At 38.1% G+C, this 144,179-nt stretch overlaps 5 protein-coding genes and 1 pseudogene across 18 annotated transcripts; 1 reads left to right on the top strand and 5 right to left on the bottom strand.

Moving 5' to 3' along the window:
- Positions 1–9,989: 9,989 nt before the first annotated feature.
- Positions 9,990–23,086, bottom strand: LOC127442349 (DDB1- and CUL4-associated factor 8-like). The gene is made up of 13 exons (XM_051700303.1): positions 22,826–23,086; positions 21,977–22,046; positions 21,769–21,855; positions 20,181–20,806; positions 18,766–18,906; positions 18,501–18,595; positions 17,016–17,126; positions 16,785–16,915; positions 15,591–15,698; positions 13,732–13,862; positions 13,522–13,641; positions 12,250–12,366; positions 9,990–11,823 (listed from the first exon to the last, which is right to left on the bottom strand). Exons 2-13 carry the CDS (start codon positions 22,011–22,013, stop codon positions 11,713–11,715), a joined length of 1,815 nt encoding a protein of 604 aa, XP_051556263.1. The 5' UTR covers positions 22,014–22,046; positions 22,826–23,086; the 3' UTR covers positions 9,990–11,712.
- Positions 23,087–38,382: 15,296 nt separating this feature from the next.
- On the bottom strand, positions 38,383–65,096 carry LOC127442046 (uncharacterized). Of its 6 annotated transcripts, none has more exons than XM_051699718.1 (24): positions 64,938–65,095; positions 64,386–64,489; positions 63,875–63,982; positions 56,959–62,261; positions 56,682–56,803; positions 54,436–54,507; positions 54,202–54,270; positions 54,048–54,113; positions 53,870–53,944; positions 53,616–53,687; positions 53,436–53,504; positions 53,276–53,344; positions 52,097–52,153; positions 51,957–52,019; positions 51,727–51,801; positions 51,591–51,627; positions 51,426–51,477; positions 50,225–50,639; positions 49,600–50,127; positions 42,137–42,337; positions 40,489–40,584; positions 40,167–40,350; positions 39,207–39,419; positions 38,383–39,084 (listed from the first exon to the last, which is right to left on the bottom strand). In XM_051699718.1, the coding sequence occupies exons 5-24, from the start codon at positions 56,739–56,741 to the stop codon at positions 39,041–39,043; spliced, it is 2,517 nt and encodes an 838-aa protein (XP_051555678.1). In that variant the 5' UTR covers positions 56,742–56,803; positions 56,959–62,261; positions 63,875–63,982; positions 64,386–64,489; positions 64,938–65,095; the 3' UTR covers positions 38,383–39,040. The 6 variants fall into 6 exon arrangements, 5 of the variants coding, with proteins under 5 accessions (XP_051555678.1, XP_051555676.1, XP_051555674.1 ...); XM_051699716.1 differs by having other exon boundaries at positions 56,682–56,750; XM_051699714.1 differs by having other exon boundaries at positions 56,682–56,750; positions 56,959–57,012.
- A 603-nt stretch (positions 65,097–65,699) lies between these two features.
- LOC127442051 (apolipoprotein L6-like) lies at positions 65,700–78,154 on the bottom strand. Of its 9 annotated transcripts, none has more exons than XM_051699728.1 (14): positions 75,213–75,436; positions 75,019–75,070; positions 74,079–74,104; positions 73,911–73,976; positions 73,512–73,639; positions 73,284–73,352; positions 71,113–71,172; positions 70,877–70,951; positions 70,705–70,758; positions 70,524–70,586; positions 69,709–69,786; positions 69,581–69,620; positions 69,314–69,365; positions 65,700–67,913 (listed from the first exon to the last, which is right to left on the bottom strand). In XM_051699728.1, exons 5-14 carry the CDS (start codon positions 73,578–73,580, stop codon positions 67,049–67,051), a joined length of 1,425 nt encoding a protein of 474 aa, XP_051555688.1. In that variant the 5' UTR covers positions 73,581–73,639; positions 73,911–73,976; positions 74,079–74,104; positions 75,019–75,070; positions 75,213–75,436; the 3' UTR covers positions 65,700–67,048. The 9 variants fall into 9 exon arrangements, with proteins under 9 accessions (XP_051555688.1, XP_051555686.1, XP_051555687.1 ...); XM_051699726.1 differs by having other exon boundaries at positions 73,512–73,583; XM_051699727.1 differs by lacking the exons at positions 75,019–75,070; positions 75,213–75,436 and adding an exon at positions 77,944–78,154 and having other exon boundaries at positions 73,512–73,583.
- Positions 78,155–83,419: 5,265 nt separating this feature from the next.
- On the top strand, positions 83,420–84,955 carry LOC127442052 (cerebellin-2-like). The gene is made up of 4 exons (XM_051699733.1): positions 83,420–83,649; positions 83,742–83,825; positions 84,119–84,256; positions 84,363–84,955. The coding sequence occupies exons 1-4, from the start codon at positions 83,481–83,483 to the stop codon at positions 84,647–84,649; spliced, it is 678 nt and encodes a 225-aa protein (XP_051555693.1). The 5' UTR covers positions 83,420–83,480; the 3' UTR covers positions 84,650–84,955.
- A 40-nt stretch (positions 84,956–84,995) lies between these two features.
- On the bottom strand, positions 84,996–130,712 carry LOC127442050 (telomerase protein component 1-like). Its single transcript, XM_051699722.1, has 56 exons — positions 130,460–130,712; positions 128,580–129,099; positions 125,646–125,819; positions 125,320–125,469; positions 125,069–125,233; positions 124,517–124,654; positions 124,289–124,360; positions 124,026–124,147; positions 123,729–123,886; positions 122,227–122,336; positions 122,061–122,139; positions 120,784–120,976; positions 120,201–120,420; positions 119,385–119,537; positions 119,050–119,130; positions 118,828–118,949; positions 117,699–117,770; positions 117,319–117,465; positions 112,398–112,689; positions 111,054–111,175; positions 110,663–110,776; positions 110,449–110,566; positions 109,792–109,977; positions 109,487–109,671; positions 106,186–106,327; positions 105,622–105,801; positions 105,425–105,517; positions 105,099–105,231; positions 103,978–104,137; positions 103,764–103,897; positions 100,284–100,372; positions 100,060–100,174; positions 99,874–99,909; positions 99,477–99,684; positions 97,601–97,721; positions 97,363–97,487; positions 97,150–97,249; positions 96,868–97,023; positions 96,295–96,507; positions 96,111–96,167; positions 94,465–94,603; positions 93,997–94,227; positions 93,079–93,236; positions 92,876–92,983; positions 92,668–92,772; positions 92,382–92,511; positions 91,459–91,544; positions 91,169–91,304; positions 89,982–90,112; positions 89,420–89,541; positions 88,690–88,830; positions 86,857–86,956; positions 86,649–86,772; positions 85,612–85,694; positions 85,411–85,515; positions 84,996–85,143 (listed from the first exon to the last, which is right to left on the bottom strand). Exons 2-56 carry the CDS (start codon positions 129,087–129,089, stop codon positions 85,024–85,026), a joined length of 7,764 nt encoding a protein of 2,587 aa, XP_051555682.1. The 5' UTR covers positions 129,090–129,099; positions 130,460–130,712; the 3' UTR covers positions 84,996–85,023.
- Positions 130,713–134,604: 3,892 nt separating this feature from the next.
- LOC127442729 (mannose-binding protein A-like) lies at positions 134,605–137,810 on the bottom strand (annotated as a pseudogene).
- Between the last annotated feature and the right edge of the window lie 6,369 nt (positions 137,811–144,179).

Raw genomic sequence — 144,179 nt, 5'->3', positions numbered from 1 at the left:
TATATTTTAATCCTAACAAATAGGACCATCAAAAGCAGCATTCTATCAGTTTACCAGAACATCAAATTGTCTAGAAAAATATATACACAGTGCCTATAGAAAATCATCATAACCCTTTGGAAGTAACTTTTTTGTCTTACAGCCTGAAATCAAAACCCAATAAAAAAAAAAAAACATTTTTTTTTGCCTTACAAAATTCAAGTTACGTAAAAAAAAAAAAAAAAAATGGCAACAGTTCCAAAATTTGATAAAAGATGAAAAACTACAATAATGGGGTTTAAAAAGTGATCATAACCCTGGATTTAATACTTTGTAGTGCTACCTTTTGCTTTAATGACAGCCATCCATCTGTTTGGATATGTCTCTACTAGCTTCGTGTACCTAGATTGGGGAATATTTGCCTATTCATACTTGTAGAATTGTTCAAGTTCAGTCAACACTGGTTGAGCGGTGATGGACTGCTCTCTTCAAATTCATCCACAGTTTTTCTATTGGATTTAGGTCAGGGCTCTGACTTGGCCACTCAAGGATTTTGACACGAGTTATTTTTTGTCTCATCTGACAGTGGAGGATTCTGATACCATGTGGCAAAAGGTTTTATAGTCAGATCAGACAAAATGTTTACTTTCTGGACTGAACTCCAAGTGCTATATTTGGAGAAAACAAACACAGCACACCACCCAGAACATACCATACCTACTGTGAAGCATGGTGGTGGCAACATTATGTTGTGGGGGTGTTTCTCCTCAGTGGGCACTGGGCAATTGGTCAGGTTTGAAGGGAAAATGGATGCTGCCATGTACAACAAAAGTCTTGAGGAAAATTTGTGGCCCTCTGCTCGATAACTTTAGATGGGCAGGTGGTTCACCTTTCAGAATGACAATAACCATAAACACACCACAAAAAACAATGCAGTGGCTTAAGGAGAGGAAGGACAAAGTCCTTGAGTGGCCAAGTCAGAGCCCTGACCTAAATCCAATAGAAAACCTGTGGATTAATTTGAACGTTGGTATGATGATTTTCTAAAGGCAGTCAATGATTTATACAAAATAAATAAATAAATCATGTAAATCATGTGCCAATTGTCATTATGGGCAATGCTGTGACCCAGTCTTGCTTTTACACACCCTTATTTTGTCTCGTATAAAAAAAGATGTTGTGAGACTTGCAGTATTGGAACATATTAAAAGCTTTATTGGTTTTTGTAATTATTTTAGTGGCTTACCTGTCTACTTTTAGTATTAATGTATGTATGACAAAAGATGCATTTTTACATTTGATTATTCCCAAACTTTAAGACAAATACTGGGACAAATCCATTCACTACATTTTGGTACAAATCAGAACTTTTTTATTTGATTTCTTGTACAATGAAGACACTAGGCAAAAAGGTGTTAAAATGATAATGTATTTTTCAAACACCACAAGGTTAGTTTTTATTGTGTTTACAATCAATGTGTGTGTAAATGTGTGTGTAGCGATTGACACTCCACTGACCACTGCCTGCGTTGCTTCAGTCTCTTAAAATGGAATACATAGACAATAAACTACTGCCAACTTAATCCTATATTAGCCAGACAGCAAAGGGCAATTCACCAACCACTGCCTACACCCTTGCAGTCAATGTTTGTGATCTCAGTGATTTCAATTGTGGCATGATGTAGCCCGATCCTTCTGATAGGTGAATATCCGTAAAGCCACGCGTCCAGACGGCATTCCAGGCCGCGTCATCAGAGCGCGCACGAACCAACTGGCTGGTGTTTTTACGGACAATTTCAACCTTTCCCTCTCCTTGTCTGTGGTCCCCACATGCTTTAAAATGACCACCATTGTGTCTGTACCAAAGCAATCCAAAATCACTTGCTTAAATGACTGGCTTCCTGTTGCTCTGACCCCCATCATCAGCAAATACTTTGAGAGACTAATCAGAGATTACATCTGCTCTGTGCTTCCTGCCTCACTGGACTCACTACAGTTTGCATACCGCAACAACCGCTCCACTGATGATGCCATTGTATCTACTCCACACACTGCTCTCTCCCACCTGGAAAAAAGGAACACATATGTGAGAATGCTGTTTGTAGACAACAGTTTAGCATTCAACACCATAGTGCCCTTCAAGCTTGATGAGAAACTCTGGGCTTAAACAGCTCGCTGTGCAGCTGGATCCTGGACTTCCTGTCAAGCAGATGCCAGGTGGTTAAAATGGGCAGCAACATCTCCTCATCACTGACCCTCAACACTGGAGCTCTGCAGGGCTGTGTTCTCAGCCCACTCCTATATTCCCTGTACACACATGACTGTGTGGCAACACATAGCTCCAATGCCTTCATTAAGTTTGCTGATGATACGATGGTGGTAGGTCTGATCACTGACAATGATGAAACAGCCTACAGAGAGGAGGTGCACACTCTGACACGCTGGTGTGAGGAGCACAACCTCTTACTCAACGTCAGTAAGACCAAGGAGCTTGTGGTGGACTTCAGAAGAAAAGACAGAGAACACAGCCCCATCACCATCAATGGAGCGCCAGTGGAGAGAGTCTGCAGCTTCAAGTTCTTCAGTGTCCACATCACTGAGGACCTCACATGGTCCGTCCACACTGAGGCTGTTGTGAAGAAGGCTCACCAGCGCCTCTTCTTCCTGAGATGGCTGAGGAAGTTTGGAATGTCCTCACATGGTTCTACACCAGCACTGTAGGGAGCTTCCTGACTGGCTGCATCACCGCCTGGTATGGCAACAGCACCACCCTCAACCGCAAAGCCCGGCAAAGGGTGGTGCGAACTGCCAGACACATCATCGGAGGTGAGCTGCCCAAGGCGGTGTGTGAAAAAGCTCGGAGGATCATCAGAGACTCCAGCTACACGAGCCATGGGCTGCTCTCACTGCTACCATCAGGCAGGCGGTATCGCAGCATCAGGACCCGCACCAGCTGACTTCATGACAGCTTCTTCCCCCAAGCAATCAGACTTTTGAACTCTTGATCGATCACGATACATATATCAGTACCGCACATTATTAGCCTCAGAATGGACTCACATTTTATACTTCTCTTAATAACACACTGGCAACTGACTATCAACCGACAGCTGAATGTCAACACAACACTTCATATTTATTTCCACTGATTACATGGCATGGGGGGCGGGGGGGGATTTTCACGCACAACAGTCTCTAAGGTTTACTCAGAATGGTGCCAAAAACAAAAAACAACCAGTGAGCGGCAGTTCTGCAGATGGAAACGCCTTGTTGATGAGAGAGGTCAATGCAGAATAGCCAGACTGGTTCGAGCTGACAGAAAGGCTACGGTAAATCAGATAACTCTGTAGTGAGCAGAATACCATATCAGAATGCACAACATGTAGAACCTTGAGGTGGATGGGCTACAACAGCAGAAGACCATGTCGGGCACTTTATTGGGACCATGCTGTTCCTAATAAGTCCTCAGTGAGTGTATGTGTGTGTGTATACTATATATATATATATATATACAGGTGCTGGTCATATAATTAGAATATCATCAAAAAGTTGATTTATTTCACTAATTCCATTCAAAAAGTGAAACTTGTATATTATATTCATTCATTACACACAGACTGATATATTTCAAATGTTTATTTCTTTTAATTTTGATGATTACAACTGACAACTAAGGAAAATCCCAAATTCAGTATCTCAGAAAATTAGAATATTGTGAAAAGGTTCAATATTGAAGACACCTGGTGCCATACTCTAATCAGCTAATTAACTCAAAACACCTGCAAAGGCCTTTAAATGGTCTCTCAGTCTAGTTCTGTATGCTACACAATCATGGGGAAGATTACTGACTTGACAGTTGTCCAAAAGATGACCACTGACACGTTGCACAAGGAGGGCAAGACACAAAAGGTCATTGCAAAAGAGGCTGGCTGTTCATAGAGCTCTGTGTCCAAGCACATTAATAGAGAGGTGAAGGGAAGGAAAAGATGCAGTAGAAAAAAGTGTACAAGCAAAAGGGATAACCGCACCCTGGAGAGGATTGTGAAACAAAACCCATTCAAAAATGTGGGGGAGATTCACAAAGAGTGGACTGCAGCTGGAGTCAGTGCTTCAAGAACCACTACGCACAGACGTATGCAATACATGGGTTTCAGCTGTCGCATTCCTTGTGTCAAGCCACTCTTGAACAACAGACAGCGTCTGAAGCGTCTCGCCTGGGCTAAAGACAAAAAGGACTGGACTGCTGCTGAGTGGTCCAAAGTTATGTTCTCTGATGAAAGTAAATTTTGCATTTCCTTTGGAAACCAGGGTCCCAGAGTCTGGAGGCAGAGAGGAGAGGCACACAATCCACGTTGCTTGAGGTCCAGTGTAAAGTTTCCACAGTCAGTGATGGTTTGGGGTGCCATGTCATCTGCTGGTGTTGGTCCACTGTGCTTTCTGAGGTCCAAGGTCAACGCAGCTGTATACCAGGAAGTTTTAGAGCACTTCATGCTTCCTGCTGCTGACCAACTTTATGGAGATGCAGATTTCATTTTCCAACAGGACTTGGCACCTGCACACAGTGCCAAAGCAACCAGTATCTGGTTTAAGGACCATGGTATCCCTGTTCTTAATTGGCCAGCAAACTCACCTGACCTTAACCCCATAGAAAATCTGTGGGGTATTGTGAAGAGGAAGATGCAATATGCCAGACCCAACAATGCAGAAGAGCTGAAGGCCACTATCAGAGCAACCTGGGCTCTCATAACACCTGAGCAGTGCCACAGACTGATCGACTCCATGCCACGCCGCATTGCTGCAGTAATTCAGGCAAAAGGAGCCCCAACTAGGTACTGAGTGCTGCACATGCTCATACTTTTCATGTTCATACTTTTCAGTTGGCCAAGATTTCTAAAAATCCTTTCTTTTGTATTGGTCTTAAGTAATATTCTAATTTTCTGAGACACTGAATTTGGGATTTTCCTTAGTTGTCAGTTATAATCATCAAAATTAAAGAAATAAACATTTGAAATATCAGTCTGTGTGTAATGAATGAATATAATATACAAGTTTCACTTTTTGAATGGAATTGGTGAAATCAACTTTTTGATATTCTAATTATGACCAGCACCTTTGTATATACACAGTACCATTCAGGCAAGTGACCCCAAACTTTTGAAGAGTTTCTCATGATCTTAAAAACCTTTTGATCTAAAGGCGTATTCTTAAATGTTTGAAATTAGTTTTGTAGACTAATATAATTGTGCCAACATATTAATTTATTTAATTACAAAACTAAAATTTTATTTAAAAGTTTTTGAAATGGATGACTTGGACCGAATAATTAAGAAAAGCAGCCACTAAGTGCCCAGTATTTATGGGAACCCCTTCAATACTGTTTAAAAAGCATCCCAGGGTGATACCTCAAGAAGCTGGTTGAGAAAATGCCAAGAGTACATTTCTGCAAAATCTAGGCAAAGGGTGGCCACACTGAAGATGCTAAAATATAACACAATTTTGATTTATTTTGGATTTTTTTTTTTTTAGTCACATAATTCCCATATTTCTATTCCATATTTGTGATGACTTTACTATTATTCTAAAATGTGAGAAAAATAAGTGACCCTAAACTATTGAACGGTAGTGTGTGTGTATATATATATTTGCGATTTGTAATCCAGAATTATGTTAGACTTTTTGTCCATCCCTATGCTGTGTGCTCATCAAAAGCAAGTTTCTATTTTTTCTTGGAATGTTTGACACAAGAGTGTCTGTCTCTATGAAGTCAAACTTTGAAGACAAACAAGCCCTATCTTGTGTAGTCACTAGTGCAGGTAGGAGCTCAGGCTTTTGTCTGACTGTTCCTACCATGGTAAGTCTTCTCTTGAGCAGTAACATGGGCATACGAGGTAAAACAGTTGTCGCATGTGATGTGTTCAAATAGACCATCTATCATGTGAAGCACAACTTGCATGCCTAGATTCTTTTCTGGTTTTCCATCAGCAGCTTTGCCAGTGTACAGCTTCATGTTCCGGGCGTAGCTGGACCTTGCATCACAAGCTACCCAGAACGTAATGCCATATTTGGTGAGTTTACTCCGCATGAATTGTTTAAAAGGACTGCGGCCTCTGAAAGCGACCAGGCGCTCATCCGCTGTGACCTCCGGGCCTGTATTGTACATGTGTGGTAGGAGATCAACTCGCTTGTCCCAGACATCTCTAATTGGAACAAGTTTGTCTTTCTTGCATCTGGGAGTTGTTTTGTCATGGTCGTCAAAGCGAATCATTCTTAAGAGCAAATGAAATGCCACTAGTGGCATAGTAGCCCGAAAAATTGAATGACCTGACTCCATAAACTTCCGAGGCTCTCATTCTTTGATTTGTACATGCCAGCCAGAATCACCAGACCTATGAATGCTTGCAGGTCTATCCTGTCCAGCCTTTTTCAGCTATCCTTACTTACACATTGGCCCTCCAGTTTTGTCACTTCTAAAATGAAATATTCAATGGTGCTTGGTGGGAACAATTCAAAGCTGGACTTGACATCTTTAGCATAGGACACAGCATATTTTGTGGGCCCTGGTTTCACCTTGAGATCATTTCTAATTACAGCTCTGCCTCAAATGTGATAGGCAGCACAAGACCACAACTGACCATCCTTTGATTGAAATGTTTCCTTATCTTCAGAAGAGCCCTCTCCTTCAATAATTTGATTTTTCCTCATCCGCTGATTCACATTCTGGATTATATTCTGCATCATTTTCAATTTTGTGAAAACTCTGTTTCAAATGTGTCTTCCAGTATTTCATCTGGATCAGCCTCATGCATGCTTATTTCAGTCATTAGAGTCAGGTATGTCATCAAAAGCCACTGTAAATTCATCGCTCATGGTAATGCTACAGAATTAAACGCGAGCAACAGGAATTTCTATAGCCTGCAGCTGCGCGAGAATAAGCCTGTATATCAATGAGCTGTGTTTTGATTCCACAAATTTTTTTTGTTTTCTCCTCTGGGAGGTGTGGCTCAGTGTATCACCATGGGGTCGCAAGATTTTTATTTATTTTTTACAAAATATCTGCAAGCCTTAGAAAACAGAAATGTCGACTGTAAAACACCCCATCTGTAACACAACGGTTCAAGGTCTCATTCATGTTATCTTGATGGATAAATACACTAGACGTAATTTGCAAGAAAAACATGTTCTGTGAAGCTGGCGGGAATGATCAGTGCATCCAATAAAAGCTGGCGACAGGTAGGCCTAGTGAGCTGTCTACAGAAACACCATTTGTGGCCACCACGAGCGCTTGAACTTGTGTCCATTGTATAAAAATGCTGTCTAGGTTGGCACCTCATTAGGTTTCGAGAGTTTATCACAAGACACGGTCATATGGCACGAACAAATACAACTAAATTATGGGCCGCTGAATTATAAGTATGTTATTAACGTACTTTAATCTACGTATTAAGAAATGTGCCGTTTTTACTATGTTTTATTTACTTACTGCGCCCCTTGACAAAATATTGGCACCTGTATTTTGGAGGAATTTGTAAGCGGCTACTTCTTACTGAACATTTGGGGCTTGTGATTTATTTAATTTAAATCGTTTATAAAAATTCAACGGATGTTTATTGTAGACCTGAATATTTACACAGTCCTTAAAGGGATAGTTCACCCAACAATGAAAATTATCACTTCATTTGCTCACTCTCATGCCATCCCAGATGTGCACGACTTTCTTCTGCTGAACACAAAGATTTTTAGAAGAATATTTCAGCTCTGTAGGTCCATACAATACAAGTGAATGGTGACCAAAACGCTGAAGCTCCAAACTGCACATAAAGGCAGCATAAAAGCAAAACATATGACTCCAGTGGTTTAATCCATGTCTTCTGAAGCGATCTAATCCGTTTTAAGTGTGCGACCAGATCAAAATATAACTCCTTATTCACTATAAATCATGACATCAGCAGTCTCCTTGACGATCATGATGTCAAGCTCGACTACATTTCTTAGCGCTCTGCACATGCGTCAAGTGACGTTGTGGTCTGTTCTTACCCAAAATCCATTAGATCGCTAGAGTCATGCAGATTATTCCTTTTATTCTGCATTTAAGTGCTTTTTGCTGCTTAAAATGTTGGTCACCATTTGGACCTACAGAGCTGAGATATTCTTCTAAAAATCTTCATCTGTGTTCTGCAGAAGAAAGTCACACATCTGAGATGGCATGAAGGTAAATGATGAGAAAAGTTTCATTTTTAGGTGAACTAACCTTTAAAGGTTATTGTAGTGCTGTTCAACCGGGTGAAAATTTAGTTTCATTTAATTTAATTTGGAGGTTCTGTCTAAATAATAGTGTTCATCTAGAACTACGAAATATAGTTTAAGAAAGTTTCACAGTTGTCTAATTCCTATCATCGTCATGGGCCAGGGAGAATGCTGAAACAATTATTCAAAATCACCATACAAAATAAGGACCTAAATATATGGATACAGTTACCCCAACCAGTCCAGTATGAGAACAAACTGCACCAGTGCTTACTAATAAACTGCATCACTGTATATGACATAAGTTGCACAAATGGTAGAAAAAAAAAATAAAAAAATAAAAATCTGTTACCACCCATACAACTTCTTCAATACCTACAGTGCTGTGAAAAAGTATTGGAAGTGTGGCGAGGTGAAAACCTCTGCTAACCCAGAAGAACATTAAGGCTCATCTGAATTTTGCCAAAACACACCTTAATGATCCTCAAACCTTTTGGGAAAATGTTCTGTGGACTGAGGCGTCAAAATTGGAACTGTCTGGAAGACAGGAGTCCCGTTACATCTGGCGTAAATCAAACACAGAATTCCACAAAAAGAACATCTTACCAATGGTCAAGCATGGTGGTGGTAGTGTGATGGTGTAGGGACTTGCAATAAATGAGGGAAACATGACTTCTGCTCTCTACCAGAAAATCCTAAAAGAGAATGCCCAGTCATCAGTCTGCAAGCTGAAGCTCAAGTGCAACTGGATTATGCAGCAATTCCACCTCTGAATGGCTCAAAAGAAGCTAAATTAATGTTTTGGAGTGGCCTAGTCAAAGTCCTGACTTGAACCCAACTGAGATGCTGTGGCAGGACCTTAAACGGGCAGTTCATGCTCGAAAACCCTCCAATGTGTCTGAACTAAAGCAGCTCTGCAAAAGAAGAGTGGGCCAAAATTCCACCACAGCATCGTGAAAGACTGATCTCCAGTCATCGGAAGCGTTTGGTTGCAGTTGCTGCTGCTAAAGGTGGCACAACCTGTTATTAAGTTGAAGGGGGCAGTTAGTTTTTCATATGGGTTAAATAGGTGTTGGATAGCTTTTTTGCTTCAATAAAAAAAAAAAAAAAAATTTGATAACTGTATTTTGAGTTTACTCAAGTTGCCTTTGTTTTAAGTTATATCTCATTTGAAGATCTAAAACAATTTAGTATGAAAAATACACAAAAACAGAATCAGGAAGGGGGCAAATACTTTTCCACATCACTGTATAATTATATATAAACATTGAGAACATATTGTATGATGGTAATTAGTCACATGGAGCGTATAACTTTCCCCTGTATTCCAATGAAGGTATAAATAATACGGCAACTGATCAGAAAAACAGAACAGATTTTTCTCTTTTTTTTTACTGCACATTGTACATGTTTTCAACTGAACTGAAAGAACACAATGTTAGGCAGCAATGGGATAGCTCAATAATCAAATCCCTAAAAAAAGAAAGAAAAAGAAAATAATATATGCCAGTGATAGGATAGACATTTTGATCATCAGACAAGTGAGAATGAGAAAATGAACAAATTGAAAATTAATGCTTGTAACTTCAGTGACAATTAGGGCTGTAATCCAGAAAAAAAAGGGAAAAAATACATATCCAATATTTTCCATTCATTTTAAAATTATTTTTGTCTTTATACAATATAAACCTCTGCATTACTACCAATTAAATTTAGACACCTTTTCAAATAGTAATGATTGAAGATGATTTTTACAGGTTTTATAATATATATATATATATATATATATATTTGTATATATATTAAGTCATTTAAGTTAATCTCATACAAAAAGAGAAAAGTTTAGACTTTATTCCCCTCACAAAAGAAGAAGGGGGAAAAAAGGGGGCAAAGTAACTCAAGCTTCTCACAACTGACCCATCCTTTGAAATAAATGATTCTTTCCTACATGCAAGTCACAACAGGTCACAGTCCATCCTTGTTTGCTCTTAACTAACTGCGAATCCAAATACTGACAATAGCCATTATTTTTTATTAAAAAAATGGGTTTCAGGGGCTTAACCTTCCTCAAACAAACATGAAGCACCCTGCAACATTGGACCCTACCCAGACAGTTAGGCAAAGATCTTCAGCATGTGCATTCAAACAGAAGACAGAGGAAGAGACGTGGATTCAACAAATCACTGGCTCTGAGCATATCATTGTCTTTGCTCTCAATGTCTTTGGGACAGGGCTGAGAAGATAATGGCAGTCCATAGAGTTACATTTTTTGACAGAATCCCTTTTGGAATTTCTTCAGGATCTCCAAGTATTTCCACCCAAGTGCAAATCCAGAACCAAAAGAGCTGGTGTCAAATCTTTATATTCAATTTTAAGTCCATTATAAGCTTGGGAAACTGCAGGACAAAAAATAAACACGTTTAATCCATTAAGTATAGCATGCCCCCCTAAGCGCACACTCGTCTTAGAGATTCAAAACTCAAAGCAGATCCCTGATTAAAGTGCACTCAGTAGCATGGGAGAGAGGAACGCAGCAAAAAAGACTTTTGGGAGCGTTAGAACCAGACAAATCAATCTGGTTCATCTTCTGTGTCTTCAGTCAGAGCTGGGAAAGCACGATTGAATTCAAGGTTTGCTGTGCCCAGTGTCAGCAAACACACACACAGGAGAAGAGAAAGAAGACAGGACCAGAGCAGAGGGCCGGATGGCCTATGAGAGTCTATCAGTGTAATAAAAATGCATAAGATTGCAGCCCAAAAATAAATCTATGCTGTAGCTCTCTCTTACTTGGAGACAAATGCAGTTCAGATGACTAGAGAAATCTGATGAGATGAGTAAAGGATGGTGCTGGTTTTTAGAATAAGTAATACTCATCATCAGCCCAGTAATCTGACTCGCTTCGAGCTTCCGTACCGTCATGTCATGCTCCAACCACATGTCACTGTGAAAGACAAACTTCAAGTGGGACTGTATATAAGAGCACAGAGAAGACTAAAGATGTCAAATACTGTTCCAAATCTGTACCTTGCATCTGCTTCTAAAATTTGTGGTTTCATATTTTTTGTTTTGTTGTTAAACTAAGGCAGCAACAGTAGAGGGCGAAATTTCTGGAACATCTGCTGTGGTCTTCAATGTAACAAGTTGTAAAAGTGGAAATGAAATGTGTTTGTGTCTGTGGTAGCATTAAATCAGTGATTATTTGTGTGTGTGGTTGCAAATATATGATCGGATATCAAAAATATGAATTTCATTATAATTTCTTCCCCCAATGATATTATTTGTGTGTGTGTAGCACAAAGCCAGATACTGACAGTTTAGACAACAATAGTTTCCCTCTCCCTCACACTGTGTGCGTATATAAAGCCGTGTTTGTGTTTGTTGCTGGCCTTTCAGTGTCTATTGTGAATCAGTGTGTTACTAGTATGTATGTGCTTAAATATATGGCAAAAATTGTGTGTGTGTGTGTGTGTGTGTGTGTGTGTATGTGGCTCAGGAGGACATGCACTGGACATGGTCTGGCCCTCCATCTTCTTCGTCAGAGGAATCTGGCGAGCTCCAGGATTCGTCTGTGTCGCCCTCTCCACCTTCCCCGCGCCGGGCCTGTAAGGGGCAAATAATTATTTATAATGGTGCACATTTTTTTTACATTTCTGTAGAGATCAGATCATACATAGAGAATAAGTTGTTATTGTTTTTTTGTAATGTAAACAGGCAGATTTTAGAAAGTGTTATGAGGTTATTCTTTTTTGGTTTTCCATTCCAGTTTGTCAAAAGCATCAGACTAAGCTTTGGTTTAGTGTAAAACTTTTCGATTTGAGAGATTAGTATATTTTGTAGCAGTATGTTTCTTTGTAAGAACTGTGTAGGTTACGCTACGGTCTCTATATAATCTATGGCAATGCAACTTCAATTCACTGAAATAGATTGTTAATTGAAAAAAAAAATAATTGGCATTTAATATAAACTATTGTATGTAATAAAAAGAAAATATTTAAAAACATGCTACTACTACTGTATATGACTCACTCGCTGAGGTCTTCGGTTTCTCATGTGTCTCATCAGGAACCAGAGGAGCTGTGTGTCATACTGGTCACCATGACGAACACTGTCTTCATCACGCTCTCGCTTGTTCTTCTTCATTACCTGAGCAATCATGATGACATGCGAAAGTTTTATGTACACTTGCTATTTACGAAAATAATTATTAGCAATATATAAGAGCAGCTCACCAAACAAATATATAGTTTAAAATGTTTTAGTGGTCTGGGTGGGGGGCCTGGGTAGCTCAGTGGTAAAGACACTGGCTACCACCCCTGGAGTTTGCTAGTTCGCTAGTTTGAATCCCAGGGTGTGCTGAGTGACTCCAGCCAGGTCTCCTAAGCAACCAAATTGGCCCGGTTGCTAGGGAGGGTAGAGTCACATGGGGTAACCTCCTCGTGGTCGCTATAATGTGGTTCGTTCTCGGTGGGACGCGTGGTGAGTTGAGCGTGGTTGCTGCGGTGGATGGCGTGAAGCCTCCACATGCGCTATGTCTCCGTGGCAACACGCTCAACAAGCCACGTGATAAGATGCGTGGGTTGACGGTCTCAGACTCGGAGGCAACTGGGATTCGTCCTCCGCCACCTGGACTGAGGCGAATCACTACGTGACCACGAGGACTTAAAAAGCACATTGGGCATTCCAAATTTGGAGAAAAGGGAAAAAATAAAAAAATAAAAATTGTGGTCTGGGTTAAACATTGTACACTGTGTACTAATCAGGTGTGATGCAACAAGCTATTTGTCAACACAATGGCATATTAACAGCCAATCAGAACATAACTGATGTGTATTATACAGGCATGTGCATCAAGATTTTGGACCAATCAGATTTAACAATGGGCGGGGCTACACCGCAGAAATAGAAAAGTGATCAACAAAATATCTTGTTTTGAAAAAAATATGACTATATTTCCTTTCATAAGGTGTTGGAAAGCCAGTTATCAGATTATTCATGACAATCTGAAAACTGATATAATAGGAGAACCCAGTTGATTAGTCATTAAGCATGAAATGTCTGAAAAAAATAGAGAAATATGCATGCTATACATCCAGTATATGAATCTGTCCTCATATTAAGACGTTCTGAGGTTAATGCTATTTGGTGATGTGACCTTTTATGTAAGATATCCATGAACTATCATTATAAAAAACTGTCAAGAGTCAGCAGAGACAGAAATATGAACATTAAATGCCATGTGATGTACCGACTACTGTAAAAATACATAAATAAAATAATCCCCAGTGAGATCGTTTGTACCTCTTTAAGTCCCTTCAGTGCTGTGGGATTCTCAGCGGTCGGGGCCCACAGTTTCACATCATGATCCAGACCACTGGTGGCCAAACCTGGGAGATGAGGATGAGGCTCTAGGCAGTTCACCTGAACAGAGTTGTAGATGTGATACACATCAATTTGTAAACTGCTATGTTTCAACCCCTGCACAGTTTTGGAGATGTAACAGTGACTTACCACTCCTCCCTTGTCTCCCTCCATAAACTGTACCACGCGGGCAGAGTTCTTGTCCCATAGGTAGATATGTCCACAGTCACTGCCACTGACAACAAACTCACTGCAAGGCCCATAGAAGTTAACTCCTTTCACTGGTGGAGCAATTTCCAATAGTAGAGGGGGAGAGAACGAGAGTGAGAGTAGGGAGATGGTTATAGGAATGTTTTCCCAAAACTGAAATTTATGTCATCATTTACTCACCCTCATGTTGTTCCAAACCTGCATGACTCTCTTTCTTTAGTGGAACATAAAACGAGATGTTATGCAGAAAAAACTTCAGTCACCATCACTTTCATTATATGGAAAAATAGACTGTCATTCTGCCAAACATCTTTTCTAGTTATACAGGTTTGAAACAACATTAGAGTGAATAAATGCTGAAAGAATTTTACTATTTTGGTGAACTATCCCGTAAGATTTCAGATTCAAGTTAAGCTCAATTGACAGCATTTGTGGCATACTACTGATTACCACAAAAATCAATCTGGACTTTAAAAAGTGCACTCAGTGATTCCTGAGAAACACTGTTGATATTCGAACTCAACTGCCAAAATAAACACACCCCTTCCTTCAGTGCTCCTTTGGAAGCTCTGCCCCACAAATTCATGCACGCAAGATGGTTTTACGCACATCAGCTCCAGACACTCACAACTCTCCTGCTACTGAATCTAACATCACAACAACAGCATATATGGGTTCTGTGAAACATAGCTAAATTTATGTTACCCACCTATCAAGAAGAAAGAGAGCAACTTCTACATCCGTCTTCAAGCCTTTTACCTCTCGGTCTCTCCGCTGCTGAAAAGCCTCGCCAATGTTGACGCGGCTCCTAAACCTCGAGTTATCATAATCCTTTTTTATTTTATATTTATCTGACCTTTTTCTCTTGGTCTGTTTCTCAGCCATTTGTCCTCCTTGGAGTTTAGAAAGTTCACATCTGCCAGATTTACCGTCGCTCTTCTAATGAATTTCCCTCTCGCTCTGCCCCCACCCCCCATCCTGTGCACGCAAAAGAACCACCCCCTGTTGCTGATTGGCTGGAGCAGTGTTGTGTGGATCGGTCTGATCCACTTTGTTTTTGTACCATTTACAGAGCCAGGGCTGTGTACAAATAATAGATTTTTTTTCAGCCCATCCACAGAACGGACAGCTAGCAAACTGTGAGGAGATATTTGCAGAATTTGACCAAAAAAAAAAAAGAAAAGGGTACTGGATCAGAATTACTGAGTGCACATTTATTAAAAAAAAAAAAAAAAAAAGGCAAAAATCTGGGTTCCGGGTTCCAGTAAGGCACTTACAATGGAATTATTTTGGGCCAATCCGTAAACATTAAAATACTCACAGTTTCAAAAGTATAGCCATAACACAAACAATATGCATTTTAACATGATTTTAGTGTGATAAAAATCACTTACAACCTTTTCTGTGTAAAGTTATAGCCAGTTTCACAACTTTGGTGCATGAAAATATAATGTCAACAAACCCTAAAATGACTGTAAAAATTATGATTCAAACAACAGTACAAGTCAGATTTTTTTTTTTTTTTTTTTTGTGGTAATCAACATAATGCCACAAATGCTGTTGATTGAGCTTAACCCAGAATATTCCTTTAAAGACTATAACCTGTATGCAAAATATTTTTACTGACACTTCATATATGCCACACATACTGCAATAATAATGGAAAAATAATGACTAAACATTGTTAAAGATCTCTTTAGCTGGTCTTTGCAATAAAAAAATAAACTGCAGTACACTGTCTCTGTTCATGCGAGCTAACTGTCTCATTTTGTATACCTGTGGATTTGAGATGTGTGTACCTGTAGCATTGTTGCGGTGACCCTTGTATCTCCTGCGGTAATCTGCTCCATCACTGTGGCTGGAGTCAAAAAGGTAAATGTCCTCATCATTGTAACTTGTCAGCAGCTCTGAAAGACAGTTAAACTATGACTTGAGATGGAAACTCAGAGGTTTAATAAGTTGTACTGTCATGACAGTCAAGCTGAATGAATTTTTAGATCACCAGGTTTCTGCAAAATGAGTGTATACAAACAAGTATACAAGCAGAATTTTCAAGTAAGGTTGACATTTATATGGACTTTTATCACATCAAAAATGATTAAACTCGTCGGATGTGCACAAATCATGTAAGTGACATTTCGCATTCGAAATGGGGAATTTCACCAAAAGGTGAGTAGTTTGCATCCCTGCATGACACATATCAAATATTGCTAGAACAAGTAACAGGTAATTTTTTTTCTATCAAACAATGCAAACCATACAAGTCCCCATTTAAGCCTTGCATTACCGTGCGTTTTTGGTGATTGGATCGCTATCGGACAGCACTTGATCACATTAAATGACAGGTATAAACGCACCCAAGACGCACAGTGATTGAATCGTGATAGAATCACTGAAACCACACTCTGAGGTAGTCAGGGATGATTTCCCAAGAATTTTTCCATTGGAATACACTTGCAATATCTCATTTCTCTCAACAAAACCCCACCTGCTCACATCTCATTCCAGTTTTCTAATCACTGTGGCTCATGGTGACACTTACGTGAAACCAGGCCTCCCTTGTGCATTTTAGATAAGAAGCATTTTTCGCCCTTACAAAGCGCAGAAAGCGAGATGAATATTTTTAAATTTGCTTCGGCAACCCAAAATTTAGCTTTGGCAGCCACCAAAAGATTTTAAATGAAGAAAAAACCCTGACCATCAAAGTGAAGGAAAACATTTGAATTATCCATCAATGTTTTTAAAATTCGCTAAAAGACAGAATTTTCAGTTACCACAACCTCTGATGTTATAATATGCAAGTAGCGTTTTTCATTTTGCGTGGGTAACTTTGATCGGATCTCTATATGATCACAATGGGGATGCATTTGACTGCAAGGTGTAAATGTAATACAGCTTAATAATATCCAGATCCGGATAAGAAACACATGTTAATGCAAGGTGTAAAAGGGGCCTAAGAGTCACAATCTTAGACTACATTAAATGTGTGTTACCTGTGCCATCATGGCTGTATACTAAACAGGTAATATTAGTTTTGGACTCGCTGGACACCAAGTGAGAGGGACAAAACTTCTTCAGCACGCCATTATTATCGTTTTCATTGATCTTTCTCTGGTCATAGATCCTAACACATATAAAGGCAAGAAGAGAGAGGGACAGTGAATGATGCAGGCTGACAGTGTGATGATTAAACTTCAGAATGTCAGTGAATGCATTTGTCTCACCTGACATATTGGTCTCTCCCACCCACAGCAAAGTGGTGTGTGTTGGCTGGGTTCACAAAGATGGTGTACAGCCCCACCTTTTTTTCGCCTTCCTTCACCACCACCAGTTTGCTGAGAGATTAAAAATATAATTTTTTTCTATACAACTATAAATATACACTCACTGAGCACTTTATTACGAATACTATGGTCCTAATAAAGTGCCCGAGGTGGTCTTCTGCTGTTATAGCCTATCCACCTTGAGGTTCGAAGTGTTGTGCATTCCGAGATGCTATTCTGCTCACTACAATTGTACAGAGTGATTATCAGAGTTACCGTAGCCTTTCTGTCAGCTCGAATCAATCTGGCCATTCCCTGTTGAAAATCCCAGCAGATCAGCAGTTTCAGAAATACTCAAACCAGCCCTTCTGGCACTAACAATCATGCCACGGTGGAAATCACTGAGATCACATTTTTTCTGTCATTCCGATGGTTGATGTGAACATTAACTGTAGCTCCTGACCCATATCTGCATGATTTCATGCATTGCACTACTGCCAAACGATTGGCTGATTAGATAATCGCATGAATAAGTAGATATACAGGTGTACCTAATAAAGTGCTCAGTGAGTATATACCCATACGGTATATATACACTTTGACATTCTTCTTACAATAACTTTTTCAAAGTGTGGCAGCAGTGTTGTATAAAATCATGTATATATGGGTCAGGAGCTTCAGTTAATTTCACATCAACCATCAGAATGGGGAACAAATTGTATCTCAGTGATTTCGACCATGGAATGATTGTTGGTGCCAGATGGGCTGGTTTGAGTATTTCTGTAACTGCTGATCTCCTGGGATTTTCACACACAACAGTCTCTAGAATTTACTCAGAATGGTGCCAAAAACAAAAAACATCCATTGAGCGGCAGTTCTGTGGATAGAAATGCCTTGTTGATGAGAGAGGTCAACGGAGAATGGCCAGACTAGTTCAAGCTGACAGAAAGGCTACAGCAACTCAAATAACCACTCTGTACAATTGTAGTGAGCTCAATAGCATCTCAGAATGCACAACATGTCAAACCTAGAGTCGGATGGGCTACAACAGCAGAAGACCACGTTGGGCACTTTATTAGGACCATAGTGTTCCAAATAAACTGCTCAGTGAGTGTATAATGTTGTGACTAACTGTGACAGTTTTATAACCATTATAAGCATAATTTAAAACAATCAATTAGCACTCAGTTAGTTGTTGCTCATACTGGGAGGAAAAAAAGCCTTGTATATTGGAAGTGTGAAAACTACAGCTGTTGAGTAAGCCATTTAAGCCAAGAGACCTGTGACAAAGCTTCCACTGACTCATCTAGCTGCTGACACAATTCTTTCTAGGTTATCTAATCCCTGCCAATGTTAACTTGTGTCACTCTACTGAAGTGCTGCTATTCTCTTCCTCTGGCAATCTTGGGGATGTTTGTGACACTTGTGACACAGCTTTCCACTTACGTGGCAGGTCTGTCTAAACGCAGGTCAATGCCGAACACCACTGCGTCTTCACCAGCAGAAAGGAAAGAGCAGGGAGAGTCTGGTTCAAGCGCAAGCTAAGACAGCAAGAAACACATCATGCATTCACGAGACTTTTTAATTATGATCTCTTGATACATACCTTATAAAAAAGGAATCTGTTGCCATAAACCAACAAAACTGATATTCAAGATAAATCTGTTCCATGCTCACATATTTATGTTCACAATTTAAAACAGAATCATACCTTATGTGCTGCACCTTTGTGCTGGGCCACTCTTTTGGTGTTTTTGCAACGTTGTGTGGCAGAAAGCTCAGCCACTCTGATCTGTCCATCACGGGCACACATGGCTAATGTGGAGTCACCACTGTGTGGGAGGAACTTTGCCTGGGGAAAGATAAAAGAGTGAAGAGAATGCACCAATCTAAAATTTTAACCTTTTAGTTACACAAAGTTTAAGATTTAAAAGCTTCTACTGAACATTTGAAACTAAAATGTCAAAAGAGATTAACTAGATCGATTTATTTCAGTAGTGTTCAACACAAAAAAGAAGGTTTCTGTCCAACAATATATTACCGTACATAATTATAGGACTGTGCCATTACAATCACATATTGCGATTATATTTCTCACAATACTGCATCAATCCTTTAGATCCTAGAATCAATATTTACTTGTGTGTGTATTCATATAATTTCCAACAGTTTAACTGAAGAAGCAGATTCTCTTAAATATGCAATCTCTGAAACTGGCATTTCTCAGTGCAGTTAGTGCCCTGCCCTACTGGACAAAAGTGAAGCAGTTCACTCTCTTGCGCATGTTTGGGATAATTTAATTCTCAATACAATTAAGATATCATAATGCATAGCAATGTTTTAAATCTTGAGGTAGTTGAAAATACTCAGCGCTGCCTAATTAATCACGTATAAGATGCAACAAAATGCACTGTCAATAAACACTGCTAAACTGGATTTACTACTCTAAATGAATGGAAATGTGTCAAAAATGTCAAACTACCCAAAGCCTAAGAGACATAGATGATTGCTGGGCATGCTTTTCTGGCTTGTTTGGATTTCAGTTTCATAAACCCAAAATGCCCCCTTCAACCACACCAAAAGCAGAGCTTAAAGCCCAAAGTATACTTTGTTTTGACGCTTAGTGTCTGCATACAGTCGAATGCGAGCCTGTCAAAGTATACTTAATTTGACTGTGCGCATACACAGGTGGTTGGCGCATGCATGCTACGCCTGCTATGAGATAATGGACTATTTCTCCTCAGGAGTTTAGACACATCTTGATATTCCTTCAGGCTCGATTTATACAAATGCAGATATCTCCTGACCTCCTCACACACGAGATCTTGACACGCACATCTAATGTAGTTGTGATTTTTACCCTTGCCGCGTGATGTTTACCGGTGATTACATCTTCTTCTAGTGCTTCGTGACAGCAACGACTCAAATGTGAATGTTACCACCTTGTGGACCCACTAATTCTGCACGTTCAAAGACACGAGATTTGAAAAATCGGGCTGTGCACGTTCAATGCTCGAGAACTCTGCTGATAGCGAAATTTGCATCCCGCATCCTATGAGTGTCCGCGTCTGACCGAAGAATACTTTGGGCTTAAGACTGAGGCAATCATGAGCTGAGCTTCCTCACCTGAAAGACATTGCTCTTATGGCCACTGTCAAACTCTAGCTCTGCCCTTCTGCGAGCCCAATCCCAGATCACCACACGGAGGTCGTCACTGGCGGAAGCCAGACGGGTGCCAGAAGGGTTAAAGTGGAGGGTGTTCACGCAGCCCGTGTGTCTCTCCAGGCGCCCCTGCAGTTCCAGCCTCTGCACAAGACCCCGCGCCCCACACACACCCTTTACAAACTGGCGCGAGTCACGGCCAATCTCTCGGGCACGCAGCGAGGGGACCGCACGCCACGAAGGGCGACTCATGTCACACAGGTCTGCTCCCAGCCACGCCTCCATGGTTTGCTCATCTTCTCCCTCTACCTCCTCTTCCTCTTCTTCATCGTCCGAACTGGAAGAGTGGCGTGTGGCTCCCCCGCTGGGTCGGTTCCTCTTCCTGGTGGATCTACTTCCTTCATCTTTTCCCCTCTCTCTCTGCCCTCCTCCTTCACTCTCTCTCTCTCCGTCTTCTGTTAAAGAGAACAATCCACTACCATCCATGCTGTCGGTGTCCTCATCTTCTCCAGGCCCTTGCTTCTGTTCAGAGTCTTCCATTGGCCTGTCCTGACCACCCTCACCTCCCTCTGGCGCTGAACTCAGATTTGCTGTCAAGAGAAAATTTGAACAATTGGTGGAGCACTGTTTATTTACATATACCTGAGTCAATGTGAATCACATTATCTACATTATATGTATATGATATGCAAAGCAGTCTGCCACTCATTATCATAAAATAAACATTATGTACACTATGCTGCTTATTAATAAGGCTACTTACAAAGTAAAAAAAAAAAAAATTGACATTTTAAATGATTTTATTTAAATGACATTAAATTAGCCGCAGAGTGATACAAGAGACAGCTATGTAGGAAATCGGTTGCCTGTGACAACAGTATATAACATGGTTTGGATTGATGCTGGAGTAAATAAAAAACATGGGATCCGAGGAAGACTTCGCTATTTTATTCAGTTGCTTTATTTCCAGATATTCCAGTTTTGTTGCTGTGTTTGTTTCCTTAACTTTCTATCGCAACCTGCAGTGGAACTGTGCTGCAACAGTGGGGTTTTCCTCTTACGTCAAACTCCGGGACTCCCCCGATGTACCAGCGCATATATGCGGACATGAGGGACAGTCGATATTTAACATTGGTTAGTTTAAATGGTTATAGTGCTTTTCCATTGTACTCCCAGAAATGTTGAATTCTTTCCACTGTGTTGACTTGTTGTTGGGTTCCATTCTATGACGTTTGTTCTCCGGTCTGTTCACGCACATGCACACTCTTTGAAAACCTGTAAGAATGTCTATTATGTGTTTACGTGGCCACATAAACGGCGTTCTCCAGGAGAACCCTTGGTATGTTAAACCGCTTTCTCTTAATCCCTAAAACAGCATGAAGAAATCAGCGTTCTCTTTTACATGACGTTTCAGAACACAGCTTTCTGCAAAAACCCTGGAATAAACCGTTTTCTTAAGTGCATGTAAACATAGTGTCTGTTACCATTCCAATCATTACAACAACAATTCACTGAACTATCACATGTGAAAGGATTCTCTATTTGGGTCTACCTGACTCTTTGCTGGAATGGACCTCTGGTGCTGCAGATGCATCTGCCTCCCCTCTTCCTTCTCCGGGTTCTGGATTATCAGAACCACCTGGTAAAATAAGACCCAGAATAGATAGCAAACATAATGGAAAAGCAGCTAGTACTTAATACAGGGGAAATTAAGACAACAATGTGCAAATAATAAAACAAAAAGCAATTTGCTATCTCACCATTTGGGACACTGACTTTACCATCTGTATCGCTCATTCTGTCAGATGGTATCCTCTAACAGAAGAGACCCTGGAGAAACAAAATGGAAGAGAGTTTATATTATCAGTGGATGTTCAATATGTTACACACATAGTTATTTTCTATCTTAAAGACATATTTTTCACTGGCATCCAAGGCATAACATTTTTTCAAGTCGTTTAATCGAAATGCATGCATTCAGTTTTATCAACACCAATTAAGATCTGCAACAATACTGTCATTTTGACACATTTCAAATTTGCTGACCTCCCAAACTGACCTAACCAGTGAGCTGACAAGATACCAGACATCTGCTAAAGATGGCAAAAATAAGTCGATTAATAGCTGGCACGATTGCCCTAATCGCAATACCACCTATGGCATTACCTTGTACAGTAACAACTGCAAAGGACCTCTAGATAGCAACTTGGAACTGTTTGTGCATCGGTGGCAATACAACATAACAACTTGGCAGTGCGCAGTAAACTGGCTGCGACTAGCTAGTGTGCTAACTAATCTTAGCATTGCTTTTGTGGCATTACCCTGGTCAAAAATAGAAAAGCTGCTGGCTAGTTTTGCAAGCTCACACGGCTCAGTAGCTTGCCAAGCAAGTTGTGACTCTTCAGTGCGAACAAAGAGAAAGATATTCCTAAGATTGTAAGGTCGTTCCAACAAGTAAATCTAAAGTAAAATAGTTGAATGTGTCATGTTTAAGAAACATGCGCTTATTGTGTCAAATATTGCTGTGTTATGAGTCCTGTCGCAACCTGTCAACATGTAAACATTGGCCGTGGTGAGAAAATGGAGAGCTAACTAGCGAGCAATGTTACCTCAACTGTAGGCCCAAAGTGTCAGCACTTGTTAATCCTCTGCTCAGATTTTCCCTTCTTTCACCTGAGAGTCACACGCACACCACATCAGTGAGAAGTGCCCTCAACTCCCTCACTGGCGATCCAAAACCTCCCGCAGTTTAAAGTCACGTTTGTGGCTGTGCCCGCAGTGTTTATGTTTTGACTGATCTGCTTCGTTAGCACTTCTGTTTTTTTCCTTTCTCTTTCCTTTTTTCTCTGTTTCTTTTTCCGGCAAAGACGATTGTTCTCCGGAAGTGGGTCTGGGTTCACCAACAAAGTGGCTCTTTATTACAGCGGACCAGAGACAAGACAATGTTAAGGCTAAAAATACACCCCTACAAAGCCAATGGGACTTTTGATCTTAATACTAATGATGAACATGCAATACATGCGACGGATTTATATATTTACAATAGTAATTATAATAAGAAATATATATAACAAATATATATATATATATATATATCCTATATAATTAGGACATTGTTTAATAATAACAATAACATTATTATTATTATTATTATTATTATTATTATTATTATTATTATTATTATACCAATCGCAATATATTTGTATAAAAATATACACTGTCAATTACTGCACTGGCTAATAAAACTGCAGTTATTTATATTATTATTATTACTTTACCAATCGCAATATATTTGTGAAAAAATATACACTGTCAATTACTGCACTGGCAAATAAAATTGCAGTTATTGATATTATAATAATAATAATTATTATTATTATTATTAACCATGAATAGACTAGCACTAGCCAGGCCTAATACAAGTCGCTTTGAACGAAAAAGAAAGTTTTTTTTTTCTTTATTTGTAACTTAATTTTTATTATTTAACATTCTCGAGTTTAGTTTACATTGCAGATAGAAAGAAAGAGAGAGAGAGAGAGAGAGAGAGAGAGAAAGAGAAAGAGAGAGAGAGAGAGAGAGAGAGAGAGAGAGAGAGAGAGAGAGAGAGAGAGAGAGAGAGAGAGAGAGAGAGAGAGAGAGAGAGAGAGAGAGAGAGAGAGAGAGAGAGAGAGAGAGAGAGAGAGAGAGAGAGAGCAGGGGCGTTTTTTTTTTCGGGATGAGAGAAACAGTCCTCTGCATACTATTCTCGGTTCATTTGTTCTGACATATTTTCAAAGCACTCAAGAAGAAAAAAAGAGAAAAAAAAAAAAAATCCTATAACACTGGTTCTCCAGACGAAGCTAAAACCCACAACAACAAAAGGACATTTTGTGTCTCGCAGAACTATGAGTAAGGTGAGTGTGGAATTTTTTATTTATTTATTTATCTGTGATAAGCCTTTTAGAAGAAATCAAATGTGTAAATTCATTTATAACTTAAAGCATGAAATCTTGCATTTAATATAATTCTTCTTTACACTGAGGAAAATAGAAAGATAATTAAAATATTAGCAGGCCATTCAAAGCATTAAAACCATGTGAATTCTGTTCATAAAAGGGGTTTTTGTGTTTTAGGTGTATAGAGTAAGAAAAAGATTATGTTTCAATCATCCCACCTCAAATTTCCATCATTAAAGGTATATACAAATCATGTGGAATTTACAAGTGCCTTTTACCCAATGATAAGAGATAATCTTGAGATTTCCCTGCTTTAAATTAAAACTGACACAATAATGGCACTTTTAATTCTTTTTTGCCTCCCATTAACTGCCAATTAATAAGTGGCTCAGGGGAGCTTGGCCTTGGTGATATGAGCTTGACTAATTAGCAGATGGAGATTGTGCCATGAGGCTTGTGTGTATCAGTGATCTGTGAGGGTGAAAGTAAATGCTGGCTGAGGTAATGTGGCACAGAGAAGTAATGGCCAACCCCATGAGACAGCTGGCAAGATGAGGTCTTTTCATTTTAATCATCAGTATGTCTTAGAAAAGTGTGAAAAGTCTTACCTCCATTATAATCATATGACCTACTTTGTGGCATATTTTAAGACAAGATAAATGTTGTCATGTTTCTATTATCAAAGGAATTTTAACACATGGATTGGTGAGTGTGTTTTGATGTATAGGTGCAATGAAACATAAGAGACACAGGAAGTAAAGGCCGGTTCAGAGTACGGGTAAGGTGAAAATATGCTCTCATTCCACAAAAAAAAAAAAAAAAAAAAGGATTAAGGGGAAGGTCTGCAGAGATTTGCATTTGAAAGAGTCCCTTGCAGCAAGAGAGAGTGTTGAATATGTGTATATGTTTGTAGAGATGTATATGTGTGCTGTTGTTTTTAACACATTTTCTGTTTTCAAAAGTTAACATGCATAGCATGCGGTATTTAAAAGGCAAGCACTGCACAGTTTTTTAGGTTGCCACGGAATGCAGAGGCAGGACCCAAAAGCAGAGTTAAAAAATAAGGGGATTTATTTAATTCAACATAAACTCCCACAAGGGGTAAAAAAGAAACATAAACCACCCCGTAGGTGAAACAGAAAATCCAAGCTGGGGCAGAGAAGAACGGGGCACAGGACCAACCGGACCGAGCTGGGACGAAACAGGACCGATATAGGAGAACAAACAAGACTAGAAACAAGACGAACTGGCCAAACACGAGGAGACTAAAATTGGGAGAGAATTTAACAGGTTAACAAGACAGGGCATGTGTGACTAATAAACGAAAAATGGGCAAACAAGGAGGCGGGGTATGACTTAAGAAAGAGAGACACGCGGCGAAACAGAAACAAAAAAAGCCACGTGCTCTCACAAGACAACAAAACACCTGAATGGCATGAGTGCACATCGCCAAGACAATGAAGCAATATACACTCATGCCAACCGACAAACAAGACCATGCCACACATTCTCACACTAAACGAAATGCAAGGCGAGCGACGCCAGGTGCACCTGTGTTCGTGAGAGACAGACAAATTATTGACATGAGTACATGCTGCCAAGATGACATAAACACGATGCACTCACATCAATAACAGACAGGCATGGAGCACGAGTGTCCGGATCCTGACACAGACCGAAACCAAACCAGACAGGTAGTCAGGATCCCGACACCATGCCCCCGCCATGAAACAAGACAGACCGAAGAGCGCACGGCAGGGAATATAACCGAAACTGTGCACTCACACAAAGACAGACAACGAAACACAAGACAGACATGGGACGATAATGCCATGGTCCTGTCAGACAAAAACCCAGACTGAGTGACAGGACCGTGACAGGTTTGAAATACAATTCTTGGGTGAAATTACACATGTTGTGTCATCACTCAGATATTTTTCTGCTGTTTTAATTAATTAGATCCAGTGAGATTGTTTTAGTTTAATAAATAAGGATAAATAAAATCCTACTGAACAACACGTTAAAGGGATATTTCACACAATAATTAAAATGATCTTATCATTTACTCACCCTCATGCCATCCCAGATGTGTATAACTTTCTTCTGCTGAACACAAATTACGATTTTTAGAAAAATATATCAGCTCTGTAGGTCCATACAATGCAAGTGAATGAAGCTCCAAAAAGCACATAAAGGCAGCATAAAAGTAATCAAGTAGTTAAATTCATGTCTTCAGAAGCAATATGATAGGTGTGGGTAAGGAACTGATAAATAATTAAGTCTTATTTTACTATATATCTCCACTTTCACTTTCACATTCTTCTTTTGTTTTTGCCGATTCACATTCTTCATGCATATCGCCACCTACTAGGCAGGGAGGAGAATTTATTGTAAAAAAATAACTTAAATATTGATCTGTTTCTCACTCACACCAATCATATCGCTTCTGAAGAAATGGATTAAACCAGTGGAGTTGTATGGATTACTTTTATGCTGCCTTTATATGCTTTTTGGACCTTCGAAGTTCTGGCCACCATTCGCATTGTGGACCTATGGAGCTGAGAAGTTCTTCTAAAAATAATTGTTTGTGTTCAGCAGAAGAAAGAAAGTCATACACATCTGGGATGGCATGAGGGTGAGTAAATGATGAGAGAATTTTCATTTTTAAATGAACTATCCCTTTAAATAAATGAATAAAAGAAATGTGTGAAAATGAATTGACACATTTTGGATGTCAGCTTCTAAGAAACTTAATTTAATCTTTTCCCTTATAATTGAAGTAGTATGGTCACAGATATACTCAGTGATTTGTGGCTTCAAGTAGTTTACTATTGCTGTGCACATTTAAAAGGCAACATAAGGACAGTGAAGGACTCTTTCTCACACACATATATACACAAACAGAGAGACCTATTTATCATATATTGAACAGAAAACCTGATATCTGTGTGCAAGTTTGTTGCCTCTGGAACATTTTAATGGGTCCACGTTGACCCCGTACTTTGAGTATCAGATGTCAACAGGGATAAATTATATATAAAGTATGCAAGACGTCAAGGAAGGAACACAGATATGTGCACACTAAGCTTGATGTTGTGCTTACATGTTATGTGTAACCTCTCCAGGGCTAAATGCCACTGTTCTGTATTAAAAGGGGGATTGACCAGCAGGGGGTTAAGTGGTCCTTATTACTGTTCTAACACATGCTCTATAAAGCCCATATCATATATTCTTAAATAATATCACTCCTAAGTAAGAAATCATGTTATTTGCTCTCATTAGATGTCTGAATGGTGTCATATGAAAAGGCTGTCTTTTTCTTGCAGAACAATTCTTCTGATCCCCCCAACAGCACCCAGGGGTCCATCACTGATGAAAAAGGTGCGTTAACGGATGCGCCGTCATCTCATGTAGCTTTTAGTTGTATCATATCTCCAGTATTTATAATTTACCTCTTTATAACTCCTCCGCATTTTTGTTCCCCACCGGAACTGCCCGTTTATATAAAGCCATGTATGTTTGGATTTGTACAAGTGTACCATAAAATAGAAATCTAGTTCAAGCTGATTTTTATCTGTTTTTACTATTTTATAGTAACTTATGAAAAATAGAATTTCGGATCTTTTGTTTTATATGTTTATTCCTCTTCCTTGCCTCTGATTTATTCCTCGCCATTTTTCCATCCTTTTTGTCTCTCAACATATTTGTAAAATTGAAAATAATGGGTGTTTAAGAACACTATAATCTTAAAAGGACACGCTGAGACAAGCTATTCATGCTGTAACAATACAAGATGTAGGCACAAAAAGATAAAAAAAAAGCTTTCATTCTCTAGACGGATGGACACACAATCAACTACTCCCTCTCTCTGTAACACATCCACACACATTTTTTCTCTCCCCCTCCTGTCCATGCTGCAAAATAAAGTGCATATGTGTACACATGTGAACGCTCTCTCCCTCTCTCTCTCTCTCTCTCTCACACACACACACACACACACACACACACACACACACACACACACACACACAAACTTGTTTTTATATCATTGTGGGGACTCTCCATAGACTTCCATGCATTTATGGATTTTATACAGATCTAATGATAATTTTTATCCCCTAACCCTACTCCTAAACCTAACCCTCACAGAAACCTTTTTGCATTTTTACATTTTCAAAAAAAACAAAAAAAAAAAAAAAAAAACATCATTTAGTATGTTTAATAAGCCATTTCCCTCATGGGGACTGCTGGCTATGCCCCACAATGTAGGTGATCTCAGGTTTTACTATCCTTGTGGAGACATTTGGTCCCACAATGTAGTATAAACATGTACACACACACACACACACACACACACACACATGTTGGTGCGGATATCCTTATGAGGACTCTCCATAGACATAATGATTTTTATACTGTACGAACTATAGATTCTATCCCCTAACCCTACCCTTAAACCTCACTCTCACAAAAAATTTACTGCATTTTTACATTTTCAAAAAAACATCGTTTAGTATGTTTTTTAAGCGATTTGAATTATGGAGACACTAGAAATGTCCTCATAAACCACATTTACAGCATAATACCCTTGTAATTACCAGTTTGTAACCCAAAAAAATGTCCTCGTAAACCACCCAAACCTGCCCATTCACACACACACACACACACACACACACAGGAGGCAGCATTCTTTATTGCATATCCAGCGGAGGTTGGTAACTCCCATTGTTTGTAAGGTCAGGGTATATTCAGCTGACATACCATTTCATCTCACCCACACATAACTGAATCCCAAAGCCTTTACGATGTAAACTCCATCTTCTAATTGCATAAATGAGCTCATAATATCTTAACCAAAAAAATGTGCTGCAATAGTTTTTCTGAATTGCTAAAACACTAAACCCCATTCTCTGAACCAAATGCTCAGAGGCCTAAACCCATTTGTCAATCAGTCACTCTTTTCTGCAAAACTCTAAAAACATTCTCACTCACTAAAACACATTTCGCACTGTGATGCACTTGTGTTGCAAAATGGTAAACACAGGCAGCAAAAGTTAATCACAACTACAGTGCAGTTGCCATCGTTTACACACAACGACTCAGAATTTTTCTCACTTGTTTCTAATGATGTGAAAAAGTGATGCTGAGGCAGAATTAATCTCTCATAGACTTTGATTTTGCAGTTGCACAACATTTTTGAATGTTCATTTAGTTGTGATTACTATACTTTTTTTTGACAGTAGTTGCAAAATGCACTTACTATATACAATTAAAAAAAACATGTAACTACATGCCCTGGTCGATGTGTTCTCAATTTTTTGATGTAGTGTCTAATGAATGCTCTGTAGTGTTTATATATAGACTGGCTGTGTGTATGATCTGAAAGCATTGTTTGATTTTGAGCACAGATGAAATGGTTTTGAGGCGATTGTTTGATTTTGTCAGAAGAGTCAAATGTTTTGTGAATGTAGTTTGAAGATTGAGTTTTGTGTTTAAAGTTGTGAGAAAATGGGTGAAGGTTTCAATAAATGTGTTTTAGCAATTCAGAAAAACCGTAAGCATATTAGCATAACTTAATTTTACTGTTGTGTGGTGTGAAAATGCATACAATTTACACAATATGAATTACTGTAAGACCTGCAAGGGGACTTTCTTGGCTATTTAAAAAAATGTAAAAATAAATAAATAAATAAAAATGAATGAATGAATTAATTTCCCTTTAAATTGTTGCCTATATCTGTGTGCCTTGTTCTTCTCAGCCTCCCAGTTGAAGGCGGCAGACAAAGCGATGAAGCCCCCTACGCAAGAACCTGAAGAGGAGATCGACATTGATCTTGATGCCCCTGAGACAGAGAAAGCAGCTTTGGCAATACAGAATCAGTTCAGACGCTTCCAGAAGAAAAAGAAGTAGAAAAGGGAAGCATAGAAAAGAGGAATCCGTGTGGAAGACAAAAAGAAAACAAAAGCTTTTCACAAATTTCAAAATGGTGTGAGAGTTAAAAAGATACAAAAGAAAGGGAAAAGTCAAGTGTGGGTGGGAAATTAGGGGTTTGGAAAGCAAATGATAGCTCTTTAGCATCAACATGCTGGGTTGATTAGAGTTTAGGAAATAAGAATATGGAAGATTGGATTTTCACTTTTAAAGTCATTGCATATTCTGTTCTCTTTGTATTTGTCTAGAGTTGTCTCCATCTCTCCTCTCCTATAGACATAAATATAGCTAGAAATGTCACTTACTGACATGTGCAACACATTATTATTATTATTTGTGTGTGTGTGTGTGTGTGTGTGTGTTAATTTAGTATTTTTTTATTATTATTTATTCAGTATATCATAGACGAACAGAACAACTTTAAGTGATATAAAATTCAAAGGGCAGTAAATGACCAAATGTTGCAATGTAGGTTGGTGTGAATCAATATATTAGACAGATATAAATAGTTTAACTGCAAATGTATTCTTTGAATTAGCTCAGATTTTCAAAGTATTTCAAAGACAAACCAAAAATGATCTTTTATTTGTTAACAGAAAAAAAAAAAAGAAAAAAGAAATATTAAAAATAACCAAACATTACCAGAGAGCTTACAGTGTGAATCTTCGTACTTTTCACCATGTTTTTATTATAGCAATGTCTTGCACTGTATATTTATTATGCATTTGGACAGGGTTCTTTTCAAGACACTTTTACAGTAACGCTTGTATTCAAACTCAGCCGTATTGAGTGATCTTTGCAATACATGTAAAACAGGCACTGAAAACAGCACTATTACATTTACTGTACATTACTGGCTAGTTAAATTTAGCTCAAGGCCGAGAACCTTTTAAATACCCACCCTACTTACTTGACCATAAATGGCCTCACGTTTTATTTGTACTTATTTTATGCCAAAGTTCACAGTCACACTTGCATTTTAAAAGGGATTTATTTCTACAACAATACAAATGCACACAACTAATAGTAAGATCATTTTAATGAAGATGATTAGATCAGGGAAAGTGTAACATTTGGATCTATTTTAAGTGTCTTTCTATTTCTCCTTCCCCTATAATTAAAGAAGTCTCCACAGATGTCTGAAAATAGCTCATAATAATGAGAGCAGTCTATAGACACTTATGATTATCTCAGTGTTAATGGGACAATAAGACGTCTGTAATTGCATTGACACAGGTGTGATGGAATTGGCATCTGTACTTGAACATTTTCAAACTGTCACTGGGAATGCAATAATTGATTTTTAAAATTATAATTCTGTTAGTGTTTTACAGAGTTCTATATAAAGTATGACACATTTTACTCTCAAACAGACATGTTATCTGGTCCTGTGCTGCCCTTTACTTCTCCCATGTGTGCTTGAGTGCTCTAACCCACACTTGTTCTTTTTTCTCCATGTGACTCAGTCCTAAACATATACTTCCACAGAAATACTGAATTGTATGTCCTAGGGGCAGTGAGCAGATAGTTGCATAAAGTAAAAAAGCATTATGTAATATAAAAAAATGGAATGAGTACAAATGCATATTGCAATTAATATTATAGCTATTTGGATGTGGGTTAAAAAGCTAGTAGGATGTGGGATAAATTCAGTATTTTAATCTAAATCAGAAAATGATTAATAGTTTAAACAAAGTTCGCACTGTACACCATGCAGAACATGTGCGTTAGAACGTGCAGGAGAGGGTGTGAAATGAAAAAAAGAGAAATTATTGGATGTTCCCATCCTTCTCTCTATATAACCCAAAATGGGAAACTCCTTTATTATGATCAAACATAGCATACATTGTTTGTGTGTGTGTGTGTTCACACAAAAGAGAGAAGAGTGGGAGATAAAAAAGGTTATGGACACAAATGGATCTATATGTAGCCATTTTAATAAACAGCTTCCAAGTGTTCTTCTTGCTAAATGCTAAATTTGTTTACTCATGTTTGGTGCTGTTGTATGTACATTATGGCATGGGCTAAAGGCCCCCCAGGGTAAAAGGAACATTTGATTTGAGTTTCTCCCAAAACACTAAAAAGTACTTTCCTTAGCACCTGTTTGTCACAGTACACTGCAATATATTCCTGATCCATGAGATCATTGTGTGCAATGTCTAAAGTTTGATTTTGAGATAATATGATCTAATATTTAATATTTTTTTTAAATGTTGCAAATTGATGTAGCTAACGAGAATCCCTGAAATTATCACATTTATTTTATGACAAAATATTTATTTATCATTTTTATTTTTGTTCCAGGTGATTAAAACATTTTTTTTTAATAACTGTCCAATAAGTAAAAGAATGGAATTTTGGGTAAAAACAAAAAACAAAAGCCCCCCTGTTGCCGGGGCTAAAGGCCCCTATAAACACTTTGTTTTTCCTAAGTGGTGGGAATAGATTTGTTATGAAAAATCTCACGTGGGCTCACACTGACTGATCCAATCACAATGGAGATTCATTTGTTTATAGAATATTTGAGATGGTATGAAATGCAAATGTGATTAAAATTAACAGGAAATGGTTAACCCTTTTCTGAAGTGGTTGTTTTGAATAGTTGAAATGTAATTGAAAATGTTTGCCCTATAACTATTGTCCCTATATTTACACAGTATCACTATATCCCCCCTGAGGGCCTTTTACCTCAAGTGTAGGGTAAAAGGCTCCCTTGCCACCTTTACAAAAAGAAGAAAAAAAAGACTTTTAATTAAAACAAACTTCCATTTGGCTATTTCAGCTACACATATAGTATTTTATGTGTAATAGCAGCAAAGGGAGGACCCAGGGGCGTAGATTCCGGGGGGGGGATGGGGGGGAGGTAACCCCCCCCCCCCCCATAATAAAAACAAGCAAGTACAACCTCTCCAATATTTATATCATGATCAATGGAAACTGTAACCCCCACCCCTCAAGGCCATAGATTTGTTCAAGCCAAATCTATGCCCTTAGGAAGACCAACTCTATATTAATAGCTTTTGTTTTGAAATGTTCAACAAGCACTTATGGGTGCGGTGTCGGGACGGGTGCCAACCTTCTGTATATTCTCCAATGACAGCAGAGGGCACTCTCTCCCATTCTTTCAGTCTCACGTACTGTATGCGCAGTAGGAATGCACGATATGGAGGGATTCGAAATCTGCAAAAAATTATATTTTAATCAAAAAATTACATTTTATTTTGAGGTAATTTGATACAATATATATTTTTTTAAATGTAATGTTGCAAATGTATGTAGCTAATTAGAATTCCTGAAATTATTACATTTATTTTAAGACAAAATACTTCTTTATCATTTTTAGTTTTGTTCAAGGTGATTAAATCAGAAGTTAACCCTTTTATGATGGGGCTATTTTGAATAAGCAGTATCTTAATATGTTACTCAGAAAATCATCTTGCTGTCTCAAAAGTTTTTGCCAAAACTGACACATTTTGCCTTATAATTATTGCCCCTATATTTACATGATATCACTTTAACCCCCCTGGGAGCCTTTTGTCCCATTTGTGGGAGCCTTTTACCCCAGGTGTGAAACTCACCCTCATGCCACCCTCTTTCTTTCTTCTGCTGAACACAAACAAAGGTTTTAGAACAATATTTCAGCTCTGTAGGTCCTCACAATGCAAGTGGGAGAGAAACAGATCAATATTCAAGTCAGTTTTAACCATACATTTTCCTTCCTGCCCAGTAGGTGGCGATATACATGAGCAATGCAAAACGGCAATACAAAAGAACAAGAATGTGAAAGTTGATATTAATGGTAAAACAGGACTTAAATATTGATCTGATTCTCTCCCACACCTATCATATCACTTCTGAATATATGGATTTAACCACTGGAGTCTTATGGATAACTTTTATGCTGCCTTTATGTTCATTTGGAGCTTCAACATTTTGGTCACCATTCACTTGCATTGTGAGGACCTACAGAGCTGAAATATTCTTCTAATAATCTTTGCTTATGTTCAGAAGAAGAAAGAAAGTCATACATATCTGAGATGACATTAGGGTGAGTAAATGAGAGAATTGTCATTTTTGGGTAACTATCCCTTTAAGCTAATTTATATGCCTTTTGCCCCATTGTACCCTACATCTTAAGATAAAAAGAAAATGGGGAGAATGGAGCTTTGACACCCACTTTTTGCGTTCCAACTCCCTAACTCTGACATATAGGCCAAATCTTTCCTCTTATTGCTAATTTCTCTGTAGTTACATATTAATCTGGGAAAAAGGCCTTCGGAACAATTGGTAGGCTTTAGGGTTGCATTTTGATTGCATTTATATATATCTGTTGATTATTTCTTCAATTACTTGATTAATCTGATAAAGGCCTAATTTTATTTCCTATATTTTATTGACAAAACATGTCAATTGTGGAGGTAGGGGCGTGGTCGAGCGCCGGCTTGTGAATGGAGAGCGAGATTGGGAGATGAGAACGCTGAGGAACATCACCAGTCATTGATTATCTCTAACAGCTGTTTGTCATTGCAGTGAAAGTTGGAGATGGATTTAAGAGCGAGCCAGACTCCAGAGAGGGGGAGAGTGTGCACTCAGACAAAGATGGATGCTGAGAGTTAATAATTCTGCTGAAAACAATTTTTCATTGTAGTAATAAAGTACTATTTGTGTTGGATCTCGCCGTATTTTTGAATGGAATATGTTACTCAAAAAGGTATCTTGCTCTCAAAAGTATTTGCTTAAGTTGACCAATTTTACCCTATAACTACTGTCCCTATATTTACACGATATCACTATAACCCCCATGGGCGCCTTTTATCCCAAGTGTGGGATTTAAAAAAAATAATTTTGATCAAAACAACCGTCCATTATTATTTCTTTTCACAAAAATTATGTTGCTCCATCAATATTCAAATTCAATAAAAATAAATGTATTTTTTCAATCTTGATACACTTTGTGACTAGGAAAAAAAGCTAATTTTGCTTAAGGTGTGCCTTTAGCTCTGTTGTACCCTTCAATATAAACTGCATATAACTTTTCAAAACAAAAACAACTTACAGTACACATAAGAATGTATCTGTAAAATGTAAGAGTGCTGTTTTATATTGTAAGTCTGCATTATACAGCAGGGCCGATAAGATGCAATTTTTAGCATTTTGACCTTTAGTTTGGGCAAGTGGTTCTTCATCGGACCAGGAGAGGGGTGTCAGAAGTTTCTGGGAGGCACAACAAATATTTAGGGAGGGGCAGTGTCCCCGTAGTCACACCTTAGACCTGGCCATGTTATAAAGAGGAAAGCACATTAGTTTTCCGCTTCACTGTCATAACTGATGCTTACCAACTGAGTCCAGTGACTCAGCTTTCCCAACTTATTTGCAACCCAAGCTGCAGCCCCAGCACACAACCACATAGAAGATTGCAAACACATCATACAAGGTTCATCATGAAATATAAAAAGGGGAATCATGGCCATAACCTAAGAATGATCTATCATCATATTAAATCAGCTATGATTACTTAAATTTTTTACCTGCAGCGAATAAGATGGACATGTTTTGTAGTAGACAGGGCTTTTGAAAATAATGTGCTGATGAAAAATGTGCACTGAAAGGGATACGTCACACAAAAATGAAAATTCTCTCATCATTTACTCACCCTCATGCCATCCTAGATGTGTCAGAGAGTGAAGGGAGAAAAAGAGACCCAAATGCAGAAGGAAACAGTTCATTGAGTTTATTAACAACAGTCTTGTAAATGAGGACAGGCGCACCGGATGCAGTGAGCAGGGTCAAAAGCAATAGCCGCTCAGCAGTCTAAGGAATGAGTGTGTTAGTATGATGAGTGTGTGCGTTGTAGAAGTCAGGAGCAATCCGAAGAGAGTCCGTTGAAGCTGGTGTGGTGCGAAGCAAAGCCCAGGCTAGATTCTCCCCCGCTACGCGGGCAGAGACCGAGGAATCCTCCTCCAAGGGAACTGGGCAACTATACAGGCGAAGGTGAAGGTGACGGCGAACAGCAAGGTAACCTCACCTCTAGAGACAGGCAACCAACAGACACATAAGCAATCTCCAACTAGACAAGAGAGCATGGTTAACACTTGACAGCAAACAATAAACTGGTAAAGAAAGAAGGAAAACACAAGGAATAAGTAGGGAGTGCAATCAGTGAGAAGCAGGTGGAATGGGCGAGTAAATCATTGCCATGATCTTTTTTTTTTTTTTTTACCATAAATTTCCACTTCCAAAATTTGTAAGAATGTGAAAGTGAAAGTGGAGATTTATAGTTAAAGGACTTTAATATTGATCTGTTTCTGACCCACACCTGTCATATCGCTTCTAAAGATATGGATTTTAATGGAGTCTTATGAATTAATTTTATACTGCTTTATTTGGCAGTGATTTTTGGAGCTTCAAAGGTCTGGTCACCATTTACTTGTATTGTAAGGACCAACAGAGCTGAGATATTCTTCTAGAAATCTTTGTTTGTGTTTTGCAGAAGAAAGTCAGAGGCAAATCAGTGGTGAGGTGGTGACTGAAAAGGTAGACATAATGTGAGTTTATCAGTGATGTCATCATACCCCTTTAGAATAGTCACTTTTTTTAAATTCAAAACCCATTAAAAAAGATTATTTTTCCCAGCTTTATTTACAAATTTTGCCTTACAACATTCAAGTAAAAAAACAAAAAACAAAAGTAACATTTCCAAAAATGTGTAAAAGATGAAAAACTAGAATAACGGGGTTTAAAAAGGTTTAAAAAGTGATCATACCCCTGGATTTAATACTTTGTAGAGCTACCTTTTGCTTTAATGACAGCCATCAGTCTATTTGGATATGTCTCTACAAGCTTCGTGCACCTAGATTGGGGAATATTTGCCTATTCATACTTGCAGAATTGTTCGAGTTGTCAAATTTCAGGGTGTGCGGAGATGAACTGCTCTCTTCAAGTCCATCATCAAGTCCACAGGTTTTCTATTGGATTTAGGTCAGGGCTCTGACTTGGCCACTCAAGGACTTTGCCCTTCCTATCCTTAAGCCACAGTGTTGTTGTTTTTTTTTTTTTTTTTTTTTTTTTTTTGTGGTGTGGTGTGGTGTGTTTAGTCATTGTCGTTCTGAAAGTTGAACCACCTGCCCATCTTCAGCTGTCGAGCAGATGGACACGGATTTTCCTCAAGAATTTGGGTGTACATGGCTGCATCCATTTTCCCTTCAATCCTGAATAACTGCCCAATCCCCACAGACAAAACATAATAAACATAATGTTGCCACCACCATGCTTCACAGTAGGTATGGTATATTCTGGGTGGTGTGCTGTGTTTGGTTTTCTCCAAATATAGCGCTTGGAGTTCTATCCAAAAAGTTCAATTTTTGTCTCATCTGTCCATAAAACCTTTTCAGAATCAGAATCCTCCTAGTGTTTTTTTTCTCGCAAAGTGCAAATGAGACTTAGTGTGACACTTTTTCCAGAAGAGGCTTCTTTCTTGCCACCCTGCCATACAGGCCAGCTTTGTGTAAAGCTTTGGAGATATTTGTCACATTCACAGACTGATCAATTTTAGTCATAAGGGCTTGTAAATCCTTCAAAGTTGCCTCTTGCTAACTTTCCTGATCAAAATCCTCCTGGCACGGTCATCCAGTTTTGAGGGAAGGCCCAATCTTGGCAAGGTTTTAGTTGTGCCATACGCTGTCTACTTCTTATTAACGCTCTGAATGGAACTCAGAGGGATAGTTAAAGCCTTTTAATTATTTTGGTATCCTTCTAACCTGTGACTTTCCACAGTTTTATCCCAGGGCCCTTTGAAAGCTCCTTTCCATTTTGAATTAATTACCATGCACTAGTAATGGAATCCTCGTGGAACAGCCGGTTTTATTCTGATGTAATCAAAAACAATACAACTGATTTCATGTGGGGGCCAATTAGCCAGGCATGTGATCTGAAAGGTTTACAATGTTTATAATGGTTAAACTTAGGGGGCTGATCACTTACATAAAGCAAGTATTTTACTAATTAATTTTTAACAATTGTTCAGAATTTTTTACATGTTATTTTCACTTTGATGTTGAAGGTTATAATGTGTAAATACAGCTGGAAAAGTTTAGATTGAATTTGTTTAAATTTCCAGGGTGTAATATGACAAAAGATAAGGATTTTGACAAGGTATGATGACTTTATATAGGCACTGTATGCATAAAATATCAAATAAATTATGATAAACATAACATACAGTATCTAGCCTATAATGTGAAGACATCACAGCATTTAGAAATCAATCTTAAATGAGAAATCTTAAGTGATAAATCTAGAAAAGGTTCCGTAAGCTCACTCTTTATTGGTAAAAATCTTTTATTAGAAAAATGCCTTCTGTTAGGAGGAGTATATTTTTGTCTGGTGCTCAGTTTAAGTATGAAACATCACAAAAATGTTTTATTATTATTTTTTTATTATAATTATTATTTATATATTAATTTAAATTCTGTAAATTTTAATATGATTTTTAATCACCAGAAGAAAAAAAAAACATTTATTTTCCTGATCATTTCCACTAGCAATAAATAATGTTACAGGATCAATAAAACACCTAGATAAAAACATGATGGCTTAGTAGTATATGTCTGTACTGTACATATACACTCACAAATATATGTTCAACAACCTGCACATGGCAAACACACATGGCAATGTCACCTATATATATTTATGAGCAATCTGGTTGAAGACACCAAAGAAAGAAAGAAGACAGTGGAGGTATAAATACTAGAGAAACAATTTCTAGATGTGTAAACTTCAAATACATCCTGCTAGTGCATCACAGATACATATCACGCTACATAAGATTAGTCTTCAGGGGTTGTATTATGGAAATGTCTTATCTTAAGTCTTAAGTTAGTATCTGCAACAGATAAGAAAGGAATCTAGAGTTAAGATGTTTCTGAAATTTGTCCACAGGTCTCGTTCAGGTCTCATCAGAGCAGGCACAGAGTGAAGATACTGAGCAGGGTAATTGCAGCTGAAAGTAAGAACAAAAATGTATTTGATCTGCAAGTGTGTGAAAAAAGCACAAATATTAAATGCTTTATGAATTATAGTGATTTACCACATCAGTGGAGAACTTTTAAGATGTTTATTTACCTTGACTCAGTAGGCTGATGAGTGAGATGCTACCGTTTGCAACAGTGACAACAGATTTAGCTGTGGTATTTGTGGTATTTGTGGTAGTTGTGATAGTTGTGGTAGTTGTGGTAGTTGTGGTAGGTGCAGTGTTTACGACAACAGAACTAGCATTAGCTAGATTCACCAAAAAAGAGGATCCAAATGCGCTCTTCGGTTGTCCCAGCACAGTTCCTTCAAAACAAAGTGCAAAATGGCAATCTATCAGTTACACTCAGCTCAAACAATTATGTGTATGCATGTATTTGTTTTAAAGGAACAGTTCACTCTAAAATGAAAGCCTTAATTGTCATTTACTCACCCTTGTGTCATTCCAAAAACTTATTCATTTATTTTTCCATTAAACACATAAAGAAATTCAGCAGAATGTTCACAAAGTTCTTTTCCATGCATTAAAAGTGAAAAAAGTGCCATAAAGTACAATGAATATGGACCATATGACTCAAATCTTAAGAAATAATTCAAGTTAATATGCCATTCAATAGCTTTGTGTGAGGAAAACATTGAAATTTAAATAGTTACCCGCTGAAAATCTTACCCTCTGCTACAGCTCTAAAATCTAATTTGTGCTTGCATACATTAAAAAATGGTGCATTTAGACCCATTGTGCCATGTTTGACATCAATGAAGTGAAAAATTATTGCAAACTGTCCCATTTTAGTTGGGACATCCCATATTTTGGCCGAAATTACGACGTCCCGTACGGTAAACCTATTGTCCCGTATTTTAGAAGCGAGATGACCAAACGTCTGATATTAAAGATATTGAAGTCCCGTAATGAAGCCAAAAAATGCTCAAGGGGTACTCTACAACAACCAGAGTATGTAAATGATGACTAAAATTTCATTTTTGTGTGAACTATCCCTTCAAAGATCAACCTGTATATTAACCTGTAATGTTTTAAAAAGCAAACAAACCCACCACTGGTTGAACCTTGAAAGATTTCAACGAATGCATTAATAGGTGTATTAGCGAGGTTTGTGTTGTTGAAATTCGTGGTGTTGATGCCGGTTAGGGTGTTAATGATGTTAACATCAATGGGGATGTTGAAAGCACACTGAATCAAGCTTTTTCGTATCGAACCTTGGATATTGCTCACATTAAGCTGAAAAAAAGGAGAAATAATCCATAATGAAAAGCATTTGATATTTTCAAATTTACATAGAAATGACTCTGATGGAAAGGGCACTTTGTCTGTAGAGGGGCCAGTGCTTAATAATAAGATCACAATTTTCAGCCTTACCCAACTTGATATTGCCAGTGAGTTGTTTATGAGTGTTGTGGTTTGGAAGAAGAAACTGCCGTTATTGTTGCCACAGACAAAGACAACATTAGTCCCCTGCAAGGGTGGAAAAGGGAAGATGGGATTTTATCATTAGAGGGAACAAAATGACTCTTGTAATCTGTTTGGTGTTTGTGGAACTGTGCCTAGAGTAGACAATATGAAAGTTGTATTAGGTGACTGGTTTCCAGCTACAGTAGGTAGGAGCACTAACTTTGTGCAGACATTGCTAGACTGAGGCCTGTTTTAACAAAGATCAAGACTCTTTGACTTGCAAACTGTCTCCTATTCCAAACTCCTCAATAATGACTTTGGCATAAAGTGTTATTACAATAATTGTTAGCCATAATTAAAGGAAATTAAATAACATGTTCCTTAAAGATGGAGTGTGTATTTTGGATGTTAAAACACTTCCTTCCATCCTAGCTTAATATGCAAAGAGAGACAAAGATAAGTAACAGTTCGTAGGTTGATAGTGTGGTGCCTGTTTATTTAGAACTTGGAACTTGGAATTCTCCCACCTCTTACTTGAAAATAACCACCGGGACCAGACTGATCTTACAGTGAATTAGGCAACAGTAGGTCGACAGTTCTTGAGCTGTATTTACTGAAATTCGAACTCCTGCGTTCTGCTCTTCATTAAGTGCAAAATATGCTTCTCATCTGACATGAGATTCTTGAGGAAAGTTTATAATGATAATTATATTGGTCAACTACATATCAGACTGAAATGTGGCATAATGTGAAAGTTAATATTATGGTAGGGCTGATTTAAAACCAAGTTGATGTTTTGTTGTTTTGTTTTGACTTTTCTTTTTTACTTTGCGTTTGTCAAGTTCCGAATAAAAAGGAAATTATAAAATAGAAAGTAGTTTTCATTTAGAAAGTATTTCATTCTCTGACTGGAGTATCCAAAAATCGACATTACAATATGGTTATTTAATATATAAACCAATTTTTATTTATTTTCCAAAAGAAAAAAATATTACATTGTGATTTATATTGTTATCGTGATATAAAATTACTCATATCATGATATAAGATTTTGGTCATATTGCCCAACCCTCTTGTGATGTCAGACTGTGGTAGACATTTGCATTTGACTGACTCCACATCAACATATCAACGCCTACTTACCTTATCATTTTCGTAGCCCACCCAGTAGCGGTGAGCAGTGAGATGGCAAGTAGAGAGAGCAGGTCAATCAAGAGCAGAGAGCCAATCATAACAGTGGGCGTTTACTGTCAAGTCTTAAAGCAAAAGCAGCACCAAAACCAAACATTTCTGACAGAGGGTCAGAATGAGGGTGAAAATGATCATGTTTTTACAAATATATGATGTGATTTTTTTTTTTTACTAATATTATAAGGGTACCTTCCTTGAAGAAACTAGGCTGTTCGGAATTACAGGTTTTTCCAGTATATTCAGAGACTTTTATTTGTCAAATCAGTAATGCGACATTACAAAAAAAGCATGGCTTGAATTTTTCAGGATGTTTGGCCAAAACAAGTCACATATGCTCTAAGAAGGTGTGATCTAAAGTTGTATAGGCCTCTGTGCGATAATATGTGAATATGTGTGTTTGTGTGCTGGGCGGAGCTGAGTTTACCTGAGACAAGCTAGAGTTCACTCCAGTGGCTAAAGCGATGTAACCGGTGGAGTTGCCACTGAGCTCAAAGGCCAGGCTTTTGTTAGTAGAGGAAAAACGTGAAGATGTGAAGAAGCACTGAGAACTGCCTGAAGGGTCACATCCAGTGGGGTTCTCCATGCACAGTTTATTTATTCCACACCCATTGCGAGTGATGTTGGACTGTGAATAAGAAACAGAAAAATGTCAGGTCTGTTATTGTTAACATTCTAAATCCTAAACAAATGAAATATGCGTCAAATATTTGGTCAGGAAAACAATGATGCCAAAGAAATGATTGTGAAAAGAGACAGCAATCTCACAGTCAAATTTGTTGTTGGCAGGCCAGCCTTAATGCAAGGCACATCACAAGCAATTACAAAAAACACCAAAAACATCAGTCTGCTGTCCATGTCTGGGGGAAAGATAATACAGCATTTTAATCAAATTAATCTGAAATAACCTTATGAAATGAAATAAGACAAAAGGTATAAGTTTGTTATAATTGTTTGCCAGTTTTCCAATGGATACATTTAGATTAAGGATTGAAAAGTGCAGTAAAAAATCTTGAAAGTATAATCTAACAAATAAGATTATAATAGATATACAAATTAATTCTTATTTATAGATATATACTATAATACACAACATATATATTATGGTTTAATAAAATACTATAAAACTAAACTAAATTCTGTCTTGAGTGAGAAAGAAATTATTCAAGAGTAGGTAATTGTTTATGTACACTCAAATCAAAATAAAGCCTTAGTAAAATTTAAAAAGTGTAAAATTATTAAAATAGAAATACAAATAGAGTTAAAAAATGACCCTAAAAAAACTTTGTTATGTTTCTCTTACCTCTGTCAATATTTCAGCCTTCAAACCCTTGGAGAATTTGTAAAGACTGAAAAGAAATCCTCTCTAGTTATCTTTTAAACTGAGCACAGTCACTCCTGAACTGAACTGAGCATGACCACACCCCTTGCTTCAGTAGAGAATGGTACAAGAGTTGGATGGGCGAAGTCAGATGCGTAGTCAGATTAAGTTAATACGTCATTTGAATTATTCCGAATTAATAAGAAGCACATCATTACACTGTTATACACTTTATAAGTTATATAATGTTATAGTAGCTGTAGCTTTTATTTAATTATATAGTATATAGTATTTTTACATCAGTTGCATTGATGACCTTATGTACCGCATCATCCCTAAATTTATTTAGGAATAGGCACCTCTTCAATTTGAACACTTTTACATATACATCCTGATCTGAACATTTGTCATTCTACTCGTCTACTCCTATTTCCATAATAAATGAATACATTTAATTTTCCATTTTGTTAAGCCTATGAAAAACACAATTCTCCTGTTAAACTAAATTAGCTGGATCCACACTTATTAAGCCTGAAGTGATTAAAAAGGAGTTGTATTTTGACTCTTATTCTCTATTTCATTCAAAACAACAATTTTACAACTAGGATACCTTTTGTAAGTTTTAGAAACATTTAAAATGCTGAAAAGGTTATTCTTCTTTGTAATGCTTCTGTTTTTTCTTATGCATTCCATGCAATATCTTTTACTGGATTGTCTAAAAACAATACTACATATTACTGTTACTACTAACAAATGTTACCACCTAACTAATAAACAGACTTCAAGTTTTTCCATGTCACATCCAAATGTAAGCTTCTCTATTCAAATGGGGGAGAAAAATTATAAATTGGACAATAGCTTTGTCAGATATCTGTAAGAGAAATGTTTCAATTCACTCCATAAAAAACGTAAAGAATGAAAGTTTTTATTTGTTTAAACAGAATTCCCAAATAATCGTATTGATAACTGGATCAGAAAAGAGCAAATGACACACTGGCGAATGACAACATTGTTGCACAATGACAGATCAGTTCTCTAATGATAAGGCATTTGACGTCCTCGCTTGATAATCTGCATAAGATTCAGGCAAGATGCGTTTTTGTTTATTTGTCATGCAGCATTTTACACATCATCACGGTGACATGCCCCGACATTAGAACATTAATATCTCATTAGTTTATGTGTAGTTTGAGAAGGCTTTACATAAATCTTTCATAAATTAGTAATGAGAATTACTTTTAATTTTGGAAAATGTAATACAGTTCCATGCTCACATTCCGTCCCATATATTATAAGCAATGCAAAATTCTTCTGTTCATGTTTCATGAATAAGGCCCAATGAGATTAAGCTACTGCAAGTGACTTGCCATTCAAGTTTTGCATAAAAAGTGGGTTTCCAATTAATTAAAACTATACATGGTATTGCATTTAAGATTTACTTGAAGGCCACTGTTAAAGAAGATTGTACCTTTGTGTAGATGTTTAACCTAACCCTAATTTTGAGGGGAAATCTGCGGAATTCTGCACTTAAACATAGTAAAATGTATTAAACGGAGCTGAGAGTACTCTTATTGGTAGCTGAAAGCATCATGAAATAAAAATAAGCCAAAATATTTAATAAAAAACATGCAAGGGGTAGAGAATATGGAGGACGTTTATGAATGATGGATGTTGCAATTCTGCGGAAGTCTGTGCACGGATTCTGTCTGGGCCTCATACCTCATTTGTAACTAGATATCCTGGGCCACATAAAAACAACTTTTAAAAAATTGTGTAAAGCAATGTTAGATCAAAGCCAAATTAAAATTAATTTCATTAACAATATTATTCATTATAACTTAGAAAGCATGTAAACTTTGATATCAGAAAATAATAATAAAACAAACATCAATACAGTAAAAATTCTATAAAATATAAAAACAAACAAACATGAAGTTCTTGTCTTTATCATCTTATGGGATGTAGTCAGGTATTACTAGGGCAATGTGCTGTAAGACTTTTCTGAGCTTGGAAATTTGATCTTCATTTTAGAGTTTTAAAAAATTGTTAACTCTTCCTATGTTCACACTCAGAAAGTAAAAGAGTTTCAAGATTTCCTAAAACTCTGTAGCTCTGTGTCATTACACAAGTTGACAAAATGTTGTGATCAAAGATTTTAGAATATAAAATTGGATCATGCATATGTAAAACTTGCTTTGAATACTCTCAGTACTCTTGAGTGCATGGTACTTTGCAAGTATAAAGCTTCTTCTTGAGTCACCAAAATACAAGACAAAGCCTTACATTTCAATTAGTCTATTGAAATTAGATCCTCCACGATTGGACCTCGTTACTTACATAAAATAAAAAAATAACTAAAAAAAAAAAGCACACTGGCAAAAAAAAGTTTAAGCCGGGTTTCACAAGAACCAACCCATTAATGTAACGCCTCTGCAAAAAGACAAAAGATTTCCTTTTGTATTTCCTAGAAAACTAGTCTTTCAGAAAACAAACCAGTGATACTTTCCATAAGCACAATGGGAGTGCTAAACTACACACGCGAGAATTCAGACAATGTCAAATAGGGTGAATCTCTCCTTTAATTCACTCAGGTTCCATCTCTGCTCTTTTCTCTTATAATTTGTGAGTTTATGCTTTCACCATCATCACCGTCTATTTGTTCCCTCCCATAATTTCAACAAATGTTTTTTTTTTATTATTATCTTTCAATATTCCAAAACTAATAATTTTTCCTTTTGTTCTTTGCTACAAGGAAAAGTGAAATCGCAGGAAAACAAAAACAGATGTGTTACGCACATTAGACCAAAAGTTGATCTCGGAAGTTGATGCCCCAGTTCCATCCTTTTTTGGCCAAATTCAAGCGCTTTCAGCAATCAGATGCCGCATATACCATATTTAAGGTGAGAACTCGACAAATTTGCCTACTTATTAGTAGACCCTTTTTAGACCCTGCGCCCATTCTAATTGACATTACATTTCTCTGGTGTTTTTGTCATTTGGTGCCAGGCTTACAACGGGAGTGGGCAGGAGAGTGGAGGGAGCAATTTAATGAGGCTTGTTTGGGCAGCGGATGATGAGGCACACCTGAGGTGAATAGAGCCTGATCACCGCTACCATTAAAACACAGAGCACACCTCTCCTCAGGGAGAGGCTTCTTTCTCCATGTGTGCACACACTGCTGTCCTCACAGGTCCAGGAGCAGAGTTTGGAGGGTACCGGCCGAGTTAGACAAACGACCTGCCAAAACAATCCTATAAGGTGGCCAATTCTAACCAAGTGCTCTTACCGAGGGGGATTGCCTTTCCCTGCTCTTGGAGCATGAGGTCATATTTGGACTTTTATATGACATTGCATACATTGAACAGATGTCTCAAGAGCAGGCTAAACATTATTAATGCAGTTTTTCATTAAAAAGGGAGGATATGGTGGATGGGGGTGAGCGTACACAAGCGTATTTTGCATACAGCAGCATTTGGGTATGTGCTGGGCCCTGGGTATCAACTTTCGGTGTAATACGCATAACAAGTTGAAAAATCAAGCATTTTCTGTTTTTGTTTTCCTGCAATTTTCTTTTCCTTGAGGGAGAAAAGGAAAATGACTTGTTTTTCTGTTTTTTTCAACTTTGGAATAGTGATATATATATATATATATATATATATATATATATATATATATATATATATAGACACAGTACTGTGCAAAAGTTTTAGGCACTTGGGAAAAATGTTGCATAGTGAGGATGTCATAGTGAGTAAAATAATGCCATAGTTTTCATTTATCAATTAACATCATACAAAGTCCAGTAAACATAAAAAAGCCAAATCAAAATTTGGTGTGACCACCTTTGCCTTTAAAACAGCACCAATTCTCCTAGGTACACCTGGATACAGTTTTTCTTGGTTGTTGGCAGACAGGATGTTCCAAGCTTCTTGGAGAATTCACCACAGTTCTTCTATCTATTTCGGCTGTATCAATTGCTTCTGTCTCTTCTTGTAATCCCAGACTGAATCAATATTCAGTGGGGGGCTCTGTGGGGACCATGCCATCTGTTGCAGGGCTCCCTGTTCTTCTATTCTATTCTATTTGCAAAAGAAATGTTTGGAAGTCTAAAATGTATATTTCCTATTGACACACTAAAGCTGAAAATAAGACAAATGTTTTTGTGAAACATTGTATGTGCCTAAGACTTTTGCACAGTCCTGTATGTAATATATATATGTTGTTTTTCATTTATTAGATTCTCTTTTTTAAGATTATCTGGTATTTAAGTACCAGAAGGTACACGGACTGTCAATCTCATGCTTTTCTGTGTTAACCAAATTCCTTAAAGGAATGTTCCAAGTTCAATACAAGTTAACCCTCTGATGCATGTTGACCACCAGAGATGTGTAAAAAGTCATCACTGTGGGAGCAAAATACATTAGGAATGATTGTATTGTTGTTTTAAAGTAAAACAACATATATATTTTTTTGTAATGATTCATGCATCTGAGAGTTAAGCTCTAACGACAGTGTTTGTGCTGTGCTGTCGATTTCCACAAAAAAATAATTCTGTATGCACTAATAATGGAAGTATATGGGGCAAAAGTACAGTTTATATGAATTTTTGAAATGAAATTTTATATGAAAACTTTTATTGAGCCTGGAACAATCCATAAAGGGTTAATTGTTTTGTTCACACAATAACAATGGAGCAAAACTGTAACTATTACTTACGGTTATTCTGAATTTGCGCTGAAACTGCAGTGCTTATGTTAACAGCCCAGATACCTGACATTAGCATCATTATGGTACCCCACTCTACACATTTTCACACTTTCTCTGGCTTTAGAATTTCTCTGTTTTTCTGCTTTCTCCTTTACTTCTCGTTATATTCTCAGAAACCTTTATCTTTAAGTCTTCCTGGATTTCAATGATTTAATTCTCTGTCTCTACAAACTTTACCAACATGGCATGTCCACTCCCTCCCTCTCTTAAGCCACGCCCAAGCTAATACGTTTTTGTTTGAAGACGCATTGATTTTGCTATATTTACGCCTCTCCTTTTTCCTCAATCAGAAAGCTGTATCACAAAAATTGTGCCTCTCTAGTAACTAATACTTTGGAAAATGATGACATTCAGGGTTCCGGTCTATTACTAAAATGGTCACAAATGCGACAATAATTGAATAATTGCGACAATAATTTAGAATCTAGTCGCCATTGGTGACAGTCAGGAACACTTTGTGTGTGTTCATATTTTCAACCTTTCTGTTGAGATGAGCTCGCTGCACACAACAGCAAACACAGAGCGAGCCATGATATCTGATTCGTGAACAAATTACTCTTTTAATCCAGATCTTTTTAATGAATCAGCCAAAAAGATTCAAGAAACAGGGTTAGGTTGTTAGCAGTTTCAATCAGTGTCACTTTCTGAGTGAATCACACTGTGAATCAGCCGTTAATATGTTTGAAACTGACTCCCCCCACTGAACCGCGAGTAATTTTTCAATTCTGTCTGATTTGAACTGAGAATCGTTACTGTGATGTGTACTTTAGGTTTGTTAGACTTAACATCTGTCTAATTACCGATTAACTGTTCATACGGCAATATCAATTTAAGAAAAATATTCATATCTGAGTTTTCTTGAAATGAATTACATTTAAAGTTCAGTTTAGGAGCCGTTGGCTTTGTAGAATTTTTTTTTTGTCTGGAGCCTTGACATTAGGAAATGGAAAATAGTTTTCAACCCAAAATGTATTAGTGTGGACGTGGCCTTAATCTTTGTGTTCAGACTGCTTCTACCCCTAACAGTCTTCTTTTTTTCATGTCCTGACTCCTTCCAGGTCTGTTCCACTTTATTTTCTCCTTCATCTCTGTTTAGTCATGTGCTGTAATTTGATTACTCTCTTTACTTTCAAATGTTTGACTTAAATATGCAAACCACCCAGCTTTTGTTTTTTTTATACACTATTTGACTAGACTACAATCTTTCACTGCTATTACTTTCCTTTGCCTCATTTTTTCCATTTACCGAATGTTAACTCTGTTGGGTGCCATTGGCTTTAATAGAGAGTTGGTCCTCCCTAACAGCTTCCACTCTTCTGGGGAAGCTTTCCACTAGATGTTGGAACATGGCTGCTGAGATTTGCTTCCATTCAGACAAGCTGATGGGGCTTGCAGTCAAGTTCATCTCAAAGGTGTTTATTGGGGTTTAGGTCTAGGCTTTGTGCAGGTCAGTAAAGTTGTTCCACACCAACTCAGTAAATCATTTATATGGACCTCGCTTTGTGTACAGGAGCATTGTCATGCTGGAACAGAAAAGGACCCTCCCCAAAACTATTACCACAATGTTCTCGAAGCATACAATTCTCTAGAATGTCAATGTATGTCATTTATGATTTGTTTTTACTACAATTACTGGAATAGCCAAACCTGTTAATTAAAAGGGGGTTTCCACAAACGTTTGGCCATGTAGTGTAGTGTAGATCACTACTTTCACCACATTTTTACTCTTGCTATTTGACTTCTCTTTTCCATTCTTTTTTTGTGTTCTTTTTCTCTGTCTCTCCTTTCTTGCTTTTGTTCACCTTCTGCTCCTGCGTAGTCTTCTGGTCAAGCTTCTCCTCCAACTGTTCCAGTTCTTGTTCTAGTTGAGCCAATTTGATTGGATCTGACTCCTCTTCATCACAATGCTCCTCATATTCTTCCACTTCAATTCCATCCATGGTCTTCTGAAGTTGAGTCTTCACTTCGTTCAGTTCCAGTAGGCCATTTTGAAGCTCTCTGCATACTTCCCGTATTTTGGAGGCAAATTTGGTCTTGGCACCTTTGCGGAGTTCGTTGGAGTCTTTGGCAAGAAAGAAGACATCCAGGGCGAGGAAGAGAGTGGACATGACCCCCGTGGTGACACTGATGGCCTTGGCAGCTTTGGCCGCACCTCCAGCAACTCCTAGAACTTTCACAGTGCCGATGAGCCTATCAGTGTTTATCATGAGAGCTTTACCTGCTCGTCCACCCTCTTTCATTACATGCTTTAGGTTCCGGTTAAGACTCGTTTTGACAACACTTTCAGAGTACTCCTTAAAGTTCCATTCTTGCAGGGTATTCATTCCTTCCTATATACACAGCAGACAAAACCACATGTCACTAGGCATCAATGTAATGTGAGAGAACCAGAGGGCACGTGGCCATACTAAACAATGCTAAACATACTTGCATGAATTCCAGACAATCTCTTATGTCACTGATCTCATTCTGGTAGCACTGGATCATCTTTTCCACCTTCTTGCGATCCATCTTAGATTGAACTGCATCGGTGATATTAGCTGTGGCCGAGGTGATGCTCCCAGCTGTTGCCACACTGATCCCCACCGCGGTGACAATGGTGGAGGTGCCAAAGGTGAAGGGGGCCAGGATGAGGCCGGTAATGGTGGCTATGCCCCCCGCCACACTAGCCACACCACCCCCGACAGCTGCACTCACAGTCTTCTTATGGAAGCTGTCAGCAGTGTCCGCCAGAGTGAGCAACTCTACGATGCGATGTTGCAAAGAGGCTCCACGCTGGTTGAACAGGCTGACAAACAAACGAGCCGCCATGAACACACGATCTGCTGCGGCCTCAACAGCTCTAAGAGACAAAATTTATGAAAAAGGGCAGGTCAAGACTTTTAGCTTCAAAGCTTTTATTGTCATTCAACTATTTGCAAAAAACTAAATTGGGTTTTCTTATTGTGCTAATTTTATAGAAAACTATTTTTAACTTTAAAGGGATAGTTCACCCAAAATAGCCTCAGTCACCATTCACTTTCATTGTGTAGACAAAAGATGCAATGGATGTGAATGGTGACTCAGATTAAAATCTACTTTTGTGCTCCATGGATGAAAGAAAGTCATATGGGTTTAAAAAACAAGAGGATAAGTAAATGATGACAGAATATTATTATTATTTTTTTAGTGAACTTTCCCTTTCAGACAGTAATCACAGTATACACAGTACTTTGAATAACATAATACAGCATATAACAGTATACATAGTATACATTAATTCTGGACACACACAGTCCACATTATGGATAGTATGCAGATAACATTATGGGATATATAACAACACCAATACAATAATATGGGTACAAAGACAGTATGGTATTATATGAACAGTGTTTAAAAGTATAAAGTCCTATTGGGAGCAACAGAATATACACAATCCAGGTTGTTAAGTGCAAAGTGTACATATGGATTCTTGAATTGCATAATGGTACTAAGATTGAATAAATAAGAAGTCTTTATAAATGAAAGTCTTTGGGAATGGTACAGTATTAGTCACAGACTATGGAACTTTTGCAGGAAAGATGTAGTAAAAATCAGAGGACATTTGTCACAGAAAAATCATTCGTCATGGAAGGCATTTACTCACAGCTCTTCTTTATTCTCTGGAAAATTTGTTGTTCCATTCCATTCACTCCAACCTATCAATCAAGTGCCAGTAAGATTCAGTATATAACATTGCAAAAACAGGCAGACCTAACATAATCCCTAATATACATACAGTATATAAACAAGTAATCTGATCCCAACTCACCCTCAACAGTCCTCCACCAGTCCATCAGGCCATCATCCTATGAACAGCCAGAGCAAGAGAGAAAGAAAGGGTTAAAAAAAACCTTTAATAAAAAGCCAAATTAACTAATATTAGGAGAGAGAAAAAAAAAACAAACCTCATCTCTCTCTAGAGGGTTTTCATCTGTTGGATAGGCAGCCATCTCCACTGGAAGGACTTCAAATGTACTTTCCTATAACAAACATTCAGAGATTAAGAAATTATGCAACTATAATGTGAAGGCATGATGGAATATTGATACACCATAAAGATGCATAATATTATGTAAAACAAAGAGTAAATTAGAATTCACTCATCAAATTGCAAAATAATGTAAATGTAACTTACTTCAGTGGTCTGCAGTTGCTGCATTTCCACTGGCTCCTCAATTAAATCTTCTTGATTTGATCCCTGTAGAAACATTGTACAGCAACATGATTCAATTTATGTAAACGACCAATTTATGTCAAACAAAAGTGTAACACTACCTTGGAAGAGAACTTGGATGTTCCAGGCAATGTTCTTTTCACTCTAAATGAAACAACCTGAAAAATATGAAAAGCAAAGTAGATAACGCAGAATGCATTAACTGACATTATAAATAATTTCAAGTGCAAGAAAAAGGCCAACTCCACTACTGTTTGAAACAGAACCAACATGGCATTATGACTGACATTGTAAGCAATTACATGTAGGCCTTTGTAGTACTGTATATGTGACCTGCTCCATAATTTTAGTCACTTTTGACTCCGAAATACATTTTGTGTTTTATGCGCGAAAGTGAAAAAGAAGGTCTCAGTTTTCTATTGAAATAATTAGTATGTTTCTACTCCAAACCAATATTTAAATGTTGCAAAATTATGGAAAAGGTCACATATGGGCTTGATTATTCCCACTTGTAGCAATATCAGCTTTTTGACTCTTTAGAATAGAAAGACTGTGCATTTCTAATGCTAATTCGCTATAAGTTACAGTATTTTGTAAAATTAAACTTGCATGTAGATGGGCTCAAAGCTAACAGACATGTATACTACAAGCCTTTGAATTCAAGCCATTTTGAGTAAACTGTTTCATGTGTTTTAGATGTGAACGTTGCAACACTGTCGCAGAGAAATCGTACAGATTTGCACGAGTTGGCTAAATCGTATGAAATCGAAATCGAGTTAGGATGTACAAAATCAGAATCAGGTGACTCCCTTGTCTCCTTTTAAAACGCGACAATTACTTTCTTCCGACATACTCTTAATGCTTTCAATCATCCTTACAGGCTCTTCTTTATGGTTATGTTTAGATATTTGGCTTGGGTTAGGGCGTAAAATAATAAAGTTGTAATAACATAATGTACACAACGTCTGACACACGAACTTTCACTTACTTCCACATTACACATCCGAGTATTTACACGTCTAGAATTCGTACTAACTAATACTTACGATTTAGCCAACTTGTACAAATTTGTATGACTTCTCATGAGATCAGGTTGGAATGTCCTGAGTCTTATTGTGCACTATAAACAATGTTTGATGCACCAGTTATTTGGAAGAATTTGGGGATTTTCTGAACATGCAAGCAAGCATTTTCTTTTCCTTTGATCTAGTGCTTGGAAAGCAAAAATTATACAACCCCAATTGCAAAAGCAAAGGCCCCTCAATAAAAGACATATTCACCTTAGTATTTCTGTCAGAGAGTTCATCAGCATTGTTTGCTGTACGTTTCCTGGTCACTGCAATAGATTTCTAGCAAACAGAGGAGACAGTTCAGCATCTGCTTCATGACTTTATCTACTTTGCAGGCTGCACATCATGACTGATTTTGTGAATTAAATACCTTTTTTCTGCCATTGTCGAAGAGGCCATAATTGCAGTCTACAGGTTCACTGTGCTCACTGAGAGGATCCTGTGTATAGACAACACTGTAAATTTAATCAGCAAATTTATTTATGGTATAGATTTGCTCATTTTAGTCTTTGTCAATAACAACAGCAAAAAGAAGAAGAGGTTGCATTACTGTCTCCGCAGGAAACCGTAGAGCTGATTTGGGGGGACTGCGGAATGTGCCACTTGGCTTCCTTGAGTTATCCTGCACAAAAGGGAGAGTGATGGTGAATACGAGGGGGATGTGAAAGTATAATAATGTAAATTTATATAGATTTATGTTTTAAATTATATATATGTTATATTAATATATAATAAGTATTATTATTATTATTATTATTATGTATTATTAATCATGAATAATATATATTCACATATGATGTGCACCTTGGAGTTGTTGTAAGAGAGATATAAGAGATTGTCATTACAGGCTAGCAGTTTTATGTGTAATGGTGGACTGTCCTGCAAGAAAAAAGCTTGCAATTACTGCATATTGTAAGCAGGAAGAGAAGGGTATCAATACTTTAACAAAAATAAAGATTGTTACATTTTTGTGTTAATGTACCTCTCCATTAGTGTCTTCAGTTGCTCTATTAAATGTTTTGTGAATTCTAAACAGGCAATCTTCTTTCTAAAAAAAGGAAAGTGGGCATGAGAATTACATTGAGTGTGACTTTGAATTGTTGGCTGCAAGCCCAAAGTGACTGGATTCACTGAACCTCAGTGTTATTGCTGTCTGCAAGACTGCTGTTGACTGAGAGATTCTCATGTCGCAATGATGGTTCTTCCTGTAAAAAGAGAGGGACATCACATAACACATAATTGCATGTTATACAACTGCCCTGAAAGATAAACTTATGCCTATTTCTGGTATTGCATACATTTACCTATCTATATAAATTCTAAGACTTTGAATAAACAATTGCATTAACAGTTTATCAGTTTCGCCAAACCTTGTAGTTGTTGCTTCCTGCTTGGTTGTCATTGCTGGTTGAGAGATCTCCATGTTGAAATGATAGGATTTCCTGTTGAGAAAGAGAAAGGAAGGTAACACTGCCCATATTTGTGAACTAATCCCAGTGTACTGTATCATGATTTCTTTTTGTGTATACAAATTTCTATCAGAAAAGTGTTTTGTAAAAAATTATGGCAAAAGTGTACCATGTGCAGTTTTGTGAAGCATATTAAATGGGACTGACACCATGGGGCCTCTCCATAACATCATAAGACTAAAGTTACCACTGTTTTGAGGTCAAGTTTATCAAGTCAGAGTAAAGTGATGCCAAAATAAAAAAAATAAAATAAAAAAATAGACCCCTTTTGCTGTTATACCTCACATCCTAATTAAAATACGTAAGTGTCAGATTTGAACGTGTGTAAAACAGTGGCCTACCGTTAGACCCACCAAGAGCCTTAACACAATTTGAACACTGGCTAAACCAAAAGACAAATGTAAAAAATGAAGCCTTAAGATTATACAGGTCACATTATTCTGGGAAACATATGACCAAAATATGAAATTTCCATGATTTTTTTTTTTTTTTTTTTTTAATGTGTCATTATTTCCAAGTTTTTAATGACTGTGGGATCCCTACTAGCATCATTTTCATCTCAGATCATAAACCCATACTGAACACATTTACATAACATTTCTATGTAACCCTACAAACAAAAATCAGGTATAAATATGTAATTTCTCTCCTAAGAGTTTTTGTTTCTAGGAGGGCTGTGTTGATATGTGGAAAATTCCAATAAGGAAGTCTGTTTTCTCCCCCTAGTGGTTAAAGATGGCACAGTTTCATGGTTGTAATGCACAGGTGCAGAATTAGCAAAGCTGTGCTAGTTTTAATGATTTGACACAATTTTGCTCTGTACCTGTACATATACCCCAACAAGTGTTTGGACACTTATAAATTTTTTAAAAAGTATTATAAAGCCACACTTATAAATGTATTGATTTTATTGCATTAGATAATAAAATGAACAGTGACATCTGAAAAACAAATTATGCAAAAACTTCTTTCTCAGACCTAACTGCCATTTTTTGTGATTAATTTTAACCAACTTGTCCCGAGGTAATTGTAGTGGATGTATGAAGTCAGTTTCAAAGGTTTTCTCAAGATTGCACAGGTGTCCTAGCAGAGAAACCAAATTTCTAGTTCATCACATTAACTATAAACATGTCCACTAAGTTTGACAACCAGAGAGTGTCCAAATACCTTTTATGCAACAGTTAGTTCCTGTACTTTAATATAATTGGACATTTTAAGAGTGCTTATATTTAGTCATTCTGTACTTTGCTATCTGACTCACAATGTTTGATCCTGTTAAATTGTTTAAGGGATGGTTCACCACGCTCCTAAAGGACATAAAGGCAGCATAAAATAATCCATAATACTCCAGTGGTTAAATCCATATATTCAGAAGCGATATGATAGGTGTGGGTGAGAAACAGATAAATATTTAAGTCTTTTAAGTTTTTACAATAAATTCTCATCCCTGCCCAGTAGGTGGCGAAATACACAAAGATTGCAAATCGCCAAAAACAAAAGAAGAAGAATGTGAAAGTGAAAGTAGAGATTGATGGTGAAAAAGGACTTAAATATTTATCTGTTTCTCACCCACACCTATCATATCGCTTCTGAATATATGGATTTAACCACTGGAGTATTATGGATGACTTTTATGCTGCCTTTATGTCTTTTAGTAGCTTAAATAATGAAAAATAAAAACATTTTGTTTGTGTATAGCAGAAGAAAGAAAGTCATACACATCTGGGATGGTGAGTAAATGATGAGAGAATTTACATTTTTGGGTGAACTATACCTTTAAGTTATTCGATATTAACATCTTGTTTATAGAATTGTTGTTTAAAAGCAATATCACACTCACAATCATGCTGTTGTACTGAATATAAGCATGGCTGTGATAACATGCAGTTGACATTCAGTATAACAGCACTTGCTCAGGTGATAATGCTTGATTATATCTAATGTACATATTACAAATAGAAAATCAAATGTTTCCTTTAATGCAGTGATGAGACTCTATGTTATAACATTTTAACATTTGGTCACAAAGTAGATTAAGTACAGTGTTCTGAGATATATACATGTGGTACAGCTAAAATGAAAGGAAATCAAACTATAAGATCAATTCTATAAGTGCATTGAGACAGAATATACATTTGGGAACTGACCTTAATTTTGCTGTTCTCATACAGACTGTCATTACTGCATGCGAGTTCGCCATACACCATATTCCCATCCTAGAGAGAAAAAAACATTCCCTAACTACTGCAAATGCAAGCACTATAAGTTCCTGAAATTAAACAAGAGATAATGTTTACAAAATTATTCAACAGTCACTTCAGTCTGGATTAAAATGTAGTCTGCAAAAATGTCTTCCGGCAAACTTATTAGACTGGCGTGAATGCCTTCTGTTCTTATGCCCTTAAAAATGTATTATGTGCTCACCTCAGATGAGTGCTCAGCATCATCTGATCGCCTGAACATTGAATCCACTTTCTCCTGTAGCACAACAAGCAGACAGAAAACACATCCCGCAAAATACAAATAATCAAGCCATTGTGAGGTGATAAATATATGTGGCTGCTAAATTATGTGTCCTGAAAAGGCAGAAAATGTGTCTCAATAGCTCAAATAAACACATTATCCTATAAAAATACAACTTTGACTTTTTCGCTCCATGTTGTTCCCTAGCTTGTTATTCTCAGCAGTGGATTCTTTATATTCTGGACTCTTGTTCATGGATTTTGTTTTTGTCAAGTTAGGCCCACTGAGATTAAAATTAATTATCACGACCAACTCAATTTCACAGGTTATAAAAACTGACATCAGTGAAATTCAGCTCCAGACATGTTTTCAGTGCTTCATCAACTGGTATATGACTTCCTTTGGGTATCCGTGGCTAAGTATTGTTCATATAAATGAGCTTACAACATTCATAATGAAAAGACAAACAATTAATTTTAAAAGACCTCATGAAATGAGTTTAATTTCCTGTATTCAACAGTATTTCCCTATTGAAACGGGTGGGACATACTGAAGGGTGTCAGAGAGCGAGACAAAGAGACCAAAGAGCAGAGGAACAGTTCAAAGGATTTATTAACAATGAATATTCACTTCAACTGTGCTGGCGAAGACTGAGGATCCCGGCACCGGCTGCAGTAGCGAGAAGAAGTTTGTGGATGCGTGCGTGCCATGGCCGCTCAATGGGCAAATCCGTGAATAGTGTGTTCGTAGGCGAGTGTGTGCATTGTGGAAGTCAGGAGCAGATTCATAGGAATCCTCCGTTGAAGCATAGTGAGGTGCAGAGAACAGCACCCAGCAGACTAGAAAGCAATCAACTCTCCCGACACGTGGCCAGAGACGAGGAATCCTCAGTTGAAGACTCGTGAGCGCAGAGAACAAGCGTATAGCAAACTGGAAGGCAACCACATTCCCGACACGCGGGCAGAGACGAGGAATCCTCTGTTGAAGACTCGTGAGTGCAGAGAACAAGCGTACTGTAAACTGGAGGGCAACCACACTCCCGACATGTGGGCAGAGATGAGGATTCCTCATCTGAAGACTTATGAATGCAGAGAACAAGTGTACAGCAAACTGGAAGGCAACCACACTCCCGACACGTGGGCAGAGACGAGGAATCCTCCGTTGAAGACTCGTGAGCACAGAGAACATGTGTACAGCAAACTAGAAGACAACCACACTCTGGAAACGTGGGAACCGGTGATGGGAAACTGCCCGATAAACTTGCGACCCAGCTTACGTGAGGGGAGTCAGATTGGAATGTCCTTAGAAGGCAACCAAACCTTCTGCTTGCACACGTATGCTGGGCCTTAGACCTGTGCTGGTCTACCAACCTCTTAACATGAGCACCAGTCCATATAAGGGCCTCTCTGGTGACTTTCCAGGTGCGCCGGCACCTCTGAATAAAAGTTCAGGTGGACGGGACCTGAACGTCGGGTTCTTATGCGGGGAACAGAGGGGGCTGACAACCGAAGCTGCACTGGAAGGGTGATAACCCGGCAGACGATGACTGCAAAGTGTTTTGGGAGTACTCGACCCAGACTAAACAATCGCTCCAAGAAGATGGATTACGGGAGGCCACACAGTGCAGGGTTTTTTTCCAGTTCCTGATTCTTCCACTCCGCTTGCCCATTTGTCTGGGGATGGAACCAAGAGGACAAACTCACCATAGCCCCCAGCTGTCGATAGAATTCTGCCCAAAAACACAACACAAATGGGGGCCTCTGTCAGAAACCACATCGACCGGGAGGCCATGAATGCGGAAGACGTGGTTTATGACTGCTACTGCTGTCTCCCTCAAAACTACTGTATTGCCATGGGAGGGGGAAGACCAGTTACAAAATCCAAGACTATGTGCGACCAAGGTCTCGAAGGGACAGACAGCTGTTGGAGGAGCCCTGCTGGGGGGTTACAGGAGGTCTTATTATTCGTGCAAATGGGGAAAGAGGCTATGAACCGGTGTACGTCCCGTGCAAGCGATGGCCACCAGAATCTTTGTCTAATGAGCATCTGGGTGCGAGTCGCCTCTGGATGACAAGCAACGTTAGATGAGTGACCCTATGGTAGGACGTGCTGGGCACGTAGTGGGGGGCGCGGTGTTTCTTAGTGCTGCACGGAAAATTAAAACGTGTGAAAAATAGAGCCTAGCCTGGCATAGTGCCTGTCTAGAGTTAAGGCGTTTGGCGCTACGGATGTACTTTAGGTTCTTATGATCAGTCCAGACCAAGAAAGGTACCCCCGAGCCCTCTAACCAATGATGCCACTCGCCCAAAGCCAACTGGACATCCAGCAATTCTCGGTTACCAATGTCGTAGTTCCGTTCTGCTGGTGATAAGCGGTGCAAAAAAAAAAGCACACGGATGCATCTTTCCATCCGAGGAAGAGCGCTGTAACAGGACCGCTCCCACACCAACCTCAGATGCATCTACCTCCACCACGAACTGACATGCAGGGTCGGGAGTAACAAGAATTGGTGCAGTAGAAAACTGTTCCATTAGTTAAGAGAACGCGACCTCAGGCCGCAGGGACCAACAAAAGTAAGTGCGGGTGGAGGTGAGATCCGTCAGAGGTGTGGCAATTTGGCTGTAATTCTTAATAAATCTCAGATAGAAATTAGCGAACCCCAGAAACATCTACAATGCCTTGTGAGAATCTGGGGTTGGCCAAACGGAGACGGCTGTGACCTTAGCAGGGTCCATGCGCACTCTCTCGGATGAAACGATGAACCCCAGGAACGGAAACCGACTGTGCATGAAAAGTGCACTTCTCCACCTTGACGAACAGCCAATTCTCTAGCAGTCGCTGAAGCACCTGCCTGATGTGCTGAACATGGTCCTGGATATTCTGGGAGAAGATCAGAATATCATCTAGATAGACAAACACAAAACAATCAACTATGTCTCTAAGCATGTGATTTAAGAGCCCCTGGAAGACGCCGGGGGCGTAGACCAATCTGAAAGGCATGACCAAATATTCAAAGTGCCCCCTATGGGTGTTAAAAGCCATCTTCCACTCACCCCCCTTTCTAATCCGGATAAGGTGATAAGCGTTGCATAAGTCCAGCTTCGTAAAGATGGACACTCCCTGCAAGAGTTCGAAAGCTGAGGATATCAACGGCAAAGGATAGCGGTTCTTCAACATGATGTCATTCAGCCCCCGATAATCTTAAACAAAAGCGAGCCATCCTTCTCCATGAAGGAGAACCCCGCCCCTGCCGGCGATGAGGAAGGGCAGATGAGACTGGCTGCCAGAGAATCATTGATGTACCTGTTCATGGCCTCCCTCTCAGGAGCCGAGAGCGAATACAGCCATCCCCGAGGAGGCGAGGTGTCAGGAAGCAATTCAATCGCACAGTCGTACAGGTGATGAGGAGGAAGGGTCGCAGTGTTGGACCGGTTGAACACCGCCCTCAAGCCATGGTATGTCAACGGTACTCCGGATAAATCCACAGGTTCATCGTGCAACGAAACACAAGACTGGACAGGGGAGACAGCAAAGTTAAGACAGTGCGACAAACAGTAAGGACTCTGTGGGGATGGGGCGTGGTCGTGTATCTGTCTGTGGAAAAGGAAGAGCGGTAAGGCTCGTCACCTGGGCTGTCATTATCATTAACACCTGTCTCCTATTATAGTGATTGTGGATGGAGACCTGAAAAGGCCAACAAGGGCATCAGTCAGTATAAAGAGGAAGCAGAGAGAGAGTCGGCTGTGTGTGACTACGAATATTGATGTGAACTCTCATTTGACTTGCCTGTGTGTTTATTTGGCCACCAAGAGCCCTTTTTGTTTAAGTTTTGTCTGACGCTAAAGGAGTAATAAAAATACTCACATTGACTGTTCTGCTGCCTCTCGACTCCTCCATTTGTCCTGAAATTATGAACTCTGTTACAGACTCCAAGTAAGAACAGTGTTGGTTGACCAGTCTATGAGTGGGTTGTGCATTACCAACCAAGAATGCCCCAACTCTATCGGTGCCAATGGATCAGGTAAAAGGACAACTGCTCCATATGATTTCCAGAGACGACGCTGACTGGCTTGATGGACTGGGTGATGAAGGACAGGGGCGTGCCACTGAGGGTGTGGGCGGCGATAGGTTCATCCAATTGGACCATAGGATGCCGCCATTTGGAAGCCAAGTTGATGTCCATAAAGTTCCCTTCGGCTCCGAAATCCACCAGGGCTGAGATCGTGTGACAGGTAGATCCATACTGCAGCCAGGCCGGGAGAAGTGTACAAAGTCAGGGGGCTTTGTCCAAAGCTGTTTTGCTCGCCAGTAACCCCATTCCTACTGATGAACGGTGTCTTTTAACAGACAGGAAGCAGAGAAATGACCAGATCAGGCACAATGAAAGCATAGTCCATGAACTGCTTCTCCTTATGTGAAATCTGAGTTCTCCCGACTTGCATGGGCTCTGTGTTGGGCCGTGATTCTGGTGACCTGGCCAAAGTAGTGGACCAGGTAGGATGGCCAGCCGCCCGGGTAGGTGGAGAGCGGTGGTGATGGCATAGGGCCAGACGTTGATCGACTCGGATAGCCAGATCCACCAAATCGTCGAAGTGTTGAGGCAGATCCAAAGGATAGATTTCGTCCTGGATGTTGTCAGAAAGCTCATGCAGGTCCCACATGGCGTGGTCGATCCACTCACAAGAAGCAGCCAGGGTGCGAAACTCGATTGCATAATCTGAGACTCACAGATCTCCCTGAGACAGTCCAGATAAGACCCATGGCGCCTACCAACCTTGAGCCGAGCGATCAAAAACTTGGTGGAGCTCTGTGGAGAAGGTATGAAAAGAGGCACAACAGGGATGTCTGTAGTCTCATATTGTGGTCCACCATTCATTGGCCCTTCCGGTAAGGAGTGTGATCACACAAGCCACCTTCATTGTCTCCGATGGGAAAGCAGGGGGCTGTAAAATGAAGAACAGGGAACATTGTGAAAGGAATGTGCTACAGGATCCCGCCTCACCTGAAAACATGGTAGGAGAAGGGATACGAGCCTCTGAGTGCCCAGAAACATGGGGAACTGCCAGAGCCAGTAAGGGTGCTTCCTGAGTGGGACAAGCATCGGAAGGTAGGCGGAGTTGTGAGCTCAGCGAGCTGCTTCGCCATCATCTCCAGAGCCTGGTTAGATGCGGAGATCTGATCCTGCTGACATCCCAGTAAAGCTTCCTGCTGAGAGAGTGCGGAGTGAAGAGTAGACTCCTCCGCTGGGTCCATACTTGGCAAGACTGCTCTGTCAGAGAACGAGACAAAGAGACCAAAGAGCAGAGGAACAGTTCAAATGATTTATTAACAATAAATATTCACTTCAACTGTGCTGGCGAAGACTGAGGATCCCGGCACCGGCTGCAGTAGCGGGAAGAAGTTTGTGGATGCGTGCACACCATGGCCGTGCAATGGGCAAATCCATGAATAATGTGTTCGTAGGTGAGTGTGTGCATTGTGGAAGTCATAAGCAGATTCGTAGGAATCCTCTGTTGAAGCATAGTGAGGTGCAGAGAACAGCACCCAGCAGACTAGAAGGCAATTACTCTCCCGACACGCAGGCAGAGATGATGAATCCTCCATTGAAGACTCGTGAGCGCAGAGAACAAGCGTATAGCAAACTGGAAGGCAACCACACTCCCGACATGCGAGCAGAGATAAGGAATCCTCTGTTGAAGACTCGTGACAAGTATAGAGCAAGGCAACCACACTCCCAACACATGGGCAGAGACGGGCAACTAAACAGACACACGAGACAGGACCAACTAGGCAGAGAGAGTGAGGTAAGTACTTCACATCAAACAACAATCTAGTAAAGATACTGAGTACACGAAGGGCTTCAGTAGGGAGTGAATCAGTGGAGAACCAGGTGCTGCTAGCACGCTAATTAGTGGCATGATCAGCGTTCCCCTGGGAACAATCAATGTTCCAAGGGAAACACTGATCATGCATGCCGACAGCACCTGCAAGACATGAGGTAGAGAAAATAACAAAACACACAGAGCAAACCGACAAACTCACCGGAGCTGTGACAGAAGGGCTCATACCCTTTTTTTTTTTTTAAATAGCCAATAGACTTTTGTTATATCAGAGCCATAAACCATTTTTGGAAAGTTTAAAGGCAGAAATGTGAAGCTTATAATTTTATAAAAGCACTTACATTAATTCTTCTGTTAAAACGTGTATATTATTTGAGCTGTAAAGTTGTTTAAATCATAACTTTTCACAGTCATTTTAGGGTTTGTTGGCATTACATCGTCATGTCAAATAAGTTGTAAAATTGGCTATAACTTTACACAGAAAAGGTTAGTAAGCAATTTTATCAAACTAAAATCATGTTAACATGCATATCCTTTACATCTTCTGGCTACAGTTTTGGAACAGTGAGTATTTTAACGTCTACGGATTGACCCCATTGACTTCCATTGTAAGTGCCTCACTGGAACCCAGATTTTTGAGAGGGTTGAGGCAAACCACACATCTGTGTGTGTGTGTGTGTGTGTGTGTGTGTGTGTGTGTGTGTGTGTGTGTGTGTTGTTTTATTATACTACTGACTATTGTCAATTGTGTTTCTCCACTGTTGTGAGTATGAGACAATTTTTTCAAAGCTCTCATTGAATTGATATACATTTTCAAGGGTAAAACCAACAAGAAGAATATTTCAGGTCAAATTATACATACGCTCTAGGTATGATTCTACAATACTGACCTGGACATGTCAAATAATCAGTGGAAGTAGGATTGCATATTTACAATGACAGAAAGAAAAGTGCTATTCACTTTTTATGTGTTTACGGCATACAATTCAACATACTTTTAACAGCAGGGGAAAAAATTGCAATCTGCCATAGCCTACCTGACAATTTAACAACGAAGGTGATCTTAATTCTACGTCTTCAGTGGGTGTGTGAAGCTTTTGCATTGTTCATTATCCATCCTCATTTTGAGTAAAACTCAAACTCATCTGAAAAGAGAGGTATCATTTTAGATTTTAAATAACCTAAAGGCTAAAGAGGTTCAGCTGAGGTTAGACCTATATTTCCAAACTTGGTAAGGATGAAAGTTTTTTAGTAATGTCATTATGATACAGTATATGAAATCATGGAACTGAAAGAGAGTCTTTGTCACATGACTGTGTATCCTTCCCTCAGATAACCACATATTACCTCATATTAGCTTAGGGGAAGTCTGAGACAAAGTTCTGGATTAGTGATTAAATTAAAATGTATTCAACTTTTTGAAAGACAGGTTTTTGAAACAATCATCTACAGTGTTGGTTTGTAACAAACACACATTTGCAATGAGTGGAATTACAAGGAAAGGCATATCGGGAATGTCATTATTGTAGCCATTTACTGTGGCAGTACCTCCAACAGAGCTGGAAGCAGAAAAGGGAACTACTGTTTTCATGTGATGATATTTGTTGTTGTTACAGTAAATAGTAATCTCCATGCACTTCTCCATTTCTAACCTGAGACAAACAAAAAAAGTTTACAGTGTATGAATCACAGGAGTACGGATAGGCTATATGTTCTGGAAACTTATTATGAATCATTAGGGCAACACTGCGCATGGACGTAAAACAATCCTAATAGTGACACAATGACATTGAGCTCATCATGACACCTACACATGAGCTGCAAACGGTATTACACGCGTCAACGCCTCGCGCTCCTGACGCGTTAGTGTTATTCGTTTTTAAAATGTACTTTGGATTATTCAATAAGCAATGTGGAATTCGCTTTCGAGTTTCAAGTTGCTAGTGCGAATGTTTGTGGTCTGAAAGAAAGTGTCTGATTTTGTAAGGCACTTACAACACAGGAAGCAACTTGTATATCGAAACTTGACTAGTCGGAAGTTATTTATGATACAGAATTAAACAAATATATTACGATATTTTGCCGTATGCTATTTCCTACCTTAGGTCCCCATGCTTATGACTACAGAAAACGGACTGTCAAACTTTGTCAAGATCCGCTCGATGAATCTGAGTAACGAAATCAAAATCACAGTGAGGCGGTGTAGGAGTGTCAATGACGTTACAGTATGTCTCTTTCGCCGCACAAAGCAAAACAATCCAAAAGACTAACCTCACTGAACAAAATAGCAACAGTAGGATACAATTATCTCTCACACCCCACAATGCAAGCGACGTAAGCTATTGAGAGAGAGAAAAAAAAAAAACGCTGGACAAAGAAACGAATATAAGAGAACGCAGGTGTTCTTTTTAAAGGAATATTCCTGATTAAATACAAGTTAAGCTCAATCGACAGCATTTGTGGCATAATGTTGATTACCATCAAAATTAATTTCGGCTTGTTCCTCCTTTTCTTATAAAAAGAATAATCTGGGTTACAGTGAGGCACTTACAATGGAAGTGAATGGAAGTATTTTTTTAACTTTACCTTTTTTTTCTTACTTTTTTTTTTTTTAACTTTACTTTTGATGTTTTTTTACTTTAAAATGTAATAAAAAAAAACGCAGAGAGATGCTAAAAAAAAAAAAAAAACAGCGAGACATGGCGGTCAAAGACATTATAATGTAATTTTGGTTATTATGTGAGCATTTTAGTTGCGCTGCATCACAACTAATATTTTTTATGTCTATTCTGGGTAATCCCACATTGTAAATGACATATCATTTTGTTATACTGTCAACATTGTTCAATAACCAGCCTATACTTTGCTCAATATTACTTTTAATACATTCTTTTATACATTTTTTATATTGCCTACTGTAACAATGACAAACAATGGTAACAATAAGGCCAACATTTGCACTTAAGATAGGCCTACACAAATAATATGTGAACAGGAAACAATACTATAAAGCATTTAATGACAAATTCATAAAATGTAATAAATAGTAAAATAACACAAAGTAGCCTATATTTATTGAAATCGCTCACCTGAAGATATTCTTTATCAGGTGTTAAAAAACATCAACGTAAAGATATTTACAAAAATAAAAATACTTAAAAAGCCATCTCCTTTACCATGGTGGGATAATAAAGTAATATGCTTGAACTGTTACCATGTATTCAGGCCCATATAGATGGTATTAGTTCATAAAGTCTTGGCCTTATAAAAGCAGAAATTACACCTTAACAAGCACTGGATCAAAGTAAAAAACAAGTTACCAAATTTACATAACCTGTCTAAGTCATTGTGCTGGCAGTAAAAAGGCAATATAACAGTGCAGTTTAAGCATTACTCAAAATAAAGTTTTTTTTTTCTAAGTGTGAAGTTGAATGAATGAACATTCATATAGCGCTTTTCTGACACTACACTCAAAGCACTTTACACAATGAACAGGGGACTCTCCTCAACCATCACCAGTGTGCAGCATCCACCTGGATGATGTGACAGCAGCCATAGTGCGCCAGTACACTCATTACACACACCAGCTGTTGGTGGAGAGGAGAGAGTGGAGTGATAGAGCCAATTAATGGATGGGGATTATTAGAAAGCCATGATTGATAAGGGCCAATAAGGAGAATTTGGCCAGGACACCAGGGTTACACCCCTACTCTTTTCAAGGAGTGCCCTGGGATTTTTAATGACCACAGAGAGTCAGGACCTCAGTTTAACATCTCATCCAAAGGACAGTGCCTTTTTACAGTATAGTCTTCCCATCACTATTCTGGGGCATTAAGGCCTACACAGTCCACAGGGAGAGCACCCCTGCTGGCCTCCCTAATACCTCTTCCAGCAGCAACCTTAGTTTCCCAGGAGGTCTCCCATCCAGGTACTGACCAGGCTCAGCCCTGTTTAGCTTCAGTAAACAAGTAGTCTTGAGCTACAGGGTGATATGGCTTAACAATTAAAGGAGTTCTCAGTCATCTTTTGCTAACTGCTAAACTTTCAAACAGAAAGAAATAGTACTAGTAGAATAGATCTTTTTTAAAATATGTTCAAAATCACATTTTTACTATGACGTCAGTAAAAGAGAATTTAAGTTTTTTGTGAGATGCTGCATCTATGCCACTATGTGTCAGAGAACATAAACACAAATTTTACAGATTGCACATTTAAATAAAAGGAGTGTTTAGAGAGTTTTGTTTTAGAGGTATTTCAGGACGAAGATTGTTGCACGACTGCAGCTCCTCTCGGATGCTGTTGAGTTCCACCAAACCCTCATGTAGCTGGTCTGCCACCTCTCTAATCTTGGCAGCAAATTCAGACTTTGCACCTTTTTTCAGCTCATGGGAGTCTTTTGCCACAAAATAGATATCCATCCCAACAAAGAGCCCAGTGAGAACACCGGTGGATACACTAGCGATCTGCACTGCTCGTGCTGCGGTGGTTCCAGCGGCATTGGCTACCTGCACCACACGCATAATCTCATTGGCATTGATTAGAATAGCTTTGCCTGCCATGGCACCGTCCTCATAGATATTGTCAAAACAAGGGAAGTCTCGATTGTACGCACGCTTCTTCATCTTATTCAGGTTGAACTTGCGTAGGTTTGTTATCCCTTGCTTGATGAACTTCATGCATTTGTTAAGGTCATCCATCTTCTCCTGATAGTCTTCCACAATGTGCTCTACTTTCTTGCGATCCAAAGAGTTGTTGACGGCACTGGATATCCCAGCAGAGGCAGAGGTGAGCCCTCCTGCCATGGCAACACCCAGACCAACTGCAGTAACAATCAGAGAGGCTCCCATGGTGAAAGGTGCCAGGGCTAAGCCAGTAATGGTGGTAACACCTCCCAAAGCACTGGTGGAGCCACCGGTGATCTGGGCGATCTTGGTCTTCTTGTTGAAGCGGTCTAAGCCATCAGCAATGGCGTGCAGGTCAATCACATGTTGCCACAGTCCCTCTGCTCGCTCTGAGAAGAGTTTGTTAAACACACGTATTCCCTTCTGGACCTTTTCAGCTGTTACTGCAAAAGCCCTGAGAAACAGACGATTAGTCAGTCAGATTTACTTTACAAGTTATGTCACACACTCAGGGGAGAATTCACTAAACTCTGCGTTTCCTGAACGCTTTTGATGTCTGACATTTTTATAGGGATTTTATTGTTGTTATAGAGTGAAAAAGTACTCCTTGCTGCAGACGGAAGCTACAATTGTTGTTTGGAATCTACCTGGTTATGAAACACAATACAGCCCTCTACCTAATCAGTTCCTGTGTAGAAGCCACATTTTCCGCCTGGAACGGCCTTTACAGCGGTGGAAATGCACAAAACAGTTCGATAATTTGCACCAGCCCAGGAAACCGCCCCAAACCATTTCAGTGGAAAAAGGCTATAAGAGGCCGGTATAAGCGCTTATTATTTGCATCCGCTGTCTGCACAATATCAGGCAACAGCACAAATGTGCCCCCAAAATCTGTGTTGAATGCAATTTGCACAGCGCAATTTTGATTTTGCAGGCCAATTCTGATAGTGGAAGATGCAGCAGACCACATAGCAGACCAGTCATCTGGGTACTGCGAGTCCATTTATGTGATTATTTGTCAAGTAGTCTTGTAATAAGCTGGATATTGAGCAGTCACGGTCATTATTTACTAAATAAACTCTAACAAAACTCTGAAGCAAACCGGAGGTGCAAATCGGCTGTTCAGCGATTTCTTTCTTCTTACATAATAACATAATTTCAATGCAAATCAATGTTTCATGTCCATTTATTTATTTATTTGGCAAGTAGTCTTGTAATAAGGTGAGGGTCATTTTGACAAAATAAACACCAACAGAACACAGTCATTATTTACAAAACAACTCTGACAAACCAGAGGTGGAATTTGGCTGTTCAGCGATTTCTTCTCACATAATTACATACTTTCAACACAAATCAATATTTTATGTCCATTTATTTATTTATTTGGTTTGTAACATGTAATAAGTGGGATAATGTAGTCATCCGGTTGTTATCGCAAAATAAACCCCTTCAGTGTGATACAAGACACCTTCACTTAATTTCACTGGGTCTGGATTTATTTTGAGATAACAACCAGTTGACTGTACATTGTCCCTTACACAAATAACTCTCTTCTCCATCATTTGATCATTATTTGAAGAACTACTACTACTAATCTCTTTTAAATAGCATTCATTTTACCGCCTGCTTTCATGGGGCGGTAATGTTAGCATGATGAATGAAGCACAATCTATAATGAGCCTCCTTTACATAAATAGAGAAGACGCAGCACTTTTTCAGCACTGATTGCGCCTGCTTAAACTAAATTGCCAGTGGTTAGTAAATAATACTAACGTTTTTTGAGTTGAATTACGACACGCAAAAGTGGTGCAGCTTTTTTAGTGAATTCGCCCTTCAGAAAGAATTCTGACTTACTTGGCTTCCTCTTTTTCTGTCATGTTTTCACTTTTGGGCATGTCCTCCCATTCTGAAATGGGAAAAAAGACAATAGGAGGAAAATGTAACTAAGAATATCAGGTCCATGTCATGAGGAACCACCTGATTCACTTGTATAAGGTAGGTGTAAAATACTAATAAGTTCAGAATTGGAAAAACATTCAGAATGTGAAAAAAAAAAAAAAAAACACAAATGTAGATGATGCCAATGTAATAATTAGTGCCAACATGGTGGGACAAACTCACTTTCCACAGTGCTCCACCAATCCATGAGGCCATCAAGATCCTGTGAAAGATAGAAATGGTAACTAAAAAATAGTTACCAATAATAAATAAAGGTAAGAAGTATCTGGATCTATTTTTACACAACCAACCTCCTCAACCTCCCTATGACTTTCACTTATACGGAACTCATCCAGCCATTCCATGAGGCTCTTCTTCTGGCCTTTAGTCTAATAAGAAAATAGAAAGCAGTGTCAGGTTATTCTGCAAAAGGAGATTGAGAACATGGCAAAATAACATATAAAAGTAACCTGATGAAGAATGACAGTTTTGTTTTTTCACAGGCTGCGAAAGCACATTCATTGTGTCTGGCCAAATAGAAAAAGAAATTGCACTTTTCTTTCACTATATAAACTTTTTCCACTATACTTTTTTCCTACTTTTTTAAAGCTATTACATTTTTTACTTTTCATCACTATAATTGTTTTTTTCTGTCTTTTAACTAAATGAAAGGGTTGAAATTAAATGTATTATTGAGTATAAAACAGTGGAGTTCAGTTGTTGAGTACCAGAAACAAAATCGAGAAAAAGAAAAGCAGGGATTGCCAAATGAACACTTTTGTTTTGATGTTAGACCCACAACTTCTCTTTTAATGTTTGCAGAAGTTCTGAGAAATGAAAATGGATTGACAAAACAAATCTGTACCCATAACAGTACCATTTAGTGGGAAAAACAATGAAGAACTTGGTCTCAAAATCTGGACTGGTTTAATATGTCACCTGCCCTATAGCATCAAACTGCATTTAACTCTAATATTTAGATTAATAAGGGTCTCTGCATTTATTTTATGTTTATAATACCACAATAGTTTCTCAGTTCTTGTTCTTTATCTAGCTGGGTCTAGTGTTCAATGTTACTAGTTTTCAGTAGAAAGAGAGGGTTTCTGAATGAAAGAACTGTTAGTACCTCTGCAAGGTCATTGCCGCTGCCTTCAGTTTGGTTTCCATTCTTCTTCTGCATTGTTTTATTCTGAAAAAAACCCCCCCAAAACATGTGCATTCATTGACTAATAATTGTCATGTTTTTGCTCATACTTTAAAATAGGACGCATAAAAAAATTAACATACAAATTACAAAACTTGTTTACCTTTGCTGCAACTTGAGGCATAAATGGATTTATGGGTTTCTTCTGCCCTTTTTGCTGTAAAAATATGAAATGGCTATCAACTGGTGAGGTCCAGACCACCTGTTTTGGTTCTTTAAAAACATGTACAGATATGGCGGTCTGTAATGATTAAAGTAATGAGATGGATGCTTACTTTAGGATTTTCCTCTTCTCCAGGTGTCTCACCCTCTTTGTTATACCTCTTTTCCAACACTTTAGTGCTGTCACCCTGCAAAGATAGGTCAAATTAATTTAGCCTTGGTAACACACCGAGAAAAACAGAGTGAAGTGTACTTGAACTTGTGATACTTCTGGAAATTACCATTTATTAACAAAAGACAGACCTAGTTCATACAATCTCTCAAAGCTAAAATGAAAGTTCCACCTCACCTGATTGATGTCAATCGCTGTTTGCTTTTGCACATTATGTGAAATAATGTTGTTAATGTCCTGGTGAGATGAGAAGGCAAAAAAATTTGTTAAAGTGTAGAAAGGGAATAAACCATTATAGTGTTATTAGCTTTTGTACTGTGCTGTATCTCTTCAATAGAAGTATTGAGTGGAGCTTTAGATGTGCCCTCTGTCCTCTTTGTGTGATCTGCATTCTCAATGACCTAACAATGTCAATGCCAACAGTTCAATTAGATCTACTTCAAATATACTGTATGTACAACTCTCTAAAGATTGAAATGTAGAAGGTCAGTAGAAGTAATTCAGAAAATTCATAGCTTCAGAAGTTACTGTAAAGTTGGTTTGATCTTACCTGTAAACTGTATTGTGGGGGGAAAAAAAGACCAAAAAAGGTAGGACAAGAAATGCAACTTAAAAAGATCCAATAAAATAATGAACTGATAAACTGATTAAAAAAATAAATGAACAGAGAAACATCAATTTTGAATAAAATTAGAAATGGTAATCTTTCATGGTTGCCAAATAGGATAGCATATAAAAAGATAAATGTGTAGAGAATCCTATGAAATACCAGGTCTTATTTTAAGCCTTACCCTTTTTTTTTATTAGTTATTGAGACAACAAAACCTGTGTTTGATGATCGTACAATTTTTTTTTAAATCATATTCAACCTGGAATTCTGATGTGCATGTAGGTCCTTGTCTTTTAAGTTAAAGTTTGCCTTTAATTATGTAGGGTAGGCCTGGCTCATAAAAAGTTGCAACAGCACAGCTGAAAAAGCCCAAAGGCATGTTCAGATTTTAACAGCTTTCAGACCAAGCTGGGCTCGTACAAGATTCCTAAATGAAAGACACCAACTTTGTTACTTTGTTACAACATGTTATTAGAGGTGCCTGAGATTTGGAGCTACATCCTAAGAAATTCTAGATTATTTTAGAAGCTCAAACAATACAGGGATTTTATCAGAATACCAACTCTTAAAAATCATAAAACAAACTAAACCTAAACCTGCTTATTAGTTGTGATTTTATCCTAGTGAATACAAATCTCAAGAGAATTCTTAAAGGAATAGTTCACCCAAAGATGAAAATTCTCTCATCATCTACTCACCCTCATGCTGTCACAGATGTGTATGAGTTTCTTTCTTTTGCAGGACAAAAACAAAGATTTTTAGAAGAATATCTCAGATCTGAAGGTCCATACAATGTAAGTGAATGGTGGCCAGCACTCTACAGCTCCACTAAGCACATAAAGGCAGCATAAAAGTAATCCATAAGACTCAACAGGTTAAATCCATGTCTTCTGAAGCGATCTAATCTGTTTCGTGTGACAATAGAACAAAATGTAACTCCTTTTTAACTTTACATCTTGCCATTGCAGTCTCAATGCAAGATCATGATTTTAAGCTCGATAACACTTCCTAGTGCTTTTCCGCACGAGCTCTAGATGGCGCTAGGAAGTGTAATTGAGCTTGAAATCATGATTGAAATCAGAAGACTGCAGGTGTCAAGATGTACAGTGAAAAAGGAGTTACATTTAGGTCTGTTCTCACGTAAACCACTGTTAAACAACTGTCCTATCCTATGGATTACTTTTATGCTGCCTTTATGTGCTTTTGGGAGCTTCAAAATTTTCATCACCATTCACTTACATTGTATGTATCTACAGAGCTGAGATATTCTTCTAAAAATCTTCGTTTGTGTTCTGCAGAAGAAAGAAAGTCATACACATCTGGGATGGCATAAGATTGAGTAAATTATGAGAGAATTTTCATTTTTGGGTGAACTATCCCTTGCTTCTGTGTGTTAACATGCTAGCTTTTTTATGCTAGCTAGTTTCAACATCCTATGTCCAGTTTCCTACTGACAATCTTAGGATAAATAAAATGTATCAGATGATAAATAAATGTATCAGATCTTATTTGTATAGCTATTACTGAAATCGAAAGCAAAAATTCTTATCCACAAATCATCAGTAGTACATTGATTAAAAAAAAACACCCAATAGTATATATTCCAAAGCCTCATATTCTGAAGTGTCCTTTACTTAAAGTTGAACAACCAATATATTTTTGTAGTTACAGCAACATCACTTTTCAAATTTTCTAATATAAATCAGTACAGAGATGAAAAAATTCCATGCTGATGTACCTGTTCATGTGTTGGTTGGCTCTCATGGTCGACTGTCTCCTCTGTATCTGAACCAGAACCCTTATCCTGCTGCAAAACAGAAAAGTGCTACATATTAGTATATTCCCATGCAGTGAAAAGTATAATATGGAAGATATACAGGGGATGGGTGTAATAAAATCCTTAATCATCTATGTCACCCTAAAACATTTTTTTTTTAAATAGATTGTTGCATAAAAATATGCCCACCTTTGTGGAGTTTGACTGTTTATCATCAGGTTTCCCACTGGGCTCCAAGGACTGCTGTGTTTTTTCCATATTCTGCAGGGCAAGCAGATGTCTTACAATTACAAAAAGCTTTTCACTTTATTCTGAAACTGAAACCAATGAAATTACATTAAAGATTCATTCAGTGAAACTGTTAGTAAAGTGTACAGAGTATAAAAATGGGCTTAGAACACCTGACGAACAATATGTGAAAAAAGCTTTTCCTAATACAGGAAGTTTCCTCGCACAAATATGGAATTAAGCTTTTCCCTTATATATTATAACTGACTAAACAACTTACTTTTAAATATCTAAATGACCTTATATTTTCAGTTTATTATAACATATGCTGATAACCCTCAAGCAGAATGTCAGACTTACTTTAGAGGTTCTGTCAGAGAGACTATCCTTACTGTCTTACAGCTCAATGCGCTTAGGTATGTTGACCTGACAAAAATAAGAAAGTAGATTTCAGTTTATGTGCACTGGCGAAAACCAAGCGCAGGCCATCAGATAAGTGTTTCATAGCAAGGTCAGAAAGTCTCATACCTGCCCTTCTGCACTTCTGGATTCTCCTGAAATAGACAAGAGGAAAATAAATGAAAGCAGAAACATTGTAAGACAGTTAGCTGTGGAAGGAAAGTGAGACAAGAAAAAGTGAGAGGGAAAAAGATCAAAAGAGATATATAAAAGGCAGACAAGGTAAGACTTAATTCAGTGGTGGGGTAACTGGCAAAGTTATCATCGATTTTAGAAGGTTCTCTGTCCATTCTAAGAATGTCATAACAAATAGAGAGAGAGAGAGAGAGAGAGAGAGAGAAAGAGACAGGCAGAGTGAGACAGAATCATATGAGCATAAACAGGGATATTAAAGACTCATTGATGTTATGGTCAGGCAAAAATATTATCACATGCTAAAAGTCTGCTTTGAACTGAGAGGTTATCCAAAGACAGAGAAAGAAAAGAGTTGCTGTTAGAAATTAGCTTTATGGAAAGACTGAGTATTGTGGGGTTTAACAGACCCCAGATGTTTATGTTTCATTAAATATCCTAATGTAAAAGAAGGGATAGTCTATGTGTTTGAACTGTTGTTCTCGGGACAGATCTCAATGCTAGCTACCGTGTTGTTTTTTATTAATCAGCTATCTTTCTTATGGAAATAGAACAGTGCTTAGAATAGAATTGCTTACAGTTTAACCATGTTTATTTATTATAAACAAGTTTAAAGGAAGATTGTTGCACTAAATCCATTTTAAGCCTCTAATGTTTTACTTTAACGTTTTGAGGAAAAAAAGAGCACTGAGGACAAATACAAAGATACAAGTAGTACAGAGGGCCATTTCGCTTTGAAGCGATTACATCGAAGAAACGGCAGTTATTAAGCTCGTTAGTCTCAATGGCTCTGGGAAGTCATTCTACTGTACATAAGCCATTCAACAAAGGAAAGTCAGAACACAGACTTTATAACAGATAACTGTATCCAACTCACTCAAAGTTCCTCATGACCATATTGGGGTCATCCAGTGCTTACTTTCCTGTGTCTTAAAAGTGATACAAAGTTGCAACGTAGGATTCTATCTTTGGTTATTTTGTAACTTTTACTATTTAGGCTTCTATTGAAGTGTGTACAGTTTGTTGAAATAATCAGTGCAAAAGATTTAGTCCTTAAAAAGTTCGGCTTACCGCACTCTGCCGCCCACTTTAAACCAGTTCGCGATCTCCCTGAGAAAGGTGAATTATTAAAAGAGTGGTTTGAGTAGGAACATCAAGATCTGTTAAATGAAAGAGACGTATCGTAAACGGATTTAGGATTTATTTCATTTGATTGTCTGTTAACGTGCTTGATATAACCGCTTTCTCGCTGTGTAAAGACAGCTAGGTAAAGAAATGTTATTTACTCCGCCCTCTTCTTACTGTGCTGTGCCTGTTCCGTAAATAAATGGACAGCAGTCAGGTGGTGCTGGACTACCTGAAGTCCGAGAAGTCAAGGTCATGGACATGTGTTTTTGTGCTCTTTAAATGTTGCTGTTTTAAATGGTGCCGCATCCAGATTCAGCACAAACAACAACAACAACAACAACAACAATAATAATTATAATAAAAAAAAAAAAGAAAAAAAAAAAAAAGACGTACTTTAAAGTTCTAATATCAGGCTAAAATTTTCATGTAAAAATAATTTGATGCTCTATCTTCCTTTACTCTTTTAAAGGGATAGTTCACCCAAAATGAAAATTCTCTCATCATTTACTCGCCCACATGCCATCCCAGATGTGTATGGCTTTTTTCTCTCTGCTGAACACAAATTAAGATTTTTAGAAGAATATCTCAGCTCTGTAGGTCCATAAAATGCAAGTGAATGGTGACCAAAACTCCATAAAGGAGATAAAGTCAGCATAAAAGTAATCCAGGTTAAATCAGGGGTTCTCAACAGGGGCGGTACCACCCCCCAGGGGGCGTTCAAAGGATGCCATTGGGCGCTGAGAGCAAATTAGTAGAGAGGGGAGCGTTTGGTTACAAATGGAGGGCGTTTATCAGTCATAATAATCAAATCTATCGTCAAGTTCCTCTTTGCATTAAAACGTTTATCTAGACTTACAAAAAGAGGAATACATTATAAGCGAATCACCTTAAGGAGACAGTGTACGAAAAATGCTGTATTATAAGTTTCACTAGCATCAAAATAGTATTCAAGACAGATTAAATTGCAACAAGAATTTTTAAACTTGGAGTATATCAGTTGGTTCTCAATTGGATGGGTTGGTGTGCATTTGTACCATGGTTCATCTGATTTTGATGTCTAGCGACGCATCTGAAGTATCTGGTTTAGCAGTGTCAAATACCCAGGCGGAGGCATAACCTTGGCTAATGCACCTGTATGGCTCTGTAGATGGATACGGCTCAATGGACAGAGCAGCGCAAAGCAAGGCGCTAGAAGTGGAAACCATTTGAATTCGGCACAAAATTTTACACATCCACCCTTGAATTTACTATAGTAACACTAACTGTATTTTAGGCAGAAATAGATTGAAATAAATATTATCATATCATTAACTCAGCACTTTTAAATTTGTCATAGGCTACATTAGGGGAGTGAGGGAATATAATTAATTATGGGAATGAAGTAGGGGGGCATTAATCAAAAAAAGGTTAAGAACCACTGGGTTAAATCAAAGTCTTCTAAAGCGATCCAATCGGTTTTGGGTGAGAACAGACCAAAATATAACTCCTTTTTCATTGTACATCTTGACATTGCAGTCTCTAGGCATGATCATGATTTCAAGCTCGATTAAAACACCTGACGAACAATATGTATAAAAGCTTTTACTAATAAAGAGATTTTCCTCGCACAAATATGCAATTAAACTTTGCCATTATATATTATAACTGACTAAATAACTTACTTTTAAATATCTAAATGACCTTATATTTTCAGTTTATTATAACATATCCTGATAACCCCCCAGCTGCACATGCGTCAAGCACTAGGAAGTGTAATCGAGCTTGAAATCATAAGTGGGGAAAAAAGTGACATTTTGGTCTCTTCTCACCAAAAAAGCAACTGGATCACTTCAGAAGACATTGATTTAACCACAGGACACTTAAAAGACATAAAATATTGTTAGCAACAGAAGACTGAATAGGTAAACCAACATAAAAATGGATGTTAAAGGAATAGTTCACTTATTTAAGACTTTTAGGATTTCATTTCAGGCCTCCTCCTCTAAACAATGCAAGTCGACAATAAAAGTTCTTCTGAACCCAAACGATTGATTATTTTGAGAAACAAAACAATACTTGTATACTTTTTAACTGCAAATGTTCACTTCCGTACATCTCTGTGACGCATGCTCATGAGAGGGATGATGTAAGCTTGTTGGAAAGGTCACGTGTCACGTGGAGGAGGCAGGAAGCGCGTCATTGTTTACATTGCTTTTATTTTATTATTATTTGGAAATGATTTTTATTTTATTTTATATTGTTTTGAAATTGTTTTGCACTGTTTTGATTTGTGAACGGCGCTTGGTCTGTGCAAGTTTCTCTTGTAAACAATGACACGCTTCCTGCCTCCTCCTCCACGTGACGCGTGACTTTACCAACGAGCAAGTGTTGTTTTGTTTCTCAAAATTATCAATCGTTTGGGTTCAGAAGAACTTTATTTGTCGACTGGAGTCGTGTGGATTATTTTGATGCACCATAAATGTGCATTTTGGACCATCAAAAAATGGAGGACATTCACTTGCATTGTTTAAAGGTGGCGGCGGCCTGAAATGAAATCCAAAGAATCTTAAATTCTGTTTTGATGAAGAAACTCAGATACATCTTGGATGGCCTGAGGGTGAGTAAATTATCAGCAAATTTTCATTTTTGGGTGAACTATTCCTTTAAAAGTTTGCTACAACAGTTTGAATATTACCTTATATAATCTCTGAAGATGAGTTGAGTCTGGTCATGTGGGAAAAATTATTCTGTGGAAAAGAGGAATTATTATGTGAGAGATTATAATGCAATTAAAATCAGATGAAGTTAAATACAGTATTGGTATTTAATACAGTATAAATCATCTGTTTCACTCGGTTAGTGGATTATTTTAATAAAGATTCTTCTTAGAAAGTTGCAGTCTGACACTCTGTCTGTAGCATCTGTAGGTGTGTCTGAAATGACTCAAGTCTAAACAGAGATCAGAACAACAAAAGTCTGTGCAGGAGGGGGTGGGGTGTGAGGTGGAGGTGTGTATGTTGGGGTGGGGAGGGGAGGGGAGGGGGGTCAATCATGAATAGTCAACAATGGGGGAGACCGGAGCTAGTTGTCACACTTTTTACTCTAGTAAATATTTCTCAGAGTAGGTTTATTTAAAAAAAAAAAATCTTTTCTGTATAGAAACACACCTTAAAGCCTAGGCTGCAAAAAAGCTGTTGAAAACCTCCACGTTATTGCTCAGGAAAAAGGTACATGTTGCAACACATTCACCTAACAGCATGTTGTTATGGTTAATGTGTCATGGTTGCACCCTCATCCAGACAGATATTTTTTGGGAGTCCTATGGAGGTATTGAGTTTCCAGGGCACACGTATTGCAGGCCTGTAGTGCTTCATAGTACTTCATCTGTGCAGTTAAGCCAGACAAAAGAGAAGGTATCAGTAGTAACATTATTAACCCGCTTTGTTTCATTGATGTCTGTTCTAATAAATTTGACACAGTTTAAGAGTGATTTTAACGGCCTCACAGGGTAACATGGTTACCTATGTTAACATGGGACATTGGTTTGAATGGGAACTGGCGTTTACACTTGTCAGAGCAGTAAATCGCAAATGGAATTATTTTTTTTGCAAAATTAAAGCATCATCACTTTACACCTATACACTTAAATTACATTTATTTATTCAGGAAAAAGTATATTTTGATAAAATGATTAATGTAGTTCTTTTTTTCTCAGTAATTCAAGCATTCTCAGAAAATTCAGTAGATTATATTGTAATTACTGGCTGTCAGATTCAGTTACAATTTTGACTGATTGATTTAAATAATTTTATAAATTGTTTGTCTGTGTATGTGTGTTTTACAAAACTGTTTTCATTATATCTGTTAAAAATGCATCAAAATCTGCAGCAAAGCTACAAATGCATCCTGCCTGTCCTGGATTTGAACCCTGGGGCCGTATTCATGAAAAAGTTCTTAGTTCTTAGGACAAATTATAAGAAGTTAGTAAGAAAGTTCCTATGAGCAATTCTTGAAAAATTCTTAAGAAAGTTCTCAAATATTTTCTTAAGAACATCGTAATTTTTTTCTTACGAACATTTTCATGAATCCGGCCTACTGCCAGTAGGAAACCAGATGGGAAACCATGGGAAACCAGATGTTACCCTGTGAAGCTGTTAAAATCACTCTTAAACTGTGTCAAATTCATTAGAACAGACATCAATTAAACAAAGCGGATTAATAATGTTACAAGCATTTTTTTTATAAAGTGCAAAATATCTTTTCTTTGCTCCTTGGCAATTCACATTGAACAAATTTGCTGAAAAGGCAAGTAAAATTATTCATCTACACACGCACATCCCCACTTAACACAATCCACACCGGTGACATTCATTGGCTGGACATCAACCAATAAAACGACTTCATTGAAACAGATAAATCGGTCACTGGAGGCATTTCACATGTGCATACCATTAGCTTGCATGTGAAGGAAATAACATAATTTTATTATTAACTTAATTTACCACTTTTTTAAAGGAAAGTTCTGGGTTCAATACAAGTTCAGTTCAATCGACAGCATTTGTGGCATAATGTTAATTACCACAAAAATGAATTTCGACTCATTCCTCCTTTTCTTTTAAAAAAGCAAAAATCGAGGTTCCAGTGAGGAACATACAACGGAAGAGAATGGGGGCCAATTTTTTAACGTTAAAATACTCACTTTTTCAAAAGTATAACCACAACACATAAAGGATATGTGTGTAAACATGATTTTAGTGTGATAAAATCACTTACTAACCTTTTCTGTGGAAAGTTATAGCCAATTTTACAACTTCGTTACCATGACGATGTAATGTCAATAAACCCTAAAACAACTGTAAAAATGACAATTTAAACAACTTTACAGCTCAAATAATACACAAGTTTTAACAGAAGAATTAATACAAGTGCTTTTATAAAATTATAAGATTCACTTTTCTGTTTAAACCCTTCAAAAATTGGCCACATTCACTTCCATTGTAAATGCCTCACTCTTACCTCAAGTTTTGCTTTTTTTAAAGAAAAGGAGGAACGAGTCGGAATTTTTGTGGTAATCAATATTATGCCACAAATGCTGTCAATTGAGCTTAACTTGTATTTAATCAGGAATATTCATTTTAATGTTTCGTGACTCTTGGGCAGTGATTCACAGTCTGACAGCACCTATCAGGAAAGTTATAAAATAAAAGAAGATAAGAGCACACAGATTTCATAAGAAAACAAGCATGTGAAGAAAAAATCCTTTAATTATTTACTTGATTTACTTTTTTCTTTTTACCTGAGGAAATATTTGTTATACAGCATACAACAGATACTTTGAGAGGTGAAGTTTTATCTCCAACCCACAGCAAACAGAACTGCAATCTATGCTACCCTGACATCCATGCAGCACTTAGAGAACTGACAGCTATAGTCACAGAACAGAAAGCAAACCTCAGAGCCTTGGAGGAGAAAGTTGCAGAACAAAAGAAAATCCTTCTGGAAGAGCTGAAAAAATAAAATCACAATTCTATGATTGTTTTTATTATTATTATTATTATTATTATTATTTTACAGTATGACAAATAAATGGCATAAACTTGATTTAACAGAGTCTATATTTATTCACAGCAATCTCAAACCTTACTCAAGAGTCAAGTGGAGCAATTAAGAAATGAAATCAGAGGTAAATTGTTTGGATAAATTCAATGCAGACATTCTCAAAAGAAGTGTACCTAAATATTGATGCATTTCAATAACTTTCATGTAGACAGAGATAGCTTTTTTCAGACTCCTTGCTGGTATCTAGTGGAAACATTGGTCCTTTTACTACTTATATCAAAGAAAGTCTTCACCAACATTGGAAATGCTTATAACCCAGTTACAGGTACAGTATGTCATGAAACCAAAGTATTCGATTTTAACTTCTTCTCTAATTATGTATGGTGTAATATTTATGGGAACACTTTACAATAAGGTTGTATTCATATGCATTTTATTTGTTATATATCACGTATTCATACATGAACAATAATGGGATATACTTCTTTACCATTTATTAATTTTGATAAATGTTCATTTCTACATTTACTAACCATTTTTTACAGTACAAGTAGTAAAAGTTAACAGTTAATGCATTTTGAACTAACATGAACTAACAATTAGCAACATTATATTTATAAATATGAACCACGATTAATACATTCTGTAAAAAATGATTGTTGTTAGTTCATGATATTACAAAACAGCAAACAGCTTATTCTCGGTATCTGTTTTGTTGATTGTTTTAGGTATTTTCACAGCCCCACTCAGAGGAGTTCACACCTTTAAAGTCTTTGCATGTGGTCTTTCCAATGACAAAACCCCAACAACTCTATGCATTGTTAGGAATGGACATGAAGTAGTTGTAGCACATGCTCATCAACCTCAGAATACAGTTCACACCTCTAATGCTGTTGTGTTGCTCCTTGAGGTTGGAGATGTTGTCTGTGATACTGAGGATAACCTCAGCACATTCAGTGGTTAGCTAATTTTTTCCCTTGAGAGAACAAAATATTTGAACATTTAAATAAAATATTTCCTTTAATTTATGATCTGAATTTGAGTTGAAATTGACAAAGGAAAAAGATAAGTGTGATAAAGTATTAAAAATGTAAATCGTAATGAATTATGTGGTTTATTATTATATTATTAATATATCATAATTAAATTGTAATAAAATGTGAAAGATATTTTGTATAAAATATGCACAATATTGTTAAATGGTACCTTATGAGCACCTGTATGGTGACTGATCAGTAGAATTGTAATATATTATTATCACCATCATGTTTTGGTGCCATTGATTTTTGATTTGCTGTCAGACTTGTTTCACTGCAGTTACAGGTCATGTCATTTTAAAATGATGTATTCCTGTATAATACAACATTTATTTATTTAATCAGGGAAAATAAATGCAAAATGTGCCAGATTTAGCCAAATTGGCTCATTTTCATCTGTAGTCCCTAGGAAGGTCGATGTTATAATAACCAAATAAAAAACAAAAAAACAAAATTCTCATTACACAAATACAAAACTATCATACCAGAATCTCTACAAATGCTCACAATTTTGATTCGACAGCAACCACATTTTCAACTTTCTAGAGAAAACACAACAACTTGTTATAAGTTTTACTTCTTTTAGTTCTGTTGAAAGTCTATTCCATTCATGGGTTCCTCTAAAAACAAATGATAACTGGCCAAAGGTACTTCTTCTCAATGGTATATTACAATCACCCCTTATACCCGCTCTTGTGTACCGTCCTGTTATTTGATATATATAATCCTTAAAAACTGGTGGAGCAAAACCATTTAAAATCTTTAAAAAAAAGTACTAATTCAGCAAATGTAATCAAATGTTCCCAGCTCAAAAAAGAATACTTAGTTAAAACATTACAATGATGAAAACTATTTGGCTTTTAAAATAGACTTACAAGTTTGTGTCCATGTAGTCATACAGTGTGTGATATGTGGAAGAATCATGGAATTCATAAATAACACTGCTGCCTCTTTAGTCAAACTGTTTCTGATAAATCTAAAATTGGCTAAATTAAATTTCACTGTGTTAACAACTTTCTTTACATGCTTTTTAAAAGAAAGCTGAGAATCTATTATTATTCCTAAGTATTTAAATTCATTTACTACCTCAAGCTTCTGTCCCCGGACAAAGACTTCTGCTTTTACATCATGATATGCCCTTTTGGTAAAAAACATACAAACTGTTTTCTTGACATTAAGATGTAAGCCTGATTTAGTAAACCGTTGTGAAACCTGATCCATCACAAAAGTCAATTTCTGTGCAGCCTGTTGCTGACTTTTTGCATGCACATACAAAACTACATCATCAGTATACATTTGACAAACAACATCTTAGGGAAAGACATTTGGTAAATCATTTACATACATACTGAACAACAATGGACCTAATATATGTTGGAAAGTATAGAGCCTGTGACCTCAGGCTTCATCATTTGATAGATTTACAATTATCTACTTTCATGTCTCCATAATCTTCTAAATTGTGACTTATTTATCTTATTTTAAATGTGAAGATTCCATGAGGCCATCCAAATTTTGATTTTGCAGTCCAAAGTCTATTGGACTGTTTAAACAATTACGCAAGTTGTTTAAACTGTCTTTATGACTGCGAGAAATTCAACTGATACCTCAAGAGTAACAGACAGCACGATTAACAATGTTGTTGCTGATTACACTATTAATACTTAATGTTTGGGCCATACCAGCAGAAGATGTACTTACACCAAACATAAACATCCTCACTGAACTGGGGAAGATAACTTCCATGGAGAAAAGAATGAAATTAATGGAGAATGAAATTGAGCAACTACGGGAAGAGAACAAAGGTAACATGACACAACACTGTTGATAATTTTATTTATTTTAAATAAGTCCATGTATGCACTTATCATTTTTTTTTTAATGATTATTATTTTAGCTCAGATAAAAGACCTGAAGACCTTTTATGGTGTAACAAATGACACAAAGATCAAAATGGATGAACTAATCAAGCAGAATGAAGGTAACAGAACAAATACATTTTTGCAAGTCAAAAGTCATGGAGTCATAAAAACAGATGTTAGAAACAGACTAGCAAAAAGTTTAAAGTCTGCTATAGCTTTTACATTTTTTTTTCTTTTTTCAGTTTAACTGAATCAGTATTCATTTATAAATTAGGTTAAATTTTGTTATTTATATTCTTAGTAACCTAAAGTACAGCTGTGTGCACAGAATTTCAATTATACTTCCCGTATTTAAATCACATTTTAAATGTAAAGAAAAATTGTAATCTAATTGATAAAGTTTATGTTTTAGCTTCAAAAGTGGCATTCTCAGCTTCTCTGCTGACCTCTTATGGACCGCAAAGTGTTGGACCCTTTCAAGATGGTTTATACACCCTGATTTACAAACACATCTTCCTCAATACTGGGAATGCCTATAATCCAAACACAGGTAATTCAATTCATAAACTGTGAATGCATCTGGCATTTTTTAAACAGATTTCCTTTAATAAAGAGTATTTAAAAAAATAAGTATAATTAATCTTTGTCTGATACAGGAATCTTTACAGCACCTATAAGGGGAGTTTATGTATTTACGGTCTTCTCTAAGGCCTTTGGAAATCGTGAGAAAGCTGTTACTGCAGGACTGTTTAAAAATAGCCAGCATATCATTTCTACACATGCATACCAACAAAGTGGTTTTATCAGCTCTTCAAATGGAGTTTCTCTACTGCTAGAAGTAGGGGATAAAATAAAAGTAAATCTCTATGCTGGACAATGGATTTTTGACAATGGTGAACACCACCACAGCACTTTTAGTGGACACCTCCTTTTCCCCATGTGATTAAAATGTGCAGAAAGTTTAATAAAAACTGTCCTTTTAACTTAATAAACAGAACTTAATAGACAGTAATCACAAAAGCTTGATTATGTATTATCTTTTACATAAGTCACTACAGAATCACACGATTTTCATATTCATATCATACATTTCAAAATCAGCCCATATCAGCCTATACATTATGGCTTATAGTATTAATTGTATTAATGTAAAAATTATTCCATGCATGTACCAAACAAATGACTGTGCAGAAGGCAACTTGGTAATTGATATAAGAAAAATTAAAGAGTATGAGTGTATCGACTACAAGTCTCACTTCTTTTTTCATGCAACAAGCAAGGGTGTCCTTGGACTGAATGACATTTAATTGGAGGGAATCATTCTTTCCAGGACAGGAAGTACAGCTGACCCTGTGCATCTCCACAGACCAGTTCCTTGGGGTCATTGGGGTTAACTTCCAAAACCTTGACAGGGCCTCCACACACAAACATGCCCAGCTGTCGGATACAGGGAATAAGCAGAAAACAATTAGGAAATGAAAAACATTGGTATATACAGTGTTTTCCTTTAGTGTTCCGCAGAAGAAGAAAAAAAGCAAAAAAGATAAAAAAAAATAAAATAAAAAGTAAAATGGATTTGAAACAACGTGAGGGTGAGTTAATTATAACAGAATTTTCATTTTTGGGTGAGCTATCCTTTAAGTGTCCAAATATTTTTGGGGCCACTTGCATTACAGGGGCTTATGACAGCAAGAAAAAAGATACCTGTTTCTTAGTGTTTCTGTCCCACAGTTTTACAGTTCTGTCATTCGATGCAGAGATGATGAGGCTCTTAGTAAGCCGCAGTACAGTCAGTCTGTCTTTGTGTGCCTAGAGACCAGTCAAAAGACCACAATTTATTATCAACATAAACATAACGTATGACTTTAAACTCCTCAGATAATTATATCTATCAGAGATACTTGCCGGTCTTCTTGGGGTCCAGCTGGAACGATTAGAGGGCTGGTTGAACCACATGTTCCCTTCAGAATCGCCACACACAACAAAGTCTGTAAAGACAAAACAAAATCCATGATTCTAAAACAAGCCAAGAGTATTTTAGTAAGGCCTTTACAATGACTAAGGTAGGTAAATATGGAATTTACGGGGCCCCTTAGAGGACAGGGTGGGAATTTTGTTTCTGAAATAGTTTTGCATTCCCTCGTAATAGTTTTCATGGTTTTACTACAGTAACCATATTTTAACCATGATATTCTTACTGAACCACAGGAAAACGAAAACTATGGTAAAAAGATCCTTAATTTTGTGGTTAATATGGTTTTACCATACAAATACCATAGTTTAACTTTGGTTTTACTATAGTAAAATTGTAGACTGTAGTAACCAAAGTTCTGAGTGGAAATCCTTCTTCTATAGTAATATTGTAGTAACCATGACTGCTGTAGGCTATCCAAGGAAAATTATGATTTTTATGACCATAGTTTTCATTTTCCTGTATTATCACTATTGTTTTACTACGAATATCAAGGTTAAAATAGGGTTACTATTGTAAAATGTTTGCGAGGGAATGCAAACTATCGTGAGGGCATGCAAAACTATTTCAGAAAAACAATTCCCACCCTAACTCAGTAGGAATTACAGTGTGTATGCTGTTTATTTTTTTCCAGTGTTTGTTCATTTGATATTGTCTCATGTCTTGTTTGCCTCATTGTCGTATCATTTTGTTTGCCTTATTTAATTGTGTCATGTTTTGTATTGAAGTATCGAAGGATAAGCAGCTGGTTGCAACAAACCCATTTTTGACAATACCTATGCAATTACTAAAACTAAGGGGTTTCTTAACTTAAGGGTTTTATGCAATTGGGCCCTGGGAAGCAACTTGAGTGTGTTATTTGAAACATATCATAGTGAACTATCATAAAGGTTTCATTATTTGGGATTGCCCCTCCATTGCTAGATTTTTGTCCCTAATTAATTAAAGTATAAAAACCACAAAGGCGTACCATTCTGCATTGCTGCAGCTGTGATCCAGGATCTGGCCCCTTCCCTCTGCTCCTCATTCTCCTTCCTACCCACCACACTTTCACAATGGTCCATGTGGTAAGAGTCATTGGGACTTAAAGAAATCTGAAAGCAAGTTATTTCAGATTACTATTACAATTGTTAATTTGTCAATCCTATAAATGATGATGATTATGATGGTGTACTTACAATGAAACTAATGTGGACCAAGTTCTCTTCCAACCCCAATAGCCAAAAGCTCTTGTCATCATTCGCCATCACTCCGACAGTACGTGCTTCTTGTCCCCAGCTACAACAACACACAAATAGCCACTTTCATTTTTTATTACCCATTGAAGGAATGCTACCCTTAACTATAGACTATATTTCTCTATGCATGTGCTGCTTTGCATGGCAAAATGCTTAGGTTTTTCAGCCAAAATTTACAAATTCTGTCATCATTCACTCTTGAAATTCATACTAGCTCTCCTTGATGTGTTCATAAGAGAAGCAGTGATTGTTAGATCTTCTTGTATTTGGCTGACCAGATATCGGGTCTTCTAATACATAAAGAAGAGTAAGCCAGACCAAGTGCTCGTGGGGAAAAGAGTTCATTGATGTTGATCATGTAGCATAGCTCTTCTGAATCCTAACCCAAGGTTCATGTGTGACAGACCTTTATGCCTTTACTGAGGACCTCATTGAAAGGCCCCAGATGCAACTGTTACAATGGTTCTTTATTTATTGCATCTGAGGCACAGTAACAATGTAAACACATCTGACTACAGATAATTAAAAATACACACTGTCCTTGAAGTGATGTCCAATTTGTGAAACAATTGCTCATATGAGTCTGTTTACAAAACTGGTCTGACTGATTTGCTCACAACCGATCCATTCAACTCAAGTCGCAGAGGTTTTCGAGGTAAAGGTATAGTTCACCCAAAAATTTAAATGCTCTCATTATTTACTCAACCTTAATGCCATCTCAGATATGTATGACATTCTTTCTTCTGCAGAACACAAATGAAGATTTTTAGAAGAATTTCTCAGCTTGTACTGTAGGTCCATACATTGCATGTGAATGGGGTCCAAAATGTTAAAGCTACATAAAGCACATAAAGCAAACATAAAAGTAATCCATAAGACTCCAGTGGTTTAATCCATGTCTTCTAAAGGAATTTAATTGGTTTTGGGTGAGAACAGACCAAAATATAACTCCCTTTTCACTATAAATCTTGACATCGCAGTCGATCATGATTTCAAGCTCAATTACACTTCCTAGTGCTCTGCGCATGCATCAAGCACTAAGAAGTGTAATCAAGCTTGAAATCATGATCATGCCTAAAGACTGCAATGGCAAGATTTACACTGAAAAAGGAGTTACATTTTTGTCTTTTCTCACCCAAAACCAATTAGATCTCTTCAGAAGACATGGAGTAAACCACTAGAGTCATATGAATTAACTTTAAGATGGGCTTTATGTGCTTTTTGGAGCTTCAAAGTTTGAACCCCATTCATTTGCACTGTATGGACCTAAAGAGCTGAGATTTTCTTCTTAAAATCTTCATATGTGCTCTGCAGAAGAAAGTAAGTCATGCATATCTGGGATGGCATGAGGATGAGTAAATAATGAGAGAATTTTTATTTTTCGGTGAACTATTCCTTTAAGAGCTCACAGGAAGGGAAGATTATCAGTGAATAACGACTTCAATTTTGATCTGTTTCTCACACAGTGCTATCAAATGAATTCAGAAGATTTAGAATATAGTGCACAAAATGTACGGAACACTTTCATGATAATTCTATAGTGCTTTTGTGTCCTTTTTGAAGCCGAGAGCTTCAGTCTCCATTAATTGTAATTTCATAAAAAAAGAGTGACCAGAATATTATTAAAAAGGTCAACTTTTGTGTTCCATGGAAGCAAGAAAGTCATACGAGTCTGGAACAACATGAGAGTGACTATAATGACAGAATTGTAATTTTGTGGTGAACTATATCTTTAACTGTATGTTTATAAATAACTGTGTTGTGTTTGTATACTTATGAAACTCCGTGGTCCAGTTGTTTGTGGTGGAGAACACATCAACGGTTCTTCCATTTATATCCATTCCATACAGAGTGGCACAGTAGTATAAAAAGCTCACAGGAGGCTCCACTTTATATGTAGACACCTTATCAAGCCTGGAACAAATAACATGAGACCATTACAAACTCTCAGAAACTAACATACAACATCAGCTACACACAACCAGCCAAGAGTGTGTTTGCCAACTTTTTTTGTAATGAGAAACTACTCTCAGAATTTGCCAAACCAATCTAGGTGGTTCTCAATCAGGGAGCATAATAAGTTATATTAAAATAACTTAATAAAATTTTTAAAGAATCAAGATTACAATGTAAACAAACATCTTTGTAAAAATGCACCTCTGAGTGCTCTCTCTGACTTTTTATTTTTATTTTTTTTATGTTGCCAAGATTACAGAGATAAAGTGAGTAGTATTTGGCTATGTGACTTTAACATGTGAATCATATTCCAAGTCTTCTGAAGGTATATTATTTATTTATTTATTACTGAAATGTAATGTTTTGGTGAACTGTTCCTTTTACTTCCATGCTTGCACCTTTAAGCTTTAAAGTGAGTCACTATAAATTGCCATCGTTCCACAGACGAAAAAGTCATACTGGTTGGGAACGACATGAGAGTAAGTAAATGAAGACAACATTTTTATTTATGGGTGAAATGTTCCTTTAAGAGGTTAAAAGACAATACCTCACACTGCACTTCTTGGAGTCCCAATCCAGTTTCCAGACACATACAGAACAGTCACTGCAACCCACAGCCAACTGAGCATCTGGCATACTAGTGACTGCAGTCACACCACCATCACTGACCTTCGAGCAAAAAGCAACACACACACACACACACACACACACACACACACACACACACACACACACACACACACACACTCGTTGGTGCTGCTATCCTTATGAGGACTCTCCATAGAAAAAATGATTTTTATACTGTAAGAACTATAGATTCTATCCCCTAACCCTAACCCTACCCCTAAACCTAACCCTCACAGAAAACGTTCTGCATTTTTACATTTTCAAAAAACATAATTTAGTATGATTTATAAGCTGTTTTCTTCATGGGTACCAACTGATTGTCCCCACAACATCAAAAATTTCAGGTTTTACTATCCCTGTTGGGACATTTGGTCCCCACAACGTAGGGAATACCTGGACACACACACATATCCAAACAAACAAGAGTTGAAGAGGAGTATGACCAACTGATCAAAAAATAATAAGGTCCAACCCACAATTACCTTCTTCCAGTAAACCATTGAATTCTTATGCCATATCTCCAGTCTGCCTTTTTCATAACCACACACCAGCAGTTGATCAATTTCCAGGAAGCACACAGATCTGACGCTACCCTTCTGGCAAGGAGGAGTTTCTGTGGGTGAATGCATTTAAAAAAAATGTACTCTGTTATAAAGGTATTATTATGAAACAAATGCTTCATTTGGACATGCAGCACTATCTGTGTAGTTTACATGGAATACTTCTGGACACGTCCTATGGTATGACATGCTATACTCTATCTATGGTCCTTAGAGCCATACACCCATATGATCTGTCCTGTGACAGACAGGCTTGTCTTAACTATTGTGATAGCAAATTTTGGGCTAAATATGAAAGGTAGCTGAGAAGAGGAGCAAAAGAACGGTCTGTGCAGGTGGAATATTTTAAGGGGAACTGAAAATGCGAACCTGACATTGTTGAACTCTATCTACTGGAATATGCAGCTAAAGATTAATGGAATTTTCATCATACTCTCTTTTAATAACTATATTTCATAATGTTGATCTCTAGCCAAGATGATTAGCTAATTCTAACTAACCTATATCCAATCAGAATAAAGTAAACAAGTATCAGGAGAGATCACATAATATCATCTATGAAAGCTTGTGTTTAAATTTTCTTGGGTGAGTTCTACAGCTGCGTCTGACGGAACCCCCGGCCGTGTATTAATAAACGAGCAAAGCAGAAACTGGAGTCTGGGTAGAGTTATTATGCTGCAGCATAAGTCTAGATATGAGATAGGTATTATGGTGAAATCGCTAGTGTGTAGTGACAGAATGCAAGATTCTCGGATTGAGTGAGTATTGTCTGTGGGCAGGACGCTGCCAACCTGTCAGTGGACTCTGAGTTGTAATGCGCTGAAGAGAAAGGTACCAGCGGGCTGGGAAACTAGGAGACCAGCAGATTAGTCGGGTAATTTAGGGAGTTAGGTTTACTAGGGTCAGTATTTAGAATTTCCATGACACTATACTTCGATTCAGAGAAAATAAAGTAAGACTATTTTATAACAATAAAAAAAAAATGTTCAGTGTTGCCATAGTTACTACGTTTGACTTTGTCAGGTAGTATAAGCTGCTCTATTGAAACAAAGCACAGTTTGAATGGGGAGGAGCATTTTGTTCTGAGAAAGTCTGTGACTGCACAGTACCCATTGCTGTGGCGACACTCCATGACCTGAGTGAACGATCCCTAGAGACAGTGAGAAACTCCGGCAGTCCATCCTCTTTGCACACTACAGCCTGGATCTCTGCACTATGGCCATGCAATGTACTATGATGGTGTACCTACACATGGACACATTCTGTGTAATTACTCAAAAATTACAATCAATATCTGACCATAGAAAGTTGTTTTGTGCATATAAATGAACTATATACTACTAGTGAAAAAGGTTACAATAAAACACAAGAGTAAAATATGGAGGAGAGGGTTGGTTACCTGCAGTGGATGCCAGAGTTTAACAGTTCCATCCTCTGATGCTGAAGCCACCAATAAGTCCTTCGGTTTCAAATTTTCCCCCAGGTCTGTATGCAACAACAAATGGCTTTGCTAGAGAAGACACAGGCTTTCCACATTTCTTTTCTTTTTTTTAATCCCCTTTTCTCCCAATTTGGAATGCCCAATTCCCACTACTTAGTAGGTCCTCGTGTTGGCGTGGTTACTCACCTCAATCCTGGTGGCGGAGGACAAGTCTCAGTTGCCTCTGCTTCTGAGACCGTCAATCCGCGCATCTTATCACGTGGCTTGTTGTGCATGACACCGCGGAGACTCTGCATGTGGTGGCTCATGCTACTCTCTGCGATCCACGCACAACTCACCACGCACCCTATTGAGAGTGAGAACCATTAATCGTGACCACAAAGAGGTTACCCCATGTGACTCTACCCTCCCTAGCAACCGGGCCAATTTGGTTGCTTAGGAGACCTGGCTGGAGTCACTCAGCACACCCTGGGATTCGAACTAGCGAACTAGTGAACTCCAGGGGTGGTAGCCAGCGTATTTTACCACTGAGCTACCCAGGCCCCTGCCACCTGCCATGATTAATTTATTCAGCGTGTGAAAGTGTCACATAATAGGTGGACTGAGTTCTACATGTGTAGTATTTGGCTGGTTATGTGATCTCAACATGGCGGCCCTCCATGTAAAATAAACAACTTTAATTAGGCTACTGATATGACTGGAATTTTCATCTCATGTGAGTGTACAGGATTTTAAACATATATTCTTTTAAATGTGTAAAACTTTTTTAATGAAGAAAAAATTACTGAGATTAAACTTTCCAGTCACTATTTTTTACCAATTTCCTATTTAGTTATGAGAGTATTAAGCAGCTGTGCATGTCTGTGTATTACTCTCTGTACCTAGCTGAGAGATCACAGTGCAGTGATGGAGACGTGACTTGTGGGCTTGAATCCTAGTGACTTCTACTCCTGATTCCCACTTCCACAACATCAGCAGTCCATCTGCAGTGCCTGCCATTACATAATCCTCCTACAGACATTAAATGAACAGGTTGCATTTTTTAAAGTACACGACAGAAATGAACAGTTCATTAAATGAATAGGTTCCACATTTTAAGTCAGGACAAAAATATTTATGTTTACAGCATGTGGCTCACTTATTCACTTTAGAGTGCAATTGTCTTACCCAGCAGCACATTGTGCTAAGAGAGGAACTAGACAGGATCTCTTTTAGGAACCTTCCTGTCTGGATATCCCACATACGCAGCTTGCAGTCACTAGAGCAGCTAAGCTAAGGTAAGAGACAGTTTTCATGATATTCATGCATTCTGTTACAGACAATATCTGATGTTTATGTTATAAATTAAAATATATTTTGCAAATGACTTTCTTACCACAGCAGATGATGTCCAGGCACATCCGGTAATCCAGTCACCATGGCAATGGGAAATAGACTGGGTGAGAACTGGAGAAGAGCCGTTCACCTTCCATATCATCAAAGCCTACATTGATAGGTTATAATATTTATTGTCCTGAAATTCACCGTGATGTAAGATTTCCTTTCTTAAGTGATAAATGGGGAATAATATCTAGATACCTGATCTTTGCCCCCGGATAGAAGCTTCTCCCCATTAGGACTGAAGGCAAGGCATGTGACCCCTCCATTGTGACCTCTTAGAATACATGTCACAGTACGGTCTACCAAGGGCTTAGAAGTCAATTCTCTCTTTAGCCATAGAGCAATAGTGAAGTCATCTAAAATAAAATTACATTTTCAAAAAACAGAATACTAAATCAAGGGGTTATCAGTAATGTAGTTTCAGGCTCCTCTGTTCGCTGGCCATTTGATTCATATGACAGACAATACTGTAAAGCATCTTCACGATCTGGCAAGACTTCCACGCAACTTCCAAGAGTAAGGGAAAAGTTTTTTGTTTTTTTTAATCAGTCTGCCTGAAAACAAATTTGGTTAAATAAGGTACTGGGTTGATACAGGGAGCATGTTTGAGGAAGAACTAATCACTGGATTTGGCAACATTTGGCAGGTTAGTGGCATCAAATTTTGAAAGACATTCAGAGTTTTGTCTGAAGCAATTAGTAGCGAGTTAAAGGTGTGTGTAGTACGTCACTTTTTTATGTCAAAATATGTTCTACTATCCCAGTTTATTGTTCATTGACAAGTAAGCCATTCGTGGGTTTACCTCCCCCAAAAGTATAAACACTGAGCCTCCCAGGAACTATCAAAACATTAATGTTTTTATTTTGAGCGGCCCACTCAGCTCCACCCATCCCTTTCTATCTCAAACTATAGTGGGAGTAAATATCCATGGGCAAACTATGGTTTGTCATTTTACATGTCAGTAAGACTGCCTAAGAGGGCATTCTTGGCCACAATAAACAGCAATGTGGACAAGATATTATGCTGTTGAGTAAAGGTTCTGGCTACACAAGACAATAGAAAATGTGATAAAAGCATCATGAGTATAAAACATTACAGTGGGGCATGTTCACTGACCTGATGCAGATGCCACATGAGTGGAGTTTTGAGCCAGGGCAAGTATAGGTCCTTGCTGCACTCCAAAAGATTCTATCAGAACAAGGCTTTCCAGATTTTCTTTTCGCCTCTCCCAGACCCTGAGACGGTGGTCCAAGCCCCCAGCCAACAGCAGCTCTGCCCCTTCAGCCTCCATCCACATCACACAGAGCATGGACACCTGAAGCTTCTCACTGGCCCAGACCTTCTCTTCTACAGCACAAAACATTCCAAGATGAGTTCTACTTTTGTAATTCAAGTAATTCAAATACTCATACTTCCAAGTGGATTGTGTCTTGCAAGGAATTCTGTTTGTATACAGCTTTTGAAAATAAGCATGATTGAAAAGCAGTCTTTTGAAAATGTGAGTCTTGACTATTTCTTTAATCAGGATAACATGGCGTGTCTTTGTTGAGCAAGTTTGTTTGTCAGTGCTGTAATTTTATATACCTGACTCCAAATCGAAGAGTTTGATGCCATCTCCATGATAACCCACTGCAGCAAACCCATTGGACACGGCCACACAAAGAGCATTTGCTTCATCTTCATTTCCATGTCTGGAGTGCTTTTGCTGCAGCAGTGGTTCTTTCTGCAAATTAAAAACATTCACTGTCATCCTTAAAATGCAAATAATTTGATTTGCATTATCTGAAGGAAACATCAGTGCTTGAAAGTTTTACATGAGCTTAAGTTTTAGGCTTTGGTTCAGTCTAAATAAAATGCCACATCAGAGCTGCTTTGCTGTTGTTATGTCACTCCATCTGCGTCTTGTTTTTTCAGTTGGCTGTGCATGAGAATCTATACATAATGTGACACTGTCTGTGCAGTGTAATGCAGGCTGTAGCTGGTTTAATAGATGTGAGAAAGGAAAACCAATTCCAATTCATTTCCAAATATTACAGTGACATAATCAATGTTAGTTTAATTTTCAATGCTGAACATTCTACTGAAGGCAATGAGAGATTTTTAAAATTATAAAGTTAACAAAAAACAAAAATTGATAGCACAGGTTAGGGCTGAAATTATGTACAAAACAATGTAGCATGGAGTCAGAGTCAATGGAGTCAGACTGAATTAATTGCAGAAATGTAATACTATACTTTCAGGTTAGGGCAGAGGTGCCCAAACTTTTTCCAATGAAAAAGTTTAGTTGAGCGAAAATTCAAACAAAGAATGCAGTGGATATGTTCATTTGGAACTATATTAAATTGCAGGGTAGCCCCCGTTAATTTCTGACCCTATATGGAACAAGAGATGGAGATGAGAGATGTAACAGTTGTTTACGCGTCTCTCTTCACCATGCAGCTGGTACATTACGCAAAGCATTTTTGCCATTTCTGCCTTTCTTGCAAATAAGGCACATGCAATTGCAAGGTTAACAGCTTTGTTGTTTATAAACAGGAACGATATAGATTTATCGCATACTTCGCTTACATTTGCATGTCGAATTAACAGGTTTAGACAGGTTTATATATCTGTAACATCTTAAGTTCAATAACTATGTGATAGAGCGCTTCCTCACTGCGTGCACTTACACTTCTGACACTGGTGATTGCTACACGAGAGAGAAAGTGAAAAACAGAGTGGATTTACTCACGCAGCTTCTTGAATTACAGTTTGATACAAAAACAAGTTTATTGATTTGATTTGTTCATCTGTATCTAGTGGTTTACTAATTCGCAGCTGCACTGTAATGTGAATAAAAGTGTGCGGGAATTTCCCATATTATGAACGTGGAAATTGCGGGAATTATTAGTCGAAATTCAGGCTTTGCAAACTGTAATATATTAAAATATTAAAGTTGCGCTAGTTCCCCTCCTTTATGATTTCATTATACAAAAAAATATTACTCTGCAATCTGCTAAATTAATGCAATGAACAGCTGCGTCAATAGCATTTTGTTTCCCAATTTTTTTTCCCACTCTTGTCATATACGTCAAGGCGAAGTTGGCCCGTGGGCCCTAATTTGGGCATCTCTGGGTTAGAGGTTTACAATAAACTTCTAAATAGAATGTTTGAGGAATATCAGTACAGTGCTCTCTTACAATCACTGTAATACCGTAAGAAGCATTTCTAAATTAAGAACTTGAAAGTACCTTTTCCTCTCCCAGCATGGCAACAGACCGCCCAAGACCACCAGACCATACCTGAACCTAGCCAATAAAAAAGGATCCAATATATATTCAATGTTTTAGGAAGCATAGTAGAGTGAACACACTGTATCAAAATATAACACACCTTTTTGCAAGATTGCAAGACTATAAAGATTACATTCCTTACCACATTGTCATATCCAGCACTAAGCAACAGGTTTCCTCCTTGCAGGAATTGTAGTGACTCAGTGGAGCCACAGTGAGCATGATAACTGCCCACACAAGCAGCTGCTGTGACTGACCAGAGTCGCACCTCTCCTGACAGACAGCCAGAGCTCAGCATGGAAGAGCAGGGTGAGAAACACAGACTGCGCACAGAACTTTGATGACCAGACAGAGTCTGAGAAAGATAGGGAGAGTTTTTTTTTTTTTTTAAGAGAGAATTTTAAAATTGTGTTTTCCAGGCTTGGAAAAGTCATGAGAAAAAATAATAATAGAAAAGTCATGGAAATTTCTATAGTGAATATATATTTTTCTAGATAAGCTCTGATCAGTTTATCTAGAATTTACCTTTGTGTAGATCTTGTGTAAAATTAAACATGCTTGCAAGCTATAAACATTTTAGATTTGTGAATCGTGTATCATTCTTTTGAGTCAGTTCTTTAAATGTTCTTCGCTGATTTGTGAATCAGACCAATTCGGACCAACTTGTTGATCAGCTAAGATATCAATAGCATATATATGGAATTGTCTTCCCCACCATAACATTTTCCTGTTCGAGCCAGTTCCACACACGAACAGCTCCATCCCAGCAGCCCACTGCCAAGAGCTGACCTTCAGGGTCAAAGTTTACACAGTTCAGAGGAGAGGGGTTCAGGAGGATGGCCACCTCTTTGCTCTTCTGTGATGACCACACCTGAGTACGATCACATAAACAATGAATATGTCTACAGTTTTATATTTCTACAATATTTCTACAATGAATATTTCTAACTACAGTTTAAGACATAATTCAGATTTAAAATGAATTTTGTGGTTTCACCTTAAGGTTTAAGTCTAATGAGGCCGTAGCAAAGTGTTTTTTGTCTGGACTGACATCACATCCTGTGATCTTGTTGGAGTGGGCATTCATACGGGCAGTTCTTAAGGGGACAGGAAATAATTTTTACAGGTCAATCATCTTATTTCACTTTTGTTAGCCACGAAACGTCTGAATGTTTGAGTCAGAAAAAGTGTGATTTTTTTTTGTCCTTACCTGCAACCACTATCAACATCCCACACCTCCACCTGTCCATCAAATGAGGTTGTTCCCAGAAGCCCCTCCTCAAGGAAGATGCATCCAGAGATGCCATCACAACTGCTCAACAATGACTTCACTTGCTGTTTACAAAAAGAATGTCAACAAACTGGAAAGACATCTATTTGTGATGTCATTTATACGATCTGAAATGTGACAACATTATATTAGATTTGGTTAGCTCAATAAGGATTACCTGTCCAGTCTCTGTGTGAACAAAGTAAAGTTTTCCCTCTTCCGTGCCCACTGCTACAAGTTTTCCACCAGGACTCACCACCACACAACTGGGCTCAGAGTGGAATGTGGAAACCAGCTCACTGAGTAGAAAAGATGTAAATAAATAAATAATACAAATCCAACCACAGCCAACTTCTGTAAATACAGTACTGTACAAAAGCATTTGCCTTAAGATGGTTATTTATAGTGGGCCTGGGTAGCTCAGTGGTAAAAGATGCTGGCTACCACCCCTGGAGTTCACTAGCTCGCTAGTTCAAATCCCAGGGCATGCTGAGTGACTCCAGCCAGGTCTCCTAAGCAACCAAATTGGCCCGGTTGCTAGGGAGGGTAGAGTCACATGGGTAACTTCCTCGTGGTCGCTATAATGTGGTTAGTTCCTGGTGGGGGGCGTGGTGAGTTGAGCATGGATGCCGCGGTGGATGGCGTGAAGCCTCCACACGCACTATGTCTCCGTGGCAACACGCTCAACAAGCTACCTGATAAGATGCGCGGGTTGGAGGTCTCAGACATGGAGGCAGCTTGGATTCATCCTCCACCACCCGGATTGAGGCGAATCACTACGTGACCACAAGGACTTAAAAATCACATTGGGAATTGGGCATTCCAAATTGTGTGAAAATAAATAACAATTATGGTTATTTATGTCTTCAGTTTTAGTGTGTCAACAGGAAATATAAATGTTAGACTTCCAAACATTACTTTTGCAAATAGAAAAGATTAGAATAGAAGAACAGGGCGCTCTGCAACAGATGTCATGGCCCCCACAAAGCCCCCCACTGAACATTGTGTCAGTCTGAGATTACATGAATTACTGGAGGCAAACAGATAGAAGAACTGTGGTGAATTCTCCAAGAAGCTTGGAACATCCTATCTGCCAACAAGCAAGAAAAACGTGTCCAGGTGTACCTAGGAGTATTGGGGCTGTTTTAAAGGCAAAGGTGGTCACACCGAATATTGATTTAGCTTTTTTTATGTTTACTGGACTATGCAACATTTTACACAAGTGCCTAAAACTTTTGCACAGTACTGTATGTACAAAGACAAAACTGCACAACAAACATTTTTATAGCAAAAATACTTGTCATTACACATCTAAAATCTAATATTAAACAGTATTTTTTATGTGAGAGCTCAGCTCCAGGGCTAACTAGTAATCTGGAATGTTGCAATACATATATAAAAGCAATAAAATGTATGAGAAGCCATGCTACAGTTGTCTCTGACATGTATTGTCTCAGACATGTAAACAATACATTTACATTTATTCATATGGCAGACGCTTTTATCCAAAACGACTTACAAATGAGGAATAAAACAGAAGCAATTCATCCTAAGGAGGCAGTAATAAGATAAGATAATTCACATCAGGGTGTCAACGCCAGTATCAAGCGTTGCTTTGAACTCCACATGAAAAGCGCTTGCAGACAAAAACGTCTTATTCTGCGTTTTTGTGATAGTTAATACATCACGCGTTCCTGTGGTAATTACAATGCACCTTACTTTGGCTGTAAAATACTTGATTTCTGTCACAAGTTCCATCTAGGCTTGTTTTGTACAACAAATAACATTAAGAGCGTATAACGTAATCACTTTATCACTGACACCGAATCACTGCTGTGTGTGACAGTGTAACGACTCTGGGCGGACACATCAAAAGGTTCTGCCCTTCCAACCAGTGTTTATGCTAATTTATGCTGTATTAACAGTAAATGCATGCATTAATTTTGACAGCTCTTGTCTTTAGATGTTTCTTGAAGGTGGCAAGAGAATCAGCTCTAATGGTACATATTCTCGATCTGAGTATTAATACCATTAATAAGGTCCATTATTAGTACCTGACTTCTTTTCTTGCTGCTTCTGTGTTGTTTAGCCACTTTACAGCATGCACACCTCCCCTTCTTGCCATGCTTTCAGCCCATGAATGGGCAGAGCTGTCAGGAGGTTCATTAAGAGCTGCTTGTACAAAGAGGGCAGGCCACTGGGAGAGGAGAAGACTGTGGCGCTTCAGAAAACTGAGACAGTCTTCAAGATATTTCATGTCACCTAAAAAACATGAATTCAGTGAAGCTATACCACAGGAACTAAATAATATTTATTTTTGCATTTCAGTACAAATAACTCAAATCTCTGGTGGCATGACTCGTAGCTGAGAAAGGACTCAAAATAATGTAGCAGAGATTTTTAACCAGAGGTATATAATATGAACAATGAGAGCACACACACAAAAAATACCTGTTGTTTTTGAGGATTGAAGCTGATCCTTTGTGGCTAAATAATAAATAAAGGATAAATAATCATTATGAGTGTGTGTGTGTGTGTGTGTGTGTGTGTGTGTAACACTGTGAATAAAAATACACTACTGCAAAATGAAGCTTTGGGAATGAAACAAACATCTTTAATCACGTAATTATCTCTTACCAAACAAAATGTAAGTCTCCAGAAGCTCATGTACACGTCCGTGTCGTACATTAGCATAGAGGAAGTAGTAACTGGAAAGTAGAAAACGCAGAGGCTCCCACTGCTGACTGCTCAACTGAGCAGAGAGAGAAAACAAACATCAACAGATATCTCATAAGTTATGTAGCTCACATTGGTCATAGAAGCTAAATGTAAGTGAAAGGATAGAGTAAGGGGATACTGACCAGGTGGGCCGGTAGATGGGACAGCATATCAGCGTCAGAGTGAAGAAACGTGTCCTTGCCCTGAGGGTTTGACCGGACCCAAATATGAGCTGGAAAAAATAAACGTACTAAAAATGTATTCCAGGGTCAATAAAAAACAATTCCCTCATAAATGTATCAAATACATTTGAAAATCAATTCCCATGGACAAATACTGCCTCTAAATAAATTAGATTACAACCCCAATTCCAAAAAAGCTGGGACAGTATGAAAAATGCTAATAAAAACAAAAATTAGTGATTTGTAAATTATTTTGTCACCCTTTGCTAAATTGAAAGCTCTACAACTACATATTATATGTTATACATTTACCCTGTGAATATCACTGTTTTTTTTAAATGTACAGTAATTTCAAATCAGATGACTGCAACCCGCTCCAAATAAGTTTGGACAGTCGAGTGTTTACCACTGTGAAACATCACCATTTCTTCTAATAATGCTTATTAAGCATTTGGGCACTGAAGACACAAGTTAAGTTTAAAAAGTGGAATTTTCCCCCATTCATCCATTATGTAGGTCTTTAGCTGCACAATTGTACAAGGTCTTCGTTGCCGGATGATGTGCTTAATGCGCCACACATTCTCAATTGGAGACAGGTCAGGACTGCAGGCAGGCCAGTCTATCACCCACACTCTCTGCTTACACAGCCATGCACCTGTAATCTGGGCAGTTTGTGGTTTGAAGTTGTCTTGCTGGAAAATGCAGGGATGTTCCTTGAAAAGTGCTGGGTGGCAGTATATGTTGCTCCAAAATTTGTATATAACTGTCTGCATTCATGGTGTTCTCACAGATGTGCGAGTAACCCATGCCATGGGCACTGACACATCCCTGGCCCATACAGACACTGGCTTTTGGACCTGACACTGATAACAGCTTGGATGTTCCTTTTCCTCTTTGGCCCAGATAACATGACAAAATTTTTGAAATGTGGACTCTTCGGATCAAAAAACACAGTTCCACTGTTCTACTTTCCATCTAAGATGAGACCGATCCCAGAGAAGTCAGCAGCACTTCTGGACAGTGTTGATGTATGGCTTCTGCTTTGCATAGTAAATTCTTAACTTGCATCTGTGGATGCAGCGGCGAGTGGTGTTGACTAACAAAGGTTTACTAGAGTTATCCCAAGCCCATGCTCATGATGAATGACATTTTTTAAGACAGTGATGTCTGAGGGATCAGAGATCATGTGCATTCAGAAGTGGTTTTTGTCTTGCCCTTTATGCACCGATTCTGACACTGATGTATACCATACAGTATATAAGTATACACTACCGTTCAAAAGTTTGGGGTCACTTGCCTGAAATGTTTCTCATGATCTTAAAAACCTTTTGATCTGAAGGCGTATGCTTGAATGTTTGAAACTGGTTTTGTAGACAAAAATATAATTGTGCCAACATATTAATTTATTTAATTACAAAATTAAAATTTTATTTAAAAAAAAAAAGTTTTTGAAATGAATGACTTGGACCGAATAATTTAGAAAAGCAGCCACTAAGTGCCCAGCATATACAGGTGCATCTCAATAAATTAGAATGTCGTGGAAAAGTTCATTTATTTCAGTAATTCAACTCAAATTGTGAAACTCGTGTATTAAATAAATTCAATGCACACAGACTGAAGTAGTTTAAGTCTTTGGTTCTTTTAATTGTGATGATTTTGGCTCACATTTAACAAAAACCCACCAATTCACTACTCAAAAAATTAGAATATGGTGACATGCCAATCAGCTAATCAACTCAAAACACCTGCAAAGGTTTCCTGAGCCTTCAAAATGGTCTCTCAGTTTGGTTCACTAGGCTACACAATCATGGGGAAGACTGCTGATCTGACAGTTGTCCAGAAGACAGTCATTGACAACCTTCACAACGAGGGTAAGCCACAAACATTCATTGCCAAAGAAGCTGGCTGTTCACAGAGTGCTGTATCCAAGCATGTTAACAGAAAGTTGAGTGGAAGGAAAAAGTGTGGAAGAAAAAGATGCACAACCAACCGAGAGAACCACAGCCTTATGAGGATTGTCAAGCAAAATCGATTCAAGAATTTGGGTGAACTTCACAAGGAATGGACTGAGGCTGGGGTCAAGGCATCAAGAGCCACCACACACAGACGTGTCAAGGAATTTGGCTACAGTTGTCGTATTCCTCTTGTTATGCCACTCCTGGCGTCTTACCTGGGCTAAGGAGAAGAAGAACTGGACTGTTGCCCAGTGGTCCAAAGTCCTCTTTTCAGATGAGAGCAAGTTTTGTATTTCATTTGGAAACCAAGGTCCTAGAGTCTGGAGGAAGGGTGGAGAAGCTCATAGCCCAAGTTGCTTGAAGTCCAGTGTTACGTTTCCACAGTCTGTGATGATTTGGGGTACAATGTCATCTACTGGTGATGGTCCATTGTGTTTTTTGAAAACCAAAGTCACTGCACCCGTTTACCAAGAAATTTTGGAGCACTTCATGCTTCCTTCTGCTGACCAGCTTTTTAAAGATGCTGATTTCATTTTCCAGCAGGATTTGGCACCTGCCCACATTGCCAAAAGCACCAAAAGTTGGTTAAATGACCATGGTGTTGGTGTGCTTGACTGGCCAGCAAACTCACCAGACCTGAACCCCATAGAGAATCTATGGGGTATTGTCAAGAGGAAAATGAGAAACAAGAGACCAAAAAATGCAGATGAGCTGAAGGCCACTGTCAAAGAAACCTGGGCTTCCATACCACCTCAGCAGTGCCACAAACTGATCACCTCCATGCCACGCCAAATTGAGGCAGTAATTAAAGCAATAGGAGCCCCTACCAAGTATTGAGTACATATACAGTAAATGAACATAATTTCCAGAAGGCCAAAAATTCACTAAAAATGTTTTTTTTATTGGTCTTATGATGTATTCTAATTTTTTGAGATAGTGAATTGGTGGGTTTTTGTTAAATGTGAGCCAAAATCATCACAATTAAAAGAACCAAAGACTTAAACTACTTCAGTCTGTGTGCATTGAATTTATTTAATACACAAGTTTCACAATTTGAGTTGAATTACTGAAATAAATGAACTTTTCCACGACATTCTAATTTATTGAGATGCACCTGTAGATGGGAACTCCTTCAATACTGTTTAAAAAGCATCCCAGGATGATACCTCAAGAAGTTGGTTGAGTACATTTCTGCAAATTCTAGGCAAAGTGTGGCCACTATGAAGATGCTAAAATATAACATAGTTTTGATTTATTTTGGATTTTTTTCAGTCACAACATAATTCCCATATTTCCATTTCTATTATTCCATAGTTGTGATGACTTTACTATTATTCTAAAATGTGAAAAAAAAAAAAAAAAAAGGATGAGTAAGTGACCCTAAACTTTGAACGGTAGTGTATATCCATTAGCTCTGAACGACAGAACAACAAAGACAGTTTGTAGGCGCATTGTAGGACCACAATGTACAGTTTTCTTGCTTTACCTGCAATTATCAGATGACTTCTGGTTCTGTCGTCCTCAGTACAAAGGTAGAGCTGTTTAAAGGCTGAAATCACCTCTGGATGGGTCAGAGTCAGGAGGTCATCTGACCCCTGAGCATGGGATGATCCAATAAAGCTGCATTGCAAGACTGACAAAATAAATTACCCCATACCAAAAGAGTAGGTAATTCTTATGTCCATTGACTTGTACTGTACCTGTGCAAATTCCGTGCCAGTTGAGAGAATGTTGCCATGGGAACACGGCTCTTTGGATGTCTAGCTATATGGAGAGCTTCCAGCCATGTCACCTGACCACCTCTGGAGTTTAGATCATTGCACATGTTTAATATGGAGTAAAGATCACTCTCCCGCAGCCCTGCCAAAGAAATAAATTAGTGATGAGTAATAATTCTAATATTCTAACTGATTACACAACCACTGAGCTATAGCGTCTATGGATTTAACCTTCATACACATTACCCTGTGCACATTACATTTTCCTAAATATAGCACAAGCCTTTAGTAGTTTATCAGAATATTTCACAATAAACGTAAACTATTTTGTTTCCATAATTTAAATCAACAACCTAAAATCTAATTTTATATTAGATTAGGTAATTCGCAATGCAGTTGGAGTTCGTGCCCTTGTGAAAGACGGAAAGTACACAGTCTCGTACCTTTGTCTTTTTGACCGAATTTAAAATACTTTTTTGCTTCTATAAAAAAAGTATTTGTAATGTTCTGATTCACCTCGGAGTTGGTTGGTTTGATTCATGGCTTAGAACTCTTTTATGAAGGATTTTATGAAAAGTATATGGAAGAAATTAATGTATACTTCTGGAACCCAGGCGGCTGAATAAGTAGGCGGGCACTGTTGCGCTCTATAACCAATTCTTAACTGTGTCATTCTAAAAGACCAAAAATTAAACTGGCCAACAATTTAACAATAGCAAACGTAACATACACAAAATTGATTAATGAATTGAATTGAAATGAACACTTAATTTCACACAATCCACTAATAAAACATCTGATAATAGAAAGTCTGCATTATCCATTTACAATGCTGTTGCTAGATTTTGGAACTGACCCACTACGGTTAATCAACCTAATGGGTACAGTTATCATCTTTTGCAATAATCCTAAAATGGGCAAATACAGTATCAGTTAATTATTTAACCAGGCTGATATATCAGTCTATAACTAGTCTATTGAGTAATAATTACATAGACATAGGAGATAAAGTTAACATTTAAATATTTTCTAAACTTGTACTATTGAATATTTATGTCCTGTAAAGGTAAATTGCAATAAATCAGTGCTACGATGTCTTATACCGGTGGAGCTGATGGCAAGAGTTGCTAATGCCCATCCCAGTCCTGCTCCACCATACTGACTCTCCATTCTCAGAAGACTGTGCTGGACCAGCTCACACAGAGACTGCGGAAGAGACTGCAGGCTGTCCTTCATCTACATGGCAAATATATAAACATTATTATCAGGTTCAAATTTAAGTCACTTTGCTTAAATATTATGCAGATCACTAATTAGCCAATTAATTCTTCATCTTTAACAATCATTACCATGTTTCTCAGAATTCATATAACAGAAGTTAGTTATTAGATGTTAACAGAATCAGTATCTCATTTGTGTGATATTTTACCTTCTCAAAGGAGGCATAATTCCTCAGCTCCTCACAGGCCAAATGGAGGTAGAGTGGACTCACAGAGCCTTTCTTCATCAGCAGTGTCTGAAGCTACATGCAAGCACAGCAGCAAAACTTTCTATGAATTAAACTTACTGTAGAAGGTTCCATTTTTTCTGATATTACTCCAAAAAGACACCACATGGGAAGTTCACCTGGTTATTGAAAGCAGAATCGCTCAGTTTCTTCCCATACACAACAAGCTGCTTTTGCACAATCTCCTTCTTGTCAGGTAAAGATAACTGCCCCAGTGGAAATGACACAGCACCTTTCCTTTTGCTAATAGTATTCTGGAGGGATGATCCTGAAGTAACACTCAGGACCAGACAGACACCCTAAGAGGACAAAGAATAAAGTAATTAAGCAGTATGAATACTGTACATTGCAGCCTACATCTCTTGATCAGAATCCACTATAAGTAAACAATTTGTAGGTTGATTTCTCCAAAAAAGTAACAATGTGGCTCTGTGGTGCCTTTAAAGCATTTCTCTGTTTCTTTTGATGGCTGTCCAGATCAACATAGCAACATTGGCCTGATCTATGGTGTGCATTTAGGGTGAGACTATCTGATTGTTCAAACAATGTAAGACTGTGATTTTTCTGCAATCTGTCTGAAAACAGCAATTGTTTTATCAATTATGTTTTCATGATGCTAGTGGCACAGAAATTACACACTTCAGCTTCAAGAGAGTGTGTGTGAGAATAATCCTTTCCCTTACCTTAGGGAGGTGTTGAGGGATCCATTCTGATACCCTCTGACCTCGACTGTCATGTACACGGTCTGCCCCATCAACAACCAAAGCCAGTGGCTGCCCTTTCCTCAGCTCATTCAACTGCAAGTGGAACTCTGACAACAATTTTCTGCAGCACAACAAGAGAACAATTAAGAAATAAGGTGACTTATTAGTCAAAAGAATATTTGTATCTGCATATGCTGTTATTTGTTGTAAAATGACCTGGCATGTTAAATCAGACACACTAACTACGTTTCCATCCAAGGATTTTTTTGCGGAAGAAGTTTTAGCGCATTAAAATAAAGCTGATGGAAATGCGAATTATCGCTAAAATGTGTCGACATAATATTTTTCCGTTTAAATCTAGCGCATAAACTTGATACTTCAAATGTCACGAAAAACTGGTTTGGAAACATTTTTGTCAAGAAAATTGGCATTAACCAAAAATGTAGTGTCACATGACAGAATTTACCCCAATTGTTAGCCTGTGTTAATCAAGGTATACATCCTAGAAAGCCAATTTATTGTACTTGATTATGGATTGATCTTACTGGCAAACCTGCACAGATCCGATGCTGCAAACATGACACTTCCAGGAGTGCCAACACAAATATCTCATCAAAATAATAGATGGCAGTCATGGAATTAGCCCAAAATACAAAAAAACATATCATTTCTGTGCACTAAGATGTTTTAAATTAAAAATAAATACACAATACTATGAGAAAAACATCAGTGTGCTTTTTGGAACACTAACATATAGCTCAATTCTATAAAATGATTGTTTAGCTTCCTTTTGAAAAAATGCCAGGAAAATTCCCTGTATTAAATTAAATAAATAACCAAATGAATAAAGAATTCAATTAAAATAATTAATTACCAAATGAAAAAAATAGTATTTTTAGACTTCTATATGCCTTTTCTTTACACAAATTTAAATTAGCCGTACCCTGTTCTGTAGACGAAAAAAAGTCAGCTGAATGACATTCTCAGAATGTCACTTTTTTCAAGACTATAAACTATCTGAACTATTTGTCCAATGCGGAGTTCACTTTAAGAAAACGAGCTTTTGTACATTTTAAAACTTTTAAATATTTTAAATCTAACCCTCTTTATCTCGGATTGCATTTGCTGAGCTTCTTCAGAAAATGTAAATTGCATTATGACGCTAAAACTAATTTTAGATGATAATCAAGCTCAGTTGGTCATTAAAGTTGCTGGACAGGGGCCTGGGTAGCTCAGCAAGTAAAGACGCAGACTACCACACCTGGAGTAGTGAGTTCGAATCCAGGGCGTGCTGAGTGACTCCAGCCAGGTCTCCTAAGCAACCAAATTGGCCCGGTTGCTAGAGAGGGTAGAGTCACATGGGGTAACCTCCTCGTGGTCGGCTCTCAGTGGGGCACGTGGCGAGTTGTGCGTGGATGCCGCAGTGGATTGCGTGAAGCCTCCACACGTGCTATGTCTCCGCGGTAACGCGCTCAACAAGCCACGTGATAAGATGTGCGGACTGATGGTCTCGGACGCGGAGGCAACTGAGATTCGTCCCCCGCCACCCGGATTGAGGTGAGTCACTACGCCACCACGAGGACTTAGAGCGCATTGGGAATTGGGCATTCCAAATTGGGGAGAAAAAAAAAAGTTGCTGGACAAATATACGGGACATAATGCAGTTGTGATGGCAATGATTTAGATTAGATGATTGTTCAAAATAGCCTATTGAATATCAGGAATGTATTAGGCTAAACCCTGATATTACACCGCATACATTTTCCTTTAATAACTGTGCACACAGCATATACACATCGATGTATAAGCACTTTAAATGAAATGAAAAAAGCAATTAAAATAACGAAGTGATTAAAAAATCTTATATATATCCACCTCCCCAAATCCAAACATTTCTCCAACGGCCCCATTTGCCATCACGCAAGTATCACAACAGGTGAAAAATTACTTATAGCCTACAAATTAAGAACTAAAGACAATTATAAATGTAAAGATAATTATAAAAATCATCATAATAAATAAGCCTAATAAATTCACTTGTGTTCCCAAAAAATTCTATCAAATGTGTGTTCTTATCGAATGAGTTTGTATTGCAACTCATATTGTAACTCAATTTTAGGTTCAAGATGAACGTGTCTGTATTACATTATGATTTAATCACTTTCGTCTTTGTTTCTTTAATACAAAGATACCTGTATATGTTACTTAACCTGCAGAGTTGCGTTCACAATGTGTAAGAGCGAACTGCTCCGTGGAAATAAAGCGAAACACACAAGATGATTGGAGATCATTTGCAGCATTCTCATAGATTACATTGTTCTTCCAAACAGTTTTCAGTTGAATGAAACAGAGAAAAAGGAGTGATAACTCTTTACATGCGCTTGATCCATGAGACAGGGTCCCGTCGCACGCCTCTGAACAAACAGCGAATCAGACACGAGCATTGACAGCTTTTCTTTTGTCTGTTCTTAAAAATATAATAAAGTGTTTCTTCAAGCGCATCTTTTTGACTAACAGCTTTTCTTGTCATGTGTCACTCCGAGACGTCTTACAGGTCACCCACCTGTTGTGGGTAGATGAGCAAAATTACTCATGCATGAAATACATTTGGACGAGGAGCTCGCAAACTGGATTGAGCCTCGTCGCATTTTGCGTGTGCTATATCACACCCTGGGTGCACATAAAAAATAACGAATGTTCATAAAAATCGCTCGTAGCAAATGCTCTTAACAGCTAAGATCAATAGTTATTGGGAAACGAGGCCCAGAAATCTATGCATGTGCATGTCTAGGAGAAGCACTATTATTGCATTCGTGAACAGCGGAGCTCACTGCGCACATATAAAATGAGACGCGCATCGGCGGCTTTTCTTTCGTCTGTTCTTCAAAATAGAATCACATTTCGTCAAACGCACGTCTTTGTGTCTAATTTCTTGTAATATATCACTCCGAGAAGTCTTACTGGTCGCCTTCTACAGTGGCTGGTACATCAGCAAAATACTCTGCATGAAAGATCTGCATTTGGCGGGTGTTAATTTCAAACCTTGTTCACCAGCAGTGGGCTGTACGACAAATTCGGAAGAAAGGAAATCAAAACAGTGTCACTGACTTCAAGCTTTGCAATCGCACCCACACTTTCTGTTGGAAAATTATCTCTAGAAAGTTTTAAATGATCGTGTGTTGGTGAATGATGAGACACCCTGCAAGCCACTTGATTTTTAACAAAGAGCCACTTGTGGCTCGTGAGCCATAGGTTCCCGACCCCTGCTATAGAACCATACCTGTAAGATGTATTTGGGGCCAACTCCACATCATCTTTTCTCTTCCTCAGCCATTGAACCAGACAGCGAAGAAGCTGCTCAACATTGCAAGCCAATTGGCTAGCATCTGTAGAGAAGGACATGACATCACAAAGAGGGGCTTTCTTGGTTTTGTCAGATGTTTTGAGTGCCTGGGCCAGAGCAGCCTGATAAAACAGGGAAACATTCAATTAAACTTTTATGTTTGGCTAGTAATTTAACATTTATTGGTCATTAATATAAAGACAGATGGCGATTTTCACAATGCATTTTGACATAGTGGTTACCATGAACACAGTTTTGCCCTCTCCAGGTTTTCCTTCAACCAGCAGAATTCCTCCTTTTTGTTGACATTCCTTAATGTTTTCTATTGCCATAGAAATGAGCTTTGACCTGCCATGAAACTGTCGCTGTTGGGCACCCTGATGCACTTCCTGTTCTTTCATTTCCAAGATCAAATCGTCATCTGTCTCCTACAAAAACCCAAAAAACTTGGAAAAAGGAAGAAACTGTACACATCTAAAATCTACACACAAAGCTATCTTAAAGAATACATTTTGGAGCGGTACTTGTTGAAAGGGCCTCTATCCGTAGAAAGGTGAAACACAGAAGGTGCTCTTTGGTTGGGTTTCCGTCATAGTTTGTACAAAAATAGTCCAAGTCATTTCTTCTTATTTAAAATGTAATGTTTATACCAGAAGAAGTGCCTTGGGCTATTTTTGTATATGCTAAAACAGTAGTTATTTGTTCCTAAAAAAGTGAATCAGTGTATAGATTAACTGCAGGATAATAACAGTAAAAAAAGTTTGTATTTGAACTAAAAGCCTTCCATTTAAAGCTTCTCTTTGCACAGCTTATTAATGGATTAAATAAAGCACTGCAGTGTAGACCATGAGTGGGACAAAATAAAAACATTTCTTGACTCTTTTTAATCAGAGACTGACCTCTACAAAAAGCTTCTGTAGTGATTCCCAGATATCCTCCAGCACAGCCTTCCCAAAGTCATCCAGGCTTTTCACATAGGGCTTTCCATCCACCACCCCACCCCACTCACAGGGGTAACTAAGAGAACATAAAGCAGAGAACAAAGAATAAATACACTGTCATTCCTCACTGTGCACAACTTGACATGATAAAAGACCAGTGTACAGAACTCACTTTTCTTTAACTTTGAATTCATTGCTCCGGATCCATGTTTTCAGGCTGTTCATTTTAGCTTCAGCTTCTTTGGATTCTGCAGCAAAGTCTGTCCTCCATGCCACAGGCACTGACCTAAATATACAGACACACAAAATGCAGGTGGGTGACATACTGAAAATGTTAAGAAATTTGTGCTCCAGGTATAGGGTAATTTCAACTGTCACTGAGTCCTAATCAGATGTGACAAAGTGATAAAGAATAATAATAATAATGATAAATTAATAACATCTCTTTAACATCTCTCGCTAGCTTGTGCTGCTTACAGTTATTTATTTTTTAATCAATTAAAAGTATATTTTGTATGGAAAAGTGGATCAGAGTAGTGGACAAATGAAAGATGAGTGTAAACCTGGAGAGATGAGGCGATCTGAAGTAGAAAAACATCCGGCTCTGGGCAGAGTCTGGATATAGAGATTGAAACTGTCGAATCTCCATTTCAGTGATGGACAACCCATGGGGTGCAGAGTCCAGCTGTTAAACAGGAGAATGATGGCAGTTGCAATAAACTACAGGAAAGGCATCCCACAAACATCATATAAGTAAATTTCTCTGTTACCTTGCTCTGAACCAGCAACCTTCTGATTACCAGTTATGTAAATACATAAATAAAAGGATACAAGAAAAGCTTAGTCTAATGATCTACAGTATACATGAAAGGCTAGGTTATACTTATTGAGACTGCACTCAAAAAAAGGTAAATAGCCCAAAAACGAAAATTCGCTCATAATTTACTCACCCTCATGCCATCCCAGATGTGTATGACTTTCTTTCTTCTGCTTAACACAAATTAAGATTTTTAGAATAATATTTCATCTCTGTAGGCCCTTACAATGCCAACATTTTGAAGCTGCAAAAAGCATATAAAGGCAGCATAAAAAATAATCCAAATGACTCCAGTGGTTAAATCCATATCTTCAGAAGCGATGTGATAGGTGTGGGTGAGAAACAGATCAATATTTCATTCCTTTTTTTTTTCTTTTTTTTTTTTTTTACCATAAATCACCTCCCTGCCCAGTAGGTGGTGATATGCATGAGAATGTGAATCGCCAAAAACAAAAGAAGAAACATTTGAAAGGGAAATGGAGATCGAAAGTAAAAAAGGACTTAAATATTGATCTGTTTCTCACCCACACCTACCATATCGCTTCCTAAGATATGGATTTAACCACTGGAGTATTATGGATTACTTTTATGCTGTCTTTATGTGCTTTTGGACCTACAAAGTTTTGGTATCCATTCACTTCAATTTGCATTGTATGGACCTACAGAGCTGAGAAATTCTTCTAAAAATCTTTCTTTTGTGTTCAGGGGGCACAGATGGGTGTATGGTGGTTGTTGGTGTAGAAAGACTAACTAAATTGTGCTCAAGACAAAAAAATGACCAAAACGGCAATTGCGAGTGGGGTTGTCAATGGGGTGGCCAGGCTTTGGTCCATGGTGGCCACGGCCACCCCCTAGCTCCGCCCCTGTCTACCAATGCTGTGAATTTCGACTAAACCAACCTTGCAATTACGTCTGGTGATGCTAGTGGCGCAGGAATTACACATTTGAACTTTAACTACCTTGTACCCATCTGAAGGTATGGTCTACCTTCTACCTTGTATCTCTTGTCTTCTACATTCTGGCAACTAACTTTGGATTAAAGTATCGGACAGATGCACAAATAAAAATGAACGGCAAACTCCAGCCTTACCCAGCTGTACTGAGGAAGTTCAGGTAGGGTGGGGCGGGGTGGCACTAGACCATATCTCTCTCCTAGAATTCCAAGCAGCAGCTGGCTACGGCAGACCTCTGACAGACAGAGCTCCACTGTGCGGCTAGACTCCTCCTCGGTAACACCCCAGCGCAGCTCAACCTCCTGCAAGTAGAGGCAGTGTGGAGCTGCACGCCTCCTGAGCTCTGGAAACACACTACGAACAAGAACGTCTCTCTCTGCATGCATGTCCCTGAATGTAGAAGAGATGAACACCCGCACGCCTTTCCATCTAAAGGGACAAAAGGAAAAATTGACAAGGCCAGATTAAGTTTCTATCATTCTCATTCTTATAATTAGTCATGAATAGCCACACTTTTCACTATCAGCATAGAGTCCGTGGCCTATATCACAAAAGAGTATTAAGCAGATAGCTAGGTAAGGTTAAACTTAGATTGAGCAAACTCTCAATTTGCGGTACCAGTAAAGTCGATAGATTTTCATCGGGTTTCATCGCCATAGTGACATATTCTACACGGTTAACCTGCTCTGGGGCAGGTTATATCCATTTAAAGATCTCATACATATACTGGACTAATCAGCTGTGAGCAAAGTGGTATCTCACTCTGACGCAAAAAGGTCCCTCCCCCTGTATCTCTCACTCAAATTCAAATTTAAAGCGCACTTCAAAGAAACAATTTTAGAAATCCACAAAATCAGCTCTTCATGATAATTATTTATTTGTGAGAAATATGTTTTTGGCAGTCTTGCATTTTATGTAAAGACACATTGTTGGGGGCCTGGGTAGCTCAGCGAGTATTGACGCTGACTACCACCCCTTGAGTCACGAATTCGAATCCAGGGCGTGCTGAGTGACTCCAGCCAGGTCTCCTTAGCAACCAAATTGGCCCGGTTGCTAGGGAGGGTAAAGTCACATGGGGTAACCTCCTTGTGGTCGTGATTAGTGGTTCTCGCTCTCAATGGGGCGCGTGGTAAGTTGTGCGTGGATCGCGGTGGGTAGCATGAGCCTCCACATGCGGAGTCTCCACGGTGTCATGCACAACGAGCCACGTGATAAAATGTGCAGATTGACTGTCTCAGAAGCGGAGGCAAATGAGATTTGTCCTCCGCCACCCGGATTGAGGTGAGTAACACACAAGGACCTACTAAGTAGTGGAAATTGGGCATTCCAAATTGGGAGAAAAGGGGATAAAATAAAAAAAATAAAAAAGACACTTAGTTTCCTGATCATTTTTCCACAATTGCCATTAAATATCTATGGAAAAAAAAAAAAAAATAAATCTATGAAATAGCAAGTAAGACGGACCAATAATATGCATATCAGTAATAATAATTTTGTAATTTTTAAAAGTTTAATCAATCCCCAATATAGACACTGTATATGTGACTGCCACCCAAACCCCTTCTTTCATTGATTTGCTAGCAGAGATACCATGAACATACAGCATTTCACTTGAAGTTCAATAAAAGCACACTGGCACATCAAATAGATCTTCATTGTGTGTCATGTTACAAGAATAAAAGAACAAATAAGTCTTATTAATGCATAACCTCTTTCCATATTACAATTGCTCACTTTATATTGTTCAACAGTATTATTTCCAAATATTATAAAATGATATTCTGCTTATACTGTAATTTAGAGATTTAGAGATTAATAATAAGATTTTTTAATGATTTCAAATAAAGATTTCAATTTTTAAAATGAATAAGCCTGTATGTTCTAGTTGTCAACCTATATTAAGTTACTTACACAATGATATATCAGCTATTTTTTTTAAAAACATTTATCACATTCAGATTTTGTTTTCAGCAGTCCTCTCAAGCTCTTGCAGCAGCAGCAATGTTTCTTTTTGCTGTGTAAATGTCTTTAAATTTTCCATAATTTAATAGTTATCCTTTGTGCTGTATAAATGTATTTAAATTCTTCATTAATTTCATAAAGATCTTCAGTGGAGAAGTTACTCGTGCTGACTCTCGCGAGAAGTGAATCACACTGTCTCGCTCCCTGTGGCATGCAATTTGCTATTCACTTCATTTATATTTACATTTATTCATTTGGCAGATGCTTTTATCCAAAGCAACTTACAAAAGAGAATCATCTTAAGGAGACAGTGGTACGAAAAGTGCTGTATTACAAAGTTTCACTAGTATCAGAATAGTATTCAAAACAGATTAAAGTGCAACAAGAAAATTTTTTTTTAAGTGACTGGTTAAGTGCTCATGGAAAAGATGTGTTTTTAGCCATTATCATTCACTTCATTCATGTGAACGCTCAAGGATCTCTTGTTTACTTACTACGTGTCTCAAACACCTTTAAATATTTTTCAAAGATTCTATGGAAACAACCTCAAAAACTTAAAGGTATAGTTCACCCAAAAAGGAAAATTTTCTCATCATTTATTCACCCTCATGCCATCCCAGATGTTTATGACTTTCTTTCTTCAGCAGAACACAAACATTTTTAGAAGAATATCTCACCTCTGTTGGTTTTCTCAATGCAAGTAAATGGTTATCAGACCTTGTAGCTCCAAAAATCACATAAAGGAAACATAAAAGTAATCCATATGACTCCGGTGGTAAAATCCATACCTTCAGAAGCAATATAATAGGTGTGGGTGAGAAACAGATCCAATTTTAAGTCCTTTTTTTACTATCAATCTCCACTTTCACTTTCCATTTTACATCTGAAAGTGACCAACAGAACTGAAATATTCTTCTAAAAATCTTCATTTGTGTTTTTCAAAACAAAGAAAGTCATACACATCTTTGATGGCATGAAGGTAAGTAAATGATGAGAGAATTTTCATTTTTGGGTGAACTATCCCTTTAAGCCAGCAACTAGTTCTTCCTTGGAACAGCACTTGTATCAGCCTGGAAACTAGTAAATTACTTTGTGTCTTACAAATATAATGTTTACTCTTTCCAATCTGATGTATTTATTGTAATGTATATAGTGTAAACTGTGTAACTTTTTAATGATGTGTATGTTCTTTAGTGCTGTATTTATTGTATTATACGTGATTTCTGCATACAGTACAGTTTTATTTTCTTGCTGTTAAAGACCCCAATTTCCCCACATAGGATCAACAATATTCCTAACTATCTACCTTTAAGCCACAACTGCATTCATTCCTAATCCAGAAGCCCATTTAAATAAATAATTATACAGTTGTGCTCAAAAGTTTGCATACCCTGGGAGAAATTGTGAAATTTTGGCATAGATTTTGAAAATATGATTGATCATGCAAAATAATTTTTTTAAGGATAGTGATCATATGAAGCCATTTATTATCACATAGTTGTTTGGCTCCTTTTAAATCACCCAAATGGCCCTGATCAGAAGTTTACATACCCTTGAATGTTTGGCCTTGCTAGAGACACACAAGGTGACACACACAGGTTTAAATGGCAATTAAAGGTTAATTTCCCACACCTGTGGCTTTTTAAATTGCAATTAGTGTCTGTGTATAAATAGTCAATGAGTTTATTAGCTCTCATGTGGATGCACTGAGCAGGCTAGATACTGAGCCATGGGGAGCAGAAAAGAACTGTTAAAAGACTTGCGTAACAAGGTAATGGAACTTTATAAAGATGGAAAAGGATATAAAAAGATATCCAAAGCCTTGAAAATGCCAGTCAGTACTGTTTAATCACTTATTAAGAAGTGGAAAATTAGGGGATCTCTTGATACTAAGCCAAGGTCAGGTAGACCAAGAAAGATTTCAGCCACAACTGCCAGAAGAATTGTTCAGGATACAAAGAAAAACCCAGAGGTAACCTCAGGAGAAATACAGGCTGCTCTGGAAAAAGACGGTATGGTTGTTTCAAGGAGCACAAAACGACGATACTTGAACAAAAATGAGCTGCATGGTCAAGTTGCCAGAAAGAAGCCTTTACTGCACCAATGCCACAAAAAAGCCTGGTTACAATATGCCCGACAACACCTTGACATGCCTCACAGCTTCTGGCACACTGTAATTTGGAGTGACGAGACCAAAATAGAGCTTTATGGTCACAACCATAAGCGCTATGTTTGGAGAGGGGTCAACAAGGCCTATAGTGAAAAGAATACCATCCCCACTGTGAAGCATGGTGGTGGCTATCTGATGTTTTGGGGGTGTGTGAACTCTAAATGCATGGGGAATCTTGTGAAAATTGATGGCAATCAGTTATCAGAAAATACTGGCAGACAATTTGCATTCTTCTGCACGAAAGCTGCACATGGGACGCTCTTGGACTTTCCAGCACGACAATGACCCTAAGCACAAGGCCAAGTTGACCCTCCAGTGGTTACAGCAGAAAAAGGTGAAGGTTCTGGAGTGGGCATCACAGTCTCCTGACCTTAATATCATCGAGCCATTCTGGGCAGATCTCAAACTTGCGGTTCATGCAAGACGACCAAAGACTCTGCATGACCTGGAGGCATTTTACCAAGACAAATGGGCAGCTATACCACCTGCAAGAATTTGGGGCCTCATAGACAACTATTACAAAAGACTGCACGCTGTCATTGATGCTAAAGGGGGCAATACACAGTATTAAGAACTAAGGGTATGCAGACTTTTGAACAGGGGTCATTTCATTTTTTTCTTTGTTGCCATTTGTTTTATGATTGTGCCATTCTGTTATAACCTACAGTTGAATATGAATCCCATAAGAAATAAAAGAAATGTGTTTTGCCTGCTCACTCGTGTTTTCTTTAAAAATGGTACATATATTACCAATTATCCAAGGGTATGCAAACTTTTGAGCACAACTGTACAATAATATATGAACACACGTACACTTTGCACAAAACAATTTTGAGAAACTGACTCCATCTCAGAAATTGACATGATGTAAATTTTCCACGTTTCTGTTAATACCAGTGACGTATGGGTCATTTTTATAGCCATACCTGAGCTTTGGCGTTGCTGGCAGTGGGACGACATCAGCAGCTCTCTCAGATTCAGGTTTGTGCCCTTGTGGAGGAGGGATGTTATACACTCTGTCCATGTGTTCCACATGCTGCAGAAGCCTTGAGGAGCCTCTCTCTGAGACAAACCTACAATCACAGAACAGATCTCTGATTAGACACAGTCTCTGAGTTTTCGACCACCATAGGCACAGCACAACCACTCAACAAACAAAGATTTGTGTCTTCATTGACATATATATGCTCTGCAGATGCTTTTTCAAAAGATAGGATCTCAAATCTCAGTGCATTTAAAAAGAAACACCATATATTAAGCGTATCACTATTACTTAAGCAGGTAGCTAAAGATGCAAAGATCTTACTTCAAGATTTGCTCGCTAAACCCATAGAGCTCTACAGTGTTCTGTCTGTTATTTGAAAACTCATTTGGAGTCCTGTAAAAATAAACAATACAAAGATATGAGAAAGGTGTATCCTATCTAGGATTTTGTATACTCTCACTGAGCACTTTATTAGGAACACCTGTACACCTACTTATTCAACTGATTATCTAATCAGCCAATCTGTGTGGCAGCAGTGCAATGCATAAAATCATGCAGATATGGGTCAGGAGCGTCAGTTAATGTTCACATCAACCATTAGAATGGGGGAAAAATGTGATCTCAGTCATTTCGACCATGACATGATTGTTGGTGCCAGACGGGCTGGTTTGAGTATTTCTGTAACTGCTGATCTTCTGAGATTTTCAAGCACAACAGTCTCCAGAGTTTACTCAGAATGGTACCAAAAACAAAAAAGTTAGCTGCAGTTCTGCAGATGTTCTTGTAGTGAGCAGAATAGCATCTCAGAATGCACAACACGTCGAACCTTGAGACGGATGGGCTACAACAGCAGAAGACCACGTCGGGCACTTTATTAGGACCATAGTGTTCCAAATAAAGTGCTCAGTGAGTGTATATAGCAGTTGTTATACAATTATAAAAGTATGCAACATTGTAAAACATTTAAACAGTTGTATGTATACATTATGATGTTTAACAGTTAGTAATAATTTAATCTAATTTGACTGAACATATTGTGTTCCAAGAGTGCTGATATTTCGTACAACAGTACAGCATGTATCACTCCGCTTGTCTGTGTTGCGTTCCAGACAGGCGGTCAAGTGTGCATTGCTCTATGCCCAGATCCTGCCTTGACATCTTTTGGAAATGTTTAATTATTGGAGCAAAAGAAAAATAAAATAAGCAAAATAACTGGCCATATTGTGTCTAAAATGCTAATTATTAAATTTACGTCTTGTTTATAGAACTGTTACATAATAGCAATATCACCCTTGCTGTCATGCTGTTGTACTGAATACCAACACGCCTGATTACCTGCGGCTGAATCACAGCCATGCTGATATTTAGAACAACATTAAATGTTACACTACTTAAATGTATCAGACTCAGAATTTGCCAATAAAGCTAGAACAAATTCTGCAAAACATACTTCTTTCCAAGCAGTACATCTATAACAACAGCATCACTGTTGGTCTCTTGCCGATATTTATTGATTTCCGCCATCAACGACATGTCCGTCCAGGAATTTTCAATTACAATTACACGATCTACCTGTGAGAGGAGAGGTTTAAACAAACGTGTGATTTTTGGATCCATGTACAATGGAATTTGAATGCATCCTGGAATCAGCATGAATACAAAGGGGGCACACCTTTGCCTTCTCTTCAATTAGCCTAGAGAAGAATGTAGTGGTCGCAGTGTATTCAGATTCTATGTCACAGTCATTAATGACCTAAGAAAGAGTTTGGGGGGGGGGGGGGGGGGGGATGGGGGGGGGACACCACATTCAAAATATGTCATCAAGAAGAACATCAACGCCAGACAAAAACTCTTAAATGCAACATCAAACCATACATTTCACTACTGACAAGGAAACAGTACACCCATCTAATATTGTGTCAAATTCTGTTTTTTTAGTTTTCATAATTTCTTATTTCTAGTTTTAAACTTAAAAAAAACACTAGCCAATCAAGGGAAAATTCTCACCGCCACTTGTTTAATTGCTTGCCTCACATTATCCAGTAGGACATCAGACTTCAGCTGGACCTCTTGGAAGCCTTCGTGGGACAGCAGCATGAGTCGGGTGTACTCACTGCAGTGGTTTATCATCATACATAAGAGTAATGCAGCTTCCTGGGCCTGCAGAAGCAAGGAAAATATAGTTCACTGAGAAGATATGTTTGCGATTTAGAAGCCTTATTTCATAATTAACAGCATAGTTCACCCAAAAATTAAAATTCTATAATAACTTGCTCACCCTCATTTTGCTTCAAACCTGTATAGTGACTTTCTTTCTTCCATGGAACACAAAAGATGTTATTTATAGCAGAATGTCCAAGCGGCTCTTTTCCATATAATGAAAGTGAATGGTGACTATAGCTGTCAAGCAAGATTTTCAGTGAATAACAACTTGATGCTCTTATGGTGCTTTTTTGGAGCCCTTGGTCCCCATCTACAGGTACTTTCATTGTATGCAAGTCTTACGGATTTGGAATGACATGAGGGTGAGTAAATTATGACTTTACATTTTTGTGTAAACTATCCCATTATATTAAGTGCAAAAAAAAAAAAAAAAAAAATGCAGAGCCACACATATATATATATATATATATATATATATATATATATATATATATATATATATATATATATATATATATATATGATATATATATAGATAGATAGATAGATAGAGAGAGAGAGACAGAGAGAGAGAGAGAGAGAGAGAGAGAGAGAGAGAGAGAGCGAGAGAGAGGGAAAACTGTATTAGACAAATTAAACAATGAGAAGTTCATATCTGACCGATGCTGAGAGTTTAGTCTCTCCAGTGGTATCAGTGCAGTCTGGGGGCAAGCAAAGGTCCTGAGCACCACTCCAGTTCTCATCATCTGTAAAATTAGCATTGCAGATCACAAGAGTGTGTCCAGAGAGAGGAGGGATATTGTATTTGCAGGAGATCTGCACTGCTTTCTCCAAGGCAAAACGGTACTGGTTCAAAATCTCCTGAGTGTACAGCCTCTGGCTAAGAAATTAAATTCAGAACACCAACATAAAAACGTCATTGCAGGCATAAAACATACATTGATTAAGGTAATAGCACACTCAGTAATATTTCCTTGTAACTGAACACTACGCTTGTGAAATAAATTAGTTGGGACTAACTGGTGCATTTCTACAATGGCACCAGTATCTGAAAACATTTGTGTGATGTCCGCATCCACGCCGCTAGGTGTGAGTATAAGCCCAAGACCAGTCATATCAGCCAGTGCAACATAAACAAACATTTACTAATTGTACCTTTCTTTTAATCTAAATGTATCTAATAATATAGAATGATTTATTTTCAGTAATAATAGTATAATAGTTTATATTCAGCAATACACACTTTGCCTTTCTCAGCAGATTGCGTTTAATGTTGAATAGGCGGTAGACGAAAGGCACAGACATTGTAACCCTCAGTCTCTTACGCCCAGTAGTTTCCCATTTGTAACGCTGAAAGCGTTTGCTCTTTGGCAATTTCTTCAGAATCTGGCGCAGGATCTCATTGGAGCTTGGCACCTCCACTGCAGGTCCACCAGCTTAAAGAGAAGAACATTTCACTCAGAACTAACTCAAGGACACTTTAAAAGGTAGAAACACTCAAAATGTCTTATAGTGAAATACTGTTAAAAAAACTAAAAGCTAAAATAACTTAAATAAGACCTTCATAATGTCTGAATTATTTGTACTTTTAACGATAATCAAAATGCATGTTCCACTATTCACCATCTCACATACCCCAACAGTTATCATAATTTAACCAGGTAAGACATTTTCCTATATCAAAATGTTTGTTTCTGACACAACTTTCCTAATACACAAATTGCCCCCGTTTCCACCTGTATTAAGATGCGTTTTGGTTGATCCGATCACATATGGTCGTTGCTAAATACAGTTCAAAACAGGGTCTAAAAAGTTTTGTGATTGGATCACAAAAACTACATATGAATGTGGTCAAAAACTCATGTGACCACATCACAACTGAGGTGTAAATGTTATCCGTCCTGAATGCGTTCCAGGCAGCAACGGAATATATACACAAGTACGATAACTTCACTGATCTTCTTCAGTGTGTCATATCAACATGCAGCGAGACAGATGAGAAGCAACTCAGATTAATACAAGATATCCACTAAAATAACGGATTAAATGTTGTGTTCGTGATTAGATTAAATTACAGCCGCATCTGGGAGAAACAGCACACAGTTTTTTTCTGTGCTTTCTTTGTCTTTTCTGACTTTGTTGCACTTTAATATCATGCAGTAACACAGTGATTGATGTACTGAATGTTGTCATGAAATCAGACACCCTCCCCTCCTAACCTGAACACAAGTAGTCACAGGAGACGCATTTAGTGACCAGGTGTAAACAGCAATGTGTTTCGCCTGACCACATGTGATCGGATCATCCGAGACGCATCCTAATACCAGGTGTAAACGGTGTCAAATAACCATTAACTACCCCAAAAATCAGAGAAAAGGCTTAGGGTTCTTACCAACCTAAGTCTAAACCTAACCCTAAAATCCAACTGGTTGATAGGAATGTTGTTTCAAGACCGACAAACACGTTGATCCAGGAACATGTGCTTCTCGGCTAAATCACGTTGACCATACACTAACTTACCAAATTTACTCAGCTCCAGAATTACTTTATAAGCGGACAGGAAACGGAAGGGAAACTGTTTGCTCTGGATTACAGCTTCCTGTAACATCAATTCAATACTGTATATGACTAGATGATCTTAAATACATCTGTGAGTTTCATAAATGGAGACTAAATGAAGCGATACCTTCGAGGTCAATCTGTTGAGGATCTTACAATGATGTTTCTCACTGATGCCCACAGTGATCATATTCCTCAGGTTTCTCAGCATTGCCATAAAGGGAAGAGACCTGCTGTCTACAATCACAAAAAACAATATACTTATGTTTCAATTATTAAATTATCACGATCTTTGTGTTTGTGTGTGTGTGTGTGTGTTCATGTCCCTGAATGTGTGCATTGTGTTACACTACACCAGAACACCACATGAGTGGGTACATAAACCTGGAGTTAATTAAAGTAAGAGGGTTCTGTTCCATTGGCTGTCCTTAAGTCCAGAGTCATAGCCTTGAATTTGATGCGGGCAGCTACAGGTAGCCAGTGAAGTGAAATCAAGAAATGGGGGGGGGGTTGGGGGTGAGCCCTCTTTGGTTGATTGAAGATCAGATGCACTGCTGCGTTCTGGACCATCTGTAGTGGCTTAATCATGCTAGCTGGGAGGCCGGCCAACAGAGCATTACAGTAGTCCAGTCTTGAAATGACCAGCGCTTGGACCAGTAGCTGTGTAATATAGTCAGACAGGAAAGGTCTGGTTTTCCTGATATGGTAAAGCGCAAATCTGCAAGACCAGGTGATTGATGAGATGTTGGCAGTGAAGTTAAGTTGGTCATCAACCACCACTACCAGGTTCCAGGCTGTCCTGTATGGTGTAAGTGTAGTTGAACCAAGATGAATAGAGAGGTTGTGGTCAACAGACGGGGTGGCCGGGATCACAAGGAGTTCTGACTTGGCAAGGCTGAGCTGAAGGTGACGTTCCTTTATCCAGGCTGAGATCACAGAGAGGCAGGCAGAGATACAAGCTGAGACGGTGGGGTCATCAGGCTTGAAAGACAGGTAGAGTTGCATAGCAGTGGTAGGAAAAGCCATGTGCCTTAATGATCGGTACAAGGGATGTAGTGTAGATCGAGAAGAGGAGGGGTCCAAGCACTGATCCCTGAGGAATACCAGTGGTTAGCTGGTGTGACTTGGACACCTCTCCTCTCCAGGTGACCTTGAATGATTTGCCTGTGAGATATGACTCAAAACATATGTTCTGGTTGAACATTTAATTTAGAAACCATAGCCTCTCTTTGCTGCTATAACACCTTCCACTCTTCTGGAAAGGCTGGCCAATAGATGTTAGAACATGACTGCAGGGATTTGCTCCCATTCAGACACAAGAGCATCAGTGCGGTTGGCTGTTTGAGCCTGACATGTAGTCGGCATTCCAATTTATTGCAAAGGTTGTCAATAGGGTTCAGGTCTGGGCTTTGGGCACTTCACACTAGGCTCACTAAACATTAGAACTTAAAAGATACACCCCATCCTACTAAAAATGTTTGTCTAAAGAGATTGCATACAGTAGCTGTATGCTTGATTATCTGCACCTGTTAGTTTAGCTGAAAAAGCAGAACACATTAATTTGAAGGGGGCGTCTGCATACTTTTGGCCATTTAGTGTGTGTCATATGTGCATGTCACTTATTCTGACCAATAAGCTTTTCCCAAGTGGCAGCTTTGTTTCCCTCCCGGCTCAGTTTGCTCTCCCACGTGTCAGGCTGCTTAAGTTTCATCCGTCTTCCAGCTCTCTCTCTATCCCAGACTCCTCTAAGACCGCTGCGAGAGAACGCCTGTAGATCACTGGGGTATCTACATGCAAAAACAGAGAGCAGTTCACATACACACTATAATGTTCATAAAGTCACTGACCGCTGATATTTACACTTAACTGAGCAGTCAGATTAAACAAATCCCTTAATATTCATGCAAGATAATTTGTAGGACTAACTTCTTTCCCAGTATGGACATGACATATTCCGCTGGATCCTTGATATGAAGACGCTTTATCAACTTCTTGAAGCTGAATTCAATCTGTTTTTTATCCACTGCAACACGGTTCTCGCTCTTTAACTATACCATAACATATATGACACATTCAGGAGGAATTTTGATTTGCAATGTACAAATCATTTCTAATGTTATACAATACTCTCACTTTTTAAAGGACAAAACAGTTTCCAGACAGATGAAACTAAACATGGCAAAGCTCACATATTTTTGAAGCATAGTCGCATCAACTCTGATGAGGTCACCCCACCTTTTCCACTGTTCTGGGGAGGGTTGCTGAAACAAGAGGGTAGAAAATGGAAACATAAAGAGCTGTGTAACGGTACGGTGTGATTTGCTAATGATCTTATAAATATTGGGTAGTTTCTCTAGATTTTAAAGGTGTAACACAATAATGTTTCATTCGTTGTCAGTTTTTTTCTGATATATTACCTTGCCTTTCTTTTTTTTTTGTGTGTGTTTGCAGCGATGCTTCCGTGTATTGTATTTGGCCAGCTGATATTCACTGAACTGCTTAAATTTATCCACTAGAGCCTTTTTCAGGCAGGCGGGCAAACTTTTACTGAAACACTGTGCACAAACATATCAGAAAGCATGAAAAATATGAATAATAATACTTAAATTACAGTACAATACTTATAATTATACAGTGCAACTGAAATAAAATAGCAAGAATACACATCAATTCTAAAATCGTATGTCCTACATTATACTAAAAGTACTATGGTATTACCATGGTGTTTTGGACATGGTACCATGGAAATACCACAGTTGTTAGGACATGTAACATGATAATAACAACATGTTTTTTTATTTATCTTATGCCATTGTAAAAATGGCTATTTAATGTATCTTAAAGTACTGTGTAAATACCATGGTATTTGAATACAGCATTCATAGTATTACAATCTGATACCACTACTGTACCATGGTACTGCCAAATTAAGCTATTTAATTTAGTAACTAACAAATTCTATAACTTACCGTGCTATAGATTCTTGTCACCTCCAGCCAATCAGATGGTAGCTGCACAGCAGTACAGAAGTACCTTCTCACATGTGGCTTAGAACCAGGAAGATGGGCAGCCAGTGCCAGCAGGAAGTTGGCTGTGATTCGAATGTTTAGTTCCTGCCTGGTATAGACAGCAACCTAAAACCAATACAAATATACAAAACTATACATGTTAACTCCAGACAACATAACTCACACATACTTGCACATGCAAAAACACAAACCTTGAGGAGAAACTGAGGGTCACTTGAGGTAACCTCTGCAGCCAGGTTCTTCATCATACTCCACACACTCTTCTCCTCATCCCAGTCCTTCTGGCCTGGAGTACAGCTCTTGTTAACCAGAGAGCAGCACACCATATTCAGCAGCTTGTACTGAAGAACAAACAAAAAGAACTGGTATGAGCAATAGTAATAGTGAAACTTACCTTAACAAAAACCACTAATAATCTACAAGGAATAACATACAACATCCTTTTTTTCATTTCACATTCTCCACTCTGTCTATCCATGATCTAATAGGGGAGTGTAATTGTGGTCACTCGGCTCACCTTCTTGTCCTTCAGTTCCTCGAGCTGCTCATCCATGCTTGTTTCAAGCATCTCAAACTCGTCATGAAAAGCCACTGTTTGCTCATCCACCTCTTCACCTAAATCCATTTCCAAAACAGGCACATCCGAGGACAGCACCTGGTCCGTCTCCACCAAGCCTTCATGTCTGACATCCTTTTAACATGTACAGACACAATACAATTAATATTAACTATATTTGCTTTTTCAGAAGAAAATACCAGTACTTGCAGGGCAGCATAAGAATGTTTATGTTTTGGATAAACTTAGGTTTGGTTTCTGAAGGCAGGGTCTGAAATGAACTTTTTAGCCCACCAGCCAAGGTGGCTGGTAGTTGAAAACCTTTACCAGCCAGTTAGATTTCTTACCAGCCATTTTTATTATATTTATTTATTTATTATTATTTATTGCATTTTACAAGTGGATTTTACAAACATGATAAATAATGCTGTAAACATGTTTAAAAGTGAACTGCTTTTTTAAAGAATTGTATTGTTTATTGTTATTATTAATGACATATTTTATTACCAGATAGTCCATTTACAATTATTTTTCAGATTATTCACTTATTATAACAAAACTAAAAAATGTTTTTAAACTACATGTTGTCACATGAATGACCAATAAGTAACTCTCATGAGTCTCATAAGCCTTAAGTACACATAACATGAGGATGTCCTCATACCATTTTTAATGGAAAACGAGTACCGATACTTCCTTATCAGTGCTCGCCAATACTGATACCTGTTTTTTTTTTTTTTCTGAAATACATAGCAACAGTTCATTTCAATTTTATCATCAAAATTGTGTCTAAATAAATGAATATAACTAAAACTTTAATCAAATGAAAATAGAACAATTAATTTTAAACATAATATTGTATTATTTTTATCAAATGAGGTGGTTTTATGCAGAACCTCACAGCACATTCCAAAATACAGCATTGGAGTTATTTTTGTCAAATAAAGTGCTGCATAATAGAGCATCATAAGTGTGAGATATTGCTTAAATATTATACAGTTACTATTGATTTATTATTATTAATAGTAGTAGTAGTATTACAGTGAATATTACTTAAAGAGCACCTATTATGGTTTTTCAAATATTACCTTTCATGTAGTGTATTATATAGCTGTTTGTGAATGTAAAAAAGTCTGCAGAGTTTCAAAAATCAAAGTGCACGACAAATGGAGTTATTGACTTCCAAAAGACAGAACCGATTCTGAACACCTGAAATGAGCCGTTAGTAATTCCAGACTTACTTCCTGTACTAACCTAAGTAATTTGGTTAAAAAAACCCTTCATTGGCTGCTCGCAAGCAGCTTTGACCCGCCCTCAAACACTACACTAAGCGGTAGACCAATAACAACAGACTGGGACATCTGACCAATCAGAGCAGAGTAGGCTCTCTGAAAGGAGGAGTTTAGAATGAATCCTTTAAAACGGATCATTGAACGAGTCGTTTTTGACACTGGGAAAAAAAGATAATGCTGCAATTTAAATTATGAGCAAATTAAAGTGTTTTTTGACCTTGGATGCATGTAAATCTATTGTATGAGACCTTTAAAACAAAATTACGGCGTCAGCACAACACCGGCTCCACACATACAAGCACGTGAGCGTGGAATCCCTACTGCTAACTGAGACTTTCGATCAGCAGCAGGACTAGCTAATGAGAGCTGTTCCTTGTAAGAGACGTGCACCTTACTGAGAAGACCTACAGAACCCTTTTGATGACAAAACTGGAACATGTTACATTATTTTACAAGCTGACAAAAAAGCACCCGCCAAAATGGCATATGACACCGTGAAATTCACCAGCTGAATAGAAAATTTACCCGCATTTGGCGCTTGGCGGGTGTTAATTTCGAACCCTGTAAAGGGTTTACATTTTCTGAGCACCTTAAATAAAATCATCATCAGAAGCCGCATTAAACTTTTCAGTTATTATGACACTCAGTACAAGTCTTGTTTCCTGCCAGATGTTTACGAAAACCAACATAGTGGCTTCTGTGCAACTTTTAAATCATAAAGGGGGTTAAATTAATGTACAACCTAAAAAAAATAGACTCAAGGTTGAAATTATCTACAAAATGAAGTTTGGATTAATGCGGGCTGAATTAATTGAAAACTGGGGAGAAGAAAAAAAATCAATAGCGCTGTTAAAATAGTTACTGTAAAATTATTATACTGATAAAGGTATAAAAACGCTTTTTTTCTGAAAATTGACATTTATTCACTTCATAATTTAATGTGTGTCAACTCTGTCAGACACACTAAAAAGCATGCTATTTTAATCTGACCTAGCCAACAAGAGTGTAAAGGATGTGTACAACCTAAAAAAACGAGAGACCCAAGGTTGAAATCATCTACAAAAAGTGGTTTGAATTAAAGCGGTCAATTCTAAAATCATGCATGTACGGTTCAGGAGCGTCAGTTAATGTTCACATCAACCATCAGAATGGGTAAAAAATGTGATCTCAGTGATTTCGACCGTGGCATGATTGTTGGTGCCAGACGGGCTGGTTTGAGTATTCCTGGGACTTTCACACACAACAGTCTCTTTAACAACAGTTTACTGAGAATGGTTCCAAAAACAAAACACATACAGTGAGTGGCAGTTCTGCGGACGGAAATGCTTTATTGATGAGAGAGGTCTACGGAGAATGGCCAGACTGGTTCGAGCTGACAGAAAGGCTATGGTAACTCAGATCACCACTCTGTACAATTGTAGTGAGCAGAATAGCATCTCAGAATGCACATGTCGAACCTTGAGGCGGATGGGCTACAACAGCAGAGAACCACGTCGGGCACTTTATTAGGACCATAGTGTTCCTAATAAAGTGCTCAGTGAGTGTATATTAACTAGTGAACTAATGTGACGTTCATGGTTTTACAAAGCAAAAAACACTCTACCTGACAAGGATCTTCACTATATCTCAGCATGCCTTGTTCCACTTCTCTCTTTTCATTTGAGCCCTTAATATTCTCCAATAAAGTGGACGTATAGGGGCCAAGAGGTTTAACATCACCAGCAGAAGGCATTTGAGAGCAACTGAGTAAAGGATCATGGGAACAGGTGAAGGTGAGAGAAGATGAGTGTGGAAGGAGGAGTGAGCCCTTCGTTAGAAAGGTGTTCTTGGTGGTCAGCAAAGGGGAAGGAGAGGAGAGTGAGTTCATGGTTGTGGACGAAAGAAGATTTGAGGTGGTGGTGGTGGAGGACAGACTGGTTGGCTGGAGGGCTGGGCATGGTGAGTATGTGGTGGTCTGTTTGGTCCAGGATGGAGATGCATTCGGGTGCTGGGACAAAACTGAGGCTGCTTGAGAGAGAAAGCGGTTTTCCAGACTCGGTCTGGTATAGTTTAGTTGTAATCTGGCATCCGTCTTTACCCTCAGATCAGACTGAAGGAGACCCGGTGCCTTCATGTCTGATTGGCTAAAAGGAGTAAACATAGAACAGGTGTTTGAGTTTTTGTCCAAACACATTTCAAACAGTAAAAATAGAGCACCTAGGTTAGTACTGACAAGCTTGGGTGTGTCTTATGCAAAAGCAATAACCTAGGCCTATAGAATGTAGAGACACACCTGGAAAAAACAAATACTGAGTGCGGGCCAAAGTTCTCTGTCTTAGCATACAATGAAGAACATTGATCCATGGTGTGTTCGCATTCTTGATAACAATGACACATACAAAATTTTTTAATCAGTCATTCAGTTTCAGTTAAAGGAATATTCTGGGTTCAATACAAGTTAAGCTCAATCGACAGCATTTTTGCCATAATGTTGATTACCACAAAAAATTATTTTGACTTGCCCCATCTTTTCATAAAAAAATAAAATAAAAAAAAATGTAATGTCAACAAACCCTAAAATGACTTTAAATATTATGATTTAAATAACTTTACTGCTCAAATAATACATGAGTTTTAACAGAAGAATTAATGTAAGTGCTTTTATAAAATTATAGACTTCAAGGATTCTGCCTTTAAACCTTCCAAAATTTGGCCCCATTCACTTCCATTTTAAATGCCTTACTCTAACCTCGATTTTAGCTGCTTCTTTTTTTCAAGAAAAGGAGGGATGAGTCGACATTATTTTTTGTGGCAATCAACATTATGCCAAAAAAGCTATAACCAAAGTTTTTCTAGCAAGTCAGTCCACTAGCGGCCATTTTTGGAACGGTCTCAGAGAGCTATGACAGCGCAGCTCTGGTCTACCTGAATGGGGCAAGACCGAAATCTCCAAAACGGTTGGTCGAGACTACTATCAAAAAACATATTTCAAATAAGCAGTAACATCTTCTGTGTTGTGCTTCTTTACCTCAGATTACGCTAAAAAAAAAAAAAAAACGCAACTTTCCGGATTGTATAGCTAATGCGCATGCGCGTTGTATGGTTGATTGACAGGCGATGTCTATATCTAAAATGTGATTGGCTCTTTTACTTGTAAGGCGGGACTTCCTCTCTTCGTTGACCTTTGGGCGTTCCAATTTCTCCCATTAATTTGAATAGAAGTGGCCCATCTCTGCTAAATGCTCTCTGGTTTTACTTGTATTGAACCCGGAATATTCTTTTAATGTTTTACGCATAACTAAAAAATAAACTTTAGCCAATCTCTTGTTACACACCCCACTAATCATTATGAAACGCACACGCTGTGATTGTAAACCAAAACACAAAGTTACGCAGCGCTGGCCAACATTACATTGATTTTTATATGGAAGTTGCAAAATAACAGTTGCATATATTCGGAGCAGAAGTGTGATTGAAATATAAATTAACATAGATTAAACCTACCTTTAATGCTGTTCGGGCCGGTTACAGTGTTTAGAAAAGGTGCGAATCCTCAACGCAGAGATTCTGTCATGGGTGAAACTGGTCATGTCATACGTATACTCGCCACCGTAAAGAACCGAATAGGAGCGTCCGATGAGGCGTTTATCAAATTTAGGGGCCGTTCACATTGGATACGTCCTAGACGCGGCGCTATGAACAGAGCAGAACACAGGTGTCTCGAGACGCTTTTAACAGTTGCCGTTCTTTTTAACCTGACACGGCGTCTAAAACAACAAAATAGCAACAAAAAGCATCTTTGCACTAAATGCAACAAGTGTCAGATGCTATTTGCACCCCTGTGCAAATAATGACAGATACTATTTGCACTCCTATTAAATACTAACATACAGTATTGGGACATTGATGTAGTATGTTTATTGTGTTTATATAGAGTCCCACAGACACCCTACACCAGAGGTCGGCAACCTTTTTGACATGGAGTGCCATTTTTTATTTTCCTTGTCAATGGCTACACCAAAATTAATCAGAATTACACGTATAACAATTAAACGCTTGTATCATGAAAAAGTGTAGTGTCACTGTCTGAATGTGATCTGCCAGGTCCAATTTACCTCCGCAGGTGTCGTAAAAAACGAGCATTTAGAGTGACAGAAAAAACACCTCACTAGCATTTTCACGTAGTAAAGGGGTGCTGTAGACTCACACCATCAATTCTTGGTGAAAAATACTTTCTGTTCTCTTTCCATAAGAGCAAAATCTTTACATTATTCCAAACCTTTGGCCGCCAGTGTAATTGGAAACAACATGGGATGTATATTTATTTAATTACTCTTAATGCATCCTGTAAAAGTTGCCAAACGATGTTTGTTAATTATGTTTTAGATGGACAATGACCTGATTGAAATGTGTTCTGAACTTCATTTATAAATGTATTTATTTATGTGGGGTTTTTTTTTTGTTTTGTTGTTGTTGCTTATAATACTCTACTATTTATAGTACATACAGGTGCATCTCAATAAATTAGAATGTCGTGGAAAAGTTCATTTATTTCAGTAATTCAACTCAAACTGTGAAACTCGTGTATTAAATAAATTCAGTGCACACAGACTGAAGTAGTTTAAGTCTTTGGTTCTTTTAATTGAGATGATTTTGGCTCACATTTAACAAAAACCCACCAATTCACTATCTCAAAAAATTAGAATATGGTGACATGCCAATCAGCTAATCAACTCAAAACACCTGCAAAGTTTTCCTGAGCCTTCAAAATGGTCTCTCAGTTTGGTTCACTAGGCTACACAATCATGGGGAAGACTGCTGATCTGACAGTTGTCCAGAAGACAATCATTGACACCCTTCACAAGGAGGGTAAGCCACAAACATTCATTGCCAAAGAAGCTGGCTGTTCACAGAGTGCTGTATCCAAGCATGTTAACAGAAAGTTGAGTGGAAGGAAAAAGTGTGGAAGAAAAAGATGCACAACCAACCAAGAGAACCGCACCCTTATGAGAACTGTCAAGCAAAATCGATTCAAGAATTTGGGTGAACTTCACAAGGAATGGACTGAGGCTGGGGTCAAGGCATCAAGAGCCACCACACACAGACATGTCAAGGAATTTGGCTACTCTTGTTAAGCCACTCCTGAACCACAGACAACGTCAGAGGCGTCTTACCTGGGCTAAGGAGAAGAAGAACTGGACTGTTGCCCAGTGGTCCAAAGTCCTCTTTTCAGATGAGAGCAAGTTTTGTTTTTCATTTGGAAACCAAGGTCCTAGAGTCTGGAGGAAGGGTGGAGAAGCTCATAGCCCAAGTTGCTTGAAGTCCAGTGTTAAGTTTCCACAGTCTGTGATGATCTGGGGTGCAATGTCATCTGCTGGTGTTGGTCCATTGTGTTTTTTGAAAACCAAAGTCACTGCACCCGTTTACCAAGAAATTTTGAAGCACTTCATGTTTCCTTCTGCTGACCAGCTTTTTAAAGATGCTGATTTCATTTTCCAGCAGGATTTGGCACCTGCCCACAACTGCCAAAAGCACCAAAAGTTGGTTAAATGACCATGGTGTTGGTGTGCTTGACTGGCCAGCAAACTCGCCAGACCTGAACCCCATAGAGAATCTGTGGGGTATTGTCAAGAGGAAAATGAGAAACAAGAGACCAAAAAATGCAGATGAGCTGAAGGCCACTGTCAAAGAAACCTGGGCTTCCATACCACCTCAGCAGTACCACAAACTGTTCACCTCCATGCCACACCAAACTGAGGCAGTAATTAAAGCAAAAGGAGCCCCTACCAAGTATTGAGTACATATATAGTAAATGAACATACTTTCCAGAAGGCCAACAATTCACTAAAAATGTTTTTTTTTATTGGTCTTATGATGTATTCTAATTTTTTGAGATAGTGAATTGGTGGGTTTTTGTTAAATGTGAGCCAAAATCATCACAATTAAAAGAACCAAAGACTTAAACTACTTCAGTCTGTGTGCATTGAATTTATTTAATACACGAGTTTCACAATTTGAGTTGAATTACTGAAATAAATGAACTTTTCCACGACATTCTAATTTATTGAGATGCACCTGTATAGGCTAGGGTAATGTAATAATAAAATCTTAGTATATTTACGTATGCATGTGTTTATTTTTTTCTAATGATAGTTTCTCTATTTTTCTGTTGAGTGTTAATGTTAATAAATTTCTGTTATACTGCTTAATGTAAAGTTCAGAATGGGTTAATGTTCATCAGACTATATTACATGATGTATGTTAATTTATGAATGGACTAATATGTATGATAAATTATGTAATCTTGAAGCATTAAAAGTCACTCATTTATAAATGGAGTGCATGAGTTGGAAACTAGTTTAATAAATGTTCCTTTATTGTGCACTTTACAATAAATTTTACTCTCAGAGGTTACTAATGTTGGAAAGTCATTAATAAATGGCTCACAGGTGGTCACTTTAACATACACATTTTCATTTACTAATGTTTGTAGCTCATTAATAAATGGTTCACAGGTGTTCACTTTATATTAAACTATACATTTTCATTTACTAACGTTTGTAACTCATTAATACATGGTTCACAGGTGTTCACCTTACATTAAGGTACACTTTCAGCTTACTAATAACTAATTACGCATGCAAACACAACAATGACTAAAGGTATGCATAGCATGGAGACATGATTTTAGTAATGAGATTTCCCAGAATGAGTGCCTTTTGACTCAGTGTGTCTGCATCACTGAATTTGTGTTATTTACTTGGCACCATCTCCTGGTGGCCATATGTAACATTGTGCTTCATGTGGATTATCTAATGATCCATGCATCCAATTACCTTGTGTGTGGGCTCCTTGTAAGATAATCACCTCCTCTAAGTAATGGTATGATATATTTTATGTTCTGTTTATGTTCCGTGAAGTCACGGCATATAAACAGCACCAACATAATTGTCAAAGACATATACTTAGCGATTACTCCCTCTATTTTTGTGAGTAAAAGAAATAGACTGCTTGTATTTTGCTCTTTGACAGCTTTCCAACAACATTTGACACATGGCTATCTGATCAGTTTGACGTTTTTACTGATTGCAATAATAGGTACAGTGCAATTTTTTGATCATAATGCCTGTATGCATAGGAAAGTAGAGCTTCTGTGCTTTCAAATGATAGCTATTTTGTGTTTATCAAGACTGATATTATTAATATTTTAATTATTATGGGCAGGCCCATCCAAGGTTAAAGTGTTAACTGTGAATTGACAGTGTATTCTTGGTCACTAGTTAACATATTTTCATAGTCATATTTACAGTAGTAGTTCTACCATTTATTACAATTGAATGGCAACTGTAAACTGTGAAGTAAACACCACAAAATTACTGTTATGTTCAGTGGTGTAGTAATGACTGAAGAGGTGGACATACTGTGATCTCATCATGTCCACTGTTAGGCTATGATGCCAGGAATGAAAGTTTAGTTGCTGTGAGGAGGCATTTATTGTCTTTATTTAACTAAATGTTTTGCAATTATTATTTATATAGGCAGGCCTATATTTTATACTGTAACAATTTGAAGGATAGATTTGACAATCAGAATTAAAATATTAAACAATGATAATAGAATTTTCGTATTGCAGATTTGTTTACTTTTTCTCAGTGTGGACTGATTTCTATTTCACATATAATAGGAATCTTAGCATTACAACCAGCGTCATCCCAACGTCCAGAGTCCACTATGATAGCACCACAGTCTTGTAATCCCTTATAATCATCAGGTTGATTGTTATTCCAATTGGTAAAATCCAAGTTACTCCCCTCAATGTCCACAAACCGCCCCTCTTTTTCTCTGTCTGTGATGCCAATGAATGCCGTTTTGCCACTTAAACCAGCAGCTACTGATACTTTCAATAAAGCTTGGTTTTCTATGGCATTTCTTACCAAAGCAATTGTTCCACCAAATTCTTTGCATAGTTTAATTCCCTCATCAAAATTCGCCTCAATACCATCAGTAAAGTAATATTTCTGTTTAACTTTCCTGAAGTAGCTGAAACTTGCAACTTTCTCAATCATGGCAATCTTCAATCACACTTTGGCTTCCAGTAGACCCTGAAAATAGAGTAATGACATTTGTATGTGTTTACAACAAAATGCTATAGTACAAAACTTTAAAACTCATTGGCTAAAATTCTCAAGAGGATGGTCAGGCCTGCTTACTGCCCAGTAACGGCTTTTCAGCCGGGCGCCTTCCAGTGGCCCAAACAGGGCATTAAGTATTTGGGCATTTTATTCCCAGCAAATTTATGTGATTAAGTTAGAATTAATTTTGAGCCTTTAATAAAAAGGTTTTCGAGTGATGTGGGCAGGTGGGCTTCATTACATTTATCGATGATTGGCAAGGTTAATGTTATTAAAATGAACTGCATTCCAAAATTTAACTACCTGCTGCAGTCTCTCCCTGTAGATGTTCCCCTCTTATTTCAAACAATTTGATAGCATAGTGAAGTCCTTCATTTGGAATGGTAAGCGTCCCAGGTTACATTTTAATAAGTTACATAGGCCGATTGACAAAGGTGGGCTAAGCCTACCCAAGATTTTGTTTTATTATTACGCGTTCGGTCTCAGACTTTTGGCCCATTGGTCGCTCCCACCTGAGAGAGCCCCTCCCTTGTTCTATATTGAACAGGAAGTTCTTGCCCCTATTTCGCCATTGCAAAGCTTTTCGATCAAACTAATTGGAGAAGTTAAGTCACACCCCGTTATCTCGGATCTGTACCTGGTTTGGACGAGAGTGTTTAATTCGGACATTTATTTAAGTGTTGCCTCAAGCATATGGCTGAACCCAAAATTACACATTAATAAGTCCCCTTTCTGTTGGTCAGAGTGGATTGGGAGGGGGGTTACTACACTCGGTGACCTATATGAGAGTGGAGTACTGAGATATTTTGATAATTTGGTTCAGCATTTTAAGATTCCTAGATCCCAGTTCTTTAGGTATTTACAGCTGCGCCACTTGCTCTGTACTATTTTTGGGAGTAGTGTACACCCCCCTAAAGCAGCAGATACTCTGGAAATGGTGATTACTGCTTTTGGGAAAGGTCATGAAGCATCAATGTATTACTCCCTGTTGATTCAGAGTCTTGGGGATGGAGCTTCGTCTTCTCTCAAGAGATTATGGGAGAAGGATTTAAATCTGGTATTGGAGGAGGAAGTGTGGACCAGGATCCTAAAAAGCATCAAGTCTGCATCTAGGGATGCAAGGGTCCGTCTGATGCAATTTTAAGATTTTGCATTGGTTCTACTGGACCCCCTGTAGATTGTATAGGTTGGGTCTTAAAGACACACCCACCTGCTGGCGGTGCCAATCAGAAGACGGGGACACAATATATGTATTTTGAGGATGTGTAAAGATCCAAGAATTTTGGTTGAGGGTTCAGAACTTTTTGAGTGAAGTGTTGAACACTGAACTTTCATTTAGCCCCAGACTCTATATCCTGGGTGATGGGATGACTCTGGACATCCGGGACATTTATTTAAGAAGTTGGGTCCTAGCCGGAGTCATGATTGGTATGAAAGGGGATGAAAGTCAGCTGGGGCACCCTCATTTAGGGAATGGTGCGGGGAGATGGGTGAGGTGGCGGCATTTGATGAGATGTTTTTTAGAAGGCTGGGGAAATGGGATTTGTTTGTCAGGAAGTGGGTGGGTTATTTGGCTTTTTTAGATGGTTCTCAGGGAATGGCTGTGGAGAGGGATTTGTAGTTTAGTTGGGTATGTGTTTTACTGATTTTGTTTGAATATATGTCTTGTTTTTTTATGTATTTTATTGTATTTATTTTATTTTGATTATCTAATTGTTGTTTTTTTTGGGGGGGGGGGGTGTTAATGTGAATAATTGATTTCATTTTTTATGTTGTGTTTGTATGTTTTATATTTGGAATCAATACAATTTTAAATATATATAAAAAAAATATATATATATATATATATATATATATATATATATATATATATATATATATATATATATATATATATATATATATATAAAAAGAGGATGGTCAGGCAACCCACTTTTGAGCTGAGCATTCCTTCCCCCCAGTAAAGTTTTGGAAGAAATAGGTCATAATGATAATACCACAACTTGCTTTACAAACAAGCAGTGGAATAGAATCAGGTATACCACTAAGTAAATAATTTTTTTATGTAAATATCCAAACTTGAAATTGTTCATGCACTGAATAATCATGACTCTCTTGTTTCTAATTAGAGACTCTGAAACCTCACATTTACAGATGAGGAATTTTAAACACAGCATTGAAATATTTAAACTTCTTATAGCTACTATAACTTAACATTTTTAATACCTGGTGGACCACCGGGTCCCCTTTCTCCTTTGGCTCCAAAAAGGCCAGGTGGTTCTGTTTTACCCGGTGGTCCTTGCTCATTCACTCCTGTGGCAGTAAGGTAGATGGAAAAAACCCTCATCTCTCACCTTTACACCTTAAATAAACCACTAACTCTCAGACATTCTAAATTCTCTCTCTCTCTCTCTCTCTCTCTCTCTCTCTCTCTCTTTCTCTCTGACTCTATCTGTCTATCTATCTATCTATCTGTCTATCTATCTATCTATCTATCACACACACACACCTGGGTCTCCCTTCTCTCCTTTTGGTCCAAAGGCTCTGTCTTTTCAATCTTTACCATCTCTCCCATCTCTACCAGGTAAACCATTGTGTCCAGGAGTGCCTGGAACTCCACCATAAGCAGGACAGTTCATGTTTTGAGGTTCAGCTCCATCCAACAGTTGCAGTCCAAACTGAAGGAGCAGAAGAGCACTGAGGGACAGCTGTAACAGCGCCATTTGGTGGTACACAGTGGGAAATTTCTAAGACCTTTTGAATAATGAGCACTTGTTTAGTTACCTTTTATTCTTTATTAATTTGTGAGATTTTCCTGTTTCCTTGTAAAAAATTTTGTTTTCTTGTATATACTATATATTGTAATGTCTCCTTGTTCCACTGTTTAACTGTGAATGTGTGTAGTTCCCCTTGCAATAATGTAACAAGAACAAATTCCTGTACCTGACACTGGCGGATAAAAGTGATTGCGATTCTCTTTTAATATAGTGTGGTATTACTGTAAACAAACATCCACAATAGCCAACTTCATTAGTCTCATGAGAATGCAGAGCAATGCTTCAGATTAGTGAGATTTGTAAACAGGACATATCTGTGACCTGGGAAGGCAGACAGAGACAAGTTACATACACAGTCTTTTTGTTAACAAAAATGAAATGCATCAGTTTTGAACCTGTTTGACAATAAATTATTTCACTATATTATGCAATGTACTGTAATTTAAATGTCTATCTAACATTTTAATTTGACCATTTCAATAACCAAATTTTTACAGCATATGCTACTCAGCAGGTAGTTTCTTACATCATTAATTCAAATCATTAAACTTTTCTTCACTAAGTCTTGGGTCATTTGGTCCAGGTGGATGTTATCATCCATTTACATCTCTTCACTGAATAAGTTCATGCCACTTTCTTGTAGTTAACTCTTACTGTTTTTTCTTTTGTAGATATACTGCATTTATTGTCAGCTATTTTCAAATAACATTCAGTACATACAGTTTATTAGAAGAGCTAAGGTGACCACAAATGTCCGATGCCCAAGACTGAAATCACACTGACTGGAGAGAGGAGGGTCATTTTGCTTTAAATATGGAATCCTTTCTTGTTATTCTTACAGTAATGTGATGCTCTGAAAAACACAACTTCTCAGGATTGTGTTTGGGGAAACTGCTTGAGTCTTTAGAGTGATCAGCATAAACACAGACCAAAGTTCTCCACATTTCCAAAGACAGAAGAGATCATGAGTTGAAGATCTAACCACTGACTATTGTTATGTTATTGTTCAATCTGATATTCTGAAAAACTGACCCACCACTCAGGAATGTGATCAACACAATGAGCCTCATTCTTGAAACTTTTGTAAATATATGAGTCAATTCGGAGTAATTTGCGCATAAAATGTATGGAGGACTGAATATGACAATGTTAAAACAGATAAATATATTTGCAAAGAAATGTAAAAAAGAAAAAAGGTGTACTGTATTTATACATTTATTTCCTTATTAATGCATTTTTGTATTTATTTATTTTCACATTGATTTATATATATATTTTTATTTCCATATTTAGATATTTCCATATCTATTTATTCCCACATTTATATATTTCTACATTTCTTTGTGCATATGGTAATGGGGGGAGTGTTTTCTACTTTAGGCATAGCAATCATGCTGTCACGGATCCTTCTGACCCACCTACCAGTTTCATTCAACCCTCTCACTCCCCTGAGTACTGATCACCCACACCTGCCTCCAATCATTACATCAATCAACCCCTCTATATAAACCTCACTCCCCTTCCATTCTGTGTCTGGTCTCAACTTTGTGTACAGACTCACTTACCTGTATCTCCAGCATTAACGTTTCCTCTCCAGTGTCCCGTCTACTCCAAACGTTTCCTCTCCAGTGTCCCGTCTACTCCAAACGTTTCCTCTCCAGTGTCCAACTCCTCAATGCAAGCTTCGTTGTTGCAAATCCTCCACCTCAAGGAAAGTCACCATCTCTATCAGCATTAGTCTTCATCACGTAAACTATCACCACTGCAACCCAGTACTGTCACGTCATCACTTACCTGCAGTCTTTGGACTTAGCGCACCACCACCTGCGCCGCCAGAGATTCCACGCCGATACCCGAAGATCTTCTCCTCCCACCTACCAACCTGGGCAGAAGGTGTGGCTCTCCACAAGGGACATCAGGCTGCATCTCCCCTGCAAAAAGCTAAGTCCCCATTACATTGGTCCCTTCACAATCACCAGACAGATCATCCCAGTCACTTACCAGCTCCAACTCCCTCCCCAATATCGCATACATCCCACCTTCCACGTCTCACTGTTTAAAACCTTACCACCCCTCTCTCCTCAGAAACTGATCCTGTTGATGACCCCCCCCCCCCCCCCCAGCTGCTTGTCTTGGAGGACGGACTGACGCCACTGGGGTCGTCTCGAATACTTCATAGATTGGGAAGGTTATGGTCCAGAAGAGAGATCTTGGATTCCTCGAGACGACATCCTGGACCCGACCCTACTCCCCAACTTCCACGACGCACATCCTGATCGTCCGGCTCCACGTGGACTGGGTCAGCCATGGCGTCGGGAAGCACGTCCCTCTGGAGCGTTCCGTGGAGGGGGGGTAGTGTCACGGATCCTTCTGACCCACCTACCAATTTCACTCAACCCTCTCACTTTCCTGAGTACTGATCACCCACACCTGCCTCCAGTCATTGCGTCAATCAACCCCTCTATATAAAACTCACTCCCCTTCCATTCTGTGTCTGGTCTCAACTTCGTGTACAGACTCCCTTACCTGTATCTCCAGCGTTAACGATTCCTCTCCAGTGACTCTTCTACTCCAAACGTTTCCTCTCCAGCGACTCCAGTGTCCAACTCCTCAATGCAAGCTTCGTTGTTGCAAATCCTCCACCTCAAGAAAAGTCACCATCTCTATCAGCATTAGTCTTCATCATGTAAACTATCACCACTGCAACCCAGTACTGTCACGTCATCACTTACTTGCTGTCTTTGTCTGTATGTCAAACACCAGCTTGGGTTCAAACATCATCCTTGAGTCTGAGTATACGTCACACATGCGCAGAGTGCTCCAGAGTGAAGCTTCGAAGTCCACAGTGACATCTTGCGGTTGAGTCAAATAGGGAATAAATTAACTTTATTGAATGAGGTTGCATTAGAAAAAAAAAATCTTTATTGTCATTTTGGTGGACTGAGTTGTAAATTCAGTCATGGTCTTTCTTTAGTCTTTCTTGTTTTCATTTCATTAATATTGGGGCAACATCCAAGGGTGTAGCATCCATTATGTTGGCATATATATGACATTTGATTTTACTTAAGCGCAAATCTGATCAAACCAAGGAGTTCTAAGGTGAATGTTTAATCTGTCATTCAAACACTGCTCTAAAACAAGATTTTTAAATGTCTATGTGTCTTTAAAAAGAAATAACTGCCCAATCGAACAAGTTAAAAAAAAAAAACGCATACACATACAAGGCTACTTCACAGAATTTCTTCAGTGTGCCTGATTATCACCATGCAGTGACACAGATGAGAAGCACGAACACCTGAAGCTCAGTTAATACAGGTATTCTACTAGCTGATGATTCTGCTCTAAACGTCAAGTTTACGCTTGGGTTAAATGCAAGTATAATTGTCAAACTATGCACTTTTTGTTCTACATTTGAGACCCTCACCTCAAAATCCAAAAACAAGTGTTCAAAAGAGATGCATATTATATTACACCAGTTGTAAACGGTGATGTGTCTCGCCCATCCACTTGTGATTGGATCACCCAAAACGCATATTAATACCAAGTGTATAGGGCACAGGTAAAAGAGCCAATCACCTTTAAGACATAGACATCCCCTGTCACTCAACTCCAGAACGCGCATGCACATTAGCTATACAAGACGGGAAAATTTAGTTTTTTTAGCGTAATCTGAGGTAAAGAAGCACAATTTATGATTCCAGTGTAGTCAGATTTTACTGCTGATTTGAAAAATTTTATTTGATCGTAATCTTGACCAACTGTTTTGGAGATTTTGGTCTTTTCCCCATTCAAGTAGATAGAAGCTGCACTGGTGCTTGTTTACATAGAAAAATTATCATACAAAAAATTGTAACTGTAAAGCTTTTCATTTGAATAGATTTTGTTTATTTTGAACGTTTGGTGATGTATAATTTGAGCTTATGCAAGTGCATATCAATCAAAGCCAAGACTTGCGTTGCCTTTCAGACTGCAAGCGGTAGATCTGTGCCCCCTCCGAAATATCAAATGCCCCCTTGGGTAAATTATCCTGGCTCGGACACTGGCACACACACACACACACACACACACAGCGAGAGAGTGAGAGAAAGTAAAGTAACTAGGGTGGCCAGATGTCCCGTTTTTCCTGGGACTGTCCCATATTTAAGTACTTTTTCTAGTGTCCTGACTTATTCTGAAAAAATCGTGTTTTGTCCCATATTTCCCCTCTCCTAAAATTTCTCTATCGCCTAAGTGGCTTTCTCAGTCACGTATTCTAATCAAAGGTAGCCAAGGATATGGCTTGTAAAACCATTAAAATCACACTGTGATTAAACTATCCAATTACAATCCCCTATCAATAAATGTCCAGTTAGTGACTGAACTAACAAATTGAAGAGTCAGTTTGAAAGAGCACACAGATGAAATTGCAGCTGAAAAAATTTAAAGGAAGCATGCATGTACATTTAATGAGGATCTTCAAAAACAGTTTAAATAAAAAATAAAAAAATGGAGTTACAGACCTAGTAAAGTGAGGTGAGATTTGTGGAGCTCTCTATTCCATCACCCATGGAGGCTGCACCGACATCCAAAAAAACTTGTGGATGCTGCTAAAAGTAAGTGTGCCACCAAGTGTTAGCTATTTTTTTGTGAAGCAAAGTTCCAATTCTGACAAGGTGCATGCAAATGAAGGACTTTTTGCTTATCATTCTGTTGTGCATGGCCATAGTTTTCAGTCGGCTGACTGCACTGCAAAATTGATCAAGAAATTTTATTATCCAAAATTTTCTTCTGCCCGCACCAAATCTGAATCTGTCATATGCAACTTACTCGCTTTTGTGCAGCTGGACTATCAGAAATTACTGCAGCATGGCAACACATGTTTCCTCTCTCTTGATCCAGCTCTTGAAAGAATACTACACATTTTCAATGGCCTGTGTGCATACTTTCTTTATCAAGAAAAAAGGCCTTTGCACTCAAGCAAAGAGCCACTTTTACCCGTGCACTGGAGATAGTAGAGCAAGACCATGTATCAGCCACAGAAGTGGCTTTGCTCATTCATGACCTGAGAAACGTCTTGCAGGCCAGGCTGGAGGAATCATTCATACCCTCTGACATTAAAAAGCAATTGGATGCCCTGGTTGAAGCTGGTGACATGCAAGCGGATGATTTCTTTTGTGCAGTGAGAAACTTCACATCAGCATTGGTGGATTACCTCCAAAATTGGGGCCACTTATTGGAGAACACAGAAAAACTTGAGTGGGCCCTACTGAGAGACATTCCAGAGTGGAACACTTCTACTCCAGAATCCCCACTCTCAGTTTGATTGACGAAACCATGCACTTTGATGAGTGGGCTTGCGCGAAAAACATTGTCACTCGTCGCATCACTGAGTGGAACATGAACAAAATGGCCATGTCTGAGAGATGGACAGACTTTTTTCTTGAGCAGGAGAGAAAGACCATCAAATTCGGAGTCTTAGCCAAAGTCATGGAGTTTGTTTTATGCCTGCCTGGGACATCAGCATCTGTGGAGCATGTTCTCATTAATGAACACAGCATGGACACCGGATAAATCTCGACTCAGTGTAACAGTCATAAAGGCAATGCTTTTCGTACGTCTTAATTTTGGACTGGACTGCTCTGCATTTTACGATAAACTCTTGAAAGACAAGCGCACACAGAAAAATTGCTGCCAGCGAAAAGTACAAGGTGACAAGTTACAGATGCGGATGCACACTCTAATTCGCATTGATCTGCGCCTAGGTAAGGATACATCAATTTCCTTTTTGCTGGGAGGGGGTTGTCCTTTTTTCCACAAGCAGGAATCTGGTAACCCTCAAAGTAATGTAAAGATGGTTCAAATGAAAACTGAAGCACTAAATGGTTTTCTTGTTTCTTTTTTATCTGTCAAAATGATGGACAGCAATTTTAACAACAATCTTATCTAAATCTCCCAGGGGACTACTACTTACCTCAATTCTCACCTCTAGTTTTATTCAGATGGAATTATTTGTTTTTAGTGTACAACCTACATTATGATCCTTCTATTCAGTAATTTGTTTTCCAGCAAGACATGCAATCATGTGCTGATTTACATTTATATTGTTGTTCTTGGCAAATACCTTTAACAAATACTTTTACAGATAGTTAAAAGGATAGTTCACCTAAAAATGAAAATTCTGTCATGATTACTCAACCATATGTTTTTTCAAGCCCATAGAAATTCTCTCTTCTCTGGATCACAAAAGGAGTCCCACTCTCAGTCACCATTCACTTTCATTCATCTTTTTTTCCATCCAATGAAAGTGAATGGTGGCTGAGACTAACAGTTTGCCAA

The sequence above is a fragment of the Myxocyprinus asiaticus genome, chromosome 6, assembly GCF_019703515.2.
Source record: "Myxocyprinus asiaticus isolate MX2 ecotype Aquarium Trade chromosome 6, UBuf_Myxa_2, whole genome shotgun sequence".
Taxonomy (NCBI): domain Eukaryota; kingdom Metazoa; phylum Chordata; class Actinopteri; order Cypriniformes; family Catostomidae; genus Myxocyprinus; species Myxocyprinus asiaticus.
This window is presented reverse-complemented; position numbering and strand designations above follow the sequence as displayed.

Excerpts from the sequence above, each read along its gene's own strand:
- LOC127442349 (XM_051700303.1), bottom strand. The coding sequence starts at position 22,013 with ATGAGCGATACAGATGGTAAAGTCAGTGTCCCAAATG. Across the intron at positions 20,807-21,768 it reads CCATTCCAGCAAAGAGTCAG|CAAATCTGAGTTCAGCGCCA; the intron begins GTAGACCCAAAT and ends TTCTCTTGACAG. Across the intron at positions 18,907-20,180 it reads ATAAGAGCAATGTCTTTCAG|GCAAAGTTCCTCCCACACAG; the intron begins GTGAGGAAGCTC and ends ATCTTTCCCCAG.
- LOC127442046 (XM_051699714.1), bottom strand. The coding sequence starts at position 63,940 with ATGCAAAAGCTTCACACACCCACTGAAGACGTAGAATTAAGATCACCT. Across the intron at positions 51,802-51,956 it reads AGCAACTGCAGACCACTGAA|GAAAGTACATTTGAAGTCCT; the intron begins GTAAGTTACATT and ends TGTTTGTTATAG. Across the intron at positions 50,128-50,224 it reads ATTGTCTGGAATTCATGCAA|GAAGGAATGAATACCCTGCA; the intron begins GTATGTTTAGCA and ends CTGTGTATATAG.
- LOC127442051 (XM_051699727.1), bottom strand. The coding sequence starts at position 73,580 with ATGGAAAAAACACAGCAGTCCTTGGAGCCCAGTGGGAAACCTGATGAT. Across the intron at positions 71,173-73,283 it reads GCCAACCAACACATGAACAG|GACATTAACAACATTATTTC; the intron begins GTACATCAGCAT and ends TCATCTCACCAG. Across the intron at positions 70,952-71,112 it reads CAGCGATTGACATCAATCAG|GGTGACAGCACTAAAGTGTT; the intron begins GTGAGGTGGAAC and ends CTATCTTTGCAG.
- LOC127442052 (XM_051699733.1), top strand. The coding sequence starts at position 83,481 with ATGTTGTTGCTGATTACACTATTAATACTTAATGTTTGGGCCATACCA. Across the intron at positions 83,826-84,118 it reads ACTAATCAAGCAGAATGAAG|CTTCAAAAGTGGCATTCTCA; the intron begins GTAACAGAACAA and ends TTTATGTTTTAG. Across the intron at positions 84,257-84,362 it reads TGCCTATAATCCAAACACAG|GAATCTTTACAGCACCTATA; the intron begins GTAATTCAATTC and ends TGTCTGATACAG.
- LOC127442050 (XM_051699722.1), bottom strand. The coding sequence starts at position 129,089 with ATGAAGGCACCGGGTCTCCTTCAGTCTGATCTGAGGGTAAAGACGGAT. Across the intron at positions 124,361-124,516 it reads AAAAAAAAAAGAAAGGCAAG|CAACCCTCCCCAGAACAGTG; the intron begins GTAATATATCAG and ends CTCTTGTTTCAG. Across the intron at positions 105,802-106,185 it reads TCCCTCAACACCTCCCTAAG|GGTGTCTGTCTGGTCCTGAG; the intron begins GTAAGGGAAAGG and ends TTGTCCTCTTAG.